Below are 144,179 nucleotides of genomic sequence, written 5' to 3'. Positions count from 1 at the left end.
CCACAGACTAATACATGTCCCTGGGCCTGGAAATGATTGATTTCCCCCTCCAGGATGGAGAAGCTGTCTTCATTAAAGTATGGGGATTCTAGTGGGGGGATATAGGTAGCACACAGGAGGACATTTTTCTCTGTTAAGATAATTTCCTTTTGAATTTCTAGCCAAATGTAAAATGTTCCTGTTTTGATTAATTTAATGGAGTGAGTTAGGTCTGCTCTATACCAAATTAACATTCCCCCTGAGTCCCTTCCCTGTTTCACACCTGGTAGTTTGGTGGATGGGACTACCAGCTCTCTGTAACCTAGAGGGCAACCAGTGGGTCCGTCTCCTCTATACCATGTTTCTTGCAGGATGACAATGTCTGCATTACCGATTTCTTTGGTGAAGTCCGGGTTCCTGCTCTTTAGGCCAAAGGCAGATGACCTCAGGCCTTGGATATTCCAGGATGATATAGTGAAGGCTTTTTGTTCCATAAAGTGTCCAATGTTGTTGGTCGTGGTTTGGCCTCAGGCCAGTAAGTGTGAGCAGAGCCTGCTGAACATCTGTCTCTCTGTCTCTGTCTCTCTCTGTCTCTGTCTCTCTCTGTCTCTGTAGGACATGAGGTGGGGAGGAAGGTGGAGCTGAAAACCCATGCTGTGACACCTGTAGATCAGACAATAACTTTTCAAAAGTTTAAAAAATGACTAAAAACCTGGTTGTTCTAACCACAATAAAGGATGGAGGTAAAAATGAACTTCAGACGTGAGACAGACGACAATATACAGAACGACTGCAGGGTTGCTACTTTGAAGAATCTCACATATAAAATATATTTTGATTTGCTTAACACTTTTTTTGGTTACTACATGATTCCATATGTGTTATTCCATAGTTTTGACGTCTTCACTATTATTCTACAATGTAGAAAATAGTAAAAATAGAGAAAAACCCTGGAATGAGTAAGTGTGTCCAAACTTTTGACTGGTATTTTACATTTTGATAAGGTGACAGGGATATCACAATAAAGTCAGAGACTTATTTCTATAGTGGTTCCTACATTCCATGGAGTAAAAACATGACAACATTAGGCTACATCGATACAGATACATTACATACATATTTAGAATTGTATTTTTTATTGCTCAATCATTAGCCAGCTTTTGATTTTCTTTTGAAATGAAGTTCTGGTCGGCATGGCTTTGATTTGCTGTGGTAGTTTGTTCTACTCAACCGCGCCGGTACAATAGAATAGGGCAGAGTGAGAGACAAATACCAAACAGCACTATTTATGGTCAGTGAATCCAAATACTTCAAATGACCATAAACCTAACATACTTGTTATCGGTAGCTTACGTGTCTCATGTTTTGTAAACTAAAATCCCACCATCAGATTTCTAAATGGGCCATCTCTGTTGTCTCACCACTAATCCTAACGCAGGAAGCAAAAGTCAATATTCACAAAGCCGCTGGGCCAGACAGATTACCAGGACGTGTACTCAAAGCATGCGCGGACCAACTGTCAAGTGTCTTCACTGACATTTTCAACCACTCCCTGACCACCTATGTGGTCACCTATGTGAGAATGCTGTTCATTGACTACAGCTCAGCGTTCAACACCATAGTGCCCACGAAGCTCATCACTAAGCTAAGGACTCTGAGACTAAACACCTCCCTCTGCAACTGGATCCTGTACTTCCTGCCAGCCCCCAGGTGGTAAGAGTAGGCAACAACATGTGTGCCATGCTGATCCTTAACACTGGGGCCCCTCAGGGGTGTGTACTTAGTCCCCTCCTGTATTCCCTGTTCACCCACGACTGCGTGGTCAAACACAACTCCAACACCATCATTAACTTTGCTGACGACAACAGTGATAGGCCTGATCACCGACAACGATGAGACGGCCTGTAGGGAGGAGGTCAGAGAACTGGCAGTGTGGTGCCAGGACAACAACCTCTCCCTCAATGTGAGCAAGACGAAAGAGCTGATCGTGGACCACAGGAAAAGGCGGGCCGAACATTGACAGGGCTGTAGTGGAGCAGGTCGAGAGTTTCAAGTTCCTTGGTGCCCACATCACCAACAAACTATCATGGTCCAAACACACCAAGACAGTCATGAAGAGGGCACGACAAAACCTTTTCCCCCTCAGGAGTGAAAAAATTTGTCATGGGTCCCCAGATCCTCAAAATCTTCTACAGCTGCACCATCGAGAGCATCCTGACCGGTTGCATCACCACCTGGTATGGCAACTGCTCGGCATCTGAGTGTAAGGCGCTACAGAGGGTAGTGCAAACGGCCCAGTACATCAGTGGGGCCAAGCTTCCTGCCATCCAGGACCTATATTATAGGCGGTGTCAGAGGAAAGCCCATAAAATTGTCAGAGACTCCAGTCACCAAAGTTATAGACTGTTTTCTCTGCTACCGCACGGCAAGCGGTACCGGAGCGCCAAGTCTAGGACCAAAAGGCTCCTCAACAGCTTCTACCCCCAAGCCATAAGACTGCTGAACAAATCATAAAAATCGCCACCGGACAATTTACATTGACCCCCCCTCCCTTTTGTACACTGGTGCTACTCGCTGTTTGTTTGTTACCTATGCATAGTCACTTCGCCCCCACCTACATGTACAGATTATCTCAACTAGCCTGTACCCCCGCACACTGTCTCGGTACCGGTGCCCCCTGTACATAGCCTCGTTATTGTTATTCTTATTGTGTTACTTTTTATTATTACTTTTTATTTTAGTCTACTTGGTAAATATTTACTTCTTCTTGAACTGCACTGTTGGTTAAGGGCTTGCAAGTAAGCATTTCACGGTAAAGTCCACACTTGTTGTATTCGGCGCATGTTACAAATAAAGTTTGATTTGAATTGGTGACTTCACTCGCTCTGACACAAGAGATCCGCATAACACGTTGAGGGCGATGAAACAACAGGAGCCTATTCATTTTCAATGTAGGAAGTGAAGTGGGTGGAGGGACCATTGGCCGATGCGAGCATGGGATGTGAACAGGGTGGTACCAAAGTTGGGGAAAGCTAAACTTTATGCAAATACTCTGCAAAATTGTGTTGCTATTGACCTATCGAAGCTCACTATAGGTTCCAGCCCTTACTGGATTGGCTGTTGACAGCTAGCACTATCTAGCCTGCTTGCTAGCACCAACATGTAGCGGAAGCTACTCAGTTAAAAGGATCTCGGCCGTCACCTTGAAGAATTTGTTTCCCTGGCTCTGCAAGGGTCGTGGCTTTTGTGGAGCGATAGCTAATGATGCTTCGTGAGAGGTAGTTGTTGATGTGTTCAGAAGGTCCCTGGTTCAAGCTCAGGTTGGGGCAAGGAGAGGGACGGAAGCAAAACTGTTACACATAAGCTGCTGTTTAGCTGTAATCAGGAGATTTTTGACTAACCTTTACTTGTTTTCTTTGTTTCTTGATTCAGAATAACAGTGCATCTTGTGAATGTCCATGTCCAGTTGCAGGTGGTAAAAATAAATAAAAACACAGAGAAAATTTGGAAACATTAAATCCACGTTTTTCACCGAGTGAGGAGTTCCCTCACCATTTCAGCTGCCAGACATCTTGCATTTCCTGACATCTTTTCAGGAACTAGTCATTTCTATGCTCCGTAGATGACAGCTCGTCACACAGTGCAACCAAAAGAAAGATCTACACACATGCAAGAAGCATTTCTCACTTAATAGAAAACATGGATTTAATATCTTTCAACATTAAAAAAAATATATGTTTTACTACCTGCTAAACTTTACACTAGCGAAGCTGTAACGATGATATGGAGAATCACATATCCTGTTACGGATTTAGTTTCAAGTCACATGGTATACACTATCAAAGAAATCCTTACTTGCTGGTTCCTTCTCGACAATGCAACAATAAGAAATAATTAAAAAGAATACGAACATAAAGTTAGTGGCTCAGTAGAATAGAATAAACACTTTAGCACAAGTATAATACAGGACGGCACAATTTATTGTCCAATTTTTAGCAAACAAAGTAATAATTAACGCAAAAATAGCCATAGAAAAGCAAAGTCAAGCAGGAACCAGCAAGACGTGCGCCCTCCTAAGCGCCGCTGTAGCTACTAAAGGTCTTACTGTAGCTTACATTACAAAAGTGCTATATTGATGGCTCTACTGCCAATCTGTCTCTGCTCACCTGGTAACAAACGAATGGTCGTTCAACATGATAGGCAACAGAGAAGAAATCAAGATATGCCAATGTTGCATTGTGTGAAAAAGTAGGCCAGGCAGGCACGTAGGAATACATAAAATGCCATTAAAAAAATATACACACTACCGTTAAAAAGTTTGGGGTCAGTACATTTTTTGTCCATTAAAATAACATCAAATTGATCAGAAATACAGTGTAGACATTGTTAATGTTGTAAATGACTATTGTAGCTGGAAACTGCTGATTTTTTAATGGAATATCTACATAGGCGTACAGAGGCCCATTATCAGCAACCATCACTCCTGTGTTCCAATGGCACATTGTGTTAGCTAATCCAAGTTTATCATTTTAAAAGGCGAATTGATCATTAGAAAACCCTTTTGCAATTATGTTATCACAGCTGAAAACTGTTGATCTGATTAAAGAAGCAATCAAACTGGCCTTTATCTGGAGCATCAGCATTTGTGGGTTTGATTACAGGCTCAAAATGGCCAAAAACAAACCACTTTCTTCTGAAACTCGTCAGTCTATTCTTGTTGTGATAAATGAAGGCTATTCCATGCAAGAAATTGCCAAGAAACTGAAGATCTGGTATAACGCTGTGCACTACTCCTTTCACAGAACAGCGCAAACTGACTCTAACCAGAATAGAAAGAGGAGTGGGAGGCCCCGGTGCACAACTGAGCAAGAGGACAAGTACATGAGTGTCTAGTTTGAGAAAGAGACGCCTCACAAGTCCTCAACTGGAAGCTTTATTAAATAGTCCCCGCAAAACACCAGTCTCAACGTGAAGAGGCGACTCCGGGATGCTGGCCTTCTAGGCAGAGTTCCTCTGTCCAGTGTCTGTGTTCTTTTGCCCATCTTAATCTTTTATTTTTATTGGCCAGTCTGAGATATAGCTTTTTCTATGCAACTCTGCCTAGAAGGCCAGCAAAATTACAGAACCCGCGGGAAAAAGGGTGCGCGCTTCTCGAACAACCATGAGCAAGCCTCCTATAGATTACATTTACATTTAAGTCATTTAGCAGACGCTCTTATCCAGAGCGACTTACAAGTACATACATTCATACTTTTTTGTACTGGCCCCCCATGGGAATCGAACCCACAACCCTGGCGTTGCAAGCGCCATGCTCTACCAACTGAGCTACACGGGGCCAGTTGGTATAGAATGCAGATGTGCAAGAGCGGAGCTTCGAGAAGCCGCAGCCACTATATCTATGGCGGCACCAAAAAAGAACAAAAACAAAGTAAGCACTCTAAATAAATGCACAAACTGAAGGAAATAACTTAACAGTTATTGATGTAATTTGCTAACGGCCAAATGAGGAGTATGTAATAGTCATAACCAAATCAGCACACAAGGCAGAGCAGGGCTTGTGCCATCACAGGGTGCGAATTCAAACCCAGACATGGGATACACTGGTACACTGGTGTGTTTCATTGATCCAGGGACTTGAACCTTATGCAACTCGGCGGTCATATAGGCTGAAGTGCAGTCACGGCACTTCTAAAGTGGCCTGAACTGTCTTGAAGTAATCTCACTTCAATGCATAGTCGAATGACCTTCCGACTTCCGCATCCCTCACCTCATAATGCATACATGAGCAGTTCTGGAGTAGCAGGGGGGAGACGAGGGAGGCTCTGCTCAAGGCTGGAGGGGCTTTCTGGGCTCAAGGTGAAGTGGAAGTGGTGATGTGGAGGCACACACTGGTTCAAAGTTTAACTCTTTATTGACCCTATTTCTGACACACAGACCCCTTCCTCCAACCCCTCTTTCTCTCTCTATGTATGTATGTATGTATGTATGTATGTATGTATGTATGTATGTGTATGTGTGTGTGTGTGTGTGTGTGTATGTGTGTGTGTGTGTGTGTGTGTGTTAAACTGTGGCCTTGGTCTAATGTATGAATCTAGGTCATATTTCTAAACCACCTGTTTTAGGGTTAACTTCAGCCACAGGGTCAACGCCAGAGGAATGCTATTGCACCATTACCTCTTAGCTACAGTTTCAGTTGGTTGACCTCTGAATGTACCGAGGGAATTATTAGCCTGCATGTGAATCTCTCTTTTGTGGAAAACTACAGGTAACAGTCAAAATAAAGGAAACACCAACATAATGTCTTAACAGGACGTTGGGCCACCACGAGCAGCCAGAACAGCTTCAATAACTGGGCTGAGTTCTGTTGACTGGCACACACTAACAAACAAACACACACAGACAGACAGACAGACAGACAGACAGACAGACAGACAGACAGACAGACAGACAGACAGACAGACAGACACTTTAAACCATCTATGCTCCTTTGAGACCCCCCTTTCAAATTCACTGAGATCTCTTCTTCTAGCCATGGTAGCCATTGTTATACATGACCCTAAGCATGATGGGATGTTAGTTGTTTAATTAACTCAGGATCTACACCTTTGTGGAAGCACCTGCTTTTAATATACTTTGCACCCCTCATTTACTCAAGTGTTTCCTTTATTTTTGGCAGTTACGTGTATATACAGTGCCTTCAGAAAATATTCATACCCCTTATTGCACATTTTGATGTGTTACAGCTTGAATTCAAAGTGGATTAAATATATTTTGTTTTTCACCCATTGTCACACCCTGGCCTCTGTTATATTGATTTTCTTTATTAGTTTAGTTAGGTCAGGGTGTGACATGGGATGTTTGTGTGTTTTGTCTAGTTTAGGGTGTGTGTATTGTTTAGGGGGTTTTGTATAGTGTATGGGGTTGTGTTCAGTAGAGAGGTTTAGGAAAGTCTATGGTTGCCTGGTTTGGTTCTCAATCAGAGACAGCTGTTTATTGTTGTCTCTGATTGGGAGCCATATTTAAGGCAACCATAGGCTTTAGGCTTTAGATTGTGGGTAATTGTCTATGTTCTATGTTGCATGTGTGCACTTAGTTCGTTTTAGCTTCACGATCGTTTGTTTTTTGTTCGTTTAGGAAGTGTTTGTTTTTCTTCATTAAAAGAAGATGGCTTTCTTTCACGCTGCGCCTTGGTCCACTCATTCGTCATATAACGGTCGTGACAGAATTGCCCACCAAAAAAAGGACCAAGCAGCATGTCAAGCAGCAGCAGGAGCTATATACACAGGATTCTTGGACTTGGGAGGAGATACTGGATGGTAAGGGACCTTGGGCACAACCGGGAGAATATCGCCTCCCTCGTGAAGAGCTGGAGGCAGCTAAAGCCGAGAGGAGGCGATATGAGGCAGCACGGAAGCAAGGCTGGAAGCCCGTGAGTAAAACCCAAAAATTTCTTGGGGGGGGTGAGGATACAAGGGAGTGTGGCGAAGTCAGGTAGGAGACCTGCGCCAACTCCCTATGCTTACCGTGGAGTGCGAGAGTACGGGCAGACACCGTGTTATGCGGTAGAGCGCATGGTGTCTCCTGTACGTGTGCATAGCCCGGTGCGGGTTATTCCACCTCCCCGCACTGGCAGGGCTAGATTGAGTATTGAGCCAGGTGCCATGAAGCCGGCTCAACGCGTCTGGTCTCCAGTGCGTCTCCTCGGGCCGGCATACATGGCACCAGCCTTACGCATGGTGTCCCCGGAGCCAGTACGCCTGCATGGTCCGGTATATCCGGCGCCACCTCCCCGCCCCAGCCCAGGACCACCAGTGCCAACACCACGCACCAGGCTTCCAGTGTGTCTCCAGAGCCCTGTTCCTCCTCCACGCACTCGCCCTATGGTGCGTGTCTCCAGCCCGGTACCACCAGTTCCGGCACCACGCACCAAGCCTCCTGTGCGTCTCCAGAGTCCTGTGCGTCCTATTGCTGCTCCCCGCACTAGCCTTGAGGTGCGTGTCCTCAGTCCGGTACCTCCAGTTCCGGTACCACGCACCAGGCCTACTGTGCGCCTCAGCCGGCCAGAGTCTGCCGTCTGCCCCGAGCCGTCAGAGCCGCCCGTCTGCCCCGAGCCGTCAGAGCCGCCCGTCTGCCCCGAGCCGTCAGAGCCGCCCGTCTGCCCCGAGCCGTCAGAGCCGCCCGTCTGCCCCGAGCCGTCAGAGCCGCCCGTCTGCCCCGAGCCGTCAGAGCCGCCCGTCTGCCCCGAGCCGCCCGTCTGCCCCGAGCCGCCTGTCTGCCCCGAGCCGTCAGAGCCGCCCGTCTGCCCCGAGCCGTCAGAGCCGCCCGTCTGCCCCGAGCCGCTAGAGCCGTCCGCCAGACAGGATCAGCCAGAGCCGTCCGCCAGACAGGATCAGCCAGAGCCGTCCGCCAGACAGGATCAGCCAGAGCCGTCCGCCAGACAGGATCAGCCAGAGACGTCCGCCAGCCATGATCAGCCAGAGACGTCCGCCAGCCATGACCAGCCAGAGCCGTCAGCCAGCCATGACCAGCCAGAGCCGTCAGCCAGCCATGACCAGCCAGAGCCGTCAGCCAGCCAGGACCCGCCAGAGCCGTCAGCCAGCCAGGACCCGCCAGAGCCGTCAGCCAGCCAGGACCCGCCAGAGCCGTCAGCCAGCCATGACCAGCCAGAGCCGCCAGCCAGCCATGACCAGCCAGAGCCGCCAGCCAGCCATGACCAGCCAGAGCCGCCAGCCAGCCATGACCAGCCAGAGCCGCCAGCCAGCCATGACCAGCCAGAGCCGCCAGCCAGCCATGACCAGCCAGAGCCGCCAGCCAGCCATGACCCGCCAGAGCCGCCAGCCAGCCATGACCCGCCAGAGCCGCCAGCCAGCCATGACCCGCCAGAGCCGCCAGCCAGCCATGACCCGCCAGAGCCGCCAGCCAGCCATGACCCGCCAGAGCCGCCAGCCAGCCATGACCCGCCAGAGCCGCCAGCCAGCCATGACCCGCCAGAGCCGCCAGCCAGCCATGACCCGCCAGAGCCGCCAGCCAGCCATGACCCGCCAGAGCCGCCAGCCAGCCATGACCCGCCAGAGCCGCCAGCCAGCCAGGATCCCGCCAGAGCCGCCAGCCAGCCAGGATCCCGCCAGAGCCGCCAGCCAGCCAGGATCCGCCAGAGCCGCCAGCCAGCCAGGATCCGCCAGAGCCGCCAGCCAGCCAGGATCCGCCAGAGCCGCCAGCCAGCCAGGATCCGCCAGAGCCGCCAGCCAGCCAGGATCCGCCAGAGCCGCCAGCCAGCCATGATCAGCCGTCAGCCAGCCAGGATCAGCCGTCAGTCAGCCAGGATCAGCCGTCAGTCAGCCAGGATCCGCCCCTCAGTCAGCCAGGATCCGCCCCTCAGTCAGCCAGGATCCGCCCCTCAGTCAGCCAGGATCCGCCCCTCAGTCAGCCAGGATCCGCCCCTCAGTCAGCCAGGATCCGCCCCTCAGTCAGCCAGGATCCGCCCCTCAGTCCGGAGCTGCCCCTCAGGCCGGAGCTGCCCCTCAGTCCGGAGCTGCCCCTCAGTCCGGAGCTGCCCCTCCGTCCAGTGGCGCCCTCTGGGATGGTATTCAGTCCGGGACTCGCCGTTCCAGAGGCGCCACCAAGTAGAGCCTCGGGGCCATGGATTGTCACTGGAGCCTCGGGGCCATGGATTGTCACTGGAGGCTCCGGGCCATGGATCGTCACTGGAGGCTTCGGGCATGGATCCTCACTGGAGGCTTCGGGCCATGGATCCTCACTGGAGGCTTCGGGCCATGGATCATCACTGGAGGCTTCGTGCCATGGATCATCACTGGAGGCTTCGTGCCATGGATCATCACTGGAGGCTTCGTGCGTGGAGCTGGCACAGGACGTATCAGGCTGGAGACACGCACTGGAGGTCGGGTGCATGGAGCTGGCACAGGATATACTGGACCGTGAAGGCGCTCTGGAGGTCTGGAGCGTAGAGCTGGCACAACGCGTCCTGGACACAGGACCACCTTCGCACGGCAAGTGCGGGGAGCTGGCACAGGACGCACTGGGCTGTGAAGGCGCACCGAAGATACAGCGCATAGAGCCGGCGCAGGATATCCTGGACCGAGGAGGCGCACTGGAGACCAGGCGCATTGAGCCGGCACCACCTGTCCTGGGCAGATGCCCACTTTCGCACGGCAAGTGCGGGGAGCTGGCACAGAACGCACCGGGCTGTGGATGCGCACTGGAGACACAGTGCGTATCACCGCAAAACATGGTGCCTGACCGGTCACACACTCCCCACGGTGAGTACGGGGAGTTGGCTCTGGTTCAAACCCTGGCTCCGCCAACCACCCCGTGTACCCGCCTCTCGGGCTTCCGTCGTGGCCGCGAACCCCGGTGTCGTCGTTGTTGTTCCCTCGCTGCCTCCGCCTGCTTCCATGGCAGGCTTCTGTCTCCTGCCATGATTTCATCCCACGTCCAGGATGTCCTCCACTCCTGGCTTTCCTCCCAGGCCCAGGATCCCTGCTCCTCCTGGGCACGCTGCTTGGTCCATGGGTGGTGGGATCTTCTGTCACGCTCGTTGTTGGAATGAGTGGACCAAGGCGCAGCGTACTTAGAGTTCCACATGTTTAATAAATATGAAACTCACCAAAAACAATACAGAAGAAAACTAAACGTGACGTTCTAGGCTGCTCACAGGCAGCTACACAAAAACAAGATCCCACAAACAACAGGTGGGAAAAGGCTGCCTAAATATGATCCCCAATCAGAGACAACGATAGACAGCTGCCTCTGATTGGGAACCATACCAGGCCAACAAAGAAATAGAAAACATAGATTGCCCACCCTAGTCACACCCCGACCTAACCAAATAGAGAATTAAAAGGATCTCTAAGGTCAGGGCGTGACAGTCATTTTGTAATTTGGGTTAACTATCCCTTTAATTTTCACACCCTTTCTGGGCTTTTAGACATCACACAAAAACAACTCTCCTAAAATAACGAGGGGTGATATACAACTAATCACTTAATTAAGAAAAGTAGAGAGTGATCATCTAGCCACATGTAGAGCAAACAGCTCCAACAAACTCTGTTTCCTCCATAGACACAGTTTGCTGTTGAAGGAAGAGCAGTGAGACTCTAAAAAGCTCATTAGAGATGTATGATTTTAATTTGAGCCAGTTTACTGTGAACACTGAGGCTGTACCCACTTTAAATGACAGTTTTAACAGTGGCCTAGGAATGTAGGCCTACCAAAAACAATGGAGGAAATGCATCCCGTAACATTTTAACATGGAAATAGCTGTTCTATCACTCGGGCTTTACTCAGCCAACAGTAGCAGCCAATCTGTGATGTTCAATGTAGGCCTACATTCAATGAGACTTTTTTTAACATGCAGGACTTGACATGAACCTGTTTATCCACTTGTCCTATCAGACAAGGAGGTGACTGAACATGTTTATGTGTTGTTTGATGCAAGAAACCACTTTACAAAATAAAATTCATATTTATTCCCAAACCATTATTACAGAGAATCAGACACATTATGCTATCCTCTGCCTATTGGCTACTTAGCTTATTCAAGCCTGTCTCAAAATACAACAATGCCCCTTCAAGACAAAAAAAAGCTCTTTACCTGACTCACTTTCAAAGATGTCTAGAAATGTACAGGTTTTGTGCTCTTATAGGAAGTAATCACTCCCCTATTACTAACTACAAATTATCTATAACTATTTGCATATAGGCCTACTGCAGCTCTGATTGGTTATGCCACACTGATCTGTGTAGAGTGCAGGCTGAGTCTTGTGCAATAGAATCCTACTCCGATGCGTTCGGCCTACAACAAAATATCTTGCATAGTTCGTTTTGATTCGGTATGCTGCAATAAAAGTGGCTAATATTGCATTGATTCGATCACAATTGCCATAGTAAAGGGAAACATTGATAGTGTTAACTAACAGGGTAAACTCTAGAAAGTTGAGTGCTTCTCTCTGTGCAGCAGTCCCGGGTGAGCTTCGCAGCAGTCCCGAGGCTACTGCGTACCCGTGTACAGTTTAGAGAGAACATTGGCCACTGGGCTGATTATTATTGTAGACTAAATAACCGGTCGATATGGTCTCTCATTGATCTGAGGTCTCATTGATCTGCTCTCTGAGACTCTGGGGTCGTTCCGGGTCTAATACATCTCAATCACCATTTTACCACTTCATAAGGGCATTGAAGAGAATGATTGTGTCATCTAGCAGGGTGTGTTAGAGGTGTGCTGATTTTATGTTGACGATACTGTGCAGTTTTATCCTGAAGTACAGTATTGAGTGTGAGCTGTGGTTCTGTTGTACTCCCAGTATATTGCAGCCTTTTCAGAGATGGGTGTAGGGGGGGGGGGGGGGGGGGGGGGCTTGGTTGGGGGATGATCGTTCATAACATTTTTTCTCTCTGCACGAGGCCCAAATCTTAGGGGATGACCTCTGACCCTTTCCGAGAATCACTCAAGGAAAACATACCCCTACTGTGTGTGTGTGTAAGGAAGAGAGTTGGTCAGCCCGTACGTAGCCTGTTGGGTAAACGTTTGAACAGTTTTCACATCAGGGCCTTTATTCACAAAGCTTCTCAGAACAAAATCTTAGAAATCCTGTTAAAACCTGTTTTAAAGCTAGAACCCTTAATTGAAACAATAACAAAGTGGACACCCTGCCTTTGTTTTAGTAAAAAATCTGAGGGAAGGGCCTGGAGAAATGCAACCACTCTCAAACTCATGGACAGAGCTCTGGATGCAGGGACTTACCATCCATGATATAAAAAAGTATAGTTATAACCATTTTTTGAGGCTATACAGTGTTTGTTTACATTTACATTGTTTACAAACACTGGAGTAAATTGAGATTATATTTTGTGTTCTGATGAGGTGTGACAGTTGAACTAAACTCATGAAACATTTATAAGTTATATTCTTCAAGAATCAATGGGTATACAGTATATAATTAATTTAATTTAAGTCCAAAAATGGATGTAGCAACTAAAACCTTTCTTTGCTACATCCATTTTTGGATTTAAATTAAATTAATTATATACTGTATACCCATTGATTCTTGAAGAATATAACTTATAAATGTTTCATAACAAACAATTATTAAGAATGATTATGGTTAAGACACTGAGCAAGGATTAAAATATACTCATAAAGGTTTTTCAGTTGGTAATCACAACAGTTTGAGGTAGCACAAAGGAAAAAATGTAGTGACTCTCAGTGACATTGAGGGCTTTTGATTAAGCTGAACCGGGGTGCACTGGGCTCTGGCCCGTGACATGAATGAGCAAAAGCATTGAGGCAGGAGCGCTGCTCGATCATGTTGTCAACAAGGCAGCATGATGCATCTTTCAGAGAATGGTTACATTAAATGTACACAACTGTTCAAAAGTTTGGGGTCACTTAGACATTTTTTGTCCATTAAAATAACATAAAATTGATCAGAAATACAGTGCAGACATTGTTAATGTTGTAAATTACTTTTGTAGTTGGAAACGGCTGATTTCTTCATGGAATATCTACATTGGCATACAGAGACTCATTATCAGCAACCATCACTCCTGTGTTCCAATGGCACGTTGTGTTAGCTAATCCAAGTTGATCATTTTAAAAGGCATGTTTTAAAAGGCGTGTGTTCAACAGTGAAGAGGCGACTCCGGGATGCTGGCCTTCTAGGCAGAACACCAGTCTCAACGTCAACAGTGAAGAGGCGACTCCGGGATGCTGGCCTTCTAGGCAGAACACCAGTCTCAACGTCAACAGTGAAGAGGCGACTCCGGGATGCTGGCCTTCTAGGCAGAACACCAGTCTCAACGTCAACAGTGAAGAGGCGACTCCGGGATGCTGGCCTTCTAGGCAGAACACCAGTCTCAACGTCAACAGTGAAGAGGCGACTCCGGGATGCTGGCCTTCTAGGCAGAACACCAGTCTCAACGTCAACAGTGAAGAGGCGACTCCGGGATGCTGGCCTTCTAGGCAGAACACCAGTCTCAACGTCAACAGTGAAGAGGCGACTCCGGGATGCTGGCCTTCTAGGCAGAACACCAGTCTCAACGTCAACAGTGAAGAGGCGAATCCGGGATGCTGGCCTTCTAGGCAGAGTTGCGAAGAAAAAGCCATATCTCAGACTGGCAAATAAAAAGAAAAGATTAAGATGGGCAAAAGAACACAGACACTGGACAGAGGAACTCTGCCTAGAAGGCCAGCATCCCGGAGTCGCCTCTTCACTGTTGACGTTGAGACTGGTGTTTTGCGGGTATTATTTAATGAAGCTGCCCGTTGAGAATTTCTGGGGAGTCTGTTTCTCAAACTAGACACTCTAATGTACTTGCCCTCTTGCTCAGTTGTGCACCGGGGCCTCCCGCTCCTCTTTCTATTCTGGTTAGAGACAGTTTGCGTTGTTCTGTGAAGGGAGTAGTAAACAGCGTTGTATACGATTTTCAGTTTTTTGTCAATTTCTCGCATGGAATAGCCTTCATTTCTCAGAACAAGAATAGACTGACGAGTTTCAGAATAAAGTTCTTTGTTTCTGGCCATTTTGAGCCTGTAATCGAACCCACAAATGCTGATGCTTCAGATCCTCAACTAGTCTAAAGAAGGACAGTTTTATTGCTTCTTTAATCAGATCAACAGTTTTTAGCTGTGCTAACATAATTGCAAAAGCGTTTAAATGATCAATTGGCATTTTAAAATGATAAACTTGGATTAGCTAACACAACGTGCCATTGGAACACAGGAGTGATGGTTGCTGATAGTGGGCCTCTGTACACCTATGTAGATATTCCATTTAAAAAATCAGCTGTTTCCAGCTACAATAGTCATTTACAACATTAACAATGTTTACACTGTATTTCTGATCAGTTTTATGATAATTTAAATGGACAAAAAAAATGTTTTTCTTACAAAAACAAGGACATTTCTAAGTTACCCCAAACTTTTGTACGGTAGTGTTTGAATTTTCAAACTACTTTTCATTGGGAAGATGTAACATATTTTATCAAAAGCAATCACTTTTGCATGTAAAAACACAGAATCCTTTTCATTAGTCCACGTGCTTAACTTCTCTGGGATATGTGGGACGCTAACGTCCCACTTGGCCAAAAGCCAGTAAAAATGCAGAGCGCCAAATTCAAATAAATTACTATAAAAATCTAACTTTCATGAAATCACACATGCAAAACACCAAATTAAAGCTACACTTGTTGTGAATCCAGCCAACGTGTCAGATTTCAAATAGGCTTTTTCGGCGAAAGCAAACGATGCTATTATCTGAGGATAGCACCATAGTAAACAAAGAGAGAGAAGCATATTTCAACCCTGCAGGCACGACACAAAACGCAGAAATAAAAATATAATTAATGCCTTACCTTTGACGAGCTTCTGTTGTTGGCACTCCAATATGTCCCATAAACATCACAAATGGTCCTTTTGTTCGATTAATTCCGTCGATATATATCCAAAATGTCCATTTATTTGGCACGTTTGATCCAGAAAAACACCGGTTCCAACTTGTGCAACGTGACTACAAAATATCTCAAAAGTTACCTGTAAACTTTGCCAAAACATTTCAAACTACTTCTGTAATACAACTTTAGGTATTTTTTAATGTAAATAATCAATAAAATTGAAGACGGGATGATCTGTGTTCAATACTGGAGGAAAACAATGTGTAGCATGCTTTCTGGTCACGCACCTCTAACAAACAGTACACTTCACTGGAGCCTCATTCTGAACATGGCTACTTCTTCATTTCTCAAAGGAAAAACCTCAACCAATTTCTAATGACTGTTGACATCCAGTGGAAGCGATAGGAACTGCAGGAAGGTCCCTTAGAAATCTGGATCTTATCTTCTGGGGATGAGTAGCTGGCAGTTGAATTTGGGTATGCTTTTCATCCAAACGTGAAAATGCTGCCCCCTATCCTAGAGAAGTTATGTCACTTTTGTTTTCAGCCAACTTCACTGTCGGCCAAAATAGGCACCCGGTTCTTGCCCGGGAGGAAGGCTAAGGCCGGTTTTGTGATACTGATGATTTGTCAGCACAGATGGTTTGTTTACATAACAGGTTATGATAATAGGGGGGAAAAGTTGGTCTGACATTGGATTGCCTATGGCGTTAGTTAGGGATATCAATAAATTACAATATTTTCATGTTGCACATCTTTTAGTTGTCTGATTAAATACTTTCAATATTTGTATATGAATTTCTACAATTTATAGTTGGCTTGAGGTTTTTAAGTCATTGAAATGTGGAGCTATTGACATTTTAAAATATTGTCCCCTGTACATTGTGTAATTTACTGATGGTCCCTAACTAGCCCCATAAGGATATCAAATGTCAAACCAAATTGACTATGGGCATTATTATCTGGTCACATGCAGCTGTGCTCCGAATGAATGATTACTTAGGTGCTGCCAGATGTGGACAGGATTGAAATAAACCCAGTAGTGAACTACATGTAGTAACATGTAGTAACAGATTCTGTTAACATCTGACAACAGAGTGATATGTTCTTGCGATTTGTATTCTATAGCATTTCAGATTTAGATTTGATAATTATTCACAAAGTAGTTTGGATAGTGAACTACAGTACTATTTCAAAGTAACTTTAGTTAAGTAAACTTTATTTTTCTTAAGGGTAGCTGTAGTGTAGTTTAACTTCTTTCAGTGTGAAGTAATTGGTAGCTTGGTAAACTATATTTTCAGAGTAGCTTCCCCATCATCACGTTTTCAAAAGAAGTTGCTTTTTAGGTGACAGTCGCTCTTTAAGGGAATACTATGAAATATGCCACATTCACATGCTATCAGAGCTTTTGGACGCTCCTAGTTCCTAATGGGAAATTTCACTTGAATGACCGTTCGAGTTGGAATTACAAGTTGGAGAAAGGTTATTACCCAAGTTGCCGAGTTTCAGACCTTTTCAACCAAAAGATGACAACAAATCAATTTTTGACAACTATGACCTTTAGGCTTTCAATATGGATAATATAGCTAGTATGACCATATTGTGAATGTTAAGCAAGCTAGCAAACTGTATTATTAGCAATGTTACACAAGCTTATCAAGCTAGCTAAAACCGTATTGGTTGAATAATTTCTCCGACTTCAAAAGCACTTTAACACATTGATTTATATACAAACTCAGGGTTTCCCAACCCACTCCTAGACCCCCCCCCCCCCCCCCCCCCCCCTAAACATTTCTAATTTTGGTTTTAACCCTAAACTGGAACACCTGATTCAATTGGTCAACTAATCATAAAGCCTTTGACTAATTGAATCAGGTGTGCCAGTTTAGGGTTAAAACAAAAATGGGAAATGTCTTGGGGGGGGGGGGGGTTAGGAAACCCTGCTAGATGACTGATTGGGGGCACTGTATTGAAACCACCGTGCCTCCATCTTGGAACTCCCCCACCATTGTAAAACATATTTTAGAAGCTATAGAAATCCTTTTATTAATATCTACATTCGTTTTTTCCACATTTATATTACATACGAATGCATACTTTTAAATGATATTGTTAGCCAAATACATGTAATTTTGTTCTTGAAACATTTAATTGAAATACTATTGAATTCCATCCATTCCTTTCGAGGACTGCTCCTACTTGGGAGTGCCAATATGGCCAACCAGTGGCTTCAAAGTCTCTCAATGGCCAATACACAGTGCTTGAATTGGGCAGGAGCTCACTGGAGAGAAAGTACCGGCACCTCAAATGTTCTATGCTTGAGCTCCTGTTCCTCATATTCTTTCACATAGGATTTACGGTATTTTTTGCCTGTAACAAAAAAAATGGGCCACATTTATTACCCCCTTATTTTTACCACATTCTTCCTTGCACATTCTTATTTGTGTTGTCATGTGTTGCTGCCATGCTATGTTGTTGTCTTAGGTCTCTCTTTATGTTTTTTATTTGACCTTTATTTAACTAGGCAAGTCAGTTAAGAACAAATTCTTATTTTCAATGACGGCCTAGGAACAGTGGGTTAATTAACTGCCTTGTTCAGGGGTAGACCGACAGATTTTTTAACCTTGTCAGCTTGGGGATTAGATTTTGCAACCTTTCGGTTACTAGTCCAACGCTCTAACCACTAGGCTACCTGTAGTGTTGTGTTGTCTCTCTTGTCGTGATGTGTGTTTTGTCCTATATTTTAATTTAATTTATTTGCATTTTTAATCCCATCATTTTTAATCCCATCCCCGCAGGAGGCCTTTTGCCTTTTGGTAGACCGTCATTGTAAATAATAATTTGTTCTTAACTGACTTGCCTAGTTAAATAAATGTTAAATCAAATTTAAAACAATTAAAATATGCCTTTTATACCTCCCGTGCGCAAAATATTGCATATACACCTAAATATAAACAGCATCTATTTCAGTCCAAGTCAAGCACTGCCAATACATACTATAAGCAATCCAGGGTTTATAGAGATCATTGTTTGAACACAATCATGTCGGACTTCCCAGTTCCCAGTTCAATCAAATTAATTTATAAAGCCCTTCTTACATCAGCTGATGTCACAAAGTGCTGTACAGAAACCCAGCCTAAAACCCCAAACAGCAAGCAATGCAGGTGTAGAAGCAGTTTCCCACAAGCATTTGAAGCCAGCAACAGACTACAAGTGATTGTCAAAAGATTCATATTTTTACTATTAGCACTATATTAACACACTCCTCTTCACTCCTCAACAGCTCTAACTAGCTTTGGCACAGCAGCTAGGCATCAAGTCACTTGCGATAATGTTGCAACAACAAAAAAAGTTTCATAGGTTTATCATTTTTAACGATCACAATCAAAAGTTAATAAAGATGCCCAACTTATATGCATTTCCAATTTAGGAATATTTTTTTTAACAATGTGATATTTAGCTCCAAAAGGATAACATGATGTAGATTAAGTAAGCACTTTCCTGCAGTCAAATGACTTGACCTAGTGCCCTCATGGGTGGAATGTTATTCATATCTTTCAAAATTAATCAAAAAGAAAAAAATTTTTTATACACGCTGAAAATCTGCTGTTTCTATGTCAAATAGTTTTGTTATATTTCAGTCTCTGTGAAGTATATAAAAGTAATTTGGGGATGAAAACTCTAAATATAATATATTTCAACTCTATATCTAACATGATACAGATAGTGTTGTAAACTCACAACCATGCGCGTGAGCTGTATACTTTTAATTCAAAGTAGATTTATTTAAGACTACCAAGAAACACTCTGTGTGACCCTGATTTAGCCCACTGCAGTAAAAGGTTTTAAATAATCAAAATAAAAATGATTTTATTAGCTTAGTGGTTTAACTTCTTATGGCTGCAGCCCGGCGTCGGTACACTTATGACAACAGCCACTTCAAGTGCAGGGCGCGATTTTTTTTTTAAATATTTAACTTTCACACATTAACAAGTCCAATACAGCATATGAAAGGTACACATCTTGTGAATCCAGCCAACATGTCCGATTTTTAAAATGTTTTACAGGGAAGACACAATATGTAAATCTATTAGCTAACCACGTTAGCAAAAGACACCACTTTTTTTACTCCACCAGTTTTTTACTCCATCAGTAGCTATCACAAATTCGACCAAATAAAGATATAAATAGCCACTAACCAAGAAACAACTTCATCAGATGACAGTCTGATAACATATTTATTGTATAGCATATGTTTTGTTAGAAAAATGGGCATATTTCAGGTATAAATCATAGTTTACATTGCAGCTACAATCAGAAATTGCACCGAAAGCAGCCATAATATTTACAGACACCAACGTCAAATACCTAATTACTCATCATAAAACATTTCTGAAAAATACATAGTGTACAGCAAATGAAAGACTGGCATCTTGTGATTCCAGCCAATATTTCCGATTTATTAAGTGTTTTACAGCGAAAACAAAATGTAGCGTTATATTAGCTTACCACAATAGCCAGAAACACTTGGGCGCCGACGACTAGTTCACATCTACGACAGATATATGAAATAGCATCATAAAATGTTTCTTACTTTTGCTGATCTTCCATCAGAATGTTGGACAAGGTGTCCTTTGTCCAGAACAATCGTTGTTTGGATTTAGAACGGCAACTTTCCCTCTTCATTTAGCAAGCACACTAGCCAAGTGGCACGACGCTCTCCATGTCAACAAACGGAAGAGAACGGAACACGGCAAAACTCCCGAAAAATTTTCAATAATCTGATGAAACTATATTGAAAAAACATACTTTACGATGATATGGTGACATGTATCAAATAAAATCAAAGCCGGAGATAGCGGCAGCTAAACAAAAGGCAATCCCACTGTCCACCTCGCGCTCTTCAGAGTACCGAAAATGGTGGACACGTCATTCCAAGATGATGTGTTCCATCTCAGACCAAGATAATCACCTAATTTCTTCTCTCACAGCCTCTTGACACCCAGGGGAAGGTGTATGACGTGCATGTATACTAATAGGTCTCGTGCCCATTTATAGGCAGGAAGAAGAACAGAGCCTCGATTTCAGACTTTCCACTTCCTGGTCAGGAAGTGTGCTGCAGAATGAGTTCTGTTTCACTCAGAGAAATAATTCAAACGGTTTTAGAAACTAGAGAGTGTTTTCTATCCAATAGTAATAATAATATGCATATTGTACGAGCAAGAATTGAGTACGAGGCCGTTTGAAATGGGCACCTTTTATCTGGCTACTCAATACTGCCCCTTGCAGCCCAAACAGGTTAAGTAGGTTATTTATGCATATCGTGTGAAATAGGCCTTGTGAAATAATCGTCAAAAGCTTAAGAGACACTGTTGAATTACCAATTTTCTACTCTGAGATGCTTTGTGGGTATGGCCCCTGAACTCAAGGGGACAAGGCACGTTAGAACCATGGGAAGCCTTTTGGAAAACCTGTTCATATGCAGTGAGGACGATTTGCTCGTAGACCATAGCCAAATAACCACTACTTTAAAAGAAAATAGGCAGGGAGCTATGGACAGAGAGAGAGAGACATTGGGCACAGATGTCATTTCAATGTGTAGTTTTCATTTAAATTTGGTTAGTTGTCAACTAACGTGAATTCAGTGTCAAATCAACCAAAAATTTCACCATGTCATGGGATTTAGGTATTAAGTTGGGTGAAAAAATCTGAAATTCCCCTACGTTAATAACTTTTCAAATCCAATCAGTTGTCCACGTTGTTTCAACGCCATCATATTTAATGTTTTTGTTGAAATGACATGGAAACAACACCGATTCAACCAGTTTTTGCCCATTGGGAGGGTTGAGGTAGAGGACAGAGAGCATGCAAGTTGGCTACTTTTAATCCATCCAATGACGACACGTCTGCTCTTATGTTAATATAAGCCCCTACATCTGAATGAGGCATTAAAATGTCTGGTCGCCATGGCGATTACTGAGATAGAGAGCCAAATTACTGGTGCATAGTAGAATTAAGCACCACTTACTCAAGCTTTTACCAAAATGAGTGTAAGTGTACCAACAAAAAAAAAGAACAGGGATTTAGCTGAACTGTGTGAGCCAAATAGAACATCAACTTTCAGTGTGTGTGTGTGTGTGTGTGTGTGTGTGTGTGTGTGTGTGTGTGTGTGTGTGTGTGCGCGTATCTGTGTGTGTGTTTGCCCTTTTGGCTTAAGCACATTACAGAGAAAAGACAGAGATGGAGGCACAAACGTAAAGGGACTCTGTGTACCTCTAAAGAGGCCTAACACTCATGTCTTGCACCCGGCTGGGTGCATCTGGGTAACTGGGGCCTCGCATCAGCATTAAAAGTAAAGAGTGGAGGCAGACTTGAGGGGTGTACTAGCAGAGTGGTTTGAGGAGTTAGCGAGGTAACTTTGGTCAACCGAGATCCAACTCTGGATAACCGGTACCACGAAAGTGGCTCACCTTTTAGTCAGGTTAATTTATATGGCTACGAATGCTTCAGAACTACCCTGCTCCGTTAACTACATTCATCCTGAATGAAGTATCTGAACTGCGAGTTGAGAACCAATGAAATCAGATTCCCTCCCTCTCGCAAACATTGCTTCATCATCCCCTTCATGTCACGATCGTCGTTACGTGAAAGAGAGGACCAAGACGCAGCGTGATATAAATACATTATGTATTTATTTAAGGAAGACGAAGAACACTAAAACAAACGACCGTGAAGCTATAATACGACAAGTGCAGAACACAGGCAACTTACGTAAAGACATAGACAATCACCCACAAACTACCTAATGATTATGGTTGCCTAAATATGGCTCCCAATCAGAGACAACGATAGACAGCTGTCTCTAATTGAGAACCAATCTAGGCAACCATAGACATACAAACACCTAGACTAAACATTGCCCCATAAACATACAAAAACCCCTAGACAATACAAAACACATACATCCCCCATGTCACACCCTGACCTAACTAAAATAATAAAGAAAACAAAGATAACTAAGGCCAGGGCGTGACACTTCATTTGAGGAAGACGACCGATTAAATATTTTATTAATCAAGTGTTATGTTTAAAAAAATAAATAATCACATTACATATTTAGCAGTGACAGAATGTATTTGAAAGTTCACGCACTGTAAAACTTTCATATGACGTTATAAAATTATTTTATCGATAGAAGTAGGGAAAAGGGTGCTGTGTGCGTTGATAAGAACACAAAAGCACATTACCGATACGTAATAAAAGAAAGACATCACTTCTTATTTCAGCATTTTCTCAATGAAGAGTTCGGCGTTCGACTAGCCACGCGCAGTTACAAGCCTGCTAGAGTTAGGCTAACAGCAGGCGGACGAGCAATAGCCACAGTTGTAGTACGGATGAAGCCTGAGCTGGAATGTGAAGCGAACTGAAGCTAGCTAATTTCAGAAAAGCCTGGGTAAATCTAGCTTCAGAAACTATTCACACCCCTTTACTTTTCCCACATTTTGTTGTGTTACAGCCTGAATTTAAAATGGATTAAATTGAGATTTTTTTTGTCACTGGCCTACACACAATACCCCAAAATGTCAAAGTGAAAATATGTTGTTTTTATTTTTTTATTTTTTTTACATATTAATAAAAAATGAAAAGCTGATGAGTCAATAAGTATTTCAAATCAAATCAAATTGTATTGGTCACATACACATGTTTAGCAGATGTTATTGCGAGTGTAGCGAAATGCTTATTTAATAACCCCTTTTTTATGGCAAGCCTAAATAATATTTTCTTAACAAGTCACATAATAAGTTGCATGGACTCACTCTGTGTGCAATAAAATTGTTTAAAATGATTTTTGAATGACTACCTCATCTCTGTACCCCACACATACAATTACTTATACGGTCCCTTAGTCGAGCAGTGAATTCCAGACACAGATTCAACCACAAATACCTGGGAGGTTTGCCAATGTCTCGCAAAGAACAGCACCTATTGGTAGATGGGTTCAAAAGAAAAGTTGACACTGAATATCCCTTTGAATATGGTGAAGTTATTAATTACACTTTGGATGGTGTATCAATAAACCCAGTCACTATAGAGATACAGGCGTCCTTTCTACCTCAGTTGCCGGAGTGGAAGGAAACCTCTCAAGGATTTCATCATGAGGACAATGGTGACTTTAAAACAGTTAGAGAGTTGAATGGCTGTGATAGGAGAAAAGTGAGGATGGATCAACAACATTGTAGTTACTCCTCAATACTATCCTAAATGACAGAGTGAAAAGAAGGAAGCCTGTACAGAATTTAAATATTCCAAAACATGCATCCTGTTTGCAACAAGGCACTAAAATAATACTGCAAAAACTGTGACAAAGCAATACATTTTATGTCCTGCATACAAAGCGTTATGTTTGGGGCAAATCCAATACATTACTGAGTACCACTCTCAACATTTTCAAGCATAGTGGTGGCTGCATCATCTTATGGTTATGCTTGTAATCGTTAAAAAAACGGAATGGAGCTAAGCACAGGCAAAATCCTAGAGGAAAACCTGCTTCAGTCTGCTTTCCACCAGATACTGGGAAATGAATTTACCTTTCAGCAGGTCAACTTAAAATACAAAGCCAAATCTACACTGGAGTTGCTTACCAAGTTTTAACCTACACCTGCCTGAAAATCCATGGCAAGACTTGAAAATGGTTGTCTAGCAATGATCAACAACCAATTTGACAGAGCTTGAAGAATTAAAAAAATAATAAATGTGCAAATATTGTACAATCCAAGTGTGCAAAGCTCTTAGAGATTTACCCAGAAAGAATCAAAGCTGTAATCGCTGCTAAAGGTGATTTTAACATCTATTAACTCAGGGGTGTGAAAACTAATGTAAATGAGATATTTCTGTATTTCATTGACAATAAATGTGCATATTTCTCAACAACAACAAAAATTCCCTTAGTCATTACGGGGTATTGGGTGTAGATGGGTGAGAAAAAATATTTTATCAATTTGGAATTCAGGCTGTAACACAACAAATGTGGAATAAGTCAAGGGGAATAATTTTTGAAGGCACTGTAGTATACCCCTTCGGATCAATAATTTAGCCAGCTAACTAAATACATAGCCAGAAATAATTGTGGATTTTCCAGTTCATTAAGAAAGCAAAACTTAGATATGTGTTTTTGGTTGTTGAGTCAATTAGAGAATGCCCATTTCAAGCTTTATCTTTCAAAAAAATGTAAAGTTATATCACAATATTTAGGCTAGTTAGCTGGCTAACTCCTTGATCCTGCTTTGTAGTATACCGCTCAGGTCACAGTAGTTATAGTATCAACAGACAAATCAGGGATTGTTTATCTTTAGCCTGTGTCCCCATGCTACTCACGACTACTGGGCTTCTCATGCTGCTCACGTCCACTCTGACCCCTGCTACCAATCACAATGGACTATTAATATGTCCTAAGTCATCTATAGATTTGTCTATAAACTTTACCCAATACCTGGAAAAGACAAAATAAGTTCTGACTCCGGGTAAATGGAGGACTAGTCTAGCAGGCTGATAGTCTACACAGTATCTCAGGTCAGGGGGATAAGGGGAGGTCTTGAAACCCCCCCAATCACAGTTCCACTTTTAGTTCCTCTGTAAAACCCATTCACCTCTCAGTCACTCAGGCGGTGAGGAATGCACACTCCACTCCAGCTTCACTGGTAAGTGAGATGCTTGGTAAATGTTAATACAGTCATTATTAGGCATACAACTTGATTGTGAGCTTAGAGATGTATGAGCTTGGAAGACCGTTCGTTACAACTGGGCACTGAAGAAAATAAGGAATGTGCATGGTGAGGATGATTTTATTTAAACAGAAACCTGAAAGACCAGCCTTGCTTGGAACTATAATATTTACTTCAGTGGAAAGGAAGGGCGGTTTCATAACAAAGAACCAGCTATGAAAGAGGAACACTCGATTCAGGAACAAACTGGTATCTGTCATCATACTGTCATCATGTCACTCAGTCATACTGACTTTTGACACGACTTTTAGGACGATAGAAGATCAAGCTATACTTATTAAATAGTAAAAATATGAATAAAATATCTGAAATATTTCACTAAATATAAAAGTGGACAGAAGAAGAGTCTGAGACTTCTGTGACAGTCACAATGGTTTAACAGCTACACCCTTAATATGGACACTGTTAAATTAATGAACATGTTGATGGAGCAACAGACACCATTGCGCCACGGACACAGTTTAACGAGCCAGTTGACACATTCTAATTGTGTCGCTGCTGATTGAATCGCCAGGGCGGAAAATAGGATAGGATGACCTTTAATGTTCAATAATTTATTTTATTGATTGATTATTATGTCTACAAAATGGTAAATGGTTATTTTGTCTAAAAAAACAATCATTTTCGCAAGACTTTGGCTCAGTGAAGTGGACACAATGTTTTCAGTTTGGGTCTATTAACTTTAATGGTACAGTGCTTCAATGGCCTAGAGTCCTGTGTAAAACTTCCACCTGTCAGATATTTTGGGTTCAAAGTTGACATAAGGTACTATACAATTGAGAAAAATCTATATGACCTGGCAGCACCTCTTGCACTATAATATTTATCTCTCTGACCCTCTGGACCCTTTCAGCAAACACAATTTGAACACAGAAAAAATGATGTCATTCCTAATCTGGAGCAATGAACAGAGAAAGATACACAATCCCACTGCCTCACATTCGCCCTCACATTCGTCAAGGTCATACGGTGCGTTAGTCATGAGTGAGAGAGTTTGTCACAGTTTATCAGTTCGTTATCAGAACACCATGTGACTTGGCTCTTATGACACCATTCTCATATTCCATTCCATTAATTCAGGCACAAACCAGTTTTTTAAAAACTAAACCCAGTTCTAGAATACATTAGCTCATTCTGGTAATTTAACATTACATTTCCCCTATATCTTTCCTAACCCTACCACCCCTCCCACCCCTTCTCTGATTGGAGTAAACTAACGTTTATCTTCGAGCACATATACAGTACACTCTGATCTTAATTCCAACCCTTAGATGTCCAAAGACTAACCCATCTTTCCAAGTACACTACCATTTTACTATTTCCTTTTGCAATACATCCTTTTATTTAACTGTGAATTCTTACGAGGGTCGTGAACCTCTCTATTTGTACCAATTCTACCAAGATTGCCCTAAAAATGTATATTTTACCTAAGAGTATAATCATATTTCCCATTAATTGATCAAGGTTTTTCAGATCTCCTAACAGTGCTGTTTGTAAGTCCATCTGAACACAGACGTTATGACTTCACAACCACTCCTGGACCTGACTCCAAAATGCCATGCGTTGTCCTGTGGAGCTTGCAATGCCATGCGTTGTCCTGTAAAGCTTGCAATGCCATGTGTTGTCCTGTAAAGCTTGCAATGCCATGCGTTGTCCTGTGGAGCTTGCAATGCCATGCGTTGTCCTGTAAAGCTTGCAATGCCATGCGTTGTCCTGTGGAGCTTGCAATGCCATGCGTTGTTCTGTAAAGCTTGCAATGCCATGCGTTGTCCTGTAAAGCTTGCAATGCCATGCGTTGTCCTGTGGAGCTTGCAATGCCATGCGTTGTCCTGTAAAGCTTGCAATGCCATGCGTTGTCCTGTGGAGCTTGCAATGCCATGCGTTGTCCTGTAAAGCTTGCAATGCCATGCGTTGTCCTGTAAAGCTTGCAATGTCATGCGTTGTCCTGTGGAGCTTGCAATGCCATGCGTTGTCCTGTAAAGCTTGCAATGCCATGCGTTGTCCTGTAAAGCTTGCAATGCCATGCGTTGTCCTGTAAAGCTTGCAATGCCATGCGTTGTCCTGTAAAGCTTGCAATGCCATGCGTTGTCCTGTAAAGCTTGCAATGCCATGCGTTGTCCTGTGGAGCTTGCAATGCCATGCGTTGTCCTGTGGAGCTTGCAATGCCATGCGTTGTCCTGTGGAGCTTGCAATGCCATGCGTTGTCCTGTGGAGCTTGCAATGCCATGCGTTGTCCTGTGGAGCTTGCAATGCCATGCGTTGTCCTGTAAAGCTTGCAATGCCATGCGTTGTCCTGTGGAGCTTGCAATGCCATGCGTTGTCCTGTAAAGCTTGCAATGCCATGCGTTGTCCTGTGGAGCTTGCAATGCCATGCGTTGTCCTGTGGAGCTTACAATGCCATGCGTTGTCCTGTGGAGCTTGCAATGCCATGCGTTGTCCTGTGGAGCTTGCAATGCCATGCGTTGTCCTGTGGCGCTTGCAATGCCATGCGTTGTCCTGTGGCGCTTGCAATGCCATGCGTTGTCCTGTGGAGCTTGCAATGCCATGCGTTGTCCTGTGGAGCTTGCAATGCCATGCGTTGTCCTGTGGAGCTTGCAATGCTATGCGTTGTCCTGTGGAGCTTGCAATGCCATGCGTTGTCCTGTGGAGCTTGCAATGCCATGCGTTGTCCTGTGGAGCTTGCAATGCCATGCGTTGTCCTGTGGAGCTTGCAATGCCATGCGTTGTCCTGTGGAGCTTGCAATGCCATGCGTTGTCCTGTGGAGCTTGCAATGCCAGGGTTGTGGGTTCAATTCACATGAGGGGACCCAAACAAAAATGTATGCAGTCACTACTAAAATGTAAAAGTGAACCACTGAAGGACAGTACCAAAAACTACTATCTGTTTCCTTGTGGCAGTCTGCACAGGGCTTACTGTTCAATGCCCAATATATTGAGAATTGTTTTTGTGGCGAGAATTGTATATAATAGTTTAAATTGAAAAGAACGAATTGATGCATCAATTGTTGTTTAGTATATCAGTTCATAAACCCAATGCTACAGTATTGGGACATCAAAAAATCTGTTCCCAGTTATCTTAGTTCCCAAACCTCTCAAACTTAAGATAAACTGAAACGTTTAATGATTTATACTAGTCATTTTAATCCATGCATGGTTTTTCATTGGAGGCAGGCAAACCAATACATTCCTTCCTCTGAGTAATTGCCTCTTCCATTTTTGTGGCTGAACTGCAATGAGTTGGTTATACTTATGTATTAAGCATACCTCTCTATAGACCTTTGTTAATTGCTTGTGTTACATAATTGTACAGTCTTTATTTACAATTCATAAACAATATACCTTACTTATACTTTTTTTAGCCATATAATTTGCTGTAATATTTGTTTAGCCTCTTCTGGAGGATGGCATTGGACTTGTAACCAAATCTATGTGGCTTCGTTTTCAAGGGAGGATACTTTAAAACAAGGTTCCATTGTCAATTCATCAGAAATGATTGGTTTTAAGCTGTATAACAACAAAAAAGCCCCCTTTTGAACATTGGATGTGCCTCTCTTAGTAGCCTGCTGGAAAACCAGTTTGGATTTCGATATCATTTTGGTATAATGAAGGCTTTAAGAGAGAGGTTTAATGCCTTAATAGTTCATATTTTTAACCCTCCAAACTCATGTTCGTTATATAAATATGCCCATTCAACTTGATCTGGTTTGCCATTCCAAATAAAATGCAATATTTTTCTCGCATTACTTGAAAAAGGATTCTTCTGGAGTCGGTAGAAAGGTTTCTCAAACTCGGTCCTTCGGACCCCAACGGGTGCATGTTTTGTTTTTTGCCCGAGCACTGCACAGCTGGTTCAAAAAATCATCACGCTTTGATCATTTGAATCTGCTTTGTAGTGTTAGGGGTCCTGAGGACAGAATTTGTGAAACGCTGAGGTAGAGCGCAGCGTTCTAAGGCACTGCATCTCAGTGCCTTAGAACAAATTCTTATTTACAATGACGGCCAAACCCAGCCAACGCTGGGCCAATTGTGCGCCGCCCTATGGGACTCCCAATCACGGCCGGATGTGATACAGCCTGGAATCAAACCAGGGACTGTAGTGACACCTTTAGCACTGAGATGCAGTGCCTTAGACCGCTGCGCCACTCGGGAGCCCAATATAATGCCCTATGTTTGCAAAAAAATGTTTAATATATTTCCAGTTGGAAAACAACATTTTGCATAATGCAATATACTCTGCAAGGGTGATTGATACAGCAGCACCGTGCTATCACTAGAGATGAGAACTTTGTGACTAACTTAGTGATTCAATTAGTGACTTAGTGACTCACTACTTGATCGAAAGGCCCACCAACCTCAGAATGTATTGATTAAATGCCAAGACACATGTTGCGTCCAGGGCCAGGCTGCCCACCACTGTGCCCGGTGTTCAGATCAGGGTATGTCTTCCGCTGCAGTACGCCTTAATCAGAAAATGCCAGCAGCACATCCATCAGCACCTGCCACGTGCCAGAACGAGACATAGCTGAAATATTCATACTGCTCTTGTCAAGGCTCATATGTGAAGCCCCACTGAACCTTTTGGGGGCCACTGAGACCTGGCGTTGCTGCCGGAGAGAGAGGAGGGGAGCTGCGGTGCTTGATTATGCTACAGGCAGTCTAAAGTAACATTCCAATTCTCCACTAAAGTGCAGGTTCACATTCCCTAGAAGATTTAAAAAGCATTGGGTATATGATAGACAAGACTCTATGTACGGTACATCAATGCCAGGTCGCAGTTGTAAATGAGAACTTGTTCTCAACTGGCCTACCTGGTTAAATAAAGGTGAAATAAAATGTAAAAAATGCAAACCTTTAATTAATCACTGAGAGGGTGAACGAGTACACACTTCAAGAAGGGGGAGGGTTGGAATTTAACCCATGGCTGTAGGATAGGATTAGGTGTGCGTGCGTGTGCGCGTGCTTATGCAGGAGAAAGTGAATAGTGCTTATAGTGGGTCTGAGACTGATTCAAGCTGAGGCTGCTGGCTGGGCTTGTTCAGCTTGTTCAGCACACCTCTCCCTGACTGAGCCCACGTGATGTCACCACTGGCTCTCAGCCTCTCTCTGGGGAGACAGAGTGCTGCCAAGGAAACCTCATTCACCTCCATCACAACTTGAAAAGTGTCCTCTGCTGTAGCAGTACTTTTGATCTGCTGCGAGGGGAATCTTTAAGGTGGCAAAGGAAACAAGTTATCTGCAAGTAATGACACACTCGCCTCAGGAGTATATATATATACATACACAGCACCAGTCAAAAGTTTGAACACATCTACTTATTCAAGGGGTTCTCTGTATTTTTACTATTTTCTACATTGTAGAATAATAGTGAAGACATCAAAACTATGAAATACCACATATGGAATCATGTAGTAACCAAAAATATATAAAAACAAATCAAAATATATTCCAAAATGTTGATTCTTCAAAGTAGCTAACCGTTGCCTTGATGACAGCTTTGCACACTCTTGGCATTATCTCAACCAGCTTGCATCAACTGGAATGCATTTCAATTAACAGGTGGGCCTTGTTAAAAGTTAATTTGTGGAATTTCTTTCCCACTTAATGCATTTGAGCCACAAGGTAGGAGTGGTATACAGAAGATAGCCCTATTTGGTAAAAGACCAAGTTCATATCATGGCAAGAACAGCTCAAATAAGTAAAGAGAAATGACAGTCCATCATTACTTTAAGACGCGAAGTTCAGTCAATCCGGAACATTTCAAGAACTTTTAAAGTTTCTTCAAGTGCAGTCGCAAAAACCATCAAGCGCTATGATGAAACTGGCTCTTATGAGGACCGCCACAGGAAAGACCCAGAGTTCCCTCTGCTGCAGAGGATAAGTTCATTAGAGTTACCAGCCTTAGAAATTGCAGCCCAAATAAATGCTTCACAGAGTTCAAGTAACAGACACATCTCAACATTAACTGTTCAGAGGAGACTGCATGACTCAGGCCTTCATAGTCGAATTGCTGCAAAGAAACCACAACTACAAGACACCAATAAGAAGAAGAGACTTGATTGGGCCAAGAAACACGAGCAATGGACATTAGATCGGTGGAAATCTGTCCTTTGATCTGATGAGTCCAAATTTTAGATTTTTGGTTCCAATCGCCGTGTCTTTGTGAGACACAGAGTAGGTGAACGGATGATGTCTGCATGTGTGGTTCCCACCGTGAAACATGGAGGAGGTGTGACGGTGTGGGGGTGCTTTGCTGGTGACACTGTCTGTGATTTATTCAGAATTCAAGATGCACTTAACCAGCATAGCTACCACAGCATTCTGCAGCGATACGCCATCCCGTCTGGTTTGAGCTTAGTGAGACTATCATTTGTTTTTCAACAGGACAATGACCCAAAACACACCTCCAGGCTGTGTAAGGGCTATTTGACCAAGAAGGAGAGTGATGGAGTGCTGCATCAGATGGCTTGGCCTCCACAATCACCCGACCTCAACCCAATTGAGATGGTTTGAGATGAGTTGGACCACAGAGTGAAGGAAAAGCAGCCAACAAGTGTTCAGCATGTGGGAACTCCTTCAAGACTGTTAATAAAAACATTCCTCATGAAGCTGGTTGAGAGAATACGAGTGTGCAAAGCTGTCATCAAGGCAAAGGGTGGCTACTTTGAAGAATCTAAAATCTAAAATATATTTTCATTTGTTTAACACTTTAAAGGTTACTACATGATTCCATATGTGTTATTTCATAGTTTTAATGTCTTCACTATTATTCTACAGTTTAGAAACTAGTAAAAATAAAGAAAAACCATTGAATGAGTAGTGTGTGTCCAAACTTTTGACTGGTACTGAATATGGTTCAACTAAGAAAATCTAAATATACATGTTCTCAATGATGATTGTGTGGCAGGTTTGTTTTGTTTTGCTGTGAGCATCCTGGCAGGTGTCTTCACTGACATTTTCAACATGTCCCTGAATGAGTCTGTAATACCAACATGTTTCAAGCAGACCATCATAGTCCCTGTGCCCAAGAACATGAAGGCAACCTGCCTAAATGACTACAGACCCGTAGCACTCACGTCCGTAGCCATGAAGTGCTTTGAAAGGCTGGGAATGGCTCACATCAACACCATTATCCCAGAAACCCTAAACCCACTCCAATTTGCATACCGCCCAAACAGATCCACAGATGATGCAATCTCTATTGCACTCCACACTACCCTTTCCCACCTGGACAAAAGGAACACCTACGTGAGAATGCTATTCATTGACTACAGCTCAGCGTTCAACACCATAGTGCCCACAAAGCTCCTCACTAAGCGAAGGATCCTGGGACTAAACACCTCCCTCTGCAACTGGATCCTGGACTTCCTGACGGGCCGCCCCACAGGTGGTGAGGGTAGGTAACAACACATCTGCCACGCTGATCCTCAACACTGGAGCCCCTCGGGGGTGCGTGCTCAGTCCCCTCCTGTACTTCCTGTTCACCCACGACTGCATGGCCAGGCATGACACCAACACCATCATTAAGTTTGCAGACGACACAACAGTGGTAGGCCTGATCACTGATAACGACGAAACAGCCTATAGGGAGGAGGTCAGAGACCTGGCCGGGTGGTGCCAGTATAACAACCTATCCCTCAACGTAACCAAGACTAAGGAGATGATTGTGGACTACAGGAAAAGAAGGACCGAGCACGCCCCCATTCTCAACGACGGGGCTGTAGTGGAGCAGGTAGAGAGCTTCAAGTTCCTTGGTGTCCACATCACCAACAAACTAGAATGGTCCAAACACACCAAGACAGTCGTGAAGAGGGCACGACAAAGCCTATTCCCCTTCAGGAAACTAAAAAGATTTGGCATGGGTCCTGAGATCCTCAAAAGGTTCTACAGGTGCAACATCGAGAGCATCCTGACTGGTTACATCACTGCCTGGTACGGCAATTGCTCGGCCTCCGACCGCAAGGCACTACAGGGGTTACATCACTGGGGCTAAGCTGCCTGCCATCCAGGACCTCTACACCAGGCGGTGTCAGAGGAAGGCCCTAAAAATTGTCAAAGACCACAGCCACCCCAGTCATAGACTGTTCTCTCTACTACCGCATGGCAAGCGGTACCGGAGTGCCAAGTCTAGGACAAAAAGGCTTCTCAACAGTTTTGACCCCCAAGCCATAAGACTCCTGAACAGGTAATCAAATGGCTACCCGGACTATTTGCATTGGGTGACCCACCACCCGCCAACCCCTCTTTTACGCTACTGCTACTCTCTGTTTATCATATATGCATAGTCACTTTAACCATATCTACATGTACATACTACCTCAATCAGCCCGAGTAACCGGTGCCGGTATATAGCCTCGGTGCTGTTATAGCCTCGCTACTGTATGTAGCTACTGTTATTTTTCACTGTCTTTTTACTGTAGTTTATATTTCTTTACTTACCTATTGTTCACCTAATACCTTTTTTGCACTGTTGGTAAGTAAGCATTTCACTGTAAGGTCTACTACACCTGTTGTATTCGGCGCATGTGACAAATAAACTTTGATTTGATTTGACGATGAGTTTGGGTCTTCTGTCTTGTAAATGTCAAGTGTGTCCCGCCCTACCAAATTAAGGACATTATGCATACACACAAAAGGGTAAGGAACCAGGTGAAATCTGATGCAGGCGGACATTGTTTGTCAGCGATAAACAGAGAATGCTGAGCAGACTGCCAAGCAACAGGTCCTCCATTTCAAAGCCTCTGTAAAGAGCATGACCAAATCAAACACATTGGCTGAGTCCGGAATAACATCATGTTTTAATACACTATAGGCTCTCACTCAGCCAGAAATGTGACATCTCCCTGCGTTGGTAACAGCCAGCGTGACAATGACTATGTCTCCATGCCTAAATACCAGCCTGCACCAACCACCACTGTTCTGTTTTGCCACGATCCCTTGATTCATCCCACCCAGACACCATACACCACTGTTCTGTTTTGCCACGATCCCTTGATTCATCCCACCCAGACACCATACACCACTGTTTTGACAAATTTGATCTGTGTGTTGACTACCCCCCTGGGCTTGGTTGTTAGGTTAGCCCTCTGGTCTTACATACAAAGGACAGGCAGATCTCTTCTAAAGTAGGGCTTTGGCTCAACTCTATTGTGCCATTACTGTCACTGAATCAGTGGGCGGGAGGAGCCAGGTTACAGAACACAGGCTAATTAGCATGAGACTCATGTGGCTACAGTTTGTGATCCCTTAATCTGATCTAATCACTGTAGAGTACAGTAGACTAGTATAAGGTCTTAGCAACCATGCAGGGATCTATCTGAAGGTATGCCTTCCTCCCTGATGATGATGTCTGTAGGGGATAGCGGCTCTCGGGGACAGGATCTCCTAGCATCTCATGAGGCCTCATCAGGAGAGGAACAACAAGGTACTCATAAGAGAGTCGGGCTCAGGCAGAATATCGGTAGGCCTAGCGGCTCTAGCCTATATCTAGTCTGTATACAAGACTAATCACCATCGGTAGGCAGTATACAGTAGGCTAGTCCCGATTTGTGGCGATACTGTAACACATTTACATTGAAAACATTTTTTTACGACCCTTGTCTGTCACGAATGTTGAATCAAAATAGACTTGAACTTACTCTGCTGATTGTCTGTCTGGTTGGTCCTTCAGCTGGTCTAAATTTGAGACAAAATATCCACAGTATTGTTAAACCAACTTCAAAACGTTGGTCTCCGTATGTGAAAATCAAGATAATTGCTCATGACCTAAGCACAGAAGTACTTGCACGCAATGCATGCATACTTACCGATGTCATGCAGGCGTTTACATGGTTTTGCGCATGTCCCAGGTGATAGAACTTTTAACGTCAGTAACGTTACCAGCGCTCTAAAAAGTGGGTAAATAATACTTCCCTGTGCATATTTTGTCTAAAATCTGACCAGCTGAAGGACCTACCGCACATACAACCCTGTAGAGTAAGTTCAAATGTATTTTTATTCAACAATCTGGCTTGTAAGTAAGCTTTCCACGTTTTTGCAGTGCTTTGTTTGATAGTATACCAATAATTGGTATAATAGTCTGATTTATAAGGCAAACAATAGGCCTGCTATCAAATCACTAGCAGTATGTCCTATGACTTAATCAAAGTCTAAAGTAAAATGATTAAATTAAATTATACTTTCCAGCAGATACAGAAGAAGTTGGAGAAATATAGGCCTGTTTCAGACATCTATTCATTACACAACTACTTGCCGCCCCGCCTGGTTGTACGTACTTTCCCGCAGGCTGGCCTAGACGTTGCTACGTCACCGGCAGGGTGGCACTTGCCAGTGTCTTTTTGAACGCGCTAGAGCAACCCAGACACTATTCATTCAACTTGTCTGTGCTTCAGTCACGTTGGAGAGCGAGAGGGACAGAGCGAGAGGAAACCTGACAGAAAACTGAACCGTGCCAACTGCATCGTATTCGCTGTACCCACACAGACAACTCTGAATTTACATTAAATATGTCTATCACCATCTGCTGTCAAAAGCCCCAGGTAAGCTTTTATTTTTACAAAATATAGCTAGCGGATTGTCATTGTAGGCTACATCGTGTACTGTACGTAGACTACTGGAGGAAATGGTTGCAAACGACGTGGTCATGGCTAACAGGGATCCAGCTTTTGTAAAATGAACGTCAGATTTGACTTTTTATAGCAGGTTAGGATTTACGCAGCAGGTTAGGCGAATTAACCTAGCAGGTTAGGATAATTGGGTTAAGTTTGGGAAAAGGGTTAGTTTATATGCAAACATTTTAACTTGACCAAACGAGGTGGTTTGCTTGGTTTTATACGCTGACCTCTGTGAGGTCGTTGTTCTAGAGCTAGAATAGAGTCTTTACTGAACTGTCGATGTTTTAACTTGAATCGGCGATGGTTGTTACATTGTTGTTACATTGCATCTTCCCGCCTTATAGCGGGAGAACGCGGAACGGATGGACACGAGCGTGTCGTTGGCAACACAGCGGTTAGTGCAATGACAATTTATCAGAAACAAATCAGTTGATATTATGCTGCATCGCATACCAATTGTTGGTAGGTTTTTGTAAGAAAAACAATCTGTACATATTGATTTGTGAATTCGCTTGTCCGGACATGTTCTCACTGGCTGGCAAAGGGGGGGGGGGGGCAGGCAGACCTACCACAAAAGAGCTAATGTTAACTAGTATCGTTCCGTTTTCCTCTTTTGTAATACACAGTAATCGCCTCGTGTTCATTTTTTGTGTGTGCGTAGTTAGTAGTGTAAAGTCAAGCTGGTGAGATTTTGGCTCCACTGACCTACATTCGGATAGTAGGGGACCGGTAGGTAGACAAAGACAAAGGCTAGTCATAATGCCGGGGGCTGTGGTCTGCTCTCTCTCTCTATGGCGGGCACAATATGATGCAAGCATGCGCCAATGTACGTTCTGCGCGCCCCCAGACGAGGCTCAGCGACAGACAGGTTGAGCCAGCCAATAGAACTGCTTCAGAATGGACCTATCATCTCAGAGGGGCGGTTGTTACGCTCTCTGGGACTGCCCACCGACTGTGTTGGCAGCAGCGTGGAAACACATGGGTACAATTTGTCCTTTTCCCCTTTCGAGATTGATACATTGTACCACTATTTTATTCCGTGTTACTCTTGGCATTATTTAAAGGAAAGGTTCACCCATTTTGAATGGTATATTGTTTTTGTGCATCTCTGAGTGATGTTCTATCGATTCCCTGGGTCATTTCATGTTTTCTTGTGTATCTGAGTTATTGTGGTTCAAGCAAGCAGAAATCCGGCCGGTATGACGTAGCATTGTGATAAAGTCGCTCTCACTACACTGGAAGTTAATAGGAAAACGACTTTTATATCGCAGAAACGTTTAAAAATCATGTCAGATTTAAATACTGGCTGATGTCATAACTCCAGGAGAATGTCTCCTCTCGAATGAGCCATTGATCATATTTTTGTGGTATTCCTACCCCGAGAAATTTGTAATTTAACGGAGGGTCTAGCACATTTGTCTGCCTCTAGGCCAGGGTGCATTGCATGGTGCATTTGCCAGAGATATTATAGAAAGGAGATAGAAATCCAATGAATGAAGGAACGTATAACGCAGCACCCAGCAGAGTGTCGACGAAATGTGTTCACGATGTCATGCTTCTTCACATGGTTGCTAAGCTAACAGTCACGCAATCCCTTCTCAAAGTCGTTGTATATGTGGAGAAAATTGCCTATTTTCCTCTAAAGTACGTAATGTCACAATTCCAAAAGCTATACGATATTACAGATAGTAAGTTAATTATCTTGCGTCATAGAAATGTGATGTACTTCTTGTTGACGAAATTCCTGCAAATGTTGGGGTTTTGGAGAGCGCTCCTTGTCCCATAATCGCCCAGAATGCACCGCGTGGCCCATTGACGTAGAATGGACACCGTTTCCCATCTCCTCAAAAGTATGTCTGAGGTTGCGAATGTTAGACTCCACCCTGAGGCACATCGATCTACAGGTTGAACATGGTGAGATTGTAGATTCCTAGATTGATAGCGTGGTTTTAGGCGATTTTACAGCTAACTACCTACTTGACATGCTACTATTGTCTTTGGTATTATTGTGTGTAGCTATGTTTGCTAGCTAGCCAGACTAAAGAGAGCATTGCATTGTAGATTTTGTATTCGACTTGAGCTGCAACAGATTTCCACAACGATTTTCCATGTTGTTACCAACCTTATTATAATGCCAAAATGAAACATTTGTTCACAAAAAAATATTGTTCTCACATATTAGTGTTATGTAACACTGTAAATTAAAGGAATGAGTTGTTTTGGGTGGAATTTTCCTTTAATGCCACAGACTGAAAATAAATTTGTGCGTTTACCTATCAATTTTTTGATTTGTTGGTATTTTGGTCCATTAATGAGTATTTCCAAAAAGCAAATATAAAAATGTCAAACTTGATGAAAATGTATATTTAGTTTAGTTTATCATACTACTGTCATTTTAACCACTTTAAAATGAACATACATCAATAATTTCAAAGCTCATTACATAAAATTACACATTTAAAAGCGTTACAAAAGTGGACTATATTTAGTAACTTACTTTAAAGATGGTGATTGGGTCTAAATGGGCATTATTCTACATTCGGTGTAGTTGTCTTTAACTGCAATTTCTTAGATATGTTCTCCAGACTTGCTCAGAGGGAATTGTTGATGTGTTGTATAAAAAAACAAAAATGCATTTTACGTACATGTCTTTAGTATTTTACAGATAGAAAGAAGAAAAAAGTATTTATCTGCAATCTGCTGTGGACAAGTCCGGTCTTGGAGTATCTTAACAAAATGAAACCAAAATATTTAGACTGACTTCATCCAGTGTCCAGAAAAATGGATTTACGTGATATGCAAATATGTGCATATTTAATGATATCACCTAATTTGCATATTTTTTATAAAATATATCAAAACCATTGTAATACAAAAAAGTTGTGTTTTGTGTCTACATTCAACTGGTAAAACGTTATTGTGATATAATTTTCAGGGCCATTTTTTTCCCTATGAGGGTGTGTTGCCTGGCCTTAAAGATACTCCAGTCTCTCTAGCACCTCACATCGCAATAGGTGGTCTAAGTATCTTCATGATATCCAATGCTCTGGTTTCTGTGAAAATAAAACCTTGATGATTGTGATTTTTACACCCCGGCTTAGCTTGCTGTATTTGTAATTTATATAATGGGTGGAGATACTACAATGTGAAAACGTGGGCGTGGCAATCTGCCATACTAGCCTACTGCTCGGGATACCATTATGTTCCACTGTGGCCTGGCTTTAGCATTCTGGGGACTTCTAATTGTTGTCTGTTTTCTGCACCATTGTGATTAAACAGTCAGATGGAAACCGAGAGAGAAAAAACGTTTAGAAAAATAGTAACCCCCTGTGGTAGTATCTTTTTCTTTCTCCCCTGCCTGTTTCTCTACCAGCCTGTCTGTCTGTACCTCAATCTTACTGTCGCTTCATTTCTCGTCTCCCAGTCGGTCTTGCTTTTCAACACCCTCCTTGTCGTCCCAAAGATTCGGCCTGGTGTGATCAAGTCGTCCCCTTGACTCCTCTGATTTCCCAAAACGAACAGTCTAGTTCATGTGAAAGTGCTTACCAGTATCTACTCTTATTAATGTATATTTCCTCTAGTCTTTACACTCTCCTTACTACAGTCTGCAGTTAGTGTACTGTACTCTAGCAGGCGCATGGAGGTTGAGTTTATCGTTCCGCCTCCGTGCCCAACCAACACTAATGTATAGAGCCAGCTGGCCAGAAGATTGATCTGTATTCTACTCCTGGCCACCTGATCTTAAAGGTTAAAACAGATGTCTGAAGGGAAGGAACAGGGTTAGCTAATTTTGCTTATCATTCACACATAATCAACCCCTGAAATGTAGCCAGACTAACAGGGTTGGCATGCTGAATGTTTGTGGTCTATAACGCATTGTGCTTTATGAAGACTTTATACAGTACCAGTCAAAAGTTTGGACACACCTACACATTCAAGGGGTTTTCTTTATTTATACTATTTTCTACATTGTAGAATAATAGTGAAGAAAACAAAACTATGAAATTACACATATGGAATCATGTGGTAACCAAAAAAGTGTTAAACAAATTAAATCTATTTTACATTTGAGATTCTTCAATGTAGCCACCCTTTGCCTTGACAGCTTTGCACACTCTTGGCATTCTCTCAACCAGCTTCACCTGGAATGCTTTTCCAAAAGTATTGGAAGGAGCTCCCACATATGCTGAGCACTTGTTGGCTGCTTTTCCTTCACTCTGCGGTCCAACTCATCACAAACCATCTCAATTGGGTTGAGGGCAGGTGATTGTGGAGGCCAGGTCATCTGATGCAGCACTCCATCACTCTCCTTCTTGGTCAAATAGCTCTTACATAACCTGGAGGTGTGTTGGGTCATTGTCCTGTGGAAAAACAAATTATACTCCCACTAAGAGCAATCCAGATGGGTTGGCTTATTGCTGCAGAATGCTGTGGTAGCCATGCTGGTTAAGTGTGCCTTGCATTCTAAATAAATCACAGACAGTGTCACCAGCAAACCACCATCACCCCTCCTCCTCCATACTTCACGGTGGGAACCACATACGCGGAGATCATCCGTTCACCTACTCTGCGTCTCACAAAGACACTGCGGTTGGAACCAAAAATCGCAGATTTGGACTCATCAGACCAAAGGACAGATGTCCACCGGTCTAATGTCCATTGCTCGTGTTTCTTGGCCAAAGCAAGTCTCTTCTTGTTATTGATGTCCTTTAGTAGTGGTTTCTTTGCAGCAATTCGACCATGAAGGCCTGATTCATGCAGTCTCCTCTGAACAGTTGATGTTGAGATGTGTCGGTTATTTCGAGTCTGTGAAGCATTTATTTGGGTAGCAATTTCTGAGGCTGGTAACTCTAATGAACTTATCCTCTGCAGCAGAGGGAACTCTGGGTCTTTCTTTCCTGTGGCAGTCCTCATGAGAGCCAGTTTCATCATAGCACTTGATGGGTTTTGCGACTGCACTTGAAGAAACTTTAAAAGTTCTTGAAATGTTCCGGATTGACTGAACTTCGTGATGGACTGTCATTTCTCTTGCTTATTTGAGCTGTTCTTGCCATAATGTGAACTTAGCCCTTGCCCTATTTGGTAAGAGACCATCTCCTGTATACCACCCCTTCCTTGTCACAACACAACTGACTGGCTCAAACGCATTAAGAAGGAAAGAAATTCCACAAATTAACTTTTAACAAGGTCCACCTGTTCATTCCAGGTGACTACCTCATGAAGCTGGTTGAGAGAATGCCAAGAGTGTGCAAAGCTGTCATCAAGGCAAAGGGTGGCTACTTTGAAGAATCTTACATGTAAAATGTATTTTGATTTGTTTAACACTTTTTGGGGTTACTACGTGATTCCATATCTGTTATTTCATAGTTTTGATGTCTTCACTATTATTATACAATGTATAAAATGGTAAAAATAAAGAAAAACCCTTGAATTAGTTGGTGTGTCTATATGTGTGTGTGTCCCCCCCCTGTTCAGAATGATTATCGGAATCCGGGGAGTGGTGCTTTTAATTAGGGCTGAAAATCCCGTGTCCCTGTGATTGAGAAAGGTGGAGAGCTGTGGAAGGAGCAGAGAGCGAGGTGGGGAAGAGAGGTATAGGGTGAGAAAGAGGAGAGTGATTTAGGAGAATGAGGCAGGCAGGGGATAGGGAGGAGTCAGAGGGCGGGGGAGTGAATGGAGAGAAGGGGAGGGGACAGGAAAGGAGCAGAGAGGCTGTGGTGCATTCAGGGGTCTCCTGGCAGATGTTGCACAACTGTTAGTGGGCCGACCAACCCACATCTGTACAGACGGGGGGCTGTGCCCTCACTGACCTACCACACACACTGTACATACTGTAAACTGGTGTACAAACAGACCCTTGATTCAACTATTGCTAACATGCTCAGACACGGACATACACACATACAGTTACACACACATTCCATTTTATAACCAGTCTGGCTCACTCTTGTCACTTCATTCTGCATGCAAGCTATGGCACATCCACCATCCTAACACACACACACACACACACACACACTGAGAGTGGGTGGGAGACACACCAGGTTAAAAAAACATACCAGATGTTCTGGACCGTGCCTCAGTCTGGTGTAAGTCATGTGACATGCTGTTCTTTTCCACAGCAATGCAATGCACCAGATGTAGGCTGTGCCTCAGTCTGGTGTAAGTCATGTGACATGCTGTTCTTTTCCACAGCAATGCAATGCATTTTTCATAGTTTATTTTCTTCCTCGTCCTGTACTCCTGACATGCAAGCACCACTCCAACATCAACATATGTGAAAATTGCACGTATCTACAAAACAGTTGTAAAAAAATATATAAAGGAAGATGAGTGTTTCCAATGACATCATCGACCAATTAGTAGGCAATACCTACTCAGATTTGGTTGAAGTCACATGATGCACACCGATGATGTCATTGGAAATCCTCATCTTCTCTCTTTTACCACAAAACAGAACCATTTTCACATACAGTGCATTCTGAAAGTATTCAAACCCCTTGACCTTTTCCATATTTTGTTATGTTACAGCCTTATTTTAAAATTGATTTAAATTGTTGATGAGATAGACATAGGCTAGTGCTTTTGCTGTTCGTTACACGTCTTGTTGGCTGACGAAAGGTAAATGTCGACAGTTCTCCTAACATCGTCAATGTGCACCTCGGAATTTGATAAGAAGGACGCGCATCGTTGCATCCCTGATGTGTCGGTCTTCCCTAGTAGCCTACTTCAGAGCTGCGATGCCCTTGAGAATTGAGATATCTGAGAGAGGCGTGAGTGAGAGGTGCTTCGGAGCAGGGCGACTGGCATCCGGGGGGAAGGGAATTATAATTATTATATTCAGCCCATAGGCACAACGGCCAATTTGACTGCAAGGCATGGATTTTTTTTAGGGGGCATTAAGGCCACACTAGGAGGCATCGACGGCCATGGCGGGAAATTCGAGGCCTGGCGACAAGGTTCAAGACACATTATATATTTTTTCAGTGTCAAGTAAGGCCACAGAGATGGTAGCCTATGATTAAAACAGTAAGCCATTTCAGCTAACATATCCAGGGAATGCATATTGACCTTTATGCTATATTATATATTTAGAAGTGAGAAATGCATTTTACAGTTGAAGTCGGAAGTTTACATACACTTAGGTTGGAGTCATTAACTCGTTTTTCAACCACTCCACAAATTTCTTGTTAACAAACTATAGTTTTGGCAAGTCGCTTAGGACATCTACTTTGTGCATGACACAAGTAATTTTTACACCAATTGTTTACAGACAGATTATTTCACTTATAATTCACTGTATCACAATTCCAGTGGTTCAGAAGTTTACATACACTAAGTTGACTGTGTCTTTTAACTTTTTATGGCTGCAGGGGCAGTATTGAGTAGCTCTGATTTAAAGGTGCCCATTTCAAACGGCCTCGTACTCAATTCTTGCTCGTACAATATGCATATTATTATTACTATTGGATAGAAAACACTCTCTAGTTTCTAAAACCGTTTGAATTATATCTGTGAGTCAAACAGAACTCATTTGGCACAAACTTCCTGACCAGGAAGTGGAAAGTCTGAAATCGAGGCTCTGTTCTTCTCCCTGCCTATACATGGGCATGATACGTAAGAGTCTACGTGCACTTCATAGACCTTCCCCTGGATGTCAAGAGGCTGTGAGAGAAGAAATTTCGTGTTTATCTTGGTCTGAAGTGGAATACAGGCTCTTTGTATGACGTGTCCCTCATTTCCGGTACTCTGAGGAGCGCGAGGTGGACAGTGGGATTGCCTTCTGTTTAGCTGCCGTTATGGACGACTACTATCTCCGGCTTTGATTTTATTTGATACATGTGACCATATCATCGTAAAGTATGTTTTTTCAATATAGTTTAATCAGATTATTGAAATTTTTTCGGGAGTTTTGCCGTGTTCCGTTCTCTGACTTTGTTGACGATGGAGAGATCCGTGCCACTTGGCTAGTGCGCGTGCTAAATGAAGAGGGAAAGTTGCCGTTCTAAATCCAAACAACGACTGTTCTGGACAAAGGACACCTTGTCCAACATTCTTTTTTTATTTTTATTTTTTTCTCCCCAATTTTCGTGGTATCCAATCGCTAGTAATTACTATCTTGTCTCATCGCTACAACTCCCGTACGGGCTCGGGAGAGACGAAGGTCGAAAGCCATGCGTCCTCCGAAGCACAACCCAACCAAGCCGCACTGCTTCTTAACACAGCGCGCCTCCAACCCGGAAGTCAGCCGCACCAATGTGTCGGAGGAAACACCGTGCACCTGGCCCCCTTGGTTAGCGCGCACTGCGCCCGGCCCGCCACAGGAGTCGCTGGAGCGCGATGAGACAAGGATATCCCTACCGGCCAAACCCTCCCTAACCCGGACGACGCTAGCCCAATTGTGCGTCGCCCCACGGACCTCCCGGTCGCGGCCGGCTGCGACAGAGCCTGGGCGCGAACCCAGAGACTCTGGTGGCGCAGTTAGCACTGCGATGCAGTGCCCTAGACCACTGCGCCACCCGGGAGGCCCTCTTGTCCAACATTCTGATGAAAGATCAGCAAAAGTAAGAAACATTTTATGATGCTATTTCATATATCTGTCGTACATGTGAACTAGTCGTGGGCGGCCAACGTTTGGGTACTCTAGCTATACCGAACCTGCATATCGAAATGAAGTTATTTTTAGAATTCTAACACTGCGATTTCATTAAGAACTAATGGATCTATCATTTCCTATACAACATGTATTTTTTAGTTATGTTTATGAATAGCTATTTGGTCAGAATATGTGTGTCAGAAAAAGTGTCAGGAAAAATCCGGACGTAGTGGGAAAAAGTAGCTAAGTTAGCATAATGTGTAACCATTGATTTCAGCTCTAAATATGCACATTTTCGAACAAAACATAAGTGTATGTATAACCTGATGTTATAGGACTGTCATCTGAGGAAGAAAATCAAGGTTAGTCAAAAATTATATATCTTTTGCTTGTTTGTTACGATCGCTTACTTTTGCTACTGGGAAATTGCTTGTGTTTTTGGCTATTGTGGTAAGCTAATATAACGCTATATTGTGTTTTCGCTGTAAAACACTTGATAAATCGGAAATATTGTCTGGAATCACAAGATGCCTGTCTTTCAATTGCTGTACACTATGTATTTTTCAGAAATGTTTTATGATGAGTATTCAGTTATTTGGCGTTGGTGTCTGTAATTATTCTGTCTGCTTTCGGTGCAATTTCTGATTGTAGCTGCAATGTAAACTATGATTTATACCTGAAATATGCACATTTTTCGAACAAAACATAGATTTATTGAATAACATGTTATAAGACTGTCATCTGATGAAGTTGTTTCTTGGTTAGTTTGGTTGGTTCTTGGTTAGTTAGGTTGGCTTTGCATGCTACCTGTGCTGTGAAAAATGTCTGTCCTTTTTTGTATTTGGTGGTGAGCTAACATAAATATACGTGGTGTTTTCGCTGTAAAACATTTTAAAAATCGGACGTTGGCTGGATTCACAAGATGTGTACCTTTCATATGCTGTATTGGACTTGTTAATGTGTGAAAGTTAAATATTTAAAAAATATATATTTTGAATTTCGCGCCCTGCACTTGAGCTGGCTGTTGTCATAAGTGTACCGACGTCGGGCTTGCAGCCAGAAGAAGTTAAACAACTTGGAAAATTCCAGAAAATGATGTCATGGCTTTAGAAGCTTCTGATGGGCTAATTGGCATACTTTGAGTCAATTGGAGGTGTACCTGTGGATGTATTTCAAGGCCTACCTCCAAACTCAGTGCCTCTTTGCTTGACATCATGGGAAAATCAAAATAAATCAGCCAAGACCTCAGAAAAAAATTGTAGACCTCCACAAGTCTGGTTCATCCTTGGGAGCAATTTCCAAACGCCTGAAGGTACCGCGTTCATCTGTACAAACAATAGTACGCAAGTATAAACACCATGGGACCACGCAGCCGTCATACTGCTCAGGAAGGAGACGCGTTCTGTCTTCTAGAGATGAACGTACTTTGGTGCGAAAAGTGCAAATCAATCCCAGAACAACAGCAAAGATACTTGTGAAGATTCTGTAGGAAACAGGTACAAAAGTATCTATATCCACAGTAAAACGAGTCCTATATCGACATAACCTGAAAGGCCGTTCAGCAAGGAAGAAGCCACTGCTCCAAAACCGCCATAAAAAGCCAGACTACGGTTTGCAACATGGGGACAAAGATTGTACTTTTTGGAGAAATGTCCTCTGGTCTGATGAAACAAAAATATAACTGTTTGGAGGAAAAAGGGGGAGGCTTGCTAGCCAAAGAACACCATCCCAACCGTGAAGCACTGGGTTGGCAGCATCATGTTGTGGGGGTGCTTTGCTGCAGGAGGGACTGGTGCACTTCACAAAATAGATGGCATCATGAGGGAGGAAAATTATATGGATATATTGAAGCAACATCTCAAGACATCAGTCAGGAAGTTAAAGCTTGGTCACAAATGGCTCTTCCAAATGGACAATGACCCCAAGCATACTTCCAAAAAATGGCTTAAGGACAACGAAGTCAAGGTATTGGAGTGGCCATCACAAAATCCGGACCTCAATTTTATAGAACATTTGTGGGCAGAACTGAAAAAGCGTGTTCGAGCAAGGAGGCCTACAAACCTGACTCAGTTACACCAGCTCTGTTAGGAGGAATGCGCCAAAATTCACCCAACTTATTGTGGGAAGCTTGTGGAAGGCTACCCAACATGTTTGACCCAAGTTCAACAATTTAAAGGCAATGCTACCAAATACTAATTGAGTGTATGTAAACTTCTGACCCACTGGGAATGTGATGAAAGAAATAAAAGCTGAAATAAATCACTCTACTATTATTCTGACATTTCACATTCTTAAAATAATGTGGTGATCCTAACTGACCTAAGACAGGGAATTTGTCAGGAATTGTGAAAAACTGAGTTGAAATGTATTTGACTAAGGTGTATGTAAACTTCCGACTTCAACTGTATACTCACAGAAAGCTGTGAGTCTCCTCTCTGTAACTAGAACAATAGTAGTTGCTTTGAAAACTCACACAGCAGCAGACAGGGAAACGGAGACAGGCAGATACTTTCATAGCAGGAATCAACATAAAAATCATAGGCTGTTACTGTTGACCAAATAATGGTTTTAGAACGATCTACAGGAACGTACCGACATACGCATAATGCTTCAGGAAGAGGAAGGTCTTTCTTAGTAGCCCTAACACGCCATCATAAAATCTGTTTATTTGACCAGATTCCATTTAGTTCTTCCCCAAATTCAGTTTTGTTTTTCCAGGTTTCAGTTTTTCCTAGTTTGTTTTTCAGTTTTTCACTCTCAATTACCACATTTTTTAATAGGAAAACCACAAAGTTAGATGTTCTAAGTCTACAACAATTCTTAAACCACACTAGGAGACCACTTTTGAGGTCTGGGGTAGTTACTCTTTAATTCAAGTGCACGCCAGCCAGAAACGGTTTGGTTAGCGATGTTTCTGTAGCGCTCATTTGATTGCAGACTTTGCAAAACAAATGGCCACTGGATTGATGTAAATAATCATGATATCATGCTGCCAGGTAGACATAGGCTACTTTGTAGTCAGCATTTCATTGAGAGGTTTTCGGAAAGCCTTTCAGAAGATCAGAAGATGGTTGTCATTGCATTAGCATCACCGCTAATGGCTACACAAAGTAGTAGACAAACGTGAACACCACACAGACAGGGCATTCTAGTGCCGTTCGTTGCCTCTTCAGAAAGTTCAAGGAAAATATGAATCACTGATGTGTTTTGTTCATGTCTTCTGATAATCTTGGGTAAATTAAAGGTTCAATGCAGCTGTTTTTATCTCCAAAACAGGCAGAAATTTCAGGTGGTCTTTAAAAAAAAAAAACTCTTACACTAAAAGGGTGTAACGGCGTTCCTCCTCCTCTTCATCCGAAGAGGAGGAGCAGGGATTGAACCAAACTGCAGCGTTGTATTTAGACATAATGAATTTATTTAAGTGTAGACGAAAAACACGAACTTCACTTGAATACTTACAAAACAACAAAACGAATGTAGACAAACCTGAACATACGAACTTACATATAACACGAAGAACGCACGAACAGGAAAAATGACTACATAAAACGATGAACGAACGAAACAGTCCCGTATGGTGCAAACAAACACAGACACGGAAGACAACCACCCACGACAAACAATGTGACAACACCTACCTTAATATGATTCTCAATCAGAGGAGATGAAAACCACCTGCCTCTAATTGAGAACCATATTAGGTACCCATTAACCAACATAGAAACAGAAAACATAGACTGCCCACCCAAACTCACGTCCTGACCAACTAACACATACAAAAACTAACAGAAAACAGGTCAGGAACGTGACAAAGGGCATGATCAATTTCACAGTATTATTCCATCCTCATAGCGTTGAAATATACATAAAACACAGAACAATCATGCTTTTTCCTGTACTGTGCCTTTTTAATGAATGTTCTAATAAAGTTCAATACATTTTGTTGATTTCCATTTTGGAATATTGTTGAATTCCGTTTTAATGTCTGAATTCTGTGATTCCGTCCTCGTTTTATAGGGCCCTAGGCAAGCGATAGCAGATACTGCTGGTAAGCAGCTAACCAAGTGGACCACACAGCCACAGGCAGACACGGGTCTTAAAGCTGATCCAACCAGGTCTTCCCAGTACGATCATCTATCATTTACCTCCCTGTGCTCTGTTGCCAAGAAACCAACAGATTAAGCCTGTTTTTTTTGCCCTACGGTTTAGTTACACTCAAAAGCGGCTTTGTTGAATGAAGGCCCAGTGTGATAGGAGAGTCGGATAGGATTCACCACAAGGCTGACTGGCTACTTCTATAAATCTCAGGGTTAAGATTATATCCTGGGACCTCAGCTCAGCTGCATCCGTCTAGCCAGAGCAGAGAAGCGCAGAATAAGGCGTTTATGTTTAACATAAAGGAGTATTCCATTCCCCCGAGTGTGATCGTTTTAAGACCTATCGACTCAAATGGCCATGGCTGGCTTGTGGCTACACCGCCGATGTCGACCCAGAGGTTTTTAAAGCTTTTCTTCAGTCTGCCATGATAGTGGGAATCAATGGTGCATCTTCACTGATAACTGGTGTCACATACAACTGTTGTTTGCTGTTGTACTGAAGTGGTGGTTCCTGGGGAGGAGGAAAGTCTCTCACACACAACCAGCTGAGGCCAAAAGAAAAGGCTTCAGAAAAGTCTTTCACACATTGTCTTAATGGCGGTTTTAAGAGTGAAGTGGTGGTTCCTGAAGAGGTGGACAGTCAGACACACAACACACACACAACACTCAACGCGACTTGTTGAGCACCATAGTTGTCAGCACCAGTGACAGCAGTTAGGTTGGCTGTAACATTGCAGTTAGGTTGGCTGTAACATTGCAGTTAGGTTGGCTATAACATTGCATTTAGGTTGGCTATAACATTACAGTTAGGTTGGCTATAACATTGCAGTTAGGTTGGCTGTAACATTACAGTTCGGTTGGCTATAACATTACAGTTCGGTTGGCTATAACATTACAGTTAGGTTGGCTATAACATTGCAGTTAGGTTGGCTATAACATTACAGTTAGGTTGGCTATAACATTGCAGTTAGGTTGGCTGTAACATTACAGTTAGGTTGGCTATAACATTGCATTTAGGTTGGCTATAACATTGCATTTAGGTTGGCTATAACATTGCAGTTAGGTTGGCTGTAACATTACAGTTCGGTTGGCTATAACATTACAGTTAGGTTGGCTATAACATTGCAGTTAGGTTGGCTATAACATTACAGTTAGGTTGGCTATAACATTGCAGTTAGGTTGGCTGTAACATTACAGTTCGGTTGGCTATAACATCACAGTTAGGTTGGCTATAACATTACAGTTAGGTTGGCTATAACATTACAGTTAGGTTGGCTATAACATTGCAGTTAGGTTGGCTATAACATTACAGTTAGGTTGGCTATAACATTGCAGTTAGGTTGGCTGTAACATTACAGTTAGGTTGGCTATAACATTGCATTTAGGTTGGCTATAACATTGCAGTTAGGTTGGCTGTAACATTACAGTTCGGTTGGCTATAACATTACAGTTAGGTTGGCTATAACATTGCAGTTAGGTTGGCTATAACATTACAGTTAGGTTGGCTATAACATTGCAGTTAGGTTGGCTGTAACATTACAGTTCGGTTGGCTATAACATCACAGTTAGGTTGGCTATAACATTACAGTTAGGTTGGCTATAACATTGCAGTTCGGTTGGCTATAACATTGCAGTTAGGTTGGCTATAACATTGCATTTAGGTTGGCTATAACATTACAGTTAGGTTGGCTATAACATTGCAGTTAGGTTGGCTGTAACATTACAGTGAGGTTGGCTGTAACACTGCAGTGAGGTTGGCTGTAACATTGCAGTGGGGTTGGCTGTAACATTGCAGTGAGGTTGGTTGTAACATTGCAGTGAGGTTGGCTTTAACATTGCAGTTAGGTTGGCTGTAATATTGCAGTTAGGTTGGCTGTAACATTGCAGTTAGGTTGGCTGTAACATTAGTTAGGTTGGCTGTAACATTGCAGTTAGGTTGGCTGTAACATTGCAGTTAGGTTGGCTGTAACATTGCAGTTAGGTTGGCTGTAACATTGCAGTTAGGTTGGCTGTAACATTGCAGTGAGGTTGGCTGTAACATTGCAGTGAGGTTGGCTGTAACATTGCATGCACTCCATTAAAATAGAAATTGCAGTTCCATGTTGCCTAATGAATCTCACATACCCCACATCCAGATTCCCTGGAATGGTGACTGGTTCTTCCTAATATGGAAATTTTGACTTTTTTTTTTTTACTGTTCCGAGTACTCACATGATTTGTATTTTTAGAACACATTTCTCTTTAGGCCTGTGCCAACTGTGCACAACAATGACACATGTATCATTACCATTACAGATAACAGATCCTAATAGCTAAATTGACCCAAATACACTGAGTGTAGAAAACATTAGGGACTCTTTCTATGACACAGACTGACCAGGTGAATCCAGGTGAAAGCTGTGATCCCTTACTGATGTCACTTGTTAAATCCACTTCAGTAAGTGTTAATGAAGGGGAGGAGACCAGATAAAGAAGTATTTTTAAGACTTGAGACATGGATTGTGTATGTGTGCCATTCAGAGGGTGAATGGGCAAGACAAAAGATTTAAGTGCTTTTGAACGGGGTATGGTAGTAGGTGCCAGGCTGGGTTTTCACACTCAACAGTTTCCTGTGTATCAAGAATGGTCCACCACCCAAAGGACTTCCAGCCAACTTGACAACTGTGGGAAGCATTGGGGTCAACATGGGCCAGCATCCCAGTGGAACGCTTTCGACACCTTGTAGAGTCCATGCCCCAACAAATTGAGGCTGTTCTGAGGGCAAAAGGGGGTGTTCCTAACGTTTTGTACACTCAGTGAATATTCAGTCAATAAAAAAGCAAGTGCCATTGGAGATTAATTTATTGAAATCATAATGTCGCCTGGTTATATTTTATCGTGGAACACAATCTTTAAAAAGACAGTAAACTCAGCAGTGGCACTTGCTTGTAGAAGCCTATGGCTGCATAGCCTTGTTTTGGTCATTTAGCAGACAAGACGCTGACGCTGATTTCCAGAGCCCTTATCACAGTCAAGACACCTATTTTATTGTAAAAAAAAAAAAAAACATGATGTAATATAACAGAATAAAATAGAAGATAATATTTTTTCCCAAATATTTCTTTTTTGCCAGTTGGAAGTGATGCGCGTCTCTAGTGTACTCTCCAAGAGTGATCGTTTGAAACGGGGCTCAATTTGGGGCACACCATGTTGAGTTTGTGATAAAACTGTTGTCATTTGGCAAGGAATGTAGCTTGAGTGTGCACTCAGCGCACGCGCGTGTGTGTAGGGAGCGGTCGGAACGCAATTGAGGGTGTGATGCTTGGCTTGTTTGTTTTTTTTGTGCCCGGCAGATGGACAACTAGAACAGATTTAACGTTGTTTTAAAGATAACATTTCACTTGCCCCTTCGGGCAGCCACAATGCACATTCCACCAAATAGTTTTACAGTATTTGAAGAAAAAACATGATCTCTGGGTAAAGATGGGAGTTTTGACTTCTATAGAACTCGTTCTCCCTTCTCCTGCTGTTGTGTGTGGTTTCAATATGTAGCAGCTTCTACGCTCCCTATCCGTCCATGTCTCCACTGTGATAAAACCGTTAGCATTCCTGTGATTTATCGTCTAGGACACCCAGGACCGAGTTTGGGAAACCCTTGATTAATTCATACTGAGAGGTGGAATAACATAGCCGTGTTCACGTAGGGCTTGGTAGTCCGACTCAGCTGTATGTCTCCAGTCCACCCAATAGCATAGCTGTTGTAATGCAAAGGCATGAACACCCGACGAATGCGTGTAGATGTCTATTTCACCAGCCACATTGGCGGGTGGTCACTTGGCAGGGCTCTACAGTCAGAGCATTATATTTGCGAATTACAATATGCGAGTTAAGGTTAGTAGAGTGCTACAGTATGTTGTCGTCAAAGTATTTCTGCTGTTTTGTTTCATGGCTGCTAATCGCACAAAGAAATAGGAATCTTATATCCCACCTGGCGCAGAAGCGCTGCCTGGTGAGGAGCTGTGCGCAATGAATGAAGTGCTGATGGATTTCATTTTGGAGGCGCTGTAAACAGGCATTAACTTCTAGTTCCTCCCAAACCCGGATCCGGGAGCACCCCCCACCAGTAAAAAAGCTGACTAGCATAGCCTAGCATAGCGTCACAAGTAAATACTAGCATCTAAATATCATTAAATCACAAGTCCAAGACACCAGATGAAAGATACACTTCTTGTGAATCCAGCAATCATTTCTGATTTTTAAAATGTTTTACAGGGAAGACACAATATGTAAATCTATTAGCTAACCACGTTAGCAAAAGACACCATTTTTCTTAGTCCACCATTTTTTCTCTCCACCAGTAGCTATCACCAATTCGACCAAATAAAGATATTGATAGCCACTAACCAAGAAAAAACCTCATCAGATGACAGTCTGATAACATATTTATTGTATAGCATAGGTTTTGTTAGAAAAATGTGCATATTTCAGGTAGAAATCATAGTTTGCCATTGCAGCCACCATCACAAATCTCCTCAAAGCGACTAGAATTACTACAGAGAGCAACGTGTATTACCAATTTACTCATCATAAAACATTTCTTAAAAATACACAGCGCACAGCAATGGAAAGACACAGATCTTGTGAATTCAGACAATATTTCAGATTTTCTAAGTGTTTTACAGCGAAAACACAATAAATCGTTATATTAGCATACCACATGTGCAAACTTTACCCCAGCATTGATTCAAGGCAAAGAGAGCGATAACGTTATCACCACCAAAATATATTAATTTTTTCACTAACCTTCTCAGAATTCTTCAGATGACACTCCTGTAACATCATATTACAACATACATATAGAGTTTGTTCGAAAATGTGCATATTTAGCCACAAAAATCGTGGTTATACAATGAGAATAGTAGCCAAACTGGCCAGAAAATGTCGGGCGCCATCTTGGAGAGTGATCTAGTCTAATCAATAAATAATCATAAACTTGACTAAAAAATACAGGGTGGACAGCAATTGAAAGACAAATTAGTTCTTAATGCAATCGCTGAATTACATTTTTAAAATTATCCTTACTGTGCAATACAGGGTGCGCCAAAGCGAAGCTACCCCAAAAAAAATGGCGGATAATGCATTTAACATTTTTCAACAGAACAACGATTTATCAGCATAAATAGTTCTTACTATTAGCTGAACTTCCATCAGAATCTTGGGCAAGGTGTCCTTTCTCCGGTCTAATCGTCTTTTGGTCGAAAGATGTCCTCTTGTCATGTCGAAATGGCCACTAACGTTCGGCATCTACAGGAAAAGTGTCCAACTCTTCAAAGTGCGTCACAAAGAAATGCCTGAAAATCGCAATAAACTGACATAAATTGCTATAAGTCGGTTTAAATTAACTACCTTATGATGTCTTTAACACCTATAACGAGTACAAACATGACCGGAGATATATTACTGGCTAAACCAAAGCTTGGAAGGAGGCCAGTCCGACGTCCATCGTGCGTCAAGCGCAGGGAAGAAAAGAAAGGTACTTCCGCCTTTTGGTCTTTTATAAAGTCCCAGATTGCGCAATCGACTCCATTCAAATTGTCACCACTTACTGACATCTAGAGGAAGGCGGAGGCAGTGTTTGTAGCCCCATAGCATTCACAGGGACTTAAAAACTGACCTGGGAACAGAGGCCAAGATTTCTGAAATCTCACTCCCTGGCAGGAAAAGTGCTGTAGAATGAGTTCTGTTTCACTCAGAGACATAATTCCAACGGTTTTAGAAACTAGAGTGTTTTCTATCCAATAATAATAATAATATGCATATTGTACGAGCAAGAATTGAGTACTAGGCAGTTTAATTTGGAGACCAATTTTTCCAAGATCGAAATAGCACCCCCCATAGGCTCAAGAGGTTAAAATTGGTCTAATTTACTCAAAAGTCTACAAAGTGAGACATTGTCCTCGTGCTTCTTGGCTATGCACATTTGTTTTTGTTCACAAGCTCTGTTGTGTTTCAACGTTAGTTTGGGTCTGCTGCTTCAACTGATAGTGACAGGCCATAGTCAGATGCCAAATCTCACACACAGTGACAGGGCTCCAGTGGCCCGGTTACCACGGTAACCTCCCACCCTTAAAGGGGCAGCTGAAAATGTTTTTCTCTGATATTTTGATTAGAAGACTCAGGTCACAAAAAAATGAAATGAAATGTAGCAATATACCACATTACTTCTTACTAATACATTTCTTGTTTTCGAAACATTACAAAGCATGCTCATCTGTTTGTTGTTTTATGTAATTATGGCCGAAAAATATTTTGTCTGGTAAAAAAATCTGAGTTGCTGGTGGACCCAAAAGTTAATTTTAGACCCTGCATGAAATGGAGGACAGTTAATGGTTTGGGTTGTGGTCTTGTGGGTGTGGCCTTAATGATGGATTTTGATTGGTGAGGGTCCTGCGGTGGGAGTTTGTGGATCCAAAGGCGTGCCAGCTAGGTGAGAGCTGTAACAGGGTCAAGACATGTCTTAAGACATTGGGGTATGCTTGGAAGAGGGCTAGTTTGAGACTGATTAGGAGCTGGTGGTTGGGCTGGGCTGGTTGGCACGTAGTAGAGGGGGCAGGGCAGGGAATAGAGCTAGTTTGAGACTGATTAGGAGCTGGTGGCTGGGCTGGTTGGCACGGTGGAGTGGGCAGGGCAGGGATCTGAGGGGCAGGCCTTACTACAAAAGGCCACATGCCTGGAAAAGACTTGAGAGAGGGACACTGAAGGAGTGGGAAAGGGGGGGGGGGGGACTATTTTAGTGACTGGACTGTCAGTGTGCTGCTTGACTGCAGAGGGTCAATCTGCCTGCCTAGTGGAGATGCCATGAGGCCGGTTTCAACACGTGGCTCGACTTCAGACCTTCATGCTCTGATCATACTTTCTTTTTGAATTTTAAGTAATTTAATTTTAGTTTAATTTCAAACCAGTGGTTGCTATCCTATCTCTCTCTCTCTGTGTGCACTGCTGTTTTGGGATAATCTAGTTGACAAATGTATTCTCTGTCCTCTCTTATCCCTCCTCTCTCTTCTCTCTTGTCCCTACTCTCTCTCCTCTTGTCCCTCCTCTCTCTCCTCCAGGTTATAATGCACGACCAACACAGAAAAAGTTTGACTCTATAGCCAACGGGATCCTGAGGACTTGATTACAGTCGCTTCAAGCCTGATAGTTTGCATCGGTGCAGCTCCCCCCGGCTCACACCCCTCTGGACGACTGGCATTGCCCCCACCCCCTCCTCCTCCGCTGGTAGAGAAGACTTGGGTTCCCTTGTGGTCTCTGTCTACTTTGCCTTTGTCTTCTCTCCCATCGTCCCCTGTTGGTTTACTGGTACCAGTAACACTCCCCGGAGTTACGTCATTCTGTATTAGGTAAGGCAATTATTACTAATGCATGAGGCAGATTACACACACACACAATGCACATGTGCCTAATCCAAATCCTCATTGTGATCATGAATTAATTAAACAAGTTTTTATGAACAATGCCAGCATCGTTGGTCGTTGGGCGGGGAGGGTGTAAGGGGAGACTCCAGTTGATTGATGGGTGGGATGGGAAGGGGTGGGAGGCATACTTTAGGGGAAAAGAAAATGACAAAACTAAATAAAAAAAGTTGGTCACAAAAAAACTAAATGTAGATGTCGTCCTCCCCTCCTCCTCCGTCCCTCACCTGTCAGGCTCTGCCCCCAACATTAAGCAGTGAACATGATTTCCAACGGTTACCTGATCTTTGAAGATGAGACTTTCCTGGATTCCACTGTGGCCAAAATGAACGCCCTGAGAAAGAGCGGACAGTTCTGTGACGTGCGACTGCAGGTACGTGAAGATCTCTCTCTGTCTTTTCATCCTCCGTGGCCAAGGCTCACATGAAAAAGAGATCTAAATGTCAATGTGACATTCTGGTTAAATAAAGGATAAAAATACAAATCATAATCAGAGCACCTGTGACATGAGGGGGTGGGGGGTGAAGGAGAGTGGGAGTGTGAAGGAGAGTGGGAGTGTGAAGGAGAAGGGGAGTGGAAGTGTGAAGGAGAGGAGGAGTGTGGGGGAGTGTGAAGAAGAGGAGGAGTGTGGGGGAGAGGGGGAGGAGGAGTGTGAAGGGGAGTGGGAGGATGAGACATACAAAGCCAGAGGTGTTTTTCTAGATTAGAGCTTTTGACAACTTGTACTCCTTCTCTAAAGGCAAAACCGGTTGTCCTAAAGCCAATCACATGTTTGATCCTATAGGTTAATCCACCATCCTCAAAGCTAGATATTTCCCTGTCAGTCAAGCTAGTATGATGTGTAAAAAGAAACAATGACAATTCAGAAGAAGTAATTAAGATCAAATCTCATTGGACAGGAGTTCAATATTTACTATCCTGTTTCCTGTTGATGTCATAATGATGATGTAGTACTTTTCTTCAGGAGCGAGCGATCGGGTTACATTACCATCCTCTCTCTCTCAATCCCTCTCTTGCTCTTATTTTGTGGCTCTTATTGGGGCGATTCCACTCCAGAAGGCCCACAAATATTTCTGGTATCTCAGATTGTTCTGGAAATTGTCACATAGAAACTTCATTGAGAGGAAGGATGTTTTTATATGCATTTTACATTTGTATCACAAACCATTTCTGAGAAAATTATGATAAAGCTATGAGAGCTTTGAGATAACTCTGTAATGAAAAGCGCTATACAAATTATTAGCGCTATACAAAGTATTCTTATTCTTATTATAAAAGAGGCCATTTTAGGCCCTTTTTAGACCTGTACATGCCTCCTGTAAGACCCTATGATGTGTGAAGCGTATATGATGCAGACAACACGTTGGAGTCATTATACTCCTTATAGTGTGCTCTAACATATGGAGTATGTCCAGATTCTGAAGAGAAAAAAATCCACATTCGTTTATTTAACATAAAAATATGAATATCAAAAGTACCCTTTTGATTTTGTAAATTTTGAGACATTGTTTTAAACAATATTCTTTACAAGTACATCACGTTTCCAGTGTGTGTGTTCTGATAGTTATGAAGTTATTCTCTCTTCTGACTACTCATGTCAGTCATCCTCTTTGACTGGACCTTTCCACCATTTCCTGCCCCATCTGTCTCTGTCTTGATTTGTCCCCACTAGGGCAGAAAACATTGTTTCCCTCACTCTGTTCTATGCATGGGCATTAGGCTATAGCTTAAACCATGTATTACATTTTTTATAACGGACACTCTTTAACTATCTTGTGTCGCCGTTTAAAAAAAAAACGTAGCCTATATTCCCTTCTCTGCATTCGATAGGCTATGAATATGACTGAAGGTTACCCTTCATCATTTTAAGCATGGCTTTTTCCCGATCAAACAATTAATGTTACGGCGTTCCAATCTAATGACAAGTTTAAACTTATTAAGAAGAAAAGGACCCATGCGGGCTGGGAAAATCCCTCAATGCAAGGTTGAAAACCAAATGGCCAATAGCCTGGGCTCCTAATGGCCAATCATAAAAGCTTTTAGACAAATTAAAGTTATGAACATTCGCTTATTTTCCAAATATTCTAGACAAAGGTGTTGTCGAAGTTTTGTGGCTTTAAAAAATAACAAGAAAAAGTCTATAGCTTAGGCTATTCTCAATCACAGCTTTATGATGGATAGAACAAACAATATTATTCCTCACCAGACAGTCACTGTTCCATCATGATGTAGTCCTATAACCTAACTCACTACGTTAAGACTGTTCCATCAGGATGTAGTCCTATAACCTAACTCACTACGTTAAGACTGTTCCATCAGGATGTAGTCCTATAACCTAACTCACTACGTTAAGACTGTTCCATCAGGATGTAGTCCTATAACCTAGCTCACTACGTTAAGACAGCCTGTTCCATCATGATGTAGTCCTATAACCCAGCTCACTACGTTAAGACAGCCTGTTCCATCATGATGTAGTCCTATAACCCAGCTCACTACGTTAAGACAGCCTGTTCCATCATGATGTAGTCCTATAACCCAGCTCACTACGTTAAGACAGCCTGTTCCATCATGATGTAGTCCTATAACCCAGCTCACTACGTTAAGACAGCCTGTTCCATCATGATGTAGTCCTATAACCCAGCTCACTACGTTAAGACAGCCTGTTCCATCATGATGTAGTCCTATAACCCAGCTCACTACGTTAAGACAGCCTGTTCCATCATGATGTAGTCCTATAACCTAACTCACTACGTTAAGACTGTTCCATCAGGATGTAGTCCTATAACCTAACTCACTACGTTAAGACTGTTCCATCAGGATGTAGTCCTATAACCTAACTCACTACGTTAAGACTGTTCCATCAGGATGTAGTCCTATAACCTAACTCACTACGTTAAGACTGTTCCATCAGGATGTAGTCCTATAACCTTGTTCACTACGTTAAGACAGCCTGTTCCATCGTGATGTAGTCCTATAACCCAGCTCACTACGTTAAGACAGCCTGTTCCATCATGATGTAGTCCTATAACCCAGCTCACTACGTAAGACAGCCTGTTCCATCGTGATGTAGTCCTATAACCCAGCTCACTACGTAAGACAGCCTGTTCCATCATGATGTAGTCCTATAACCTAGCTCACTACGTAAGACAGCCTGTTCCATCGTGATGTAGTCCTATAACCCAGCTCACTACGGTAAGACAGCCTGTTCCATCATGATGTAGTCCTATAACCCAGCTCACTACGTTAAAACAGTCTTTTCCTCAGACAGTCACTGCTCCGTCATGTGCACGCCAGACAGATACACACAAACCTGTTCTGTTCCTCTACCAGAAAATAACACTACAAATATTTGACACTGCCTGCACTTAGCCTCTGCCCGGGCTTTCAACAACATTATCTTTTGCCCAGTTGCATAGGGGCAATAGGGGCGGTAGCGTCATATATCACAATGTTTTATGGGTACATAATCACGATAGGACTACATCGCCAAACCCTAATCCCCACACTCATCTCTCTCTTCAAATCCACTGTCTCCCTGACACTCACACTTTCTCTTTTTCAAATGTGTTTCTGTTTGATTGATATAACCTCTAAAGAAGGATCTGTATAGTTTGACCCCTGACCTTTTGTACTCTGTAGGTGTGTGGTCATGAGTTGATGGCCCACCGTGCTGTGCTGGCCTGCTGTAGCCCCTACCTGTTTGAGATCTTCAACAGCGACATCGAGGCTCACGGCGTGTCCCACGTCACCTTCGAAGACCTGGACCCAGAGGCTGTGGAGATCCTGCTCAACTACGCCTACACTGCCCAGTAAGTACCATGACCTCTGACCCCTACACTATGCCTACACTGCCCAGTGAGTATACATCTTCTAATACACATTGTGCAATGAGCAGAGTCCTAGGCTTTGTTAAGAATTTCCAGGACCTTCACCGCTCTGCTGACCCAGGAGACCTTTCACTATGCTCCTCACCTGTCTGACTGACTAATGGTTGTGTGCTGTCTGACAGGTTGAAGGCAGATAAGGCATTGGTTAAGGAGGTCTATTCTGCAGCCAAAAGGCTCAAGATGGAACGGGTCAAGCAGGTAAGATCTTTCTCTTGTTTCAACTACTGATACTCCATATTGTACGTTTTTAATGCAGTCCCAATGGTCAGAGTTTCACACTTCTCTCCTCTCTGATTTGTCAGATCTGTGGCGACTACCTGCTGTCTAAGATGGATTCCCAGACCGCCATCTCCTTCCGTAACTTTGCAAGCTGCATGGGAGATGGCCGCATGCTGGCCAAGATCGACGCCTACATCCAGGAACACCTGCTGGAGGTCTCAGAGCAGGAGGACTTCCTCAAACTGCCCCGCCTCAAGGTGAGCCGTCCCCAGCAAACTTTCTTAACCCAGTCTACAGGGTCCACCTGTCGGTCCATGTACAGTATGTGATGCATTCTAACTCCAGGAACCTGAAACTAGTCAACTAATCAGCAATCTGCTATTAATTAGAAACCAGGTGTGCTGGTGTTGGGATACATCAAATATATGGAAGCACTGGTGGGCCCTGAGGACTTGGTTGAGAAAGCACAGGAAAAGCCTGTACAGTAGCTAACTGCGTAGGTCTTGAGGAACTCCTCTAAGCACCATATTTTAGCTTTTTAACTTGGACTTTAGAGTAGCGAGATTTATGCAGTTGTACTTTCTTTAGATTCGTACATGGCAAAGCCTCCTAAAATGAATATGAGAAGATATATTATGATGCTGGGTTGAGCTGGATTTATTTTTTATTTTTTTGGCTCTTCACAGTATTTTACGACATCTTTTTGCATATCTATCAGTACATTTTGGCTAATGTCAAGAAGCAAACTTTCCAGCGCTACACGTAGGCTACTTGATGTAGGCCTATTCACTGCTAATCACGCACTCTGCTCCGCGGACCTATCGAAACTAGAGGTCGACCTGATTAGGATTTTTCAACGCCGATACCGATTATTGGAGGACCAAAAAAAGCCGATACCTATTAATCGGACGATTTTTATATATATTTGTAATAATGACAATTACAACAATACTGAATGAACACTTATTTTAACTTAATATAATACATGAATAAAATCAATTTAGTCTCAAATAAATAATGAAACATGTTCAATTTGGTTTAAATAATGCAAAAACAGTGTTGGAGAAGAAAGTAAAAGTGCAATATGTGCCATGTAAAAAAAGCTAACGTTTAAGTTCCTTGCTCAGAACATGAGAACATATGAAAGCTGGTGGTTCCTTTAAACATGAGTCTTCAATATTCCCAGTTAAGAAGTTTTAGGTTGTAGTTATTATAGGAACTATTTCTCTCTATACCATTTGTATTTCATATACCTTTGACTATTGGATGTTATTATAGGTACTATAGTATTGCCAGCCTAATCTCCGGAGTTGATAAGCTTGAAGTCATAAACAGCGCAATGCTTGAAGCACAGCGAAGAGCTGCTGGCAAACGCAGGAAAGTGCTGTTTGAATGAATGCTTACGAGCCTGCTGCTGCCTACCACCGCTCAGTCAGACTGCTCTATCAAATCATAGACTTAATTATAATTTAATAAACACACAGAAATACGAGCCTTAGGTCATTAATATGGTCAAATCCGGAAACTATAATTTCGAAAACAAAACGTTTATTCTTTCAGTGAAATACGGAACCGTTCCGTATTTTATCTAACGGGTGGCATCCCTAAGTCTAAATATTGCTGTTACATTGCACAACCTTCAATGTTATGTCATAATTATGTAAAATTCTGGCAAATTAATTACGGTCTTTGTTAGGAAGAAATGGTCTTCACACAGTTCGCAACGAGCCAGGCAGCCCAAACTGCTGCATATACCCTGACTCTGCTTGCACAGAACGCAAGAGAAGCGACACAATTTCCCTAGTTAAAATAAATTAATGTTAGCAGGCAATATTAATTAAATATGCAGGTTAAAAAAAAGATATACTTGTGTATTGATTTTAAGAAAGGCATTGATGTTTATGGTTAGGTACACATTGGTGTAACGACAGTGCTTTTTTCACGAATGCGCTTAAATCCTCACCCGTTTGGTGAAGTAGGATGGCGAAGTAGGATGTGATAATAAATTAACAGGCACCGCGTTGATTATATGCAATGCAGGACAAGCTAGATAACTACACATGGTTGATGATATTACTAGTTTAACTAGTGATTATGTTAAGATTGTTTTTTATAAGATACATTTAATGCTAGCTAGCACCTTGGCTCCTTGCTGCACTCGCGTAACAGGTGGTCAGCCTGCCACGCATTCTCCTCGTGGAGTGCAATGTAATCGGCCATGATCGGTGTCCAAAAATGCCGATTACCGATTGTTATGAAAACTTGAAATCGGCCCTAATTAATCGGCCAAGCCGGTCGACCTCTAATCAAAACCATATTCTAATAAAAACCATACTACCGCCTACTCCGGATGTAAGGTGGTGCCATGAACTCAATATTAAGAGGTGAGAAATAAATTATATACTCACAGAAAGCTGTTAAACAATTTTTCCCTCAATCAGAATGCATCTCTTCTCAGAATGCATCTCTCCCTCTTCCGTGTGCACAGTGGGGAGAGGAGTTGAGAGTGGATCGCTCACACTGCAGCAGACAGGGAAACGGAGACAGGCTGATACTTTCATAGCAGGAATCATCATAATGCATAGGCTGTTACTGTCGACCAAATAATGGTTTTAGAACGTTCTACAGGAACGTTGTGTAGCAAAATTACCTACGTACACAAAATGCTTCGGTAAGAGGAAGGTAATGTCGGCAGGGTGGGAAATTAACTTTTTGGTCCACCAGCCACTGTGGCAGGTAGATAATAAAAAATTAAAAAATCTACCAGCCACTCAGATTTTTTTACCACAAATGTTTTTTGAGACCATAAAAACAAAAGATGAGCATGCTTTCTGTTTTTCTAAATTACTGTATGTATTACTAGTAAGAAGTAATTAAATATAAATTACTGTATGTATTACTAGTAAGAAGTAATTAAATATAAATTACTGTATGTATTACTAGTAAGAAGATCATTTAGACCCAATAGTAAAAACAGATGGAGTTCTACAAATGAACATGAAGAATCAAGTTCCTGCCCTGCCACAAAAGGCTGACTGATACAGCTAATTTATTAATATAGTTCAGAGCTCTGCACTGACATGTTTTACAATGTCACGAACCGGCTCAGAGCCCGTAACAAAAGGGAGACAACGTGGAGATAAGGAGTAACAAAATATATTTATTAAATAAAGTAACCTAAATGCCATTAACAATGGTGTGTGTAATCAGTAGTGTAAGTGAGTGTTTTGGCATGCATGAATGTGATAATGCGGTGTGTTGAAAGGTGCTAAAGCAAACAACCAAAATGTCACAAAAAACCACAACAAAATCTATAAAGGTGTCTGCATGGAGAGAGTCTCCCTCATGAATGGGGAAATGGTGTATTTATCCTATGACACAGCGGGCCCAGGTGTTTCCCATGTATCTGACGACCCTCCCAACTCCGCCCACCTGCATCCTAATAAGGAAACAAGAACAAAGAGAGAATACGGCAGACAGAGTGGGAGGGTCGTCACATCCCCCCCCATAAAACCGGGGACCAACAAGGACCCCGGAACAACATACCAGCCTCTTCGTCCCAAATTGATGAGGGGTTACGTGCACAATTCCAATTTACCCCAGCCAACCTCCTTCTCCTCCGACCTCAGCAACCTTTGCGCACGGGAAGCACTATTTAAGAGGAAAAAAGTCCCCAGACCTCAGCAACCTTAGTGCATAGGAAGCAACATTTAAGAGGAAAGACTCCCCAGACCTCAGCAACCTTAGTGCATAGGAAGCAACATTTAAGAGGAAAGACTCCCCAGACCTCAGCAATCTTAGTGCATAGGAAGCAACATTTAAGAGGAAAGACTCCCCAGACCTCAGCAACCTTAGTGCATAGGAAGCAACATTTAAGAGGAAAGAAGAATACAAGACCAGGAGGGAACAGACAGGAAAGACAGAACCAGACAATACAACCATTCAAGAACAGGGCGCACGAGACCACATCAGCTACAAACTCCAACGAAAAGAACAAGGTCCTTAATTTGCTCTAACATAATCAGATCACACAGCCCTTGGAGAGTCACAACTTCAGAGGCTGATCCTCCTTTTTCCGCAGCAACCAGTGATCCGGGTCAACAGCATCAATGTAACAGTATAAACTTTACGTCGTCCCCTCGCCCCGACACGGGCGCGAACCAGGGAACCTCTGCACCCATCAACAACGGTCGCCCACGAAGCATCGTTACCCATCGCTCCACAAAGGCCGCAGTGACAAGCTTGTCACGAACCGGCTCAGAGCCCGTAACAAAAGGGAGACAACGTGGAGATAAGGAGTAACAAAATATATTTATTAAATAAAGTAACCTAAATGCCATTAACAATGGTGTGTGTAATCAGTAATCAGTAGTGTAAGTGAGTGTTTTGGCATGCATGAATGTGATAATGCGGTGTGTTGAAAGGTGCTAAAGCAAACAACCAAAATGTCACAAAAAACCACAACAAAATCTATAAAGGTGTCTGCATGGAGAGAGTCTCCCTCATGAATGGGGAAATGGTGTATTTATCCTATGACACAGCGGGCCCAGGTGTTTCCCATGTATCTGACGACCCTCCCAACTCCGCCCACCTGCATCCTAATAAGGAAACAAGAACAAAGAGAGAATACGGCAGACAGAGTGGGAGGGTCGTCACAACAAGGAGTACATGATGTGCTCCTAAGTAGAAATGTAGAAGCACACAAATACATAGAGGAGAACAGAATATTTGAGTGTTTTAATTATAAGAAATAAACGTTTTTTAGGAGTGATCCATGCTCAGTCAAGCACAATCATTAGTTGAGACGAATGTTCAGCGGCCGCTTTAAGGGACTGGCCGTTACCGTGGTAACTTGGGCACTCCCTTGTCTGTGATGAAAAAATCTCAGACTGCGACATCCTAACAGCAGACAGTTGCAGCAAACTCAATCTAACATTGACAACAACCTAAAGTTAGGCTGTGAACAAAACTATATAATTGGCCAAGAAACACGAGGACAAGTCAGACTTTAGTAGCCTTTCTTATCAGTTCCACTAACTTCTACATGTCGCCTTTGGATTAAAAAACTGTTCCCAAATGCTCTGTGTGACCACCTGCCAACGTGGCTGGAGAAATAGACCTTCTTACCCACCAATGACAAAATCTACTCGCATCATTTTGGGTTTATCGTCCCAGCTCTATTGAACAGCCTTGCTGCAGTAGTTATACTGGTCTTTATCTTGCCGAGGAGTCATCAACTGATTGCTCTATTGACCGTTGGAGGACAAACATGGATAAATAATCTTAGTAGAAATTGTTAGCTGTTCCTCCTCCTGAATCTCACCCAATATGTACAATTATTTAATGTCTTGGTGGACGTTTGTATCTAAATCATTAGCTCCCATTTTTGCTTTTACACAGAAACAGTATTTGATCCTGGCTCAAAATGCGTTAATTTAGATTAACTGTGATGGAGCATCACAGTTTAATGTGGGTTTAACCCAGCTTGTTACTCAGGGATTTCAAATACAGTTAGTTGCATTATTATTAGGGCTGGCACAATGACTGTGTAACCAGCGGTTATGGATGAAGACAGCCATGAAAATGAAATAACCGTAACAAGCAAGGTGTTGTAGCAAACGAGTCCCCGGTTCCCTAGGCAACACGTCCTCCCTGCTGCAGCAACACACATAGAAATATAATTAATAAAACAGGCTTGGAACCTCTAACCCTACCAATTTCACTGGTAAACTCATGGTTACACTCGCAATGGCTGCCTGATATTGTGATGCAATAATTTCCATGGTAATGTAGAATGTTCATTCAAATGATGTTATTTTTAGGCCTCCCGGGTGGCGCAGTGGTCTAGAGCACTGCATCGCAGTGCTAGCTGCGCCACCAGAGTCTCTGGGTTCGCGCCCAGGCTCTGTCGCAGCCGGCCGCGACCGGGAGGTCCGTGGGGCGACGCACAATTGGCCTAGTGTCGTCCGGGTTAGGGAGGGTTTGGCCGGTAGGGATATCCTTGTCTCATCGCGCTCCAGCGACTCCTGTGGCGGGCCGGGCGCAGTGCGCGCTAACCAAGGTCGCCAGGTGCACGGTGTTTCCTCCGACACATTGGTGCGGCTGGCTTACGGGTTGGAGGCGCGCTGTGTTAAGAAGCAGTGCGGCTTGGTTGGGTTGTGCTTCGGAGGACGCGTGGCTTTCAACCTTCGTCTCTCCCGAGCCCGTACGGGAGTTGTAGCGATGAGACAAGATAGTAATTACTAGCGATTGGATACCACGAAAATTGGGGAGAAAAGGGGGTAAAATTTATATAAAAAAAATAAAAATGATGTTATTTTTGTAATGTGAGTTGAATCACCAAATCACAGCACAGATTGATGGGTACACTTCTTGCTTTTACTTCCTGCTTTGCTCCTATGGGTACAATTGCAATGGGTGCCAGTCCACCCATTATGCCATCATTGACTTGAATGGGGATTCCCGTTCTATCTATTCTATTTCTATGGCGCACATGCAGCCAGGAGGAGAGGAGAGAATGTGCGTCTTAAACAACAAAAACAGTTATTGCGGTGACTGCTGTCATTTGTCTGGCCAATAACAGTCTTTGGAAATTCCATGAATGTCACAGCCCTAGTTAGTGTATTACCTTCGGTGCTGCAGAATGTACTTAGGAATTCCCAGTTACTGGTTTTGATTGGTCTCTAGTTTGAGGTGAAACACAACCTTTTTTTGTAACGGCTAGACTATGATGGTTCAATAATGATTCCGTGTCTTGTGATTTGTGGTATGAACGAAGCACACCCTAGCCATGGTTGATCCTAGATGGCCTTTTCAAACCTATTTTTGACTGTTCTCCTCTTGTGTCTGTCTACAGTTAGAAGTAATGCTGGAAGACAGCCTGAGCCTGCCCAGCAACGGCAAGCTCTACAACAAGGTGCTCAACTGGGTCCAGCGCAGTCTGTGGGAGAACGGAGGTCAACTGGATAGACTGATGGAGGAGGTCAGTACTGTAGCTGGAGTTTAGCTTGCACTAATCCACCCCCATAACCCTCCCCACCTTCCCTCCCTCTCTCGCTTTCCTTTAGCAAGTCGTAAAAGGCATCCGCATGCTTCAGGTCGGCTGGCGCTGAGCACTGCTAGGCGGACCGAACGATTGTGCTCGCATACTCCCTTAAAAGACCTTCACTTGAAAAACAAGAAAAAATTGTCAATAGTACTGTTTGTCCATTTTGAGACCCCGTAGCCAGTGTACACTTCATCAAAATAGTCTGAATTCATCTATGACGACTCAAGAAATCTGTCATTCATTTTGACATTTTTGTCAAGGAGATCTTTGTCTCGCAATTTTGCACCTGACTAGGATGTTTGGTGCAATATTTCTCAAGTGAAAGAATGTGCATGGGGACGGGTCATCTCTCGTTAAATGACAACAGACACTTTATTGAAGAATCCCTACAATTGACCAATCGCCAACGAGGGGACGTAGACTTCGGCTTGCCTCGGGAGAGAGAGAGAGAGAAAAAATGGTGTTCCCGAACAGCCCAAGTTTCTTTCCCAAAGTCCAACACGAACAAAATGTCACAAAAAATGTTGTCATAATATATGCACAAACTGTTTGGAACTGTTTGGGCTGGGAAGCATGCGGACGCCTTAAGGCACTGTTCCAAACCCGACGTCATGGCACGCTGTGTTAGGACTGTTTGGTGGTTCTTTTTGTTCTTTCCTTTTTTCTCATTTTCTTTCCTAATGTTTAGTTCTGCAGTACAGTGTACCTGGCCATACAGCAAACTAGAGGTGAGCAGAGCCAGACCTGTGTTGCTGTTCTGTTTTAGTGATCAGTTGGATCCACCTACAGTGTCTTGACTTTTGCTCTATTCTCTTTTGCATTGAAAGATGTGAGCAGGTCCCTCACTCTGTTCTGTCCCACTGATACCCTTCTCTTTCTGAGCAGGTGTGTGTGTGTGTGTGTGTGTGTGTGTGTCAGCGAGCGCTCCAGTACTAACGAATGTTCCTCCCCGTTGATTTGTCTCTCCTCCAGGTTTATTAACAGCAGCAGGAGAGCAGACTGAAGAGCCAAGACTGAGCCGCCAGGGTAATGAGTCAGGGAGAAACAGAGAGAACAGAGGGAGGATAGGAGGAGCCCCCCTCTTTCTCTTTCTACAGCCAAAGCAACACTGTGCTCCCATCTGTCTACACACACACACACACACAGGCCTACTTAGCTTATACATATTTACATTTTGTAAAGTATGCATACAACCTAATTGACTTACATTCCACTGACATCCAGTGGAGAGCACTCACAAAAACCCATATCCACTCACAGAAACCCGTATCCACTCACAGAAACCCGTATCCACTCACATAAACCCGTATCCACTCACATAAACCCGTATCCACCCACAGAAACCCGTATCCACCCACAGAAACCCATATCCACCCACAGAAACCCATATCCACCCACAGAAACCCATATCCACTCACAGAAACCCGTATCCACTCACAGAAACAGTATCCACTCACAGAAACCCATATCATACCCACTCACAGAAACCCATATCATACCCACTCACAGAAACCCATATCATACCCACTCACAGAAACCCATATCATACCCACTCACAGAAACCCATATCATACCCACTCACAGAAACCCATATCATACCCACTCACAGAAACCCATATCGTACCCACTCACAGAAACCCATATCGTACCCACTCACAGAAACCCATATCGTACCCACTCACAGAAACCCATATCGTACCCACTCACAGAAACCCATATCGTACCCACTCACAGAAACCCATATCGTACCCACTCACAGAAACCCGTACCCACTCACAGAAACCCGTATCCACTCACTGAAACCCGTACCCACTCACAGAAACCCATATCCACTCACAGAAACCTGTACCCACTCACAGAAACCCATATCCGAAACCCATATCCACTCACTGAAACCCGTACCCACTCACAGAAACCCATATCCGAAACCCATATCCACTCACTGAAACCCATACCCACTCACAGAAACCCATAATCACTGAAAAGACCATCTGCATAGCACATAACCATGATTACCCCCCCACATACTCGGTACTCCCGTCATAATTCACTATTCAATGAGGAGTTTAATATTAACCAATTTTTAGAACCAAGAGATGTCCTTTAATTAGGCACGGGCAGAATGCCGGCCATTTTAACCATAACCATAAAGAAGCTTTTGAAATGGTTCTCTGCTCAAGCATATTCTATTCTACAATATCTCAATGCCCACTGTCATTTTGTTTGAAAATATCTCTATTTTCATGTTTTATTTATTCACTATTTGTATGAAACAATAATGTATGTAAAAGCTTTGTCTTCTACATAAGCATAACTCATGGATTTACATCAGAAAGCTGCAGTGCCTTTTTCCCATGCAATTATAATGACCAACCTCCTCAGCCAACCGTTTAACGGTTTTCCAAGCATTGAGGTCATGAGGACTGAAGACGTTTCCAGATGCTTCATCTTTACCAACTCCCTCCTCCTCCTTTTATAGATGTTATGAAGGGAAGGGGATGCAAAGGAGCAGCACCTGCAGATGTTGTGTATGTCCCTGCATTTACTGTAACCACCTGCGTTCCTTCAACTGTGTGTCCATGTTGATAAAGAAGCCTTGGCTCCTACCGGTGACGACAGACCAACCTGAACCTTCCTCACCCTCCCACACCGTCCTCCTCCCCCTCCCTCCCGTGTTGCCCGGGGTGCTGCTTTGCTGTGTGTTGCCATGGAGACAGCCTGCCACATGGGTGTTGTGTCGCTGTGTGTCTTGCAGGTGCAAATGCTGTACTATTCAGCCGACCACAAGCTGCTCGATGGCGCTCTCATCATTGAGGAACATGGGGTGTTTGGTGTTGGTGCAGAGGACCACATCCAGTTTGTGCAGGTACACACCCCGCCCCTATCCTGGGCTAACTCTGTGTCACTTGGCCCAACCTGGCCTCTATCCACCTAATGTAGCCTGGCAACAAGGGCACAGCCGGTTAGTGTGTAAAACCTAGGAACACTACACCGGCTTGCCTAGCTCCGTTGCACACTAGACTGGTTCTCAGATCAATTGAGTCTAGTCTTTTGGCGATTGGGTTCTGATCGCAAAATGTTTTCAGTATGTAGCTGCTTCTTCATTGGTCAAGTCTACCCTGTGTCTTTGCCGTCTTTCAGCTTGTTTAGATGGTTTAAATGGGTTGTAGACTGGTTTGAACTGTTTCTGGGGCACTACTCAGCACTGCTAAAAGACTATTTGGGTGTAGTTCTAGGCAGGTTCAAAGCCAGGATTAGTCCATTTCAGGCCAGATTGTAGAGTGTGTGCTCTGCAGCCAACTGGTGTTGTAGCCTGTAGGAGATGTTGTGGATCTTCCCTCTGGCTGGGTTTCTGTACTGTAGCTGCGTTGGTTGTGCTGTTGCAGAAGAAGCCCCTTCGTGAGAACAGCAACACCCAGAGACAGCTGAGCTCCAGCTCCTCCGGCAGCACCTCGCCCTCCGGCTCCTCCTCCAACACACCCTGCAGGAGAGAGTGGAAGTATATTGCCTCCGAGAAGACCACCAGTAAGTGTCTCTGTGGGTGTGTGTGTGTGTGTTTGTTTGTGTCGGATGTTTGAAGACTTAACGGAGGAGTGGGTGTGTTAACTCAAAATGACAACGGCTAGATTCTAGTTTAACGTTTCCTTCACCGTATTTCCACAGTACATAGTCGCCTTCACGCTCAGGCCAGGTCCATCTCCAGTGAGACTACTGCGCAGGCGTACTAATATCAGAGTGATAGCACATTAATAACAGAAATATAAGGATACTTAAAACAGTAACTTAACAGGTGTATAACATAATGTGTATGAATAGCATAATAACTTTTAAGATAAGAACTTTGTTTTTGACTTTAGTTATTACATCACCTCTCCACTCATGGCCCTCCCTCCCCCTCTCTTTCCCCTTCCTCTCTCTCTCTCTCGCTCTCTCTCCCATCTCCCCCTCTTCTCTCTCTCTCCCCCTCTTCTCTCTCTCTCTCTCGCTCTCTCCCATCTCCCCCTCTTCTCTCTCTCTCCCCTTCTTCTCTCTCTCGCATCTCCCCCTCCTCTCTCTCTCCCCCTTTTCTCTCTCTCCCCCTCTTCTCTCTCGCTCTCTCGCTCTCGCTCTCTTCTCTTTCTGTCCCCCTCTTTCCCTCTCTCTCTCCTTCTCTCTCTCCTCTCTCCCTTCTCACTGTCTCTCTCCCCTTCCTCAGACAACACTTACCTGTGTCTGGCCGTGCTGGATGGGGTGTTGTGTGTGATCTTCCTGCATGGCCGTAGCTCTCCCCAGAGCTCTCCCTCTGCAACACCCTGTCTGATGAAGAGCCTCAGCTTCGAGGCCCAGCCTGAGGAGCTTGAGGAACACCCGCTGACCACCATGCACTATGCCCGCTCTGGCCTGGGCACTGCCACCCTGCACGGCAGGCTCATCGCTGCAGGTACGGAGATTTTAACCAATGTCTATTTAACCTTATATTTATACAGGTTATTCTCATTAAGATACAATCTCTTCACAGCAAGATAGAGCTGTTAGTTAACCAGCCACTGAGCCTCTATCTGGAGACTGGTACTGACCGGTCCCCAGTCTCACATCCTTCAAATCAGCCCTGTCCTGTCACTCACAACTGTCATCTACAGTGCATTCGGAAAGTATTTAGACCCCTTGACTTTTTCCACATTTTGTTATTTTGCAGCCTTAATCTAAAATTGTTTAAATCTTTTTTTTTCTCATCAATCTACACACAATATCCCATAATGACAAAGCAAAAACAGATTTTTAGAAATGTTAGCAACAATAATATATATATATTTTTTTTATGGATATAACATTTACATAAGTATTCAGACCCTTTACTCAGTACTTTGTTGAAGCATCTTTGGCAGCGATTACAGCCTTGAGTCTTCTTGGGAATGACGCTTCAAGCTTGGCACACCTGTATTTGGGGAGTTTCTCCCATTCATCAGATCCTCTCAAGCTCTGTGGTTGGATCGGGAGTGGATGGGGAGCACAGGTATTTTCCGGTCTCCAGAGATGTTAGATCGGGTTCAAGTCCAGGCTCTGGCAGGGCCACTCAAGGACATTCAGAGACTTGTTCCGAAGTCACTCCTGCGTTGTCTTGGATGTGTGCTTAGGGTCGTTGTCCTGTTGAAAGGTGAACTTTTGCCCGAGTCTGAGGTCTTGAGCGCCCTGGAGCAGGTTTTCATCACGGATCTCGCTGTACTTTGCTCCATTCATCTTTCCCTCAATCCTGACTAGTCTCCCAGTCCCTGCTGCTGCCACCACAATGCTTCACCGTAGCGAGGGTGCCAGGTTTACTCCAGACGTGACGGCTTGGCATTCAGGCCAAAGAGTTCAATCTTGGTTTCATCAGACCAGTTAATCTTGTTTCTCATCGTCTGAGTACTTTAGGTGCCTTTTGGCAAACTCCAAGCGGGCTGTCATGTGCCTTTTACTGAGGAGTGGCTTTCGTCTGGCCACTCTACCATAAAGGTCTGATTGGTGGAGTGCTGCACAGATGGTTGTCCTTCTGTAAGGTTCTCCCATCTCCACAGAGAAACTCTGGAGCTCTGTCAGAGTGACCATCTGGTTCTTGGTCACCTCCCTGACCAAGGCCCTTCTTCCCCGATTTCTCAGTTTGGTCGGGCAGCCGGCTCTAGGAAGAGTCTTTGTGGTTCCAAACTTCTTCCATTTAAAAATGCCACTGTGTTCTTGGGGACCTTCAATGCTGCTGATTTTTTTCTCTACCCTTCCCTAGATCTGTGCCTCGACACAATCTTGTCTCGGAGCTCTACAGACAATTCCTTCGACCTCATGGCTTGGTTTTTGCTCTGACATGCGCTGTCAACTGTGGGACCTTTATATAGACAGGTGTGTGCCTTTCCAAATCATGTCCAATCAATTGAATTTACCACAGGTGGACTCCAATCAAGTTGTATAAACATCTGTTTGCGCTATAGGCTCACATTAAGGGTTCTGTGGGCCCAGACAGACCTGGTGTCCTCTGTTTGAGCTATAGGCTCACATTAAGGGTTCTGTGGGCCCGGACAGACCTGGTGATCTCTGTTTGAGCTATAGGCTCACATTAAGGGTTCTGTAGGCCCGGACTGACCTGGTGATCTCTGTTTTGAGCTATAGGCTCACATTAAGGGTTCTGTAGGCCCGGACTGACCTGGTGTCCTCTGTTTGAGCTGTATGCTCACATTAAGGGTTCTGTAGGCCCGGACTGACCTGGCGTCCTCTGTTTGAGCTATAGGCTCACATTAACGGTTCTGTAGGCCCGGACTGACCTGGTGTCCTCTGTTTGAGCTGTATGCTCATATTAAGGGTTCTGTAGGCCCAGACAGACCTGGTGATCTCTGTTTGAGCTGTATGCTCACATTAAGGGTTCTGTAGGCCCGGACTGACCTGGTGTCCTCTGTTTGAGCTGTATGCTCATATTAAGGGTTCTGTAGGCCCAGACAGACCTGGTGATCTCTGTTTGAGCTGTATGCTCATATTAAGGGTTCTGTAGGCCCAGACAGACCTGGTGATCTCTGTTTGAGCTATAGGCTCACATTAAGGGTTCTGTAGGCCCAGACAGACCTGGTGATCTCTGTTTGAGCTGTATGCTCACATTAAGGGTTCTGTAGGCCCGGACTGACCTGGTGTCCTCTGTTTGAGCTATAGGCTCACATTAAGGGTTCTGTAGGCCCGGACTGACCTGGTGTCCTCTGTTTGAGCTGTATGCTCACATTAAGGGTTCTGTAGGCCCGGACTGACCTGGCGTCCTCTGTTTGAGCTATAGGCTCACATTAACGGTTCTGTAGGCCCAGACTGACGTGGTGTCCTTTGTGTATTTTCCGTCTCCAGGAGGGTATAACCGAGAGGAGTGCCTGAGGACGGTGGAGTGTTACGACCCCAAAGACGACCGCTGGACCTTCACCGCTCCTATGCGGACTCCCAGGGCTCGCTTCCAGATGGCAGTGCTTATGGTACGACCCTGACCTTTGAACCCTAATTTCATAGGATTGACAGGTGCCTGTCTGACTTAAACCTGTCCCTCTGTCTCCTCTCATCTCTCATAGGGTCAGCTGTACGTGATGGGCGGCTCCAACGGCCACTCGGACGAGCTGAGCTGTGGGGAGACATACGATCCGCACACTGACACGTGGGCTCAGGTGCCAGAGCTCCGGACCAACCGCTGCAACGCAGGTGTCTGCTCATTGAACAACAAGCTGTTCGTGGTGGGAGGGTCGGACCCCTGTGGGCAGAAAGGCCTGAAGAACTGTGACGCTTTTGACCCTGTGACCAAGACCTGGAACAACTGTGCTCCCCTCAACATCAGTAAGCACCTATACCACAGATACACTACGGAGCTATAGGAGGACGGGCTCATTGTAATGGCTGGAATGGAATCAATGGAACGGTGTGAAACACATCACACATATGGAAACCTCGTTTTACTCCGTTCCATTTACTCCATTCCGGCCATTACAATGAACCCGTCCTCTTAAAGCTCCTCCCACCAGCCTCTTCTGCTTTGTCTTGTCACCAGGGTGGAAGCCTTTACTAATGGTGCTTATCATTTATTGCATGTACTGTGTCAGTGAAGAACTGGAACAGTTTTGAGTTGTCCTGTGAATGTGAAAAGTGATTCAAGTGTGGCGTTAACTCTGTTCACCTAGGGAGGCACCAGGCTGCGGTGTGTGAGCTAGATGGCTTCATGTACGTGATTGGAGGTGCTGAATCGTGGAACTGCCTGAACACAGTGGAGCGTTACAACCCCGAGAACAACACCTGGACCCTGATCTCCCCCATGAACGTGGCCCGCAGGGGGGCTGGGGTGGCCGTCTACGCTGGTAAGACACTTCTCCATAGAAATATAGCATTCTGGTTCTATGGTCTGCTCTGAACTGGGGATTACCGTGTATAGGGTCATGGGTTCACTGTGGTGGGGATACAGTTTGCTTTGGTTGCAACCTTGGAAATTGACAGAAATATCCAAATCATTGCTCAGATTTGTGCTGACCCTTCTCTCTCCTTGTCGCGATCTCCTTCTCTTCCCGTCTCTAGGAAAGCTTTTCGTGGTTGGTGGGTTTGATGGCTCCCATGCCCTGCGCTGTGTTGAGGTGTACGACCCAGCGCGCAATGAGTGGAGGATGCTCGGTAGCATGACCGTGGCACGCAGCAATGCGGGTGTAGCCGTGCTGGGTGATTTCATCTGCGCTATGGGCGGCTTCGACGGAAACAACTTCTTGAACACGCTGGAGGTTTACGACCCCGAGACGGACGAGTGGAGCGACTGCGCCGATGCCCTCTCCTCCTCCGCCTGAGGGTTAAGGGTCAGAGGTCAATGGGGGGGGGGGGGGGTTACCTTTCCCAAACTAACAGGCTTAGTGACATAATCGTGTTTCGTGATGTTCCGTAGGTGAGTGGGAGGAAGGGGACAGAGGAATCATTTTGGCGGGGGGTCTTCAGTGAAGACTGGAATATTTGGGGGGATGGTTGCCGAAAGCAACATTAAGCCTTTGCATACAATATTTTTCGTGCTGTATATATTTTCCTTTTTGTCTTAAGAATGCCAACATTTAATACACTTTTAGTGCAATTTAGGTTTTTTGTTGTTGAAAGGTTTGTGTATTGTTTTCTGAGAAGAAGCTACTGTTTTGATCATCTCAAAACTACCTTGGACCTACTGGTCTGGTCAGGATGGGTGATGGTGCTGGAGAACCTTGGGTTGACTTGATTTAGAAGGTGATTCTGAATAGTTGTTTCCATTTTAAACTGTCATTTTAACTCCCACACACATTTAAAGATATGCAGTTTGAAGCCTTATTCAAAGAAAGAGGGTCACTCCCATCATGGCTTTGTCATTTAAACTGAAGCTGGATTTTGCTTTTCCAATCTTTAATGATGGCCTTTTTTAAAATATTTTTATACACTGCTGATTTACCAATAGAAGAAGTAGCTGACGCACATGACAACTGAGTCATCAAACGAAACCAGTGCCAGTTTAGTAACAACGCGAACACACACACACACACAACCAACCATGCTTCTGTGCTTGTTCTAACCAAGTATTTTGTTACTGCGTTTTGACTAATTCACGATTTGTAGAGATGCTGTTTTCTTTATTTCTTGTGTGGTGTTTTAAAAGGGGTTCAGACATTTGGCTTTTGACATTTTCTTTTTTGAGTTTAGAAGGATTGGAAGGTCCTGTATCACATTTGTAACACGCTGAAATTCCTTAAGTAATAAACCATTTCAACCTGACGGCGTGTGCTCTTGTACTTTTCTTTTTCCCAACGAATACAGTACTAGAAATGACTCCGGTTTGACTGGGGTGCGTTCAGTATGACGCAAAGGTGTGTAACGCTGAATTCAACGGAAACGATACTGTACTGAATGACCAGTTGAAAAAAAAAATGGATTTATGGTGGCCTAGAGAGCAATTACCGTATGGTGTGCTGCACGAGTTTTGTGATTTCAAATAGTCACACCCATATTGTTCAGGCCACACCAACCAAACGGGATCAAACGTACCTCAAAGGCTGTTGAAGAATGGTGTGCACCGTTTTCGGGAAATGTGCCTTTCCGTACAAACCGTCACACAACGTAGCAAACGGAACACACACCTTGTTTGTTAGAGCTGTGACTGTCAAACATTCTCTGTCTTTTAGGTAGTGTAGCGATGGGTCACGTATACCACAGTGTTCTAATGAAAGAACCACCTGATTATACTTCTACTCTATAAACTTTCCATCGATTGGACGTTGCAAGTCACTACTTAATCCCCCAGGACACAATTACACAAACTAATATATATTGAGATTCAGCCAAATTGCAAAATGTGTTGACAAAAAACTCTTAAGTTTAGTTGACTTCCACTCAATGTCAAAACGTATTAAATCAAGTAAGCAAAAAACTGTTTACTCAACTTGGAAATTCATAAACCTGTAGTCAAATTTACTGAAGCAACATTAGTTGTGTTGATTAGAAATTAAGTTCAACACAACTTATCTTGTCTATACTTACAGTATGTAACTAAGTTGAATCAACAAAGATTGTGTATAATCAAATTAGAAATTCACAACCAAAAAATCGAATCGATTGGAAAAAACAACCGCTGTTCAGATGACTTCAACTTCGTTTTGTGGGGTGGAGCTATTAGAATAATACCTAGCATGCTTTGCAACTGTCCATTTTTGACATTTACATTTTGGTTATTTAGCAGACCCTTTTATCCAGAGAGTCTTCAGTTAGTGCATTCAACGAAGGTAGATAAACATCCACATTTAAAAAGTAACAAGTAAAAAGGTCATGTAACCGTTTCTGAAAATGTCATTGTAGTTGTTGGATGGTTGACATTACTTAAGTATATTGCCAGTTTTGAAACTGGTGGAAACTTTTCCACATGAGCAAGAGAGACTAAAGTGAGTGCTTTCAGAAAGTATTTATACCCCTTGACATATTCCACATTTTGTTGTTTTACAGCCTGGATTCAAATGGATGACAATGTATTCTCACCCATCTACACGCAATAAATACCCTGTTATAACAAAGTGAAAACATGTTTTAAGATTTTAAGTGTGTTGTCATGTGCCTTTTACTGAGGAATGGCTTCCGTCTGGCTACTCTACCATAAAGGCCTGATTGGTGGAGTGCTGCAGAGATGGTTGTCCTTCTGTAAGTTTCTCCCATCTCCCTGACCAAGGCCCTTCTCCCCAGATTGCCCAGGCACCAGCTCTAGGAAGAGTCTTGGTGGTTCCGAACTTCTTCCATTTAAGAATGATGGAGGCCACTGTGTTCTTGGGGACCTTCAATGCGGCAGAAATGTTTTGGTACCCTTCCCCAGATCTGTGCCTCGACACAATCCTGTCTCGGAGCTCTACGGACAATTCCTTCGACCTCTTGGCTTGGTTTTTGCTCTGACATGCACTGTCAACTGTGGGACCTTATATAGACAGGTGTGTGCCTTTCCAAATCATGTCCAATCAATTGAATTTACCACAGGTGGACTCTAATCAAGTTGTAGAAACATCTCAAGGATGATCAACGGAAACACGATGCACCTGAGCTCAATTTCAAGTCTCATAACAAAGGGTCTGAATACTTATGTAAATAATGTATTTCTGTTTTTAATACATTTGCAAACATTTCTAAAACCCTGTTTTCACTTTGTCATTATGGGGTATTGTGATGTCATTATGGGGTATTGTGTGTAGATTGATTAGGATTTTTTTTTTTATATACATTTTAGAATAAGGCTGTAATGTAACAAAATGTGGAAAAAGTCAATGGGTCTGAATACTTTCTGAAGGCACTGTATGTAAAGTAGATATTTCTGTATTTATAAAAACACATTTCAATGTCATTATGGGGTATTGTGTGTAGATGGGTGAGAGAAAATCTATTTAATCCACTTTGAATTCAGGCTGTAACACAACAAATGTGGAATAAGTCAAGGGTTATGAATACTTTCTGAAGAAACTCTATTTAACCTGAAAGTCAGTTAGATTAATTGAAAATATAATACATTCGGTGTTAGTATAACTCTACATTTAAAGTTGATATAACTAAAGTTGAAATTGATTCAACTATGAATAATAGTAGGTTATACTGACAAATGGTGAAGTTGACTTAACTACCTTTTATTAGTCAAAGTACATTTGATGTAAATTAGAATGGTTTGAATTTTAAAGTTGATAGAGCTTGAATAAGCCCATATAACTTTATGACTAGAAATAATAAATTGAAACAAATAATTTTTAACAGTATACTATTACCAAATATAGCATTTCTCTCGCTCTCTCTCCCCTCTATCTCCCACCATCTCTTCTCTCTGCACGAGCAGAAACTTCTGGCAGGTGACTAGCAGCATGGTCTCTCTGCAGGAGTCTAAGCTTCTCTACCACTTAGTTTCCACTGGGACATGAATATCTACCTACCTACCTCACTAAGAGGGCTTTTTCTGTTCCCATTACAGTCTAATTTGGGAGAGATTAGACTAAGTTTAGTGTACCTGCAGAAGGAGGGAGAGCAGGTCAGTCCGGTCACATGATCTCTAAAGGGTTGGTGGGTGAACCAAGCTGCACCTGAGTTGCACTTGTGCTCCTTGAATGACCCTGTCCTTGGACATTGGGAGAATCTCAATTGCATACTCCTCGCGTCCTCTCACCTCACCTCCTTCCCAAAACCCATTGGAGGAGAAGGTCAGAGGGGAGAGACCTCTGGCTTTCTCATCCAATGGGTTTTGAGGAGGCGAGGAGAGGAGGCGAGTAGTATGCAATTGTGATTCTTCCATTGGGTACCTAACACCTGTCTGTCAAAGACCACTAATTCCTTCCTTCTCCACTGCACGTTCTGTTCATTCACTAATCCCTCCTCCCCCCTCTGTAGTCAATTCACAAAATGGCCTCTTGTAATCTGAACAGTCAGGCAATAAACCTGTCAATCACGTCACAACCTGGCTGGGGGAAGTAGGCCAATCACGTCACAACCTGGCAGGGGGAAGTAGGCCAATCACGTCACAACCTGGCTGGGGGAAGTAGGCCAATCACGTCACAACCTGGCTGGGGGAAGTAGGCCAATCACGTCACAACCTGGCTGGGGGAAGTAGGCCAATCACGTCACAACCTGGCTGGGGGAAGTAGGCCAATCACGTCACAACCTGGCTGAGGAAGTAGGCCAATCACGTCACAACCTGGCTGGGGGAAGTAAGCCAATCACGTCACAACCTGGCTGGGGGAAGTAGGCAACTGAGTGAGCCAAAAGGGTTGGGGTCGAGGGCAGCACTTCCTGCTGAACTGAGAGGTCATGGCTTTTGGCCAGGCCATGTCAAACAATGACCTACCCAATAGGAATATAATTCTAATTCTATGGACCTACCTGAGTGACGATTAATTTTACTATTCCCCCCATCACATCTTTATTGGGGGAACCAGAGAATAGAAGGCATTCGACAGTGTGAGGGTACCGGTACTTATTTTTGTCTGTCTATATTATTTTTTTGTACCCTTCACCAGGAAAATGGTTGGATGCCTCGGCTACAGCAGACTACTTTTGAACTAGAAAATACTGCATGATGATAAACCTGTTGTTTGTCTTTACCTGTTGATGTGAACAGAGAAGGCTGTATCTCCTTTCCTGAGAGTTATGAGACGGAGAGAGGAAGTATTCATCCTCTGGGGTGTGCTTCTTTGTGAAGGCGAAGAAGAAAAAAACATAATTTGCGACAAATAATGCCATTGTAATTGAGTAGAGTGAAACCCTTTTCACAGTGAATCAGATACTGTCAGACATACTGTCAGAGACAGAGGAGAGACATAGGCTAGGCACCCATAGGGATATTATGGGCTTAAAGCCAGGATTCAATCCGATCCGCCCTGTTCGGCTATGCACTTTTAAAGAAAGTTTGCGGAGGCTGCATTCACGGTAAACACTGTATATGTAGGCTCAATTGGATAATTACCTTTAAATGTCAAGCACGCTATGACGCGCAGATCGGAATGAATCCAGGCCTTAGCTAGGGTTAGGGTCACATTTGATTTATCATATCAAAGGGAGGTTTGTAATAAAACAGCATTAAATAAGGTTCACTAACTGTGAGATTAGACCAATCCTCAACGTTGGACCTATCATCTAATCTACAGGATGTCAAGTATCTGTGGTTTCTGAGGCACGGGAAGAATCTCACGTCCTCTCCTCATCTGCTTTTGTAAAAGGTCAAAGGTCATTGAGGAACGTAAGGCTAATCCCATTTACAGGCGGTGGAATCCCCAAATAAATGTGTGAAATTATAAAAACTAATGTAGCGATACGTTTTATAGATAGGCCTATACGGATACTTAGAGTACCCATTTTCCTCCCCAATTTCCTGGTTTCTAATTGGTAGTTACAGTCTTGTCTCATTGCTGCAACTCCCGTACCCACTCGGGAGAGGCGAAGGTCGAGAGCCAAGAGTCCTCCGAAACACGACCCAACCAAGCCGCACTGCTTCTTGAAACAATGCCCGCTTTCACCCGGTAGCCAGCCACACTAGTGTGACGGAGGAAACACCGTACACCTGGCGACCGTGACAGCGTGCATACAACCCGGCCCGCCACAGTAGTCGCTAGAGCCCTTTGGGGCCTTAGACCACCTCGCCACCCGGGAGGCCCAGAGTGTTTTTAAATGGTTGCATGCTTTTCTCCTCAAAGAAAAACAACAGCTGATTGAAAAGGGTCTAAAGTAGTGCACTATATAAGGTGAATTTTAAAACACGTGCGCCGCCGAGGGGAGCTTACTCCCGTTTTCCCAATAACAAATTGACACGCTCCTCGACCACTTATCACTTATCGGTTGAGAATCTCCCAAGAAGTTCAGTGCAGCACTGCAGTTTCACTTTGACCCCCTCCAAACACCCCACTGTATGACATGTAAGTGCTCTGCTTCACACTGCATTTTCACTTTGACCCCCTCCAAACACCCCACTGTATGACATGTAAGTGCTCTGCTTCACACTGCAGTTTCACTTTGACCCCCTCCAAACACCCCACTGTATGACATGTAAGTGCTCTGCTTCACACTGCAGTTTCACTTTGACCCCCTCCAAACACCCCACTGTATGACCTGTAAGTGCTCTGCTTCACACTGCAGTTTCACTTTGACCCCCTCCAAACACCCCACTGTATGACCTGTAAGTGCTCTGCTTCACACTGCAGTTTCACTTTGACCCCCTCCAAACACCCCACTGTATGACATGTAAGTGCTCTGCTTCACACTGCAGTTTCACTTTGACCCCCTCCAAACACCCCACTGTATGACATGTAAGTGCTCTGCTTCACACTGCAGTTTCACTTTGACCCCCTCCAAACACCCCACTGTATGACATGTAAGTGCTCTGCTTCACACTGCAGTTTCACTTTGACCCCCTCCAAACACCCCACTGTATGACATGTAAGTGCTCTGCTTCACACTGCAGTTTCACTTTGACCCCCTCCAAACACCCCACTGTGTGACATGTAAGTGCTCTGCTTCACACTGCAGTTTCACTTTGACCCCCTCCAAACACCCCACTGTGTGACATGTAAGTGCTCTGCTTCACACTGCAGAGTGTAATCTCAGCCATCTCAACTGATGTCCCGGCCATTGGACTCATACACTGATCCCCTTACTCACCTCAGCTGGGTCTGCTGCAGCACACTGTTCCACACTGATCCCCTTACTCACCTCAGCTGGGTCTGCTGCAGCACACTGTTCCACACTGATCCCCTTACTCACCTCAGCTGGGTCTGCTGCAGCACACTGTTCCACACTGATCCCCTTACTCACCTCAGCTGGGTCTGCTGCAGCACACTGTTCCACACTGATCCCCTTACTCACCTCAGCTGGGTCTGCTGCAGCACACTGTTCCACACTGATCCCCTTACTCACCTCAGCTGGGTCTGCTGCAGCACACTGTTCCACACTGATCCCCTTACTCACCTCAGCTGGGTCTGCTGCAGCACACTGTTCCACACTGTGCTTTATAGTTGTGTGTAATGTGACAATAACGCAACTCAAGTCAGATTCAATTCAAAAACTTTAATGCATCGTATAACAAGAGTTATAAGAAATTGTACATTATGTTGATCAAACAAAAATATGTGCTTTAATTTAACTATTTACATCTTTACAAATGAACACATCCAAGATAAATATTAACAGGCCTGAGACGGTCATATCATAAGCCTACAGCAGAGCCATGATGCCATAACAGACAGCATAGTTTGTCACGTTGAACCGTCTGACTCCCTGTGTAAGTCACAGCCTGGGAGAGCACAGCCAATCACCATTCATTACATCACCTGGCGTACCACTTATGGTGCAACAGGAATAATAAGATGATGGTCTATTTCCTGAATGCTGAGGAATATGGAGATGATGTTGGGTAGTCATGGAGATGTCATGGTCTATTTGATGGAGCGCGATGGGACAAGGACATCCCGGCAGGCCAAACCCTCCCCTAACCCGGACGACTCTGGGCCAATTTTTCGCCGCCCCATGTGTCTCCCGGTCGCGACAGAGCCTGGACTCGAACCCAGAATTTCTAGTGGCACAGCTAGCACTGTGATACAGCGCCTTAGACCACTACGCCACTCGGGAGACCCAAGAACTTGATCTTAACTGACTAGTTAAACAAAGAAAATTTAAAAAATACTTAATGCTGAGGAATATGGAGACGATGTTGGCTCAATCATGGATGTGGGCAGTCATGTCTTTTTGTATAGAATGTGGGTTTATCGTGTAGGTCCTCCTTAAAACAGCACGACAAGCTGAAAGTGAAAACCCACACTACAATCAAAGGTCATAGTAACAGAGAGAGTAGCACGATGACAGAGTTTAAACATGTCAGAAAAAACTGCCATTCTGTATGTGTAAACATTCCAATCCAGTAGCTAGGTTTCCATCCAATTTGCGACAGATTTTCATGTGAATATTCATCAATCTGCATTAAATAATATATGCATTTTCCCAGCAGAGACGTTTCCATCAGTCTGTGCGTGATGACGTAGTGCACATAAAAATAAAGTTTGTGGTTAAATTTCCATGTAGCGAATGAAAAATACAGGTTCAATGGGTTTCCATCACATTTTCAACTCTACTGATGGTTTTGTCATCAACTGTTGCGTTCTATAGCAAATGTGCCCACTCTGGTCTTGACACGTGCTCTCTAAAAAATGTATTTTTTCATGCATCAGGTCATTCATCCGCATGAAATGGTTGGATGGAAACCTGGTCTGTGTGAAGATAACAACATATTTGGAAGATCCATATCCCCACTGATGGAGGCCCAAAATGGCTACTGTAGGACGCACCAGAAACAGCAAAATGGCACCCTATTCCCTATATAGTGCACTACTTTAGACCAGAGCCCTATGGGGCATTTGGGAAGCAGGAGCCCATAAATAAAGAAAATAGGAACACAAGGCTTTATCATTGGGTTTTTTACAGAAATGTTTGGTGATCGACTAGGAATGCCTTGATCGACCGGTTGGTGACCACTGCTCTACACCAACATCCACACACAAGAAACTAACTTAAGTCAGAAAAGGTGCTGAATTAAATAGGTCAGCTCCATGTAAAGTTGTTGAGTTGTGATATGATGCAATTTGAGGCCTCTGGTAGGATGTTTTAGTCCAAACTTCCTTGTTGTGGTCCAATCAGGGCCAGGTGCTTGGTGTGACCTGCCGGGACGTGACCTCAGCGCAGCGCTCTAGACTGACGTTCAGCTCCGCCAACTGGGTCCCCCCCACACACAGCTTCTCCCTGTGAACACACACACAGGTCAGAACTAGAACACACAAACACAGGCCTGATCCAAAACACACACAGGTCAGATCAAGAAAACATAAACACAGGCCTGATCCAAAACACACACAGGTCAGAACTAGAACACACAAACACAGGCCTGATCCAAAACACACACAGGTCAGAACTAGAACACACAAACACAGGCCTGATCCAAAACACACACAGGTCAGACAAAGAAAGAGAAAAAGAAAGAAAGGGTACAAGGGAGAGAAGAGAGAGAATAGAAAAGAGAGAGGGAATAGAAAAGAAAAGTGAGAGAGAGAGGGAATAGAAGAGAGAGAGAGAGAGAGGGAATAGAAGAGAGAGAGAGGGGGAATAGAAAAGATAGAGAGGGGGAATAGAAGAGAGAGAGGGGGAATAGAAGAGAGAGAAAGGGAATAGAAGAGAGAGAGGGGGGAATAGAAGAGAGAGAGAGGGGGAATAGAAGAGAGAGAGAGAGGGAATAGAAGAGAGAGAGAGGGGGAATAGAAGAGAGAGAGAGGGAATAGAAGAGAGAGAGAGGGAATAGACGAGAGAGAGGGAATAGAAGAGAGAGAGAGGGAATAGAAGAGAGAGAGAATATAAGAGAGAGGGAATAGAAGAGAATAGAGGAGAGAGAGAGAATATAAGAGAGAGGGAATAGAAGAGAATAGAGGAGAGAGAGAGAATATAAGAGAGAGGGAATAGAAGAGAATAGAGGAGAGAGAATAGAGGAGAGAGAGAGAGACTAGAAAACAAAGCCAAAAGTCTTCTCATGCTTTGTTGATTTCGAAAAAGCTTTTGACTCAATTTGGCATGAGGGTCTGATATACAAATAGATTGAAAGTGGTTTTGGAGAAAAAACATTCAACATTATAAAATCCATGTACACAAACAACAAATGTGCGGTTAAAATGGGCAAAAAACACACATTTCTTTCCACAGGGTCATGGGGTAAGAGAGGGATGCAGCTTGAGCCCCACCCTCTTCAACATACATATCAACTAATTGGCGAGGACACTGGAAGTCTGCAGCACCCGGCCTCACCCTACTAGAATCTGAAGTTAAATGTCTACTGTTTGCTGATGATCTGGTGCTTCTGTCCCCAACCAAGGAGGACCTACAGCAGCACCTAGATCTTCTGCACAGATTCTGTCAGACCTGGGCCCCTTAAGTGAATCTCAGTAAGACAAAAAATAATGGTGTTCCAAAAAAGGTCCAGTTGCCCGGACCACAAATACAATTTCCACACCGTTGCCCTAGAGCACACAAAAAACTATACATACCTCGGCTGAGAATGATCTGACAGACAAGGCAAGAAGGGCGTTCTACGCCATCAAAGGAAACAAAATTTGGCATACCACTTAGGATCTGGCTAAAAATTATTGAATCAGTTATAGAACCCATTGCCCTTTATGGTTGTGAGGTCTGGGGACCGCTCACCAACCAAGAATTCACAAAATGGAACAAACACCAAATTGAGACTCTGCATGCAGAATTCTGCAAAAATATCCTCTGTGTACAACGTAAAACACCAAATAATGCATGCAGAGCAGAATTAGGCCGATACCCGCTAATTATCAAAATCTAGAAAAGAGCCGTTAAATTCTACAACCACCTAAAAGGAAGTGATTCCCAAACCTTCCATAACAAAGCCATCACCTACAGAGAGATGAACCTGGAGAAGAGTCCCCTAAGCAAGCTGGTCCTGGGGCTCTGTTCACAAACACAAACAGACCCCACAGAGCCCCAGGACAGCAACACAATTAGACCCAACCAAATCATGAGAAAACAAAAAGATAATTATTTCCAATGTGTCAAGTAATTAACAAAAAAACAGAGCAAACTAGAATGCTATTTGGCCCTAAACAGAGAGTACACAGTGGCAGAATACCTGACCACTGTGACTGACCCAAACTTAAGTAAAGCTTTGACTATGTACAGACTCAGTGAGCATAGCCTTGCTATTGAGAGGCCACCAAAGGCAGACCTGGCTCTCAAGAGAAGACAGGCTATGTGCACACTGCCTACAGGCTATGTGCACACTGCCCACAAAATGAAGTGGAAACTGAGCTGCACTTCCTAACCTCCTGCCAAATGTATGACCATATTAGAGACACATATTTCCCTTTTTGATAAACTCCCATATCTATTGGGTGAAATACCACAGTGTGCCGTCACAGCAGCAAGATGTGTGACCTGTTGCCACAAGAAAAGGGCAACCAGTGAAGAACAAACACCATTGTAAATACAACCCATATTTATATATTTTTCCCCCCTTTGTACTTTTGTATTTGCACATCTTTACAACACTGTATATAAACATATGACATTTGAAATGTCTTTATTCCTTTGGAACTTCTGTGAGTGTAATGTTTACTGTTAATTTTGTTATTGTTTATTTCACTTTTGTTTATTATCTAGTTCACTTGCTTTGGCAATGTTAACATATGTTTCCCATGCCAATAAAACTGTTAAATTGAATTGAAGGACACAGAGGGAATAGAGTATCCAGAGAGAGAGAAGAGGAGATAGAGAGGAAAGAGAGCGAGAGAGAGAATAGGAGAGAGAGAAAGAGAATAGAGGAGAGAGAGAGGAAAGAGAGAGCGAGAGAGAGAGAATAGGAGAGAGAGAAAGAGAATAGAGGAGATAGAGAGGAAAGAGAGCGAGAGAGAGAGAGAATAGGAGAGAGAGAGAGAGAATAGAGGAGAGAGAGGAAAGAGAGAGCGAGAGAGAGAGAGAATAGGAGAGAGAGAGAGAGAGAGAGAGAGAGTGAGGGAGAAAGAGAGCAATGCCACTATCCAGAATGTGTCCCTTTCTGTGAAATTAATGGAGTAGTCCAGTGACTCCTGCCCCAAGGCACAGTAGAACACAATGGAGTAGTCCAGTGACTCCTGCCCCAAGGCACAGTAGAACACAATGGAGTAGTCCAGTGACTCCTGCCCCAAGGCACAGTAGAACACAATGGAGTAGTCCAGTGACTCCTGCCCCAAGGCACAGTAGAACACAACGGAGTAGTCCAGTGACTCCTGCCCCAAGGCACAGTAGAACACAACGGAGTAGTCCAGTGACTCCTGCCCCAAGGCACAGTAGAACACAATGAAGTAGTCCAGTGACTCCTGCCCCAAGGCACAGTAGAACACAATGAAGTAGTCCAGTGACTCCTGCCCCGAGGCACAGTAGAACACAATGAAGTAGTCCAGTGACTCCTGCCCCGAGGCACAGTAGAACACAATGGAGTAGTCCAGTGACTCCTGCCCCGAGGCACAGTAGAACACAACGGGAGACTGTGCCCTCCTCAAATGGCTGAGCGAGTGAGCGAACGCACACACACACAGAGAACATTTAGAACACCACAATGTGACCCAAAAACACATGACTGTTCTCCATGGGGTTACCTCATTTCACACTTGTGGTTTTGTCAGCATTTGACCAGCTCAGTGTCTTACTGTGATGTTGTTCTCTTCAGATGAGAGTATTGGTGTGACGTGTACACAGCACATCTCTAACTGCAGGACTAATGGAATCCATGTGCACATGCACACAAAGTGGCACTCTATATCGTCTCCCATTAGAGACACTGAGGACGCTTGTTGCTCGTTTGTTTCCTCCTCTCTCTTTGTTCCCATCGGGACATTACATAACAGGGAAAGAAAGAGAGGAATCTGCTGAACGTACCCCTCCCTCCCTCATCTGTGCTGTGGTGTTTATGTAACCATAGAGAGATGGCAGGTTTCAGTACGGACCGATGGCTCTGCCCTCCTTTCTAAGCTACTCCCACGTGGCACTGGGCTGCCTGTCACATCAGATGTGGATTCACGCTTCAGTTAGTCTGAAACACCTCTCTGTCTCTGTGTGTCTCAGGGATGTATGGAGGTACGGAGAGGAGATGTTTGAAGAGTACACAGTAAAAAGTGTTGAACAACGTCTATTTTTATCGTGAGAAAGGTCACCTCAGCTGGATTTTTAGGCATGAAAGGCATGTCACAATTGACACATTTTTCTAATATTTTTCATAAACATATTTGATGATTATCTGTGCTCCTCTCATTTTAATTCCAGTACTTGAATTTCAGAGTGCCAAATTCAAGTACTTTAAGCACCTCAAGTACCTTGTGTGGTCCCTGTAATGTTTCAGAGGTATTTGTAAGTCTTCTGTGGACATGAATCAGCCAAGCCCCCATGTTTTTAGTTTTAATCAAACAAATGGTCTGACTCCAACTGTAATCATCAGCAGAACAGGAACACAGCAGAAATCTATTCATAATAATAGCATCATTTGTGTCAATGTTATGAGGCAGTATAGTAATGATTTAGTGGTAGTTCAGTAATGATTTCCTTTTCTTTGAGTGCTCTGTTCACAACCCTTACTGGTTATTATGGAAACAGTGTCATAACCTTGAAAATACAGGAGAAGGAGTTCAGAAATGAGTTATTTTTCCATTCAGCAGGTGGGAAAATGACCTTTGCTTTGGAATTGAGGACAAGTACTACTGGTTTATATGTTAATAAGAAACTGCACCATACTCATTTACATTGTACACAAATGCCCTCTAAAAAGGTCACTTATAAAACAAACGGAATGGAACTGAATTGCATCACAAAGGATGGTAGAACTCTTGACTCGGAAGTGCAGTTATTTTCCCCTCTGAAATCTGACAGCTCACCCTCAGCTGGAGGCTGTCTGGCTGGGCAACACACACGACACACCGCACCACACCCTCCGGTGTTTCTGTCTGTGTGACTGACTGAGCTGTTGATCTCTAACGTGTGTGTTGATGACATAACCTCCGTGTAGCCAGCGGTGGCTGGTGACTGACTGTGATAAGGCGGCAGTGTTTAAGGTTGTGTCTGAGGGAATTAATTATGTATGTAAGAGAACAGAGAGACAGATTAAACACTATGCCGGAAAACACACAGAGGCACACACACACAGAGGCAAACGCACACACACGATAAATGCTAACTGTGTGTGGACAGTGAACAAGGTGAGATGAAGGGTAGTGGTGGAAGGTCTAGTCAGGCGTGTGACGTCACCTAATCCCCTGCCAGACGGCGCTCCCCTCTGTGTTAGTAAAGCCACTGACCCTACAGCACGATGACAGCCCTACTGGGCCATGACAACCACAACCACACACACACACCTTTCCCCATGACTGACGTGTGTGTAGACAAGGCTCTGAAGACCGAATGAATGTGTGTGGAGTGGACATGGGACAGAGTGTATGTGTGTGTGTGTGTGTGTGTGTGTGTGTGTGTGTGTGTGTGTGTGTGTGTGTGTGTGTGTGTGTGTGTGTGTGTGTGTGTGTAACATATGTATAACAAGACAGACTGTGTGTATGGAAAGGTGACCGACAGGCTGATATGTCAGGGAGGTTGATGACTGACTTCCCGGAGAGCTGTTTTTTCATACAGACAGCGCCTTCAGAAAGTAGTCACACTCTTTGACTTTTTCCACATTTGGTTGTTACAGACTGATTTTAAAATAGAATGACATTTCTTTGTCACTGGCCTACAAACAATAATACCCCATAACGTCAAAGTGGATTTCTTTTTTTTTTTTTTTTTACAAAAGGTTTCCAAATTAATTAAAAATGAGTCAATAAGTATTCAACCCCTTTGTTATGGCAAACCTAAATAAGTTCAGGGGTACAAATTTGCTTAACAAGTCACGTAATACGTTGCATGGACTCTGTGTGCAATAATAGTGTTTAACATGATTTTTTAAATGACTACCTCATCTCTGTACCCCACACATACACATAATTATAAGGTCCCGTAGTCGAGCAGTGAATTTCAAACCCAGATTCAACCACACAGACCAGGGAGGTTTTTCAATGCCTCGCAAATAAGGGCAACTATTGGTAGATGGGTAAAAGTAAAAATAAAGCAGACATTGAATATTCCTTTGAGCATGGTGAAGTTATTAACTACACTTTGGATGGTGTATCAGTACACCCAGTCACTACAAAGATACAGGCGCTGTTCCTAACTCAGTTGCCGAAGAGGAAGGAAACCGCTCAGGGATTTCATCATGAGGCCAATGGTGATTTTAAATGGCTGTGATAGGAGAAAACTGAGGATGGATCAACAACATTGTAGTTACTCTACAATACAAAACTAATTGACAGAGTGAAAAGATGACTATACAGAAGCAAAAAATGCATCCAGGCACTAAAGTAATACTGCAGAAAATGTGGCAAAGCAATTCACTTTTTGTCCTGAATACAAAGTGCTGTATTTGACTTTCCCCAAACATATTACTGAGTACCACTCTCCATATTTTCAAGCATAGTGGTGGCTGCATCATGTTATGGGTATGCTTGTAATCGTTAAGGACTGGGGAGTTTCTCAGGATAAAAATGGAACGGAGCTAAGCACAGGCAAAATCCTAGAAGAAAACTTGGTTCAGTCTGCTTTCCACAAGACACTGGGAGATGAATTCAGTTTTGACTTAAATCTATCTGAAAATCTACGGCAAGACCTGAACATGGTTGTCTAGCAATGATCAACAACTAATTTGACAGAGCTTGAAGAATTAAAAAAATAATAATGGACAAATTAACAACCCAGGCATGGAAAGCTCTTGGAGACCCTGCATTTCATTTTCAATTGATTTGCAAAAATTTCTAAAAACATGTTTTCACTATGTCATTATGGGGTATTGTGTGTAGATTAATTTTGAATTCAGGCTGTAACACAACATAATGTGGAATAAGTGAAGGGGTATGAATACTTTCTGAAGGCACTATACATAATGTGTGCATACCAAATAGAAACTTGCTAACACCCACTCTGATCTAAAACAGAAAATACACTACATGACCAAAAGTATGTGGACACCTGCTCGTCAAACCAAAATCATGGGCATTAACATGGAGTTGGTCCCCCCTTTACTGCTATAATAGCCTCCACTCTTCTGGGAAGACTTTCCACTGTTGGAACATTGCTGCGGGGACTTCCATTCAGCCACATTCAGCCACAAGAACATTAGAGAGTCGGGCACTGATGTTGGGCGATTAGGCCTGGGTCGCAGTCGGCATACCAATTCATCCCAAAGGTGTTCGATGGGGTTGAGGTCAGAACGCTGTGCAGGCCAGTCAAGTTCTTCAACACCAATCTCGACAAAGCATTTCTGTATGGACCTTGCTTTGTGCACAGGGCATTGTCATGCTGAAACAGGAAAGGGCCTTCCCTAAACTGTTGCCACAAAGTTGGAAGCACAGAATCATCTAGAATGTCAGTGTATGCTGTATCTCTAGGATTTCCCTTCACTTGAACTAAGGGACCTAGCCCGAACCATAAAAAACAGCCCCAGACCTCCTCCACCAAACTTTACAGTTGGCACTATGCATTGGGGCAGGTAGCGTTGTCCTGGCATCCACCAAACGCAGATTCGTCTGTCGAATTGCCAGATGGTGAAGTGTAATTCATCACTCCAGAGAAATTGTTTTCACTGCTCCAGAGTCCAATGGCGGTGAGCTTTACACCACTCCAACCAACGCTTGGCATTGCACATGGTGATCTTAGGCTTGTGTGCGGCTGCTCAGCCATGGAAACCCATTTCATGAAGCTCCCGACAAACATTGAGAGCTGACGTTATTGAGCTGACGTTGCTTCCAGAGGCAGTATGGAACGCGGTAGTGAGTGTTGCAATCGAGGAGAGACAATTTTTACACGCTACACGCTTCAGCACTCGGCGGTCCCGTTCTGTGAGCTTGTGTGGCCTACCACTACACGGCTGAGCCGTTGTTGCTCCTAAATGTTTACACTTCACAATAACAGCACTTACAGTTGACCGGGGCAGCTCTAGAAGGGCAGAAATTTGGACGAACTGACTTGTTGGAAAGGTGGAATCCTATAACGATGCCACGTTGAAAGTCACTGAGCTCTTCAGTGCGGCCATTCCACTGTCAATGTTTGTCTGTGGAGATTGCATGGCTCTGTGCTGGATTTTACACACCTGTCAGCAATGGGTGTGGCTGAAATAGCCAAATCCACATATTTATGTATATATAGTGTATATGCATGACCAGATTTGCATGCACTTACAAAAAAAATCCCCTCTATTCTAACCAATATGGTGATGCCTCTAAAAACAGACCAATAATCTACAAATCCAATACAATAACCTTATAGATTTATTTGACTATTTAAAAACACAATACAACCACACATGGATAATGTATTTAAAGTTATCGAGTATGACACAAAAATGTTTGGTAACGTATTTGACTGTTCAAGTGCACAGTCCCCATTAGCAGACACCAATGGCGACAGCTAGTCTTACTGGGAATCCCCATTAGCAGACACCAATGGCGACAGCTAGTCTTACTGGGGGCCGACACATAACAAAAAATACATTACAAACAAAATACTTTACAATTGACATACACACAATACATGTTAATGTTGTTAAATGTATCTATCAGTTACATATACATGCCAGTAAATTAACATAAAAAGTAGGTCACATGGGGGAGAGGTGTTGTGCCGTGAGGTGTTGCTTTATTTGTTTTTTGAAACCAGGTTTGCTGTTCACTTACTATATATGAGATGGAAGGGAGTTCCATACAATCATGGCTCTGTATAATACTGTACATTTCCTTGAATTTGTTCTGGACCTGGAGACTGTGAAAAGACCCCTGGTGGCATGTCTTGTGGTAAGTGTGTGTGTCAGTGCTGTGTGGAAATTGACTATGTAAACAATTTGGAGTTTCCAACACAAAAAATAAATGTAAAAAATAAGTGATTTAGTCAATCTAGTATTGATATTAGCCCTCTGACTACAATGAAGAGCAAAATGTACCGCTCTGTCCTGGGCCAGCTGCAGCTTAACTAGTCCCTTCTTTGCAGCACTTGACCATATGACTGGACAATAATCAAGATAAAATAAAACTAGAGCCTGTAGGACTTGCTTTGTGGAGCATGGTGTCAAAAAAGCAGAGCATGTCTTTATCACAGACAGACTTCTCCTCATCTTTACAACCATTGAATCTATATGTTTTGACCAGGACAGTTTACAATCTAAGGTAACACCAAGTAACTTAGTCTCATCAACGTGTTCAACAGCCACACTATTCATTACCATATTCAGCTGAGGTCTAGAATTTAGGGAATGATTTGTACCAAATACAATACTCTTAGTTTTAGAAATGTTTAGGACCAGCTTATTACTGGCCACCCATTCTAAAACTGACTGCAACTCTTTGTTTGTTTAGGGTTGCAGTGACTTCACTAGCTGTGGTTGCTGATGCGTATATGCTTGAATCATCAGCATACATGGACACACAGGCTTTGTCTAATGCCAGTGGAAAGGTCATTGGTAAAAATAGAGAAGTGTAGAGGACCAAGAGAGCTGCCCTGCTGTACACCACCCTTTACATGTTTAACAGAGAAGCTTCCATTAAAAGAAAACCCTGTGTTCTATTAAATAGATGGCTCTGAATCCACGATACGGCTGAGGTTAAAAAACCATAACACATACGTTTTTTCAACAATAGGTTATGGTCAACAATATCAAAGGCTGCACTGGCAGTACAGCTCCCGTAATCTTATCAGTTTCTTTCAACCAATCATCTGTCATTTATGACAATGCAGTACATGTTGAGTGCCCTTCTCTATAAGCATGCTGAAAGACTGTTGTTAACATTGTATTTAGTCAAACACGTTTTTTTCCAGCAGCTTGCTAAGAGGTGATAAGGTTGGCTGATAAGGTTGGCTGATAAGGTTGGCTGATAAGGTTGGCTGATAAGGTTGGCTGATAAGGTTGGCTGATAAGGTTGGCTGATAGGTTGGCTGATAGGTTGGCTGATAAGGTTGGCTGATAAGGTTGGCTGATAAGGTTGGCTGATAAGGTTGGCTGATAGGTTGGCTGTTAGATTCAAGTAATAGTGGTGCGCGGGTCAGCTGTTTGTTCATCCACCTGAAATTGCTAATAACCCATCCGCATGATTATATGTGGTAAAAATGAAAATCTGAGGCCCGCACTAACCCGCAAATATAGATTTTTTTGTTGTTGCCTAATTGAGATATGTTTCTGCTTATAATTGCCAACATTTTGGTAGGCTATTTCTCAGTCAACTTGTCTATAATTAGATGTCATAAGATGCTGCCCTAGAAGACTGAATAAACCCTCGCTCGACAGAATAGTCAAAGAATGCTTTAATCTAGTTGACATCAGTAAAGTTCTCTGTCATCTTCCGCAGAGCAAAGATGTTTCGGGACTGGGGAGAAAATACAATAACGCAACACCCCCCCAAAAAAAATCCAAACGACATCAGTTCGACCGGTTGTTAGGAAAAAGAAAGCTGTGAAAATGAACCAACATGTTTTTGTTAAGACTTCAGTTCGGCTTCAATGCATATTTTATGTGGTTGAAATACTATCAACTTTTATGATGAAGACAGCACCTCTACAGATGGTATCTAACTGAGCGTTGCATTCTCTCAAAAGACAGAAATAAATAAATCATATTTCTCCACTCCTGTTCTCAAGTCAAAATGTTGCCTACATTTGGTGTATCATTTTACTGCAAGAAAATCTTCATTCTGCAGGAGTTATTATTAAGGCCTACCATCAGTGTCCAGATTTCAGTTTCCATTTAACCCTTCTAAACAGTAGGCTACAGTTCCCTTGACATGCCATAGGCCTATTCGAAGTCCCGTCTTGTGACTGTCGAATTTATATAGCTCCTCACAATCATCACACATAACATATCATCCTCTTTTACCACTTCACCAAATCTTTCCAATCATTACTTTTCTGGCCCTTCTATTTTCAACCCTCCCTTTGCAGCTTTAAAAAAGAAAAGTTGTATTTTTTTGACTCCTGAACAGCTAATCAAAGGGCTACCCAGACCTCTTTTACGCTGCTGCTACTCACTGTTTATAATCTATGCATAGTCACTTTAACTCTACCTACATGTACATACAGTTGAAGTCGGAAGTTAACATACACTTAGGTTGGAGTCATTAAAACTAGTTTTTCAACCACTCCACAAATTTCTTGTTAACAAACTATACCACCCTGCATCGCACTGCTGGCTTGCTTCTGAAGCTAAGCAGGGTTGGTCCTGGTCAGTCCCTGGATGGGAGACCAGATGCTGCTGGAAGTGGTGTTTGAGGGCCAGTAGGAGGCACTCTTTCCTCTGGTCTAAAAGGAATAGCCCAATGCCCCAGGGCAGTGACACTCACACTCCGTCTTTCGGATGGGACGTTAAATGGGTGTTCTGAGGTCATTAAAGATCCCATGGCACTTATCGTAAGAGTAGGGTGTTAACCCTGGTGTCCTGGCTAAATTCCCAATCTGGCCCTCAAACCATCACGGTCACCTAATAATCCCCAGTTTACAATTGGCTCATTCATCCCCTTCCTCTCCCCTGTAACTATTCCCCAGGTCGTTGCTGTAAATGAGAACGTGTTCTCATTCAACTTACCTGGTAAAATAACAGATAAATAAAAAAATTGTTTTGGCAAGTCGGTTAGGACATCTATTGTGTGCAAGACAAGTAATTTTTCAAAAAATTGTTTAGACATACACTAAGTTGACTGTGCCTTTAAACAGCTTGGAAAATTCCAGAAAATGATGTCATGGCTTTAGAAGCTTCTGATAGGCTAATTGACATCATTTGAGTTAATTGGAGGTGTACCTGCGGATGTATTTCAAGGCCTACCTTCAAACTCAGTGCCTCTTTGCTTGACATCATGGGAAAAATCAAAAGAAATCAGCCAAGACCTCAGAAAACAAATTGTAGACCTCCACAAGTCTGGTTCATCCTTGGGAGCAATTTCCAAACGCCTGAAGGTAACACGTTCATCTGTACAAACAATAGTACACAAGTATAAACACCATGGGACCACGCAGCTGTCATACCGCTCACGAAGGAGACGCGTTCTGTCTCCTAGAGATGAACGTACTTTGGTGCGAAAAGTGCAAATCAATCCCAGAACAGCAGCAAAGGACCTTGTGAAGATTCTGGAGGAAACAGGTACAAAAGTATCTATATCCACAGTAAAACGAGTCCTATATCGACATAACCTGAAAGGCCGCTCAGCAACTAAGAAGCCACTGCTCCAAAACCTCCATAAAAAAGCCAGACTACGATTTGCAACTGCACATGGGGAAGTTCGTACTTTTTGGAGAAATGTCCTCTGGTCTGATGAAACAAAAATATAACTGTTTGGCCATAATGGCCATCGTTATGTTTGGAGGAAAAAGGGGGAGGCTTGCAAGCCGAAGAATACCATCCCAACCGTGAAGCATGGGGGGGCAGCATCATGGTGTGGGGGTGCTTTGCTGCAGGAGGGAATGGTGCACTTCACAAAATAGATGGCATGAGGGAGCAAAATTATGTGGATATATTGAAGCAACATCTCAAGACATCAGTCAGGAAGATAAAGCTTGGTCGCAAATGGGTCTTCCAAATGGACAATGACCCCAAGCATACTTCCAAATTTGTGGCAAAATGGCTTAAGGACAACAAAGTCAAGGTATTGAAGTGGCCATCACAAAGCCCTGGCCTCAATCCCATAGAAAATGTGTGGGCAGAACTGAAAAAGCATGTGCGAACAAAGAGGCCTACAAACCTGACTCAGTTACACCAGCTCTGTCAGGAGGAATGGGCCAAAATTCACCCAACTTATTGTGGGAAGCTTGTGGAAGGCTACCCAAAACATTTGACTCAAGTTAAACAATTTAAAGGCAATGCAACCAAATACTAATTGAGTGTATGTAAACTTCTGACCCACTGGGAATGTGATGAAAGAAATAAAAGCTGAAATAAATCAGTCTACTATTATTCTGACATTTCACATTATTAAAATAAAGTGGTGATCCTAACTGACCTAAGACAGGGAATTTCTACTAGGATTAAATGTCAGGAATTGTGAAAAACTGAGTTTAAATGTATTTGGCTAAGGTGTATGTAAACTTCTGACTTCAACTGTATTAGCTCAATTACCTCGACAAACCAGTGCCCCCGCACATTGACTCCGTACCGGAACCCCTGTATATAGCCTCGCTTGTTATTTGACTGCTGCTGTTTAATTATCTGTTACTTTTATTTTCTATTTTTTACTTAACACTTAACTTCTTAAAGCATTGTTGATTAAGGGATTGTAAGTAAGCATTTCACTGTAAGGTCTACATGGGTTGTATTCGGCGCATGTGACAAATACAAATTGATTTGATTTGTCTTGCGTTAAACTTCAACAATGTCTTTTTGTCTCCGTGGATTGACGTTAACTTTTTCTGTCAGTTCCCAAAAGCATTATTTGGCAATTGGCTGTGTAGGCTATTTAGTGCCTTACAGTTAAGCCCTAAAGTTTAAGCTTATGCACAAATACCAGATTGCCTAAAATAATGAAAGAAAAACCTCATTGTAGCCTATATAAATTGCACAATAAATATACATTACCAGTCAAAAGCTTGGACACGTACTCATTCAAGGGTTTTTCTTTATTTGTAATATTTTCTACATTGTAGAATAATAGTGAAGACATCAAAACTATGAAATAACATATGGATTCATGTGGTAACCAAACAAGTGTTAAACAAATCAAAATGTTTCATATTTCACATTCTTCAAAGTAACCACCCTTTGCCTTGATGACAGCTTTGCACACTCTTGGCATTCTCTTAACCAGCTTCATGAGGTAGTCACCTGGAATGAATAGGTGGGCTTTGTTAAAAGTTAATTTGTGGAATTTCTTTCCTTCTTAATGCATTTGAGCCAGTCAGTTGTGTTGTGACAAGGAAGGGGTGGTATACAGGAGATAGCCCTAGCCCTATTTGGTAAGAGACCAAGTTCACATTATGGCAAGAACAGCTCAAATAAGCAAGAGAAATGACAGTCCATCACGAAGGTAGTCACCTGGAATGCATTTCAGGGCTCTCCAGAGGGTGGTGCGGTCTGCACAACGCATTACCGGGGGCAAGCTACCTGCCTTTCAAGACACCTACAGCCCCCAATGTCAAAGGAAGGCCAAAAAGATAATCAAGGACAACAACCACCCAAGCCACTGCCTGTCACCACGCTATCATCCAGAAGGCGAGGTCAGTACAGATGCATTAAAGCTGGGACCGAGAGACTGAAAAACAGCTTCTATCTCAAGGCCATCAGACTGTTAAACAGCCATCACTAGCACAGAGTGTCTGCAGCCTACATACACAGACTTTAAATCATTGGCCACTTTCATAAAAGGAACACTAAATCACTTTAATAATGTTTACATATCTTGCATTACTCATCTCATATGTATATATACTGTATTCTATACTATCTACTGTAGCTCAGTCTATGCCGCTCTGACATTGCCCGTACATATATTTATATATTCTTAATTACAATCCTTTACTTAGTGTGTATTAGGTATTTGTTGTAATATCTAAAAATGTCACTTGTTAGATATTGCTGCACTGTCAGAACTAGAAGCACAAGCATTTTGCTACACCCACAATAACATCTGCTAAACATGTGTGTGACAAATAAAATTTGATTTGAAGGTGTGCCTTGTTAAAAGTTAACTTGTGGAATGTCTTTCCTTCTTAATGCATTTGAGCCAATCAGTTGGGTTGTGACAAGGTAGGGGTGGTATACAGAAGATAGCCCTATTTGGTAAAATACCAAGTCCATATTATTGCAAAAAGAGCTCAAATAAGCAAAGAGAAACGACAGTCCATCATTACTTTAAGACATGAAGGTCAGTTAATCCGGAAATTTTCAGAACTTTGAAAATTTCTTCAAGTGCAGTTGCGAAAACCCTCAAGCTCTTTGATGAAACTGTCTCTCACGAGGACTGCCACAGGAAAGGAAGACCCAGAGTTACCTCTGCTGCAGAGGATAAGTTCATTAGAGTTACTAGCCTCAGAAATTGCAGCCCAAATAAATACTTCAGAGTTCAAGTAATAGACACATCTCAACATCAACTGTTCAGAAGAGTCTGCGTGACTCAGGCCTTAAGGTCTCATTGCTGCAAAGAAACCACTATTAAAAGGACACCAATAAGAAGAAGAGACTTGCTTGGGCCAAGAAACACAAGCCAAGAAACACAAGCAATGGACATTAGACAAGAAGAAATCTGTCGTTTGGTCTGATGAGTCCACTTGTTAGATACTGCGCTTGAAGAAATGTTTGGTTCCAAACGCCGTGTCTGTGAACGGATGATCTCCGCAGAGAAGGTGAACAGATGATCTCCGCATGTGTGGTTCCCAACGTGAAGCGTGGAGGTGGTGTGATGGTGCTTTGCTGGTGACAATGTCTGATTTATTTAGAACTCAAGGCACACTTAACCAGCATGGCTACCACAGCGTTCTGCAGCGATAACCCATCCCATCTGGTTTGCGCTTATTTATTTTCTTTTACCTTTATTTAACTAGGGAGGTCAGTTGACCCAACACACCTTCAGGCTGTGTAAGGGCTATGTGACCAAGAAGGATAGTGATGGAGTGCTGCATCAGATGACCTGGCCTCCACAATCACCTGACCTCAACCCAATTGAGATGGTTTGGGATAAGTTGGACCGCAGAGTGAAGGAAAAGCAGCCAACAAGTGCTCAGCATACGTGGGAACTCCTTTAAGACTGTTGGGAAAACAATCCAGGTGAAGCTGGTTGAGAGAATGCCAAGAGTGTGAAAAGCTGTCATCAAGGCAAAGAGTGACTATGAGGAATCTAAAATTTATTAGATAACACTTTTTTGGTTACTACATGATTCCATATGCGTTATATCATAGTTGATGTCTTCACTATTATTCTACAATGTAGAAAATAGTAACAGTAACTGACTGGTACTGTACATTTACTGATATTTTAAATCTATTGTTTCTGTTTATTCAACCCACCCGTAACCCAACCGCCCTTCAGCCACACAACATTTAAAATGACCCTAAAACCGTCCACCCTGCGGATATAACCGTGAGGACTACGGGTTATGAGTCAAACCGTGCATCACTAACAAGTAAATGCCGCTTTGCCATTCTTGGGTAGCGGAATGACTTTGGCTTCCATCCAGGTCTGAGGACAAACACTTTCCTCTAGGCTCAGATTAGAGCAACACCTCCCCCATAAGCATTCCTGTCTCTTTTGTAGATGTTATATCCTTGCATTACTATATCAAAGGAATTATCTAAATGAGTCTCAGAAATGGCTAATTTATTAATGTTGTTATCTGATGTTAGCAAGTTATTGATTTCATGAACCTTATTTCTAAGGCTACATATATATTAATGTGCTTTTTTTTGCCCTTTCCTGAGTAGCTCATCAGAGATAGCCATAATCCCATTTTACAGTCGTAAGAATTCCAGAAAAAGGGTTAGGGGGACGGTTTGGAATGGCTGGCACGGCGACTAGAATGGCTGGCATGGCAATCAGGGTTGTGATAGTTCCACTGGGAGGGAGGCGATTGTGATGTCACAATGAGGTGAAACTAGACTCCCAGCCCCATGCATCAGCTACCATCGAAAAGAATTATGAATAAAAATGATGACGACATAATGGGTAGACTGGCAGCCATTTTGGGTGAACCCATGCCAGGAAGTTAAAGCAGGAAGCGTGCCCTTCAATCTGTGATGTGATTTGTTGAGTTGACTCAACTGACAAAACAAAAAATACATTACATTGCATGAGCCACATCAGTTAGCATCATTTGAATGAACATTCTACATTACCATGGCAACCCAGCATCAGTTGATAGAACATTCCAAAATACCATGGAAAGCCATTGGGAGTTCACCGGTCAATTTTCAGGGTTGGAGCTTCCAAGCCCGTTCAATTCATTCTTATTTCTAAATTGCATTCGGAAAGTATTCAGAGCCCTTGACACATTTTGTTACGTTACAGCCTTATTCTAAAATTGCTTTTTTTATCCTCATCAATCTACACACAATACCCCATATATGACAAAGCAAAAACAGGTCTGTAGAATTTTTTTTGCCAATTTATAAAAAATAAAATAAATACCTTATTTACATAAGTATTCAGACCCTTTGTTATGAGACTCGAAATTGAGCTCAGGTGCATCCTGTTTCCATTGATCATCCTTGAGATGTTTATACAACTTGATTGAAGTCCACCTGTGGAAATTTTAATTGATTGGACATGATTTGGAAAGGCACACACCTGTCTATATAAGGTCCCACAGTTGACAGTGTGTCAGAGCAAAAACCAAGTCATGGGGTTGAAGGAATTGTCCGTAGAGCTCCAAGACAGGATTGTGTCGAGGCACAGATCTGGGGAAGGGTACCAAAATATTTCTGCAGCATTGAAGGTCCCAAGAACATCCATCACTCTTAAATCATTCACATCCATCATTCTTAAATGGAAGAAGTTTGGAACCACCAAGACTCTTCCTAGAGCTGGCCACTAGGCAAAACTGAGCAATCGGGGGAGAAGGGCCTTGGTCAGGGAGGTGACCAAGAACCCTATGGTCACTCTGACAGAGCTCCAGAGTTCCTCTGTGGAGATGGGAGAACCTTACAGAAGGACAACCATCTGTGCAGCACTCCACCAATCAGACCTTTATGGTAGAGTGGCCAGACGAAAGCCACTCCTCAGTAAAAGGTACAACATTTTTTTTTATTTAACCTTTATTTAACCAGGTAAGCTAGTTGAGAACAAGTTCTCATTTACAACTGCAACCTGACAGTCCGCATGGAGTTTGCCAAAAGGCCCCTAAAAAAGGACTCTCAGACCATGAGGAGCACGATTCTCTGGTCTGATGAAGCCAAGATTGAACTACTTGGTCTGAATGCCAAGCGTCACGTCTGGAGGAATCCTGGCACCATCCCTATGGTGAAGCATGGTGGTGGCAGCATCATGCTGTGGGTATGTTTTTCAGCGGCAGGGACTGGGAGACTGGTCAGGATCGAGGGAAAGATGAATGGAGCAAAGTACAGAGAGATCCTTAATGAAAACCTGCTCCAGAGCGCTCAGGACCTCAGACTGGGGCAAAGGTTCACCTTCCAACAGAACAACGACACTAAGCACACAGCCAAGACAACGCAGGAGTGGCTTTGGGACAAGTCTCTGAATGTCCGTGAGTGGCCCAGCCAGAACCCGGACTTGAACTCCATCGAACATCTCTGGAGAGACCTGAAAATAGCTGTGCAGCGACACTCCCCATCCAACCTGACAGAGCTTGAGAGGATCTGCAAAGAAGAATGGGACAAACTCCCCAAATACAGGTCTGCCAAGCTTGTAGAGTCATCCTGAAGGAGACTCTAGGCTGTAATTACTGCCAAAGGTGCTTCAACAAAGTACTGAGTAAAGGGTCTGAATACTCATGTAAATAAGGTACGTTTTATTTTTTGTTATACATTTGCAAACATTGCTTTGTCATTATGGGGTATTGTGTGTGGATTAATGAGAAAAAAACCAATGTAATCCATTTTGGAATAGGGCTGTAACGTAACATAATGTGTAAAAAGTCAAGGGGTCTGAATACTTTCTGAATGCACTGCATGTCAGAGACCTGCCTAGGCATGCTATCATCAAAGACACTTTACTACACATGAGTGGGCTACACCAGTGGTTCCCAAACAGGGGTCCTAGGCATATCTAAACGGGGTACTTGAGAAGACTGGTAAAATGCACACGAGGGAGTACTTCAGGGGTACTCCGAGCAGTTACTGCGGTACAGTAACCAAAAAAGGTTGGGAACAACTGGACTAGACCACCCTGGTTACTCGCTGGATATCCTGTTAACTAGAACATTTATCCTCACTGGGAGGTCATTCTCCACTCTCCCAGGTATATATTGGTGTTATTGTGGGAGGTCATTCTCCACTCTCCCAGGTATATATTGGTGTTATTGTGGGAGGTCATTCTCCACTCTCCCAGGTATATATTGGTGTTATTGTGGGAGGTCATTCTCCACTCTCCCAGGTATATTGGTGTTATTGTGGGAGGTCATTCTCCACTCTCCCAGGTGTATTGGTTTGACAAAGCCAATTGTGCGTATGTGAGTGTAGTTGTGTATGTCTGTGTCTCCACCCACCTGTACTCATGCTGTGAAAGACAGTCCAACAGGTCTTTGGCAGTGAACCTGGGCTCCATGGCAGCAATCTAAAGCACAAGTCACCTACAGTATTAAGATTCAGCCCAATCAGCTTGGCAGTACATGTGATGTAACATTGCAATCCTATTAACATTTAGAATGAATGAATCCTACAATGTCCATGTGGGTGACAAACCTTCATTCACCCTATCAAAAAATTGGGAGCTGGAAAGATGAAACATGAATGATCTCAGAGGTGTGACCACCAGACAGAGGTTACTAGGAGTTAGAAATACTAACCTCACTGGAGTGGATGAAGGAGAGGAGAGCCTGGGCATCGTCTAGACAGCTGTCTGTTGACAGAACCCTACAAAACAGCCAGGGTCTGATTAGTGGAGGGACACACCACACACTGTCATTAAGTAACAGAGGAAATGGACTAGGGAAAATTAAGTGATAGAAAGGGTAATTAAAATACTTCTAGACTGTATAGTGTAAATATGGAGAGAGAGAGAGAAAGAGAAAGACGGACAAAGAGAGATGGAGAGAGAAAGGTTGCCATGAGAAAAGGGTAACCAGTGGAGCACAAACACCATTGTAAATACAACCTATATCTTTCTGTTTATTTATTTTCCCTTTTGAACTTCAACTATTTGCACATTGTTACTACATTAGCAATAATATAACATTTGAAATGTCTATATTCTTTTAAAACTGTTGCAATGTTTACTGTACATTTTTTATTGTTTATTTCCCTTTTGTTTGACAATTTCACTTGCTTTGGGAACGTAAACATATGTTTCCCATGCCAATACAGCACCTTTTGAATTGAGAGAGAGAGATAGAGAGATGGTGGAGGGAGAGAAAGGAAAGTCATTTCAGCAGGCTAGATCTGTCTGCATTATACATATTTTCTCCCGGCAGGGACTTGGGAGGGGGGGGCGGGGCGGGGGGGTTATGGGCTGTGATGATGTGTCACTGGTAGCTACTGTAAGAGCTACTGTCTGTCTGTCTCCTAGGTAACCACATAGGAGCAGCTTCAACAAACACACCTCATCCAAACCTCCTACAGATGGGCATACATGAAAGTCATCTTCATTTTTGGGCTTGTCTGTTCCATTTCTAACCAACCACCTGTTCTGCCTAACGTGTACAGTACAGAAATAGCATGGGTTTTATTCAAATCAACATCATGTGCAGCAGGAAAGAAACAGACTTTCAGGGACTCAGAGAGCCCTGAACAAACTGGAACTACACGTCACATCACAAACACACGGTTCTAACAATGAACATGCTTTTGGGAAATTGGGCCCTGATCTGTATTCAGAAATGAGGTAGGTAGTGAAGAGGTGTTGAGGTAGGTAGTGAAGAGGTGTTGAGGTAGGTAGTGAAGAGGTGTTGAGGTAGGTAGTGAAGAGGTGTTGAGGTAGGTAGTGAAGAGGTGTTGAGGTAGGTAGTGAAGAGGTGTTGAGGTAGGTAGTGAAGAGGTGTTGAGGTAGGTAGTGAAGAGGTGTTGAGGTAGGTAGTGAAGAGGTGTTGAGGTAGGTAGTGAAGAGGTGTTGAGGTAGGTAGTGAAGAGGTGTTGAGGTAGGTAGTGAAGAGGTGTTGAGGTAGGTAGTGAAGAGGTGTTGAGGTAGGTAGTGAAGAGGTGTTGAGGTAGGTAGTGAAGAGGTGTTGAGGTAGGTAGTGAAGAGGTGTTGAGGTAGGTAGTGAAGAGGTGTTGAGGTAGGTAGTGAAGAGGTGTTGAGGTAGGTAGTGAAGAGGTGTTGAGGTAGGTAGTGAAGAGGTGTTGAGGTAGGTAGTGAAGAGGTGTTGAGGTAGGTAGTGAAGAGGTGTTGAGGTAGGTAGTGAAGAGGTGTTGAGGTAGGTAGTGAAGAGGTGTTGAGGTAGGTAGTGAAGAGGTGTTGAGGTAGGTAGTGAAGAGGTGTTGAGGTAGGTAGTGAAGAGGTGTTGAGGTAGGTAGTGAAGAGGTGTTGAGGTAGGTAGTGAAGAGGTGTTGAGGTAGGTAGTGAAGAGGTGTTGAGGTAGGTAGTGAAGAGGTGTTGAGGTAGGTAGTGAAGAGGTGTTTAGGTAGGTAGTGAAGAGGTGTTTAGGTAGGTAGTGAAGAGGTGTTTAGGTAGGTAGTGAAGAGGTGTTTAGGTAGGTAGTGAAGAGGTGTTTAGGTAGGTAGTGAAGAGGCATCCTAGAAGATGTGTGATAGATGCCCCATTGTGTGAGAAGTTATACAAAAACTATAGTGCCAAGTCATACAATACACTGTATTATTAGAACAATGTGAATAACTTATAATATTCTGATATATTACAACTGTAATGTACAGTAGGCTGTGTGTGCTAATGAGCGTTTGAGTGAGGTGTTAGACAAATGTAATGATTAATGAGCTCTAAAACACCAGTCTGGGCCTTGTTTCCCAAAAGCATCTTAAAAGAGCCACTGAACACGCCGATTTGCACGTACGGTGCATTCGGAAAGTATTCAGACACCTTGACTTTTTCCACATTTTGTTACATCCTTATTCTAGAATGGATTACATTGAAAAAATATACACACAATACCCCATAATGACAAAGCAAAACCAGGTTTTTAGAAACGCTTGCAAATTTATACAAAAATAACATTTACATAACTATTCAGACCCTTCAGCCTTGAGTCTTCTTGGGTATGACGCTACAAGCTTGGCACACCTGTATCTAGGGAGTTTCTCCCATTTTTCTTTGCATATCATCTTAAGCTCTGTCAGGTTGGATGGGGAGCATAGTTGCACAGCTATTTTCAGGTCTCTCCAGAGAAGTTCGATCGGGTTCAAGTCTGGGCTCTGGCTGGGCCACTCAAGGACATTCAGAGACTTGTCCCAGAAGCCACTCCTGCATTGTTTTGATTGTGTGCTTAGGGTCGTTGTCCTGTTGGAAGTTGAACCGTCATCCCAGTCTGAGGTCCTGAGTGCTTATTTATTTTAGACGGGTCTACAGAAGCATTTATTTATTTCAGAAGAACTTCCGGGTTGGAGCGAGTAGTCGCATTCCGCATTCCGCTTCGCTCCACAGGTAGTATTACCATTTCATTTTCATTTTCATTACAGTACAACGGTTTGATTTGTTTGATCTTAGCTAGCTACATAGCCATCTTTGTATCAAAGATAATTGTGTAGTTATTGAGGTTCGCTAGCCAGCTATTTTCGTCCTAACGTAACGTAGTCAACACTGCTAGCTAGCCAGCTAGCCACCGAATAGCAGCACTGTAGAAACGATTGCATTACAACGGAACGACTTGATTAGTGTAGTGTTAGCTAGCTACACAGTTGTCTTTGCTATCTTTGATTTGTTTGATCTTAGCTAGCTACTTAGCTAGCTACATAGCCGTCTTTGTATCAAAGATAATTGTGTAGTTATTGAGGTTCGCTAGCCAGCTATTTTCGTCCTAACGTAACGTAACGTAGTCAACACTGCTAGCTAGCCAGCTAGCCACCCAATAGCAGCACTGTAGAAACGATTACATTACAACGGAACGACTTGATTAGTGTAGTGTTAGCTAGCTACATAGTTGTCTTTGCTATCTTTGTATCTAAGATAATTGTGTAGTTTTGAGTAATTATCGGTTAGCTAGCCAGCTATTTTCGTCCGCCGCGCTGCCGTTCTCCTACCTAGTCAACACTGCTAGCTAACACTGCTAGCTAGCCAACTTCTACCGAATAGCAGCACTGTAGAAACTTACATTACAACGGAACGACTTGATTAGCGTAGTGTTAGCTAGCTACATAGTTGTCTTTGCTGTCCTTGTATCCAAGATAATTGTGTAGTTTAGAGAAATTTAGAGAAATTGTCGAGGTTACCTAGCCAGTTAGAGGTTACCTAGCCAGCTACACTTTCAAACAAAGTCAACAACGCAGCCACTGCTAGCCAGCCTACTTCACCAGCCAGCAGTACTATATCATTTTAGTCAATAAGATTTTTTTTTTTTTTTGCAACGTAAGCTTAACTTTCTGAACATTCGAGACGTGTAGTCCACTTGTCATTCTAATCTCCTTTGCATTAGCGTAGCCTCTTCTGTAGCCTGTCAACTATGTGTCTGTCTATCCCTCTTCTCTCCTCTCTGCACAGACCATACAAACGCTTCACACCGCGTGGCCGCCGCTACTCTAACCTGGTGGTCCCAGCGCGCACGACCCACGTGGAGTTCCAGGTCTCCGGCAGCCTCTGGAACTGCCGATCTGCGGCCAACAAGGCAGAGTTCATCTCAGCCTATGCGTCCCTCCAGTCCCTCGACTTCTTGGCACTGACGGAAACATGGATTACCACTGATAACACTGCTACTCCTACTGCTCTCTCCTCGTCTGCCCACGTGTTCTCGCACACCCCGAGAGCTTCTGGTCAGCGGGGTGGTGGCACTGGGATCCTCATCTCTCCCAAGTGGACATTCTCTCTTTCTCCCCTGACCCATCTGTCTATCGCCTCCTTTGAATTCCATGCTGTCACAGTTACCAGCCCTTTCAAGCTTAACATCCTTATCATTTATCGCCCTCCAGGTTCCCTTGGAGAGTTCATCGATGAGCTTGACGCCCTGATAAGTTCCTTTCCTGAGGATGGCTCACCTCTCACAGTTCTGGGTGACTTTAACCTCCCCACGTCTACCTTTGACTCATTCCTCTCTGCCTCCTTCTTTCCACTCCTCTCCTCTTTTGACCTCACCCTCTCACCTTCCCCCCCCCCTACTCACAAGGCAGGCAATACGCTTGACCTCATCTTTACTAGATGCTGTTCTTCCACTAATCTCACTGCAACTCCCCTCCAAGTCTCCGACCACTACCTTGTATCCTTTTCCCTCTCGCTCTCATCCAACACTTCCCACACTGCCCCTACTCGGATGGTATCGCGCCGTCCCAACCTTCGCTCTCTCTCCCCCGCTACTCTCTCCTCTTCCATCCTATCATCTCTTCCCTCTGCTCAAACCTTCTCCAACCTATCTCCTGATTCTGCCTCCTCAACCCTCCTCTCCTCCCTTTCTGCATCCTTTGACTCTCTATGTCCCCTATCCTCCAGGCCGGCTCGGTCCTCCCCTCCTGCTCCGTGGCTCGACGACTCACTGCGAGCTCACAGAACAGGGCTCCGGGCAGCCGAGCGGAAATGGAGGAAAACTCGCCTCCCTGCGGACCTGGCATCCTTTCACTCCCTCCTCTCTACATTCTCCTCTTCTGTCTCTGCTGCTAAAGCCACTTTCTACCACTCTAAATTCCAAGCATCTGCCTCTAACCCTAGGAAGCTCTTTGCCACCTTCTCCTCCCTCCTGAATCCTCCTCCCCCTCCTCCCCCCTCCTCCCTCTCTGCAGATGACTTCGTCAACCATTTTGAAAAAAAGGTCGATGACATCCGATCCTCGTTTGCTAAGTCAAACGACACCGCTGGTTCTGCTCACACTGCCCTACCCTGTGCTTTGACCTCTTTCTCCCCTCTCTCTCCAGATGAAATCTCGCGTCTTGTGACGGCCGGCCGCCCAACAACCTGCCCGCTTGACCCTATCCCCTCCTCTCTTCTCCAGACCATTTCCGGAGACCTTCTCCCTTACCTCACCTCGCTCATCAACTCATCCTTGACCGCTGGCTACGTCCCTTCCGTCTTCAAGAGAGCGAGAGTTGCACCCCTTCTGAAAAAACCTACACTCGATCCCTCCGATGTCAACAACTACAGACCAGTATCCCTTCTTTCTTTTCTCTCCAAAACTCTTGAACGTGCCGTCCTTGGCCAGCTCTCCTGCTATCTCTCTCAGAATGACCTTCTTGATCCAAATCAGTCAGGTTTCAAGACTAGTCATTCAACTGAGACTGCTCTTCTCCTCACGGAGGCGCTCCGCACTGCTAAAGCTAACTCTCTCTCCTCTGCTCTCATCCTTCTAGACCTATCGGCTGCCTTTGATACTGTGAACCATCAGATCCTCCTCTCCACCCTCTCCGAGCTGGGCATCTCCGGCGCGGCCCACGCTTGGATTGCGTCCTACCTGACAGGTCGCTCCTACCAGGTGGCGTGGCGAGAATCTGTCTCCGCACCACGTGCTCTCACCACTGGTGTCCCCCAGGGCTCTGTTCTAGGCCCTCTCCTATTCTCGCTATACACCAAGTCACTTGGCTCTGTCATATCCTCACATGGTCTCTCCTATCATTGCTATGCAGACGACACACAATTAATCTTCTCCTTTCCCCCCTCTGATAACCAGGTGGCGAATCGCATCTCTGCATGTCTGGCAGACATATCAGTGTGGATGACGGATCACCACCTCAAGCTGAACCTCGGCAAGACGGAGCTGCTCTTCCTCCCGGGGAAGGACTGCCCGTTCCATGATCTCGCCATCACGGTTGACAACTCCATTGTGTCCTCCTCCCAGAGTGCTAAGAACCTTGGCGTGATCCTGGACAACACCCTGTCGTTCTCAACTCACATCAAGGCGGTGACCCGTTCCTGTAGGTTCATGCTCTACAACATTCGCAGAGTACGACCCTGCCTCACACAGGAAGCGGCGCAGGTCCTAATCCAGGCACTTGTCATCTCCCGTCTGGATTACTGCAACTCGCTGTTGGCTGGGCTCCCTGCCTGTGCTATTAAACCCCTACAACTCATCCAGAACGCCGCAGCCCGTCTGGTGTTCAACCTTCCCAAGTTCTCTCACGTCACCCCGCTCCTCCGCTCTCTCCACTGGCTTCCAGTTGAAGCTCGCATCCGCTACAAGACCATGGTGCTTGCCTACGGAGCTGTGAGGGGAACGGCACCTCCGTACCTTCAGGCTCTGATCAGGCCCTACACCCAAACAAGGGCACTGCGTTCATCCACCTCTGGCCTGCTCGCCTCCCTACCTCTGAGGAAGTACAGCTCCCGCTCAGCCCAGTCAAAACTGTTCGCTGCTCTGGCACCCCAATGGTGGAACAAACTCCCTCACGACGCCAGGTCAGCGGAGTCAATCACCACCTTCCGGAGACACCTGAAACCCCACCTCTTTAAGGAATACCTAGGATAGGATAAAGTAATCCTTCTAACCCCCCCCTCCCCCTTAAAAGAGTTAGATGCACTATTGTAAAGTGGTTGTTCCACTGGATATCATAAGGTGAATGCACCAATTTGTAAGTCGCTCTGGATAAGAGCGTCTGCTAAATGACTTAAATGTAAATGTAAGAACAGAACAGCATACTCTGAGTTGTCCTTATGTTAGGCCCTGATCTGGCTATGCCATATTACTGTGGGCTACACTAGTTATTTTAGCAGACAAGAACGCCTTGGAATTCTAAGCAAATATTTTACATTATTTTATAGAATGAATACAATTGAGCAAAGCTGAATAAAATACAAAGGACGTCTCCAAACGATTTGAGGGAGTGGGCACATGCAGCTATTCTGTGTTGAGCGGTTAACAAAGAAATTGGTACTACTATATGCTTAATTTAGAGTTAATGTAACTTTAGTTGTTCTACAAATGTTGGGCTATATATGTTTAGATTTTTAATACATTGTAAGGCTGCATGATGGTTTTCTTTTTTTTAATTGCTTGAAAGTCAGGAGCTCTGCTTTGTTTTTTTGTGCAGGCTGTACACACTTAATCTGTCTCTCATTCACAATTTGACAAGCACTTGATAATGCCTCGAATTTAATGGCGGCATCCCCTTTGTGCGGCCATAATGCACCCTAAAGAAATCCATGTCTTTTGCGGCCAGTGGCCGTTGTTCCCTTCTCCCAGAGTGCAGCGTACTCCGAAGCACCTCTCACTCACATGGCTCTCCATCACGAGAACTGGTATTTCTCACAGGCTACAAGTGAAGACAGACACTTTGAGGTCGCAACTGCATGCATATTGAAGATATTGGAAGAACTATCCACATTTACTTTGTCAGCCAACACGATTAGGCCTAACGAACAGCAAAAATCACTAGCCTGTCAATCTACTATCCCCATAGTACAAAAGTTTACCTATTCTATTCTGTGTGAGAAATAAATATTCCAAACATAGTCTGGGACAGTTGTGGGATGCGATAGATCCCAAATTAATACAACCACTAGCATCAAACAAACTATTTTACGCAATAGATCAGAACGTTTAGCTTAAAATGTGATAAACTATTAGGCTATTTCTTCACATTATAAGCGCAGCAACGCGCATACGGCAGTAGGCTATAAGTGCGAATGTTCCGTTAGCGGGAATACACCATTATCAATAGTGACCGCATATGCGATTATGTATGTAATGTTTTTATTATAAAAAGGTGCATTATAAATGGTTAAAATTATCTTCCCCAAACTTGAAACTCACGCGCTGCTTCTAAAAGCCGGTTAGGCTCTACACCCCTTGTAAAGCGGATTAATGTGCTTCATTTTAAGAAGTTATTTGGCCACAAATTGTGATACAAACCTGATCAAAACATATAGGCCTATGGGCAAGGCTACGTGAGGTGTGCGACTATGATTAAAAAATGTCGCAAAAAAATGGCATTGTTTCTTGCCTTCAAGCTGGGCATCATTCACAATTGATAATATATCAATCAAAGTGATAGGATAATATTGACACCAATCAGACTATTCTTGAATTAATCTTGTCTTTACATATACGTGTGAATTTTTTTATAATTAGAATGAACCATTTATCATGCACCTGTCTCGAAACAGGGGCAGTGGGAAAAAATACATGTCATCTATGCACTTAAATAGCGAATGGAGGACGCTTTTCCCATGGTTCATTTTCATGCCAGTCAGGTAGGCTATACTCCTGTTATAAATATAAGCAATGTGCTTAATATTAGGAAAGTTGAGAATTAAATATAGTAGGCCTAAACTATAGAAAGCCTATGGGGCCCTCCTATTTTTATTAGAGGCCATCACTCTTTTCTCACGCAATTGCATAGCCTATAGAAATGTTGCGCAACATGAGCGCTCATGAAGCGTTTGATTAGAATTTCAATTACATTGATGTCAGAGTGATTAGAGGGACAATAGAGTGCCGAGTACCAGGCAGTTAGCAAGTTTGGTAGACTACTAATGACCAGCAGCCTGCATCAGAGCTTGGAGAAGCCAAATTACCGTGGCTAAACAATCACATGGAATTTGACTGCCTTCATGACCACCGGTAATACAGTCACAGCAAGAGCCCTATCTTTGACCACCGACAACGAAGTTGATCACAAATACAAAGTTGCCAATGTCTTTGCAATCGTTACAAACAAGCAAAGGATAAACAGATGCTTCAAATGAAAAGATGACTGCATTGAAAGATAAACAGCCTACCAAGAGTATAGACTACATAGGCCTATATTATTTCAATTATATTGAAATAAATGTTATGTTCATTGAATTTAGTAAAAATATATATATAATAATGCTATTTGTGATTTTTGCCTCAATATATTTCTTGATGTGTAGCCTAACGTGTGTAATGATGTTCCAAATCTTGACTCGGTATATTATTATAGGGTAAGAATTACAATAAGCCACATCAATATTTGCAGCAATAGGTGACAATAATGCTCTAGGAGCTGATCCGTCATCAGTATTGTGAAATAATTCTAACGTTAAGGAAAGATTTAAAATGGAGACAGCTGACCCGAGTTAAATAAATGAACACACCACTGGTTGGGTTCTAACTGAAACTACAATGAGGCAGAATGTTCATAGTTACTGTTGAAAGAGACACAGCGTTCCTGACTGAGGGGACACCATACACCAACCAAACCGGACCCCTGTTTAAGGCTGTGTCTGTGTATGTGTGCACAGCAGCATGCCTTACTTTCAATCTTATTCCCCAAATTCTTGAAGAAGGAGAAGCTCGCCAATGTAGTGGAAAACAAGGCGAGGACATTTGGCTGTCCAGGAGAAAGCCAGACTCTTTAAAACATCACAATGAGCCATCAACCATAACATGAACGATTTCAGTGACCCCGTGACTGCTGGGATGATTATTTTTTAATAACGTCATCACCATAGCAACCGTCAGTGACGTATTGTGAAAGTGTTACTGATTGCAGATTATCTGCAGCCTCGCTAATATCTTCCCCTGGCCTGAATGGCAGTGAGTCTAGCAGAGAGGAGAGTGTGACACCAGACCAACAAGTCAAGACAGGAGCTCTACTGTGACGACATCAGGCGTGTCCCATTGCTGGGCAATTTGCAATCGCTCCTTCCAACACATCCTTAGTCTGGAACAGGTGGGTGATTCAGCCTCATTGAATATGGTTAGGCTAAGTTTGGGGTGGTAGTGGTCACCAGTCCTGGTCCTAAGAGTTACAAGGTTTTCAGGTGTTTAAGGTGAGAGATATGTCAGGTATCTCACCTGGTAAAGGCCTGTAGCAGTTGTCTGACAGCAGTGGATAGTTTGTGCAGACAGACAGGAGAGAACTACTGTTCTGTCAGAATGGAGGGAGTACAGTATGGTATAACTGACCTGGTAAAGGCCTGTAGCAGTTGTTTGACAGCAGTAGACAGTCTGTGCAGACAGGAGAGGGCGTCCTGGGGAAGGGGAGGACCCTCTACTGGCTGGTTGGTTTCTATGGCGCCCGGGTCAAAGCGGAGAGCGGCGAACACAGCAGAGCTGAACAAAGCACATTGACCTCTTATACTAACATACACTCACATTCATTCATTAAATAACTGTCGCTTTAACAGGCACAGTCTTTAGAATGCATGTTAGAAAAACTAGTATTTAGGACCCTGCCTTCCCAACTATGGGCTAATCTCCACAGGTCCTGAACTCAGTATCATCTGCTCACCTGATCCCACACACATTGTTCCAGATGCTCTCAAACATCACCCACACTTCCTGGTGTGACACCCGAGCAGGCGTGGTCTGTTTCTCTTCCTCCTCCTCCTCTTCCGCCATGAGGGTGTCACCGTCACTGGTGTGGGTCTCCTCTGAGACTTTCTCTGGCTACATACCAAGATCAACTTTAAGTTTCATTTATTTGCCATTTGTAAACAAGCACAAACATTGGAATGTCTCTTTAGACGAGAGCTCAACGGTAAAACTGTAAGAGATTTTAAGAAACGCACAAGAAATCTATACAAATAAGTTTGAACAACTTTAGACAACTTGGGTCCAAAACATAAAGAAAACGGATTTGCCACCGTGTGACGTTGCAGTCCTGAATAAGCTCCAGGCAGCGTACCTGAGGGAGTATCCTCTGCAGCAGGGTGTTCAGGGAGGCGAGGGCCGGTCGGACACGCCCATCGTAGTCTGACCTGCAGCCGAAGGCCTGCAGCAGCTCTCTAGCCTCATACAGAGCCAGCAGTGTAGAGCTATGCTCTACTGACTTACCTAAGGAGAGAGACCAGAACGTCAGAGTACACACACACTTTGTACACACATAACCAGACACACACACGATCACATGTAGTCACGCACTCACATATGTCAATGAGAAAACACAGAGGCCAGTTGTAAACAACCCCACAGTTTGTCCTGACATTACAGTAGTTATTTAACCAGAGCCAGTTTGTCCTGACATTACAGTAGTTATTTAACCAGAGCCAGTTTGTCCTGACATTACAGTAGTTATTTAACCAGAGCCAGTTTGTCCTGACATTACAGTAGTTATTTAACCAGAGCCAGTTTGTCCTGACATTACAGTAGTTATTTAACCAGAGCCAGTTTGTCCTGACATTACAGTAGTTATTTAACCAGAGCCAGTTTGTCCTGACATTACAGTAGTTATTTAACCAGAGCCAGTTTGTCCTGACATTACAGTAGTTATTTAACCAGAGCCAGTTTGTCCTGACATTACAGTAGTTATTTAACCAGAGCCAGTTTGTCCTGACATTACAGTAGTTATTTAACCAGAGCCAGTTTGTCCTGACATTACAGTAGTTATTTAACCAGAGCCAGTTTGTCCTGACATTACAGTAGTTATTTAACCAGAGCCAGTTTGTCCTGACATTACAGTAGTTATTTAACCAGAGCCAGTTTGTCCTGACATTACAGTAGTTATTTAACCAGAGCCAGTTTGTCCTGACATTACAGTAGTTATTTAACCAGAGCCAGTTTGTCCTGACATTACAGTAGTTATTTAACCAGAGCCAGTTTGTCCTGACATTACAGTAGTTATTTAACCAGAGCCAGTTTGTCCTGACATTACAGTAGTTATTTAACCAGAGCCAGTTTGTCCTGACATTACAGTAGTTATTTAACCAGAGCCAGTTTGTCCTGACATTACAGTAGTTATTTAACCAGAGCCAGTTTGTCCTGACATTACAGTAGTTATTTAACCAGAGCCAGTTTGTCCTGACATTACAGTAGTTATTTAACCAGAGCCAGTTTGTCCTGACATTACAGTAGTTATTTAACCAGAGCCAGTTTGTCCTGACATTACAGTAGTTATTTAACCAGAGCCAGTTTGTCCTGACATTACAGTAGTTATTTAACCAGAGCCAGTTTGTCCTGACATTACAGTAGTTATTTAACCAGAGCCAGTTTGTCCTGACATTACAGTAGTTATTTAACCAGAGCCAGTTTGTCCTGACATTACAGTAGTTATTTAACCAGAGCCAGTTTGTCCTGACATTACAGTAGTTATTTAACCAGAGCCAGTTTGTCCTGACATTACAGTAGTTATTTAACCAGAGCCAGTTTGTCCTGACATTACAGTAGTTATTTAACCAGAGCCAGTTTGTCCTGACATTACAGTAGTTATTTAACCAGAGCCAGTTTGTCCTGACATTACAGTAGTTATTTAACCAGAGCCAGTTTGTCCTGACATTACAGTAGTTATTTAACCAGAGCCAGTTTGTCCTGACATTACAGTAGTTATTTAACCAGAGCCAGTTTGTCCTGACATTACAGTAGTTATTTAACCAGAGCCAGTTTGTCCTGACATTACAGTAGTTATTTAACCAGAGCCAGTTTGTCCTGACATTACAGTAGTTATTTAACCAGAGCCAGTTTGTCCTGACATTACAGTAGTTATTTAACCAGAGCCAGTTTGTCCTGACATTACAGTAGTTATTTAACCAGAGCCAGTTTGTCCTGACATTACAGTAGTTATTTAACCAGAGCCAGTTTGTCCTGACATTACAGTAGTTATTTAACCAGAGCCAGTTTGTCCTGACATTACAGTAGTTATTTAACCAGAGCCAGTTTGTCCTGACATTACAGTAGTTATTTAACCAGAGCCAGTTTGTCCTGACATTACAGTAGTTATTTAACCAGAGCCAGTTTGTCCTGACATTACAGTAGTTATTTAACCAGAGCCAGTTTGTCCTGACATTACAGTAGTTATTTAACCAGAGCCAGTTTGTCCTGACATTACAGTAGTTATTTAACCAGAGCCAGTTTGTCCTGACATTACAGTAGTTATTTAACCAGAGCCAGTTTGTCCTGACATTACAGTAGTTATTTAACCAGAGCCAGTTTGTCCTGACATTACAGTAGTTATTTAACCAGAGCCAGTTTGTCCTGACATTACAGTAGTTATTTAACCAGAGCCAGTTTGTCCTGACATTACAGTAGTTATTTAACCAGAGCCAGTTTGTCCTGACATTACAGTAGTTATTTAACCAGAGCCAGTTTGTCCTGACATTACAGTAGTTATTTAACCAGAGCCAGTTTGTCCTGACATTACAGTAGTTATTTAACCAGAGCCAGTTTGTCCTGACATTACAGTAGTTATTTAACCAGAGCCAGTTTGTCCTGACATTACAGTAGTTATTTAACCAGAGCCAGTTTGTCCTGACATTACAGTAGTTATTTAACCAGAGCCAGTTTGTCCTGACATTACAGTAGTTATTTAACCAGAGCCAGTTTGTCCTGACATTACAGTAGTTATTTAACCAGAGCCAGTTTGTCCTGACATTACAGTAGTTATTTAACCAGAGCCAGTTTGTCCTGACATTACAGTAGTTATTTAACCAGAGCCAGTTTGTCCTGACATTACAGTAGTTATTTAACCAGAGCCAGTTTGTCCTGACATTACAGTAGTTATTTAACCAGAGCCAGTTTGTCCTGACATTACAGTAGTTATTTAACCAGAGCCAGTTTGTCCTGACATTACAGTAGTTATTTAACCAGAGCCAGTTTGTCCTGACATTACAGTAGTTATTTAACCAGAGCCAGTTTGTCCTGACATTACAGTAGTTATTTAACCAGAGCCAGTTTGTCCTGACATTACAGTAGTTATTTAACCAGAGCCAGTTTGTCCTGACATTACAGTAGTTATTTAACCAGAGCCAGTTTGTCCTGACATTACAGTAGTTATTTAACCAGAGCCAGTTTGTCCTGACATTGCAATAGTTATTTAACCAGAGCCAGTTTGTCCTGACATTGCAGTAGTTATTTAACCAGAGCCAGTTTGTCCTGACATTGCAGTAGTTATTTAACCAGAGCCAGTTTGTCCTGACATTGCAGTAGTTATTTAACCAGAGCCAGTTTGTCCTGACATTGCAGTAGTTATTTAACCAGAGCCAGTTTGTCCTGACATTGCAGTAGTTATTTAACCAGAGCCAGTTTGTCCTGACATTACAGTAGTTATTTAACCAGAGCCAGTTTGTCCTGACATTACAGTAGTTATTTAACCAGAGCCAGTTTGTCCTGACATTGCAGTAGTTATTTAACCAGAGCCAGTTTGTCCTGACATTGCAGTAGTTATTTAACCAGAGCCAGTTTGTCCTGACATTGCAGTAGTTATTTAACCAGAGCCAGTTTGTCCTGACATTGCAGTAGTTATTTAACCAGAGCCAGTTTGTCCTGACATTGCAGTAGTTATTTAACCAGAGCCAGTTTGTCCTGACATTGCAGTAGTTATTTAACCAGAGCCAGTTTGTCCTGACATTACAGTAGTTATTTAACCAGAGCCAGTTTGTCCTGACATTACAGTAGTTATTTAACCAGAGCCAGTTTGTCCTGACATTGCAGTAGTTATTTAACCAGAGCCAGTTTGTCCTGACATTGCAGTAGTTATTTAACCAGAGCCAGTTTGTCCTGACATTACAGTAGTTATTTAACCAGAGCCAGTTTGTCCTGACATTACAGTAGTTATTTAACCAGAGCCAGTTTGTCCTGACATTACAGTAGTTATTTAACCAGAGCCAGTTTGTCCTGACATTACAGTAGTTATTTAACCAGAGCCAGTTTGTCCTGACATTACAGTAGTTATTTAACCAGAGCCAGTTTGTCCTGACATTACAGTAGTTATTTAACCAGAGCCAGTTTGTCCTGACATTACAGTAGTTATTTAACCAGAGCCAGTACATTTAATGGAGAATAGGAAGACTTGTAGGAATTTACGGTGTGTGTGTTTATACCTAATGTCACTTCACTTCCGTGCACATCCACCTACACACACAAACAGTAACACACTGCAGTAGTTTCCACTTCTGGATTCTTCGATATACACCGTTCATCCCTCCCTTCCTCTCAACTCTCTAAGAGTCCTGGCTGGTCCACCCAAGATTAGAATAGGGAGGGGGGGGGGGGGGGGGGGGTCATGCTAGAGAGAGTATGATGAACAGGGAAACACACACGCACACTACAGCTGCTAATGTAATACAACGACAAACAGAGCCAGGGCAACACTGAGCAGCATGCTTAGTATGGCTACTGCAGTTAACCACTCAGTCAGCATTTTGCTTCTGACACACTTCTCTGCAGAGCCTTATTCTGAATATAGTTCTGTAGAGCAGTAGGAGCGCTAGTGTAGACAGTATAGCACTGTGCTTTAGCCAGGGAGAACTCTATTTGCAGCACACTTCACTGGGCCCATTTTAAGGGATATCACTATTTATTTTTAGCATGCAAATGTACTAGTTTCCATCAAAGTGTTCAAAGTACACACAACATTTTATATTGTTTTTCCCCCATTATTTATAGTTTATTTGGACAATGTATAACAAAAACATAAGTCTCAGAAACTGAGAAAAGATGTGTTGCACTAGATAACAGCTCATTTACATTTGTAGTTCCCAAAGAGAGATATTGATTGCATTTTGAGACTGCTGTAATCTGACAGTGATGTCATGGTTTCTCACCTGAGAAAAAGAAGTTGTGAAGGTTTTCCAGGGATTGCTGCAGATTTCGAGGGACGATGTTGCCAAAGACAGAGATCCAGTGTTTCTTGAAACACTGCAGAAGGTCTTCAAGAGTCCAGGGCGGTTTCAGATATACGATCTATCGTTTCCAAACAAAAATGTAGGTTACAAAATGATAGCCAACATCTGATCACTTTACGTAGTTCAAGCTTCCTCTCTGTATATACACTCCCATCCATGTCTCTGGACACTGAGGGACATCTTTTGGGGGGGCTAGAATGAGATAGAATGTTCATATTAGGTGACAGTAGAGAATGTCATCTTTTATTTGACAGTATTTTCATATATATCCTTACACGCAATGACTACATCTTGTGACTATAAAAACGTGCACTTGTTTCAGAATATGTTTTGCCCAATAGGAATATATTGGTGAATGTCTTATTGGTGAATGTCCATTTTAGAGTCACTTTTATTGCTAAATTGTTGGGACCACTGCAAAAAATATGACACCCACCCCCTCACTACCCTTTCTACTACTGCTGAAAAAGGTCAGAGGGGAAACACTGAGCACAATTCCACATCTACAAATCTGCTCAATACTTTGAGGCCAAGGCATCCTGATTCTCCACACTTTTCCTGAAGTGTGCACTTGCACCCTCCCTATCATGGATTGAAAAGCATGGGACTGGGGTAGGCAACGGCTGGAGGGAGTTTCCATCATAGTAAAATCTATGACAGGGATTGTGCAAAAGATGGAGAATCTGGACACAGCCGATTGGCTGATTTGGAATTGACCAGAAGATTGTGGAGTTTACCTCTGTCCACAGTTCTTCATAGGCTGCCTTCATCTCAATCTCCAGCACCTGAGACAGCGCTTCTTTCAGACAGTCCTCCAGTACTGACACACAGCTGCTCAGCTCCCGGGCCTCTTCTGCAGCCTTCTTTCTCTTCTCTTCCATTTCTCTCTCTTTCCCTCCATCGCTCCTGCTCTGTTCATTCTGCTGCCGGCCTGGGAAGGGGCTGGGTTTCTGGTGGTCACGGGTCTGGCTCGGGGTGCGGATGAGGGTTTGTGTCTGTGTGCTGACAGGGGTCTGTGTGTGGGGTTGGGTGGGGGTCAGGTTGTGGACACCAGGCGTTTTGAGCCTGTCTACCACCTCCACCAGGTCAGCCTTACCGAAGGCCTTCACCCCACTCAGCAAGGCCTTACTACACAGGTTCTTATCATTACTGTGGACACACACACACACAATCAAATCAACCAGACAGAAAGATATTGCTACAAATGCACGTCACACCAAGTGAGACAGAGTGTGAGAGTGTGAGTGTGTGTGCGACCAGACAGTGTGAGACCGCTTGTAAAGGAAGTCTTAGTGAAATGAAGAAGTGAATACTGATGACAAGCAGTATCGCTTTCAAACAGCACCATATCACATACAGAACTATCTCCAGACAGGCACGCACACACACACTGTCAAACCTTTCCTGCATGTATCTGCAGAGGAAAGACAGGCAGACACACTGCAGCAGGGGTGTGGGAGTGGACTCACGTGCAAAGGATGAGAGCACCCTCTGGGTAAAGACTCTGGTATTGCAGGCAGCACTGCAGCACTCTGTCGTCATTATTCTCAGCATTGAGTCCCTCTGTCAGAGAGAGAGCGAGAGAGAGAGAGAGAGAGAGAGAGAGAGAGAGAGAGAGAGGGGACAGGAGACATGCGTCATGACCATCACCTCAGCACTGAAGAGAGAGGTGAACCTGCTAGTTACTGCTGACATGTAAAACAGAGTTTGGCAGAGGTTCTGCAGAAAGGGCGAGATTCTACTAGCATGACTGCTCATCATTGAAACAAGTAGTTTTGTGATGCTGCGTGCACCGAGTTGAAATAGCACTGTGCTGCTATTGCCAGCAGGTGGCAGTCCAGAGGAACTATTGTTCAGTCCGTGCCAATGGAGGGAATACATAGGGGACTCACGGCTGCTCTGAGAGGCCTGCTGCATGGACTGGCCCCAGAGTCGAGGCTCCTGGCTCTTCAGGCAGGTGTAGATGTAATGAACGGCAGGTGTGGCCAGGTGGGCTACAGAGCTGGACAGCCTCTTCCTGTTCTTCAGAGAGTCTAGCTCCTGTAGTACCACCCAGGGTACGAGCACTGTGGGGAGACCTAGAGCTGAGGGAGGTGAGGGAGAGGAGGGGGAGATGGGGGAGGTTTGGGAGGATGGCAGGAGAGGTGGGGGAATAGGAGCGGGTTGAGGAAGAAGGGAGGAGGAGAGGTGGGGAAATAGGAGCAGGTTGAGGAAGAAGGGAGGAGGAGAGGTGGGGGAATAGGAGCAGGTTGAGGAAGAAGGGAGGAGGAGAGGTGGGGGAATAGGAGCAGGTTGAGGCAGAAGGGAGGAGGAGAGGTGGGGGAATATGAGAAGGTTGAGGAAGAAGGGAGGAGAGGTGGGGGAATAGGAGCAGGTTGAGGCAGAAGGGAGGAGGAGAGGTGGGGGAATAGGAGAAGGTTGAGGAAGAAGGGAAGAGCAGGTTGATGAAGGAGAGAGTCGATCAAAAGGAGAACTGTATTCTATGAGTGATTGGAATTGGGGTAGTGGTATATATTTAATATAGTCATTTTTTTAAACAGTGTCCCTTCCACACACCTCCAAGGCCATGTGACCTCATCTTCTTGACAAAGTCTAGGTGACTGAGAAGGATGTTGGTGTCCAGGACAACGATCAGATCCTGCTGAAGATCCTCCTCTTTACCTACACAGGTGAGCAGAGAGCAGGGTTTTAATACTGAGTCCGTCCCCAATGGCCTTATGTGCATACTGAGGAGGAAGGCACTGACGGGACAAACCTAATGTCTTATACACCTTCTATTAAAACACTTGGGTCACGGCATAGTGCCTCTGTGTAATTGTTTGGCTTGTATGTGTGGAGGGGTTGTTAGTGGTGGTTCTCTCACTGAGTGTGAATGTGATACCCTCCTCTGATGGGTCGATGTCCATGCTGGTGAGTTCTCCATAGATCTCCACCACATTCAGCTCCAGCCTCTTCTCACTGCGGGCCAGATGGAGCTCCTCCACCAGCTGCATCTAGCACACACAGAGGATGTGCTTACACACACACACACTGAACGCAAGCTTACGGACACACACGTATCAATATTTGGTCATGATGTTGAGAAATCTACCTCTTGGTCATTATCATAGTCTTCTATATAGTCTTCAGGGGAAGTTGTTATGTTACAGGGTGGTGATGTCCTCTCTTGAGCTGAACTGGGCCGTAATTCTTTAGAAACTTTGGAAGATTCTGGAACCGTTTCACATTTGTGCTGCTTGTTTCTGTTCACAGCAGCAGACACACCGTCTTTGGAGTTCAAAGATTTGGACACACTCCTTGGTGTCCAAAGTTTGGACACACTCCTTGGTTTCCAAAGTTTGGACGCACTTCCTGTCTGGTGAGAAAGCCTAGAAGCAGGAGACACCACCTTCACTCTAGCACTGATGGGCTTATTGTCGTTATCATCCTCCTGGTCACCCCCCCAGATGGCTCGATTAACTGGCAGTGGCACAAGTTTGGACTTCTTTGGGATCTTAAAATTGAGAGGCAGCTGAGGTTTGGGTAGCGGCATCTGTACCTCGGCACACATGGACTTAGATGTCGCTGATGTTTTGGACAGATCAGAGACATTCCCCTGCTTTTGGGTGGTAGGTCTATGTCTTGCTGTGGTTGAGATTTTATCAAAGGTAGCATTTTTAGTAGAGGTGGAGGACTGCTTTGTGGTGGTGTTGTTGTTGTTAGAGGGAAGACTATAGGATTTTGCTCCACTCTTGTCCCGTTTAGCCTTTAAAACATCCTCCTTTTCTTCTTCACATCTCCTCTTCACTAGCTTCCTCCTCTTCTCCCTCATCTCTTCAGCCAGTGACAGGGACAGTTGGGGGTCCTGGTAGCTCCTACCATGGGAGGTGTGGTCCTTCCCAATGCCAGGCTTCTCCTCAGGTCTGGACCTCCTTTTCACCAGCGTCTTCCTCTGCTCCTTCAGCTGGGCCATGAGGGACCTGGGACTGGTCGTCAGTCTGCTCGAGGCTGTTTTGGAGGGGCTCTTGTCGGTTGGCTTACTGGAGCTTCCCTGGGATGTAGGGATCTTCTCCACATTTTGGGACTGGGTCTTATTCGCGCTCAGACTGCTGACTGGTTTGGAAGAAACCCTGTCTGCGATCTTGACCCCGGTGGTAGCCGACCCATCCTGGCTGGGGCAACTCTTCCTCACAGAGCTGTCCCGAGGAAGGGTTGTAAGAGGACAGGCGTTTTTTCCCTCCGCTGCACCCTGCGAGGTTGTTCTCTCCAGTCTGTAAAGAGCTTTTTTGAAATCCCTGTCTTTCTTGTGACTGCTTCCTGCTGCACTATTCCCTGGGGTGGAGTGGCTAACTCTTTTCTCTCTCCCCCGTTTCTCCTCTGCAGAACAGCTGCCATGGTGCTTCCCCTCTGCACTACTGCGTTTCTTGGTGCCCTTTTCCTTCTGTGACGACTGCTAGATTCAAGACAAAACAACAACAAAAAACACTCATTTAGCCTTGGTTAACACTCCTAGTAAGAGATGTAAGAGAAGACTCTGAGGTCACAAATGTCAGCAAGCTCCTCACCTCACTGGAGGAAAAAGATAACTTATATGTCTCCTTCTCCTTCTTCTGCTTCTTCTTCTTCTTGGACTTCTTTGACATCTTGGTAGAAAATTCCTGTTAAATAAGAGAAACCTATACAGAAAATTAACAAAATATCAGCTGAGATGTTCTCTTATAACAGAATCCTTCATTCAAAGACAAAGACAAGACAGATCATCTCTGAATCCAACTTCCAATAGAGACTGGAGTCAATGTTTTGACCTCACAGAGATACTTTAAGGTCTCTCATTGGCTAGGTACTTACGCAATGTTCCCCTGAAACTCGCAGTGATACAATACAGTCTGAATGTAATTTGTGGAGAAGAAACATGAGGCTAAGTGCTCAAATAGAGTTATGTGAATGTAGCTAGCTAACTGAATACATACCTAGTAAAATCAAGGTTATTGAATATTTACTTCAATGTATATAGCTAAGTCAGCTATCTTAGAATGAACTGGCAGTTACAGTAGAGTTCCAAAGTTGCTAACGTTAGGAGATCCTATCTAGGTTAGCGAGCTAGCAATTGTTCCAAATCAACATCATCACGTGTGATATACCCACGACACTCATAATGAACTTACTGAATGTGTGCACAACACTGGTTTTATCAAAATGTGAGAAACTTCCATTGACAAATGCATTTAAATGAGATACTAAGAAGGTTTGCTAAAGCCCTACAATCACGCTTACCTTGGGCTACTGAGCAGACCACTGTAACAAAACATCCGTACACGTCAGATTGAACGGAAACAGAGGTTCTGGAGGATCATGGGATGTGTAGTTTGTAGACTTACATATTTGACGGTTCAGAAATGTGAATTTTTATATCGTGGACAAAAGTTAATATGAAGGATAGTAGATTCTTCATAACATATTTCTCATGATTTGTTTAAAGGGCTAATCAGTTGAAACAATAGCAAATCGAACCTACCACTCTGTTTCGGTTAAAAGTTGAGGGATGAGGCTCGAGAAATGCAATCGTTCTCATATTCATAGACCAAGGTTGGTTGCAAGAATTGACCATCCATTATATTAATATTATAGTTTACATTTACATTTACATTTACATTTAAGTCATTTAGCAGACGCTCTTATCCAGAGCGACTTACAAATTGGTGCATTCACCTTATGATATCCATGTTTTGAGGCTATACAGTGTTTGTTTACATTTACTTTGTTTACCAACATTGGAGTAAAACAATGTAAATATTTTGGGTTGTGATAGGGTAAGACCGTTAAACTATGCTCATTAGGCATATATAAGCTATATTCCTAAAAAAATCTATAGGTACATATCATTAATGTATATCCAAAAATGTATGTAGCAACTGCTGATTGCCCCTTTAAGGATAATCAAGTGATTGCGTAGTAAGTTTAATGTATATATTTAACCCAGACATCTTAGATGTCTTCATTTTGTTATACTATTCTATAATTGTTATCTCGTTGTTTCTTCAAATAATAAAAAGTGATTAAAATGAAAGTTTACGCAATTTGCGTAGGGGGAGTAAAAAGCATAGCCTGCGTATTTCTCTCTACTTTAGTAAAATGGCGGAGCTCAAGGAAGGAGACGCCGAACAACTACACCAGGAGGACGTCGATATAAAAGGTTCGAAAACTACGACTGTCTATATTTTAGTGAAAACCAAAGACAATATTAATTTATACACAATACAATATACATCCAGCATCCGTATTATGAGATAAATATGCCTTGATTTCGACTTTTTAACTGCTGAAGTAAATGAGGGCCTCACCACGGAGCTCCACCATGGGACCTAGTAGTAAATAATCTTGATAACAGGAAATAAGCTGCCGTGAAAAACGTAGCTATTACAAATAACGTACATATATCGAACTGTCTTCACATTGTGTTGATTAAATACTTCGATTTACATTTGTCCTCGTTTTATATTTTACGTAGCAATGGTCTGGTCACGGAGCTCCGCAATAGGACCGTAGGGGTTGCAGCGGATCACAATTTCGAAACCCAACCTACGTACATCATCGCACCGCACATTTAATTCTGACAATCTATATTGTTCCCCCCCCTTCCCCAAAGACAATTTAAAAATACGAAGGAAAATCATAGGAACTCTTTTAGTCCAGTGCATGTTTCTCATTTAGAAACCAGGTAACCTTTTAACATTGATGTTGCCTAGGAGGCTATGAGCATCACTAAGTTCTGTGACTCAACAAATCTTGGGAAAAACACATAATTCATTATTTCCCACTATACATATTTGAAATTACTCTTTATGAATCATTTGGGGTATGATATTCTGATCGAGTCCAGTCTAAACTTGTCCATTAGGTGGTGGAGTCTCAGACACACTGGTCCCAGAAGAGAGACAGCCTGCTGAGGATGATGCATCTTCAGCCAGTAGTACTGTGGGGAAGACTGAGACACTGGCAGGGGACAATGATGCCAAACCATCAACCACAACCAGCGGTAATAAAAACACCATTCACTGTATATAGACCCAGAAATGAGTCCAGTACCTATACATTATTTGAATGCATTCAGTTGCCTTTGATTCTAGATGATGAGTATGACCATGAGTATAGGATTTTGTTTAACGATCCTTTCAACACTAATGTTACAGATAGACACATCTCTATCCAGACCAAACTAGAGGGCCTGGAGGTGCTGACCGACCTAAACGGAGGCAAGATAATCTTTCTTAAGTATAGAAATAGTCTTCCCTCCTATGCTTTTGTATTTACCAGTTCCAATCTCATTGCTCTCTCTGTTTTCCACAGCTGGGAGGAAGGCGTGTCCACTATGCCCTGAGGAGAAGTTTAAGGCCTGCTACAGCCACAAGCTACGACGCCACCTCCAGAACCTCCACTGGAAGGTCTATGTGGAGTTTGAAGGTACCATCATCACCATACAAAGATTATATTGCTATGCTGTCTACTACAGTATGCACGCACGCACACACGCACACACACACACACACACACACACACACACACACACACACACACACACACACACACACACACACACACACACACACACACACACACACACAAACTGGTGTTGTTGTCTTCCCACCTGCTGAGTCTCTACCGTTAGCACACGGCTTGGTTGACTCAGCTCTATGTAGGTGTTAACAGGTTTTTGGATAGTGAGAGGATCAGTACTTACCAAGTTCCATATGAATGGTAGTCAGAGCTATCCCACTGGGCACATATGTCAATTTAATGTCTATTCCACATCATTTAAGTGAACCAGTGTTTGCCAAGTAGGATGTATTTTATATTTATACTTTAGTTATTTAAGAGACTCTCTTATCCAGAGCAACTTATAGGAGCAATTAGGGTTAAGGTGCCTTGCTCAAGGGCACATCTTTTTCACCTAGTTGGCTCGGAGAATCGAACCAGCGACCTTTTGGTTACTGGCCCAACACTCTTAACTGCTAGACTACCTGCCAGATGTGAGCAGAAATGCTTTAGGAAAGTCATTGAGTAAGTTGTGTAACTTGTATAGATTTTGGCTTCCTATTCCTAAGCAATCACTGGTAAAGATTGTCATATTATTCACTGTCAGTCAGTGAAGTGTAACACTGGAGTTAAATGATACCGCAGGGCTGGCAGCAGTACAGTTATGGGAAGGTTTTCAAGGGATATGGCATCAACTGGTAGTACGATGTTCCCTGATGATGACCTACAATAACCTCTGACCCCCCCCTCACCCCACAGGTCAGAAGATGTGCATCTGTCACCTGCCCTGCAGACAGCTGAGGCCCATCCCCAGCCCCAATGGAGAACAGGTGAAACTCTGTCCATCACACCTGATAACCAACACCAGAAATGACTGAGGGCCACTTGTCTTTATTTTTTTCTGTCCAAATCAACTCTAATTGCATGAAAGTTACTGTATGAAGCATGGTACTATGGTACTATGGTACTATGGTACTATGGTACTATGGTACTATGGTACTATGGTGTGTGTGTGTGTGTGTGTGTGTGTGTGTGTGTGTGTGTGTGTGTGTGTGTGTGTGTGTGTGTGTGTGTGTGTGTGTGTGTGTGTGTGTGTGTGTGTGTGTGTGTGTGTGTGTGTGTGTGTGTGTGTGTGTGTGTGTTACTGTATGAAGCATGGTACTATGATGACCGTGTGTGTATGTGTTCTCGCCCAGGTTCCAGGCAGGCTGGTGGCACATTACCACTGTGTAGTGTGTTCAGTCACCATCGCCCGCAAGACGGACATGATCAGTCACCTGAAACGCCACGTCAACAAGGGAGAGACTGAGGCCAGCTACTCAGGCAGCTCTGATGTGCCCTTTGAGGAGCCAGGTGAACTCTCACCAACCTTAAGTGAAACACGAAACCAAAGTATCTGTATAGCACTTTGACAATAAATACATTTGATTGATTGATTTATACTAGGGGCAGCAGGTAGCCTAGTGGTTAGAGTGTTGGGCCAGTAACCAAAAGGTTGGTAGATCAAATCCCCGAGCTGACAAGAGTAAAAATCTGTCGCTCTGCCCCTGAATAAGGTAGTTAACCCACTGTTCCTAGGCCGTCATTGTAAATAAAAATGTGTTCTTAACTGACATGCCTAGTTAAATGTAAAAAAAATAATTAAATACTCAACCTTGACCAAAACACAAAACACAACCCTTCTATACACAGTTGGAAATGCAGATTGAAAATGTATTCTCTCACCTTTTTCTCATTGGTTGACAGCTCCGTCTGGACAGGCCTATGAGATAATGAAAGAGCTGGGGACCAATGTTCAGCTCATGCCCAACCATACGACCCCACAGAAGACTGACACTTACTTCAACCGCAAGATGAAGACCAACAGGTCAAACAATAACCTCTTCAACAATGTTACATTTGATTTGGTTTCGAAAAAGAACAGTGACTGACTGAAAGTGTTGGTGCGTGTGTGTGTGTTACAGGCAGCTAGTATTCTGTTCCCTGGCGGTCCTGGCTGAGGAGAGGAACCCGTTGGAGAGTCTGGATGCGTTTGGGGCCACAGGCATTATGGGACTCCAGTGGGCCAAGCACCTGCGGAACGCCGTCAAGGTGACCATAACCGACATCAATGAGGTGTGTGTCAAGATGATCCGCGAGAACTGCAACCTCAACCACATCCGGGTGGAGGGGTCGCGGGGGTCATCCCGGGTCCCTGACGGGGGGGCGGGGGACGTGGACGGGGTGCCCATCGCTACCGTGGAGGTCGCCAAGATGGATGCCAACGTTATCATGCACCTGAGGTCTTTTGACTACATGTGAGTAGGAGGAGATAGGGAGGGAACGTCTTATTGATGGGGGTGGTGGGAGGAGATGGGGAGGGAACGTCTTATTGATGGGGGTGGTGGGAGGAGATAGGGAGGGAACGTCTTATTGATGGGGGTGGTGGGAGGAGATGGGGAGGGAACGTCTTATTGATGGGGGTGGTGGGAGGAGATGGGGAGGGAACGTCTTATTGATGGGGGTGGTGGGAGGAGATGGGGAGGGAACGTCTTATTGATGGGGGTGGTGGGAGGAGATAGGGAGGGAACGTCTTATTGATGGGGGTGGTGGGAGGAGATAGGGAGGGAACGTCTTATTGATGGGGGTGGTGGGAGGAGATAGGGAGGGAACGTCTTATTGATGGGGGTGGTGGGAGGAGATGGGGAGGGAACGTCTTATTGATGGGGGTGGTGGGAGGAGATAGGGAGGGAACGTCTTATTGATGGGGGTGGTGGGAGGAGATAGGGAGGGAACGTCTTATTGATGGGGGTGGTGGGAGGAGATAGGGAGGGAACGTCTTATTGATGGGGGTGGTGGGAGGAGATGGGGAGGGAACGTCTTATTGATGGGGGTGGTGGGAGGAGATGGGGAGGGAACGTCTTATTGATGGGGGTGGTGGGAGGAGATGGGGAGGGAACGTCTTATTGATGGGGGTGGTGGGAGGAGATGGGGAGGGAACGTCTTATTGATGGGGGTGGTGGGAGGAGATGGGGAGGGAACGTCTTATTGATTAGGGTGGTGGGAGGAGATGGGGTGTGAACGTCTTATTGATGGGGGTGGTGGGAGGAGATAGGGAGGGAACGTCTTATTGATGGGGGTGGTGGGAGGAGATGGGGAGGGAACGTCTTATTGATGGGGGTGGTGGGAGGAGATGGGGAGGGAACGTCTTATTGATGGGGGTGGTGGGAGGAGATGGGGAGGGAACGTCTTATTGATGGGGGTGGTGGGAGGAGATGGGAAGGGAATGTCTTATTGATGTGGGTGGTGGGAGGAGATGGGGAGGGAACGTCTTATTGATGGGGGTGGTGGGAGGAGATGGGGAGGGAACGTCTTATTGATGGGGGTGGTGGGAGGAGATGGGGAGGGAACGTCTTATTGATGGGGGTGGTGGGAGGAGATGGGGAGGGAACGTCTTATTGATGGGGGTGGTGGGAGGAGATGGGGAGGGGCATCTCTGTAGTGAGAAATGTTACCCCCTTTCCTTTTCTCCTCAATCGTTTGTCTTGTCATTTGTCAAACAGTCAGTCAGTCTAGAAGGCTTCAGAGCCCAATGTTGTATCATTCAATAACCCTGTTTACAGTATATGATGGCCAGCAGTGGTTCTATAGACGCTTCACATTATCCATCAAGCCGAACACAAACCAACCGTTGTTTCCATGGTGACCCCCTCAGACACCTTGACCCGTTCGGCACGGCGGTCAATTATCTGGACTCTGCTTTCCGGAACATCCGGAACCTGGGCATCATCTCTGTGACGTCCACGGACACGGGATCCCTCTACTCCAAGTCTCTGAACGTCACGATGCGCCACTATGGCTCGAATATAGTCCGCACAGAGTACTACAAGGAGCTGGCTGCACGCATGGTGCTGGCCACTGTAGCCAGGTAGGTGAAATACTCCAAGGAGCTGGCTGCATGCATGGTAGCCAGGTAGGTGAAATACTACAAGGAGCTAGCTGCACGCATGGTGCTGGCCACTGTAGCCAGGTAGGTGAAATACTCCAAGGAGCTGGCTGCACGCATGGTGCTGGTCACTGTAGCCAGGTAGGTGAAATACTCCAAGGAGCTGGCTGCATGCATGGTAGCCAGGTAGGTGAAATACTACAAGGAGCTGGCTGCACGCATGGTGCTGGTCACTGTAGCCAGGTAGGTGAAATACTCCAAGGAGCTAGCTGCACGCATGGTGCTGGTCACTGTAGCCAGGTAGGTGAAATACTACAAGGAGCTGGCTGCACGCATGGTAGCCAGGTAGGTGAAATACTACAAGGAGCTGGCTGCACGCATGGTGCTGGCCACTGTAGCCAGGTAGGTGAAATACTACAAGGAGCTAGCTGCATGCATGGTAGCCAGGTAGGTGAAATACTACAAGGAGCTGGCTGCACGCATGGTGCTGGCCACTGTAGCCAGGTAGGTGAAATACTCCAAGGAGCTGGCTGCACGCATGGTGCTGGTCACTGTAGCCAGGTAGGTGAAATACTCCAAGGAGCTGGCTCCACGCATGGTGCTGGCCACTGTAGCCAGGTAGGTGAAATACTACAAGGAACTGGCTGCACGCATGGTAGCCAGGTAGGTGAAATACTCCAAGGAGCTGGCTGCACGCATGGTGCTGGTCACTGTAGCCAGGTAGGTGAAATACTCCAAGGAGCTGGCTCCACGCATGGTGCTGGCCACTGTAGCCAGGTAGGTGAAATATTACAAGGAGCTGGCTGCACGCATGGTGCTGGTCACTGTAGCCAGGTAGGTGAAATACTCCAAGGAGCTGGCTCCACGCATGGTGCTGGCCACTGTAGCCAGGTAGGTGAAATACTACAAGGAACTGGCTGCACGCATGGTGCTGGCCACTGTAGCCAGGTAGGTGAAATATTACAAGGAGCTGGCTGCACGCATGGTGCTGGTCACTGTAGCCAGGTAGGTGAAATACTCCAAGGAGCTGGCTGCACGCATGGTGCTGGCCACTGTAGCCAGGTAGGTGAAATACTCCAAGGAGCTGGCTGCATGCATGGTGCTGGTCACTGTAGCCAGGTAGGTGAAATACTCCAAGGAGCTGGCTGCATGCATGGTAGCCAGGTAGGTGAAATACTACAAGGAGCTGGCTGCACGCATGGTGCTGGTCACTGTAGCCAGGTAGGTGAAATACTCCAAGGAGCTAGCTGCACGCATGGTGCTGGCCACTGTAGCCAGGTAGGTGAAATACTACAAGGAGCTGGCTGCATGCATGGTAGCCAGGTAGGTGAAATACTACAAGGAGCTGGCTACACGCATGGTGCTGGTCACTGTAGCCAGGTAGGTGAAATACTCCAAGGAGCTAGCTGCACACATGGTGCTGGTCACTGTAGCCAGGTAGGTGAAATACTCCAAGGAGCTGGCTGCACGCATGGTGCTGGCCACTGTAGCCAGGTAGGTGAAATACTCCAAGGAGCTGGCTGCACGCATGGTGCTGGTCACTGTAGCCAGGTAGGTGAAATACTCCAAGGAGCTGGCTGCACGCATGGTGCTGGTCACTGTAGCCAGGTAGGTGAAATACTCCAAGGAGCTGGCTGCATGCATGGTGCTGGTCACTGTAGCCAGGTAGGTGAAATACTCCAAGGAGCTGGCTGCATGCATGGTAGCCAGGTAGGTGAAATACTCCAAGGAGCTGGCTCCACGCATGGTGCTGGCCACTGTAGCCAGGTAGGTGAAATACTCCAAGGAGCTGGCTGCATGCATGGTAGCCAGGTAGGTGAAATACTCCAAGGAGCTGGCTGCACGCATGGTGCTGGTCACTGTAGCCAGGTAGGTGAAATACTCCAAGGAGCTGGCTGCATGCATGGTAGCCAGGTAGGTGAAATACTCTCGGCTTATTTACCACTGAATTACTGTGTGTGACTGTGTGTGTGTGTAACATTTTCATTGTGTATGTCTTTGTTTAACTTGTGTGTGTTTTTCTTTGGGGTGGCTTTGAGATGCTGGTGGCAGTGAGAGTGTAACTTGTGTGTGTGGGATGTATGCTTCAGTGTGTGTGTGTGCTTCAGTGTGTGTGTGTGTTTCAGTGTGTGTGTGTGTTTCAGTGTGTAGTATTTCATGCATCTGTCTCATGCGTGTATTCCTTTCAGGGCGGCGGCACGCTGTAATAAGGGCATAGAAGTGCTGCTGGCGGTGGCTGTGGAACACTTTGTCCTGGTGGTCGTCAGAGTCCTCAGGGGTCCCACCCAGGCCGACGAGTCAGCCAAGAGGATCAGACAGCTCATCCACTGCCAGTGGTGTGAGGAGAGGGTGTTCCTCAAACAGGGGAGCATGGTGGAGGGTAAGAAGGTTAAGTAGAGTAGAGGGTAAGTCTGGAAATGGTTCAGGGGTTTCTGATAGGAAGAGAGGACGGTACATGTGGAGGGGAATTTGAAGTGACTCTGTAGTTCTGATTTTCACTTTTCCCCCTACAGAAAACCTGTACAGACAACTGCCCTGCAACTGTCATGGAAGCATGCCTGGCAAGACAGCGGTGGAGCTGGGACCGCTATGGTAGAACTTTTTGCATATATTGGGTGATAGACAATATTTTAACCAGTGAAGTAGTTCTGGTAAGCCTCCATCTTTAAGTGTTTAACTGTAACCTGCGTATGTTTTTCCCTCCCAGGTCTGGTCCTCTGTTTAACTCCGGGTTCCTGAGGAGGATGTTGTTTGCAGCGGTGCAGCACAGTATGGAGGATATTCAGCCTCTGGTCAAGACTCTGATATGTGAGTCAGAGTGCACAACCCTCAAGTCCTCTGTTCACGGGCCCACTGCACTCACCAACCAAGGTAATCTACAGGGTCGTGGGTCGCCCAGGGTCGTGGTATGTCGTGGGTCGCCCAGGGTCGTGGTATGTGGAGGGGGCGGGTGGTGAAGGGATTCTATTGACATGTTGTATGTTTCCTCTCCAGTGGAATGTGGTGTAGTCATCAAGGTACAGAAGGTGGAGGAGTCAGGCACCGCTGACCACTCAGGTAACAAGACACACATTCTGTTATAAAGAGAGGGGCCTTCACCTGTCTACAACATTAGCTCCTTCTCCTGTCTACAACATTAGCTCTTTTCAGACTGGATGCCATGTTGTAGAAATGTTATTCAATATGTTGATGTAATGTTACTTTAACACAGGGAAGAGAAAGACAGGAGATGAGCCAGGTAACGTGGTGAAGAAGCTGAAATCAGATGGGTCTCTGGAGCACCCAGCGTTCTACTACGGTATTCACCGCCACAGCATCAGAGGCATGAACATGCCCAAGTGAGTGACCCCTAGCACTATGTCACAACTTTGATAAAGATTGCCTGAGGTCAAAACGCATCAGTTTCCGGGGGGGTTTTCGGTAGCAGTATTCAAACATGTAAGGGTTGCCACAGTGTTTCCACCTTCCACCATTAAGAGCTCTGTGGTTCTAAATCAGGTTTAGTGGATATTATGTTATTACAGTCTTATTACACAAATAAAAGATCTCAATGTAAATGTATGTTCTATCTCCTCTCATCAATCCATCCCCCTCTCTCCAGGTTGAATAGGTTCCTGCAGTACTTGACGGAGGCAGGCTTCAGAGTGAGCCGCACCCACTTTGACCCAACAGGGGTGCGGACCGACGCCACGCTGGACCAGTTCAAGTCGGTGCTCACCAAATACAGCGTGCCCACCTACACCAACACCACGGCAACACAAAACCCAGAGGAGACGGTACGGGCCATGGAGTGACCCACCCTGGGGAGAATCAAGGCCTCATCACCTCCTCTCTCCCTCTCAGAGGTGACATATGTCTCAAATGCCACCCTATTCCCTATATAGTGCACTACTTTAGACCAGGGCCCATAGTAGTACACTATAGGTAATAGGGTGGCATTTTCTCTCTGTGCAGAGGGACACTGGTTGTAAAGAGTGGCTCACTCTGCACTGATTTGTATTTTCCTCTTGGTTTCATTCATCACTGGTACTTTGTAAATGTTCTCTTAGAAGACACGATGCTTCTAGATTAATAGAATTCTGCTTTTCCAATAGAGTTGAAATATTGGTTAAATGCCGACAGATAATAGCCTCTATTCTGCTCACTGACTCATATTTATTATACTTGTGAATAATTCCTTTACAATTTTATTTTCTGAGTTCATCTTAAAGTTCACGGTGGCTGTTTTCATCGTTCAATTGTTTTTTTATGTACATTTTTACTCTGGGTAAAAGGTAATAAAATATTGTTGCAAAGTCTGAAGCCCCACTGTGTAAATGTATGTTTTAAGTTATGGACATTTACATTCCTCCCAGTGATTGCCCTGATTTACATTGTTTTTGACTGAGACAGGTTCTGACATGTTTTTGGACTTCTGCAGGAGTCAACCTTGGAGCTGTGTCCTTACCATAATCTCAGCATCTACATCCAAGTGAACACATGTGTATATATATATACAGTACGTATATGTGTGTGTGTGTTTCACTGGTGAAATATATATATACACTAAGCTGCCCTTTGGAAATGGAGTCATTCCGTTTGGCTCTAAGACCTCAGGTCACACCAAGGAGAACTACTGTATCCAAAATGGATGGGGCCAACCTTCCTGCCATCCAGGCCTGTGACTTTTTCCACATTTTGTTGTGTTACAGCCTGAATTTACAATGGATTCCATTTAGATTTTGTGTCACTGGTCTACACACCCATATTGTCAAAGTGGATCTTTTGGGAAAATGTTTAGAAATCAATTAAAAATGAAAAGCTGAAATGTATTCAACCTCTTTGTTATGGCAAGCCTAAATATACTACATGACCAAAAGTATATGGACACCTGCTCGTCTCATTCCATACTCATGGGCATTAATATGGAGTTGGTCCCCCCTTTGCTGCTCTAACAGCCTCAACAGACTTTCCACTAGATGTTGGAACACTGCTGCTGGGACATGCTTCCATTCAGCCACAAGAGCATTAATGAGGTCGGGCACTGATGTTGGGGCGATTAGGCCTGGCTCGCAGTCGGCATTCCAATTCATACCAAAGGTGTTTGATGGGGTTGAGGTCAGGGCTCTGTGCAGGCCAGTCGGATTCTTCAACACCGACCTTGACAGACCATTTCTGTATGGACCTTGCTTTCTGCACGGGAACATTGTCATGCTGAAACAGGAAAGGGCCTTCCCCAAACTGTTGCCACAAAATTAGAAGCACAGAATGATCTAGAATGTCATTGTATGCTGTAGAGTTAAGATTTCCCTTCACTGGAACTAAGGGGCCTGAACCATGAAAAACAACCCCAGACCATTATTCCTCGTTCACCAAACATTATAGTCGGCACTATGCATTCAGGCAGATAGCGTTCTCCTGGCATCCGCCAAGTCCAGATTCGTCCGTTGGACTGCCAGATGGTGAAGTGTGATTCATCACTCCAGAGAACGCGTTTCCACTTTTTCAGAGTCCGATGGCGGAGAGCCTTACACCACTCCAGCCAATGCTTGGCATTGCGCATGGGGATCTTAGGCTTGTGTGTGGCTGTTTATCTGTGGAGATTGCATGGCTGTGTGCTTGATTTTATGCACCTGTCAGCAACGGGTGTGGCTGAAATAGCCGAATCGCATAATTGGAAGGGGTGGCCACATACTTTTGTATATATAGTGTAAGTTCAGGAGTAAAAATGTGCTTAATAAGTGTCATGGACTCTCTCTGTGTGCCATAATAATGTTTAACATGATCTCTGTACCCCACACATACAATTATCCCTCAGTCGACCAGTGAATTTCAAACACAAAGACCAGGGACGTTTTCCAATGCCTCGCAAAGAAGAGTAGCTATTGGAACATGGGTAAAAAAAGAAAAAGCAGACATTGAATATCCCTTTGAGTGGTGAAGTTATTAATAACACTTTGGATGGTGTATCAATACACCCAGTCACTACAAAGATACAGGCGTCCTTCCTAAATCAGTTGCCGGAGAGGAAGGAAACCGCTCAGGGATTTCACCATGAGGCCAATGGGGATTTAAAACAGTTTAAAGGCTGTGATAGGAGAAAACTGAGGATGGATCAACAACATTTTAGTTACTTCACAATAATTGACAGAGTTAAAAGAAGGAAGCCTGTACATCCTGTCCAATGGCAGGACAGAACAGCTACGTCTGGTAAGATGAGGGGTGGGGGTGTGTGTCTATTTGTCAATAACAGCTGGTGCGCGATGTCTAATATTAAGGTAGTCTCGAGGTATTGCTCGCCTAAGGTAGAGTACCTTATCTATACTTTTCGTAGCCGTCTATTTACTGCACTCAACAAGCTGTATAGGGCCATAAACAAACAAGAAAATGCTCATCCAGAAGCGGCGCTCCTAGTGGCTGGGGACTTTAATGCAGGCAAACTTAAATCATTTTACCTCATTTCTACCAGCATGTCACATGTGCAACCAGAGGAAAAAAACTCTAGACCACCTTTACTCCACACACAGAGACACATACAAAGCTCTCCCTCGCCCTCCATTTGGAAAATCTGACCATAATTATATCCTCCTGATTCCTGCTTACAAGCAAAAACTAAAGCAGGAAGTACCAGTGACTCGCTCAATACGGAAGTGGTCAGATGACGAGGATGCTACGCTACAGGACTGTTTTGCTAGCACAGACTGGAATATGTTCCGGGGTTCATCCAATGGCATTCACAAGTATATCACCTCAGTGAACGGCTTCATCAATAAATAAATCTACGAAACGACGTCCCCACAGTGACCGTACGTACATATCCCAACCAGAAGCCATGGATTACAGGCAACCTCCGCACTGAGCTAAAGGCTAGAGCTGCAGCTTTCAAGGAGCAGGGCACTAATCCAGACACTTATAAGAAATCCCACTATGCCCTCAGACGAACGATCAAACAGGCAAAGCGTCAATACAGGACTAAGATCGAATCCTACTGCACCTGCTCTGTTGCTCAGCAGATGTGGCCCGGGCTTGCAAACTATTACTGACTACAAAGGGAAACTCAGCCGCGAGCTGCCCAGTGACGTGAGCCTACCAGACGGGCTAAATGCTTTATATGCTCGCTTCGAGGCAAGCAACACTGAAGCGTGCATGAGAGCACCAGCTGTTCCGGACGACTGTGTGAACACGCTCCCCGTTGCCGATGTGAGCAAGACCTTTAAACAGGTCAACATTCACAAGGCCGCGGGGCCAGATGGATTACCAGGACATGTACTCAGAGCATGCATGGACCAACTGGCAAGTGTCTTCACTGACATTTTCTTGAGTCTGTAATACCTACATGTTTTAAGCAGACCACCATTGTCCCTGTGCCCAAGAAACCTGCCTAAATGACTACCGCCCCGTAGCACTCACGTCGGTAGCCATGAAGTGCTTTGAAAGGCTGGTCATGGCTCACATCAACACCATCCTCCCAGAAACCCTAGACCCTAGTTCGCATACTGCCCCAACCGATCCACAGATGACGCAATCTCCACACTGCCCTTTCCCACCTGGACAAAAGGAACACCTATGTGAGAATGCTGTTCATTGACTACAGCTCAACGTTCAACACCATAGTGCCCACAAAGCTCATCGCTAAGCTAAGGAATTTGGGACTAAACACCTCCCTCTGTAACTGGATCCTGGAATTCCTGACGGGCTGCCCCCAGGTGGTAAGAGTAAGCACCAACACATCTGCCACGCTCATCCTCAACACAGGGGCCCCTCAGGGGTGCGTGCTTAGTCCCCTCCTGTACTCCCTGTTCACCCACGACTGCATGGCCAAGCACGACTCCAACAACATCATTAAGTTTGCTTATGACACAACGGTGGTAGGCACGGATCACCGACAACAATGAGACAGCCTATAGGGTATGTCAGAGACCTGGCAGTGTGGTGCCAGGACAACAACCTCTCCCTCAACGTGAGCAAGACAAAGAAGATAATTGTGGACTACAGGAAAAGGAAGGCAGAACACGCCCCCATTCACATCGATGGGGCTGTAGTGGAGCGGGTTGAGAGTTTCAAGTTAATTTGTGTCCACATTCCCAACAAACTATCATGGTCCAAACACACAGAGAAAGTCGTGAAGAGGGCACGATAACATCTTTTCCACCTGAGGAGACTGAAAAGATTTGGCATGGGTCCCCAGATCCTCTAAAAGTTTTACAGCTGCACCATCAAGAGCATCCTGGCCGGTTGCATCAACGCCTGGTATGGCAACTGCTCGGCATCTGACCGCAAGGTGCTACAGAGGGTAGTGCGTGCAGCCCAGTACATCACTGGGGCCAACCTTCCTGCCATCCAGGACCTATATACTAGGCGGTGTCAGAGGAAGGCCCAAAAAATGGCATGGCAATCGATATCGGAACACCATGTCTAGGTCCAAATGGCTCCTTACCAGCTTCTATCCCCAAGCCAAAAGACTGCTGAACAATTAATCAAATGGCCACCCATATTATTTGCATTGACACTGATGCTACTCGCTATTTATTATCTATGCATAGTCACTTCACCCCGACCTACATGTACAAATTACCTCGACTAACCTCTACCCCCGCACACTGACGCGGTACTGGTACCCCCTGTATATAGCCTCATTATTTTTATCTTATTGTGTTATTTTTTTAAACTTTAGTTTATTTAGTAAATCTTTTCTTAACTCTATTTTCTTTAAACTACATAATTGGTTAAGGGCTTGTAAGTAAACATTTCACGGTAAGTTATACACCTGTTGTATTCGGCGCATGTGACAAATAAAATGGGATTTAATTTGAGTACTGTCACGTTCCTGACCTGTTTTCCTTTTTCTTGTATTTATTTAGTTGGTCAGGGCGTGAGTTGGGTGGGTTTGTCTATGTTAGATTTTCTATGTTGGGATGTTTGTGTTCGGCCGGGTATGATTCTCAATCAGAGACAGGTGTCAATCTTTGTCCCTGATTGAGAATCATACTTAGGCAGCCTGGGATTCACATGTGTTTTGTGGGTGTTTGTATCTCGTGTCAGTGTTCGTACCACACGGGACTGTTTTCGGTTTTGTCACGTTTGTTGTTTTGTATGTTTAAGTGTTCAGTTATTGTTCATTAAAATATGACCACTTTCCACTTTGCATATTGGTCTGATCCTTCTCGCCTCTCCTCCTCGTCCGAGGAGGAGGATTACGACAGCCGTAACAGAAACACCCACCACCAAAGGACCAAGCGGAGTGGAGAAGGGCGGCAACAGCAGTGGAAGAAAACACAGGACTCGTGGACTTGGGAGGAGATCCTGGACGGCAAAGGACCCTGGGCTCAGCCAGGGGAATATCGCCGTCCCAAGGCGGAGTTGGAGGCAGCGAAAGCAGAGAGGCGCTGGTATGAGGAGGCAGCGCGGCGACGCGGTTGGGAGCCCGAGAGTCAGACCCAAAAATTTCTTGGGGGGGGGGCACACGCGGAGTGTGGCAAAGCCGGGTAGGATACCTGAGCCAACTCCTCGTGCTTACCGTGGAGTGAGAGGGCGTCGTACTGGTCAGACACCGTGTTATGCGGTAAAGCGCACGGTGTCCCCAGTACGCGTGCTTAGCCCAGTGCGGGCTATTCCACCTCGCCGCACTGGTAGGGCTAGGTTGGGCATCGAGCCGGGTGCCATGAAGCCGGCCCAACATATCTGGCCTCCAGTACGTCTCCTCGGGCCGCCGTACATGGCACCAGCCTTACAGATGGTGTCCCCGGTTCACCAGCATAGCCCAGTGCGGGCTATTCCACCTCGCCGCACTGGCAGGGCTACGGGGACCATTCAACCTGGTAGGGTTGGGGAGGCTCGGTGCTCAAGAGCGCGTGTCCTCCTTCACGGTCCGGTATACCCGGTGCCACCTCCACGTACCAGTCCTCCGGTGGCAGCCCCCCGCACCAGGCTGTCTCTCCGGGTTCTCTCTCCAGCTGCTCCCACCTGTCCAGCGCTGTCAGAGCCTTCCTCCTCTCCAGCGCAGCCTGAGTCTGAACTGCCTGCCTTCCCAGCGCTGTCTGAACTGCCTGCCTTCCCAGCGCTGTCTGAACTGCCTGCCTGCCCAGCGCTGTCCGTCTGTTCCGAGCCGTCAGAGCTGCCCGTCTGTACTGAGCCTTCAGAGCCGTCCAGCCAGGACCAGCCAGAGCCGTCCAGCCAGGACCAGCCAGAGCCGTCCAGCCAGGACCAGCCAGAGCCGTCCAGCCAGGACCAGCCAGAGCCGTCCAGCCAGGAGCTGCCAGAGCCAGCCAGCCAGGAGCTGCCAGAGCCGTCCAGCCAGGAGCTGCCAGAGCCGTCCAGCCAGGATCCGCCAGAGCCGGCCAGCCAGGATCCGCCAGAGCCGGCCAGCCAGGATCCGCCAGAGCCGGCCAGCCAGGATCCGCCAGAGCCGGCCAGCCAGGATCCGCCAGAGCCGGCCAGCCAGGATCCGCCAGAGCCAGCCAGCCAGGATTCGCCCCTCAGTCCGGTGCTGTCCCTCAGTCCGGAGCTGCCCTTCAGTCCGGTGCTGCCCTTTGGTATAGTGGGATTGACATGGAGGGTGGCCATTGGGAGGAGGCCACGGAAGCGGGGTTTGACTATGGTGGGGTGGGGACCACGACCAGCGCCAGAGCCGCCACCGTGGACAGACGCCCACCCAGACCCTCCCCTAGAGTTTATGCTGGTGCGCCCGGAGTTCGCACCTTAAGGGGGGGTTATGTCACGTTCCTGACCTGTTTTCCTTTTTCTTGTATTTATTTAGTTGGTCAGGGCGTGAGTTGGGTGGGTTTGTCTATGTTTGATTTTCTATGTTGGGATGTTTGTGTTCGGCCGGGTATGATTCTCAATCAGAGACAGCTGTCAATCGTTGTCCCTGATTGAGAATCATACTTAGGCAGCCTGGGATTCACATGTGTTTTGTGGGTGTTTGTATCTCGTGTCAGTGTTCGTACCACACGGGACTGTTTTCGGTTTTGTCACGTTTGTTGTTTTGTATGTTTAAGTGTTCAGTTATTGTTCATTAAAATATGACCACTTTCCACTCTGCATATTGGTCTGATCCTTCTCACCTCTCCTCCTCGTCCGAGGAGGAGGATTACGACAGCTGTAACAAGTACAAAATATTCCAAAACATGCATTCTGTTTGCAACAACGCACGAATGTAATACTGCAAAGAATGTGGAAAAGCAAATAACTTTTTTTTTTGCGTCACACACTGGGAGATTAATTCACCTTTCAGCAGGACGATAACCTAAAACACAAGGCCAGATATACACTGGAATTGCTTACCAAGATGCCATTGTATGTTCCTGAGTGGCCTAGTTACAATTTTGACTTATATCGGCTTGAAAATCTATGGCAAGACTTAAAATGGCTGTCTAGCAATGATCAACAACCAACTTGACAGAGCTTGAAGAATTTTAAAAAGAATAATGTGCAAATATTGTACAATACAGGTGTGCAAAGCTCTTACAGACTTACCCAGAAAGACTCACAGCAGTAATCGCTGCCAAAGGTGATTCTAACATGTATTGACTCAGTGGTGTGAATACTTATGTAAATTAGATATTTCTGTATTTCATTTTCAATAAATGTGGAAATATTTCTAAAAACATGTTTTCACTTCGTCATTATGGCATATTGTGTGTAGATGTAGGGGAGAAAAATCTTAATCCACTTTGAATTCAGGCTGTAACACAACACAATGTGGAAAAGGTCAAAGGTTATGCATACTTTCTGAAGGCACTGCAGCTGTAGTTTATGGTTCCCTGAGGTCCTATGGTTCAGAGAGAGGTGCTAGGGAGGAGGAGGAGACAGTGAAAACACACACATAAAATACATGAATGTTTGTCCTTAAGGAAGGATGAGGGGAGGAACGATTGCTCAGGCACATAGTAGGCTTTTTAGTTGGGTGGAGTTGGCTGCTGCTCCCATAACGAGCTGTCTCTGGTTGTGTTAACTAGAAGGTCTATAGTATTTTCCATAGGCCTACAACTTAGACTGATGTTATCATTTTGCCAAAAATAAAAGTTGAGCCTCCTGGCATGAAGCTAAAAGAATATAGGGGGAGAATGCATAGGGCGTTGGCTTAGCACAGTTAAACGGACCCACGCAAGGTCCGAGCGAGGATTTATAGCACTGTGTGTTGTTTTATAGCACCATTAAATGCTCCAGGGGTAATTCCGTTAGCATTTTGGCACGTTTTTCTAGATTTAGAACATAAAATAACATTTATAAAGCAAACATTATCCCTTAGGTCTAGCACAGCAAATACTTCCATTGTTTCATCACATGTTGCAGAACAGTGATTAAAACGTTTGTTCAGTGACTGAGTTGACAAGGCAAATAAAATACAATTTATTTTTTCTCATCCTTGGTAAACAACAGCCCTTCCCAATAATGCAAAGACAAAGAAAGTTGAGAAATAATAGAAAAGTAAATGCTTTTTTTGAGTTTCTCAGGAAAAAAATCACATGGAAATGAGTAATAATGTTACAAAATGTACATTTTAAGCTAAAATAATGCAACAAAATCCTTATTTTTTATGATAAAAGTTTCCCTTCCAGACAAGGATTGTCCAGAATCTCTGAGCATATTTCTTGCTATTCTATACATTTTTCCATGAGACAGAATTTTAATAGAATTTTAAGAATTTTTACTTTAATATATATCTTGGGGGGCTCCGGAGTTCGGGCTGCGGGGGTGTGTGCTAGACCAGTGGCATAGTGTGAAAAGAATGAACGAGAACGAGGAAGTAGCGCTTATGGGATGGGGAGTTCACAATAACAGCTGGCATTGAATGACAGTCACTGGGAGAGAGAGAGAGAGGGAGAGAGAGGCATCTACACTGTGCGACGCAGCGATCGATACGAGAGACTACACCGGAGTTACCCAACGTGCAGAGAGTAGACCCTTGTCCACATCAGCTCGCCACCATGGGGATATCACCGTCCAGCCTCCTGGATGAAAGTAAATCCAACTACATAAGAGGTAAAGGACGCTTTTTCAAATGATTATGTGAGCTCTTACCTTTCGCTCCACTATAGACGCGTTAGCGCGGTAAACATTTACTGGAGACGGCAAGCTTAGGGTACGATTATGCCACTGTTTTCCATTGACAAAATTTGACAAAGCAATTTATTAAACTTTTTTTTACTTCACGATTCACACTGTCACACTGACACTTGAGGTGACCCTAGTCTACCGTGTAAAATGAGCAAATAAAAAATTGCATTGTCAATCATCTGAGAAAGATCTCACATTAAAAAAATGGATGGAATGTAGGATCATAACTACACTGTCTGGTGTTAGGATCATCCTGGATCATAACTACACTGTCTGGTGTTAGGATCATCCTGGATCATAACTACACTGTCTGGTGTTAGGATCATC

At 44.0% G+C, this 144,179-nt stretch overlaps 4 protein-coding genes across 8 annotated transcripts in view; 3 read left to right on the top strand and 1 right to left on the bottom strand.

Moving 5' to 3' along the window:
• The first annotated feature begins 25,064 nt into the window (after window positions 1-25,064).
• ivns1abpa (influenza virus NS1A binding protein a) lies at window positions 25,065-76,310 on the top strand. 2 transcript variants are annotated; one of them, XM_039002908.1, is made up of 14 exons: window positions 25,065-25,084; window positions 55,563-55,850; window positions 56,157-56,295; window positions 59,562-59,731; window positions 59,932-60,007; window positions 60,112-60,285; window positions 66,885-67,010; window positions 69,832-69,942; window positions 70,463-70,601; window positions 71,272-71,496; window positions 73,908-74,029; window positions 74,123-74,381; window positions 74,723-74,896; window positions 75,111-76,310. In XM_039002908.1, exons 3-14 carry the CDS (start codon window positions 56,185-56,187, stop codon window positions 75,368-75,370), a joined length of 1,947 nt encoding a protein of 648 aa, XP_038858836.1. In that variant the 5' UTR covers window positions 25,065-25,084; window positions 55,563-55,850; window positions 56,157-56,184; the 3' UTR covers window positions 75,371-76,310. The 2 variants fall into 2 exon arrangements, with proteins under 2 accessions (XP_038858836.1, XP_038858835.1); XM_039002907.1 differs by lacking the exon at window positions 25,065-25,084 and adding an exon at window positions 35,513-35,703.
• Window positions 76,311-82,581: 6,271 nt separating this feature from the next.
• On the bottom strand, window positions 82,582-124,685 carry swt1 (SWT1 RNA endoribonuclease homolog). 4 transcript variants are annotated; one of them, XM_039002903.1, is made up of 15 exons: window positions 124,631-124,685; window positions 123,922-124,032; window positions 122,469-123,809; window positions 122,241-122,370; window positions 121,934-122,038; window positions 121,270-121,461; window positions 120,847-120,940; window positions 120,115-120,526; window positions 119,297-119,435; window positions 114,448-114,596; window positions 114,052-114,209; window positions 113,727-113,873; window positions 103,623-103,689; window positions 103,323-103,390; window positions 82,582-84,326 (listed from the first exon to the last, which is right to left on the bottom strand). In XM_039002903.1, exons 2-15 carry the CDS (start codon window positions 123,997-123,999, stop codon window positions 84,221-84,223), a joined length of 3,186 nt encoding a protein of 1,061 aa, XP_038858831.1. In that variant the 5' UTR covers window positions 124,000-124,032; window positions 124,631-124,685; the 3' UTR covers window positions 82,582-84,220. The 4 variants fall into 4 exon arrangements, with proteins under 4 accessions (XP_038858831.1, XP_038858833.1, XP_038858832.1 ...); XM_039002905.1 differs by having other exon boundaries at window positions 122,259-122,370; XM_039002904.1 differs by having other exon boundaries at window positions 122,469-123,806.
• Window positions 124,686-125,446: 761 nt separating this feature from the next.
• trmt1l (tRNA methyltransferase 1-like) lies at window positions 125,447-135,125 on the top strand. The gene is made up of 15 exons (XM_039002902.1): window positions 125,447-125,549; window positions 126,255-126,392; window positions 126,547-126,609; window positions 126,704-126,817; window positions 127,649-127,719; window positions 128,086-128,242; window positions 128,636-128,756; window positions 128,854-129,186; window positions 130,584-130,796; window positions 133,004-133,194; window positions 133,328-133,406; window positions 133,522-133,685; window positions 133,809-133,871; window positions 134,026-134,152; window positions 134,416-135,125. Exons 1-15 carry the CDS (start codon window positions 125,489-125,491, stop codon window positions 134,606-134,608), a joined length of 2,088 nt encoding a protein of 695 aa, XP_038858830.1. The 5' UTR covers window positions 125,447-125,488; the 3' UTR covers window positions 134,609-135,125.
• Window positions 135,126-143,597: 8,472 nt separating this feature from the next.
• Window positions 143,598-144,179, top strand: part of LOC120055043 (protein Niban 1-like) — a 36,318-nt gene continuing 35,736 nt past the window's right edge. The window contains exon 1 of the mRNA XM_039002901.1: window positions 143,598-143,777. Coding sequence (XP_038858829.1) covers window positions 143,723-143,777 — 55 coding nt within the window. The 5' untranslated portion in view covers window positions 143,598-143,722. The remainder of the gene's footprint in view (window positions 143,778-144,179) is intronic.

This window comes from Salvelinus namaycush, chromosome 10 (genome assembly GCF_016432855.1).
Source record: "Salvelinus namaycush isolate Seneca chromosome 10, SaNama_1.0, whole genome shotgun sequence".
NCBI lineage: Eukaryota > Metazoa > Chordata > Actinopteri > Salmoniformes > Salmonidae > Salvelinus > Salvelinus namaycush.
The sequence above is the reverse complement of the archived record's forward strand: the minus strand, read 5'-3'. Positions and strand labels throughout refer to the sequence as shown.

What these genes read in the sequence shown, in the direction of transcription:
- trmt1l (XM_039002902.1), top strand. Translation starts at nt 125,489, where the DNA reads ATGGCGGAGCTCAAGGAAGGAGACGCCGAACAACTACACCAGGAGGAC. An exon ending in GGTCTATGTGGAGTTTGAAG is followed by an intron (nt 126,818 to 127,648) that starts GTACCATCATCA and finishes CTCACCCCACAG; the next exon opens with GTCAGAAGATGTGCATCTGT. An exon ending in GTGGAGCTGGGACCGCTATG is followed by an intron (nt 133,407 to 133,521) that starts GTAGAACTTTTT and finishes TTTCCCTCCCAG; the next exon opens with GTCTGGTCCTCTGTTTAACT.
- swt1 (XM_039002903.1), bottom strand. Translation starts at nt 123,999, where the DNA reads ATGTCAAAGAAGTCCAAGAAGAAGAAGAAGCAGAAGAAGGAGAAGGAG. An exon ending in GCAGGCCTCTCAGAGCAGCC is followed by an intron (nt 120,941 to 121,269) that starts GTGAGTCCCCTA and finishes TCTCTCTGACAG; the next exon opens with AGGGACTCAATGCTGAGAAT. An exon ending in TGCAGAGGATACTCCCTCAG is followed by an intron (nt 114,210 to 114,447) that starts GTACGCTGCCTG and finishes CTTGGTATGTAG; the next exon opens with CCAGAGAAAGTCTCAGAGGA.
- ivns1abpa (XM_039002908.1), top strand. Translation starts at nt 56,185, where the DNA reads ATGATTTCCAACGGTTACCTGATCTTTGAAGATGAGACTTTCCTGGAT. An exon ending in TGGATAGACTGATGGAGGAG is followed by an intron (nt 67,011 to 69,831) that starts GTCAGTACTGTA and finishes TGTGTCTTGCAG; the next exon opens with GTGCAAATGCTGTACTATTC. An exon ending in ACCACATCCAGTTTGTGCAG is followed by an intron (nt 69,943 to 70,462) that starts GTACACACCCCG and finishes GTGCTGTTGCAG; the next exon opens with AAGAAGCCCCTTCGTGAGAA.